Source organism: Cupressus sempervirens, chromosome 1 (genome assembly GCF_028749045.1).
Source record: "Cupressus sempervirens isolate cs-2001-9-10 chromosome 1, ASM2874904v1, whole genome shotgun sequence".
Taxonomy (NCBI): domain Eukaryota; kingdom Viridiplantae; phylum Streptophyta; class Pinopsida; order Cupressales; family Cupressaceae; genus Cupressus; species Cupressus sempervirens.
Genome location: NC_143118.1, coordinates 94357089 through 94501267, shown reverse-complemented (window position 1 = coordinate 94501267; position 144179 = coordinate 94357089). Strand labels below are relative to the sequence as shown.

At 35.2% G+C, this 144179-nt stretch overlaps 1 protein-coding gene across 2 annotated transcripts; it reads right to left on the bottom strand.

Annotated features, from left to right (window-relative positions):
- Positions 1–34247: 34247 nt before the first annotated feature.
- Positions 34248–104636, bottom strand: LOC149576388 (IMP-specific 5'-nucleotidase 1-like). 2 transcript variants are annotated; one of them, XM_089817128.1, is made up of 8 exons: positions 104113–104636; positions 86870–87082; positions 86383–86539; positions 56102–56445; positions 55621–55717; positions 55475–55492; positions 55181–55310; positions 34248–34666 (listed from the first exon to the last, which is right to left on the bottom strand). In XM_089817128.1, the coding sequence occupies exons 1-8, from the start codon at positions 104596–104598 to the stop codon at positions 34576–34578; spliced, it is 1536 nt and encodes a 511-aa protein (XP_089673254.1). In that variant the 5' UTR covers positions 104599–104636; the 3' UTR covers positions 34248–34575. The 2 variants fall into 2 exon arrangements, with proteins under 2 accessions (XP_089673254.1, XP_089673256.1); XM_089817130.1 differs by having other exon boundaries at positions 55621–55702.
- Between the last annotated feature and the right edge of the window lie 39543 nt (positions 104637–144179).

Below are 144179 nucleotides of genomic sequence, written 5' to 3'. Positions count from 1 at the left end.
CATTGATGAGTTGGTCCACCTTGCCAACTTTCAAATCTTTGAATTTCATAAGTTGACCACTCTTGATGGGATGCTGACAAAGGTTTTGGAGAAACTAAAAACATGAGCTGACATTGTTGAAGGGTTAGCCGCAGACCATGACTTCTAGATGATTCATTTAGACAATGTGCAGATTCCCAATGTTGAGTATCTTTTAGTCATCTTAGGGGCTATGAAAAATTTTAAGGTGAGTTAATAAAGTGCCAAGTCGATTGATGATGGAAGCTGAAATGTTTTAGCTCCCCAAACTTAATTATTGCTCTACTCTAAAATGAAAAATGTCATTCCCCTCCCATTTTGGGCTTCTCTTCTATCTTCCCGAAGATGAAGTTAAAGCTCTTATGTTTAATGTTTTCAAAATTAATAAAAAGGATCGACAAATTTTGGTGTGAATTCTTGCCCTACAGCTGAGACAACTAAGTGAGTCTCCAGAGTTTTTACCATAATTTGTTGTTTAATTAGTTGTCTTTCTACATGTGATGAATGAATGTCAATTGAATTGAATCACTTTGAATTCAAAATAGAGTTGAATCTTTCTTTCAATTAGAAGTTAATAGTTATCTTATTGTTACTACAATTCAATTTCCTTTATTTCATCATTCAATTGCATGTTTAGAATTTAATCAATCATGTTAAATGAGGCCATGTGCATATAGAAGCATAGTCATTGCATGTTAAATTAGGGAGGAATTTTGAAGATTAAATTCATTCATAGTTGTCGATGAGATTGAATTCAATTGCAGACCAATTTTTTCCCTGAGTCTTTTATGAATATGGAAGACTCGATTATCACCTCTTATGCTCTCGGGTTAAGAGCACAACTCTGTTAGATAGGAAACATTAACAATGCTCATTGCATATCATTCACTACAAGGGAGTTTTAACTTTCAATTCGTAGGGAAGTCTTAATGGCTCAATTAAAGTTTTCCAATGGTTGGGAGCAATCATTCTCCATTAATTGGGTGTTGAAGTGGAATGCAAAGAAATATCTAAAGGAGACAATCTGTTAATCGACACATAGTTGATCCTTACAATCTTTTTATTCACACAAGAATAGAGATAAGCATAACAAAAATAAGATGTAGTACAATTTAAGTCTCAAATTTTATAAATACCACAAGCATTACAAGCATATATGAGAATGAAGGAGATTCCATTTGCAGTCCCTCTTAGTTCTCAAGCTTCCCTCGGAATCTAAAATCTCCCTCTTAATCATTGTTTTTCTAATTGCATCTTGCAATGAAGGGAGATAAACTTATCATCAATATTAATGCTTAAAGCACACTATTTACAGTCAAATTCAAAATTTATTTCTATATTGGTAATAATCAACAATGTTTGTAGCCATCTTAGCTACAATAATTGGTGTCTCATGATATATCCATTAATACTTATCACACCATGCATACAAATATATACGCCAAAGAGATTTTGATATGTGTATATGCTATTTTAGTATGTTAGAAACACTAAATTAAAACAATCAAAAAGCATTTGCATACTAATTTAACATAACTTCATGAGAGACAAAGTGAAGTCCTCAAATGAGAATATGAGCCATGCATAGGCTCTCTCAATGAAGATGATCACTTGATGTAGAGGTGTGTCTAATAGCTAAGATGGCTCGATTATGTATGTATGCTCAAATGCTCAAATGGGCTTCAATAGAGGATTTTTGATAGATTTTGGTGGATGGATTTGATGTAAAAATGGATTCTCAAAATGGCATTATGGCTTTACTTTCTACATTGTGTTAAAATGGCCTTGGAGAGGATTCCTTAAATAGGCAAAGGGCTTGAGGGATCAAGGGCTAGGATGCAAGGATGAGAGAAAGCTTATGGAAGGTTTAGATTGAATGAGAGGAGAGCACATGGATTGTGCTTCCTTACAGCCAATCAGAGAGTGACACATGTCACAAAGTCATTGGTTAGAGCAAGAGGGGTTGAGGGGTCAACAAAGGAGGCTCAAAGCTCATAAAGACCCTCATAATGGCTTGTAAGAGCAATGAATGGGCTTGTAAGAGTCATTTATGGCTTTGTGGGCTTCATAAAATTTTATGGTTGGGATATTTGTGAGAGAGTTGAGATATTTTGACTTGGGTTGGATTAAGAAAGTCTTAAGCTTGACTTAGGAATGTGCAAATGATTAAGGCATGGATTAGGCTTGGGTTAAGATTAGATTAGGCTTGTTAGAGATGGGCAAGTGGATGGCATTTAATGAGGGTGGGTGAAGGAGGAGATATTTGTTGGCTTTGGCTTGGGTTAGCAAGTCTTAACCCATGTTTAGGGAATGTGACAAAGTTGGGAGGGGATTAGAATTAGGGTGAGTCTAGGCTTTGGATGAGGATGAAGACTTTCTAGAAGAGTCTAGAACTTCCTAGGATGAGGATAAATAAAGTTTTTAGGAAATAAATAAAGTTTTATTTATTTCAAGGGTTTCGGTTGAGGAGATATTTATTAAAATATTTTTAATAAACATGAAAATTAATATTTAATCTTAATTAAATATTTTGAGTTGGGATTAGGGGTAGGAAATGATGGGATTAGCTTTTAATCAAAATTAAAGAAGGATTAGAAGATTTGGGAAGAGGTTAGTGGTCTTAAAAAAATTGGCCAAATTTTGGGCAAAAAATAAATTAATTATTTATTTTGATACTTTTGTTCAATTTATTAATTAAATAATTAATAAATAAGAAAATAATTTTTAAATAAGATTTAAACATTTTTGGGAGGGATTTCTTAATTAAATATTTTTAATTAAGATAAAGGGATTTAATGGCATAAAAATAAATTAATTAATTAAATAATTAATTAATGATGATGTCATCAAAGGCTTTTTCAAAAAATAAAAATACTTTATTTTCTAAAATATTTTTAGGTGTCTACATTTTGCCCCTCTTTGATGTGATGCTGCAAGTGGCATGGCATCAAAGATAAGAAAATAAGATGCCCAAGGCTAGAGCAGAAGAGGAGAGAATGGACTGCGAGATGCCCCCTCAAGAAGGCGGTAGGGAGAGAAAGCGAGGCTCGACGGCTTCTTAAAAAGTACAAGAATCTTGGCAAGCGGGAGGACAAAGAGTGGCTTAAGAGAAGAGGTTTAGTTAGCTCAAACTCTCACTATGGGAGAATGATAAAGGGGAAAATTAGAGGCACAAGAGTAAATAAGCTTAAGACTTTCAAGATTGGGGGGAGGATGAAGGAGCAAAGCACTATAAAAAGGAATCTAGGATAGGGAGATGGATGATGGGATGATAAAGCTGATGCAATAGGATTTCAAAGAGCTAGATTAGTGAGAGATGGGTTTCAGAGATCCCTAGGACTAGGATTGTAGATCTTGAAAGATGAGGCTTGGTGGATTGATTTGATTGGTGGATCCTAAGACTAGGATTGTGGATCCCTAAAGCTAAGAGTGATGACTGATTCAAAGAGATACTGATGCATAAGCTGGAGTAGGAGAGACAGATGCTGGATATGGATGGGGAATAATGGAGATGAAGGGACTCCATTGAAGCCTTTTGAGCGGGGTGATACTTCAAAGAGAAGTACCACCATGTAGTTGAGCACTAGATTTGCTATAGGACTGTTGGTTAATCACCAAGGTTACCAAGAACATCAAGGCCTTTTCACCAACCATCTAGAGGACTGACGGACTTGACTGAAAAAAAATACGCAAGGATTGCCCCAGTAGCACACATGAATCCTAGAGGAAGCAACGTGGAACTGACACTGGGTAACCCACAAGCAGAAAAAAAAAAAACAAACAAAAGACCTGATCAAAACCTTATGCTCAGATTGCCCCATTTGCAGTATACCATGATATGGAAGTCATGGCAACCTTGAGGAGGGAACAAAAATATTGCGTGGAAAAGATACTTCAAGAGCCAAAGGGAAGATTTCAAATCAAAAGAAAGCGAAAATCCAAAAGAGAACCATTTGCCAACGAGATGGGTAGGATGAGGTACTAACGGACCAAGATCAGACATGAGGAAAGCTATATCCTACAAGGATCTATCGGAGAGCACATAAGCTGAACTAAGAAGAATAACACTTTGGTGACAAGAGATCTAGCTAAAGGATGCATTGGAATAGCTAACCAAGGGTTGTGCGATGTGTGCCAGATGCTGATCAAGGATGAATTGACACGAAAGTAGGATAGATACAATGGTACTAAGCTAAAGAGGATGTACAAACTGACAAACCAAGATATGTTACAAATGTACAAGTTGTTCATGTGTTTGTTTTGTGAGATGGAAATGTTTTAGAGTGTGTTGGATGATTGCAATGTGTGATAGATGGATAGTTGGATAATTTGAGGGTTTTGTGAAAAGCTTAAGTGAAGTAGGATTTGTATGTGCATCTGATAGGGTACAAACTAGGAGACAAGATTATTTACAAGCTGTACAGAAGCTCCAGATGATAAGATAGCGGGATGGCTCAAGTTGGTGCAAGATGCAGAAGCTAAGGATGAGGTGATAGTAGAAGATATGGATTTTGCAGGATGCATCCAATGATGATGATAGATGTACGACCAAGGATGGGGACAATGCTAAGGTTGGTGGTAGCTAAGCTGATAGATGGTGCTAGAGTGAATGGCTAATGAGAGGATGACATTGGATTTGCATGAGGATAGCCTAGAGCGAGATACCAATGACAAGGGAAGATGGACAAGAAAAGATCTCCAAGGAATACAATGCCCCCAGTTAGAAGATAACATGCGAAAGGAGGTCTTATGATGGATGTGATAGGATTGAAGCTAGGATGGAAAATTTGAAGGTGCTAGGGAGATAGATGATAGTTGGGATGATGGGGTGAGGTTGCAGAAGATAAGTGGATAGTGATAGATAAAAGATGGAGGATGAAAGATAGGTGGATAAATTGGAAGATGGAGCTAGATGACAAGATGTGACCAAAAGCATGAGGATGATAGGCTAAGCTGGGGATGGCTGGATTACACATGACGCTTGTTTGCCAAGTTTTCATCATGGTACTTGTCCAAGGTGCTTGAATTGCCAAGTTTTCACCAGTGCACGCTTTATTTTTCTTTTTTCTTTTTTTGACTTTTTTGACTTTGGACTTAGCTGGAATGATTTTGGCTTTCTTCAGCTATTTTTGGCTTTTTTGGGATTTTCACTGGCTATTGGAATGTTCAATTTTGTTGCTAGCTGTTGGTACACCGGATGTGTGATTTATGCAATAGATCGTATTAGATGGGATTAATGGTAGGAGATGGAGGGATGAAAAGGTTGGAAAGGAGCATGACATGGGGATGCTTGCAGGATCAACATTGGCACATGTTGGGATGGGTCTGAAAAGAGCATATGGGGGATAGATGGTAGATGCAGGCTTGACGAAGGGATTTTGGAAGCGCACTTGGGGATATAGGCACCCAAGATGGGGTTAGGAGATGGGGGACATGAATCATTGGATGGGGGATTAGCAATGGTGGATGCCATTATGCATTGGGTTTCAACTTTTTTCTTTGGGATCCACATGGTTTTGGATTTTCTTTTCATAGGCATTTGCATTGTTTTGCATTATTTGATTGGACTTTTCCTTTTTGGAGTATGTCTTTTAGAATAGACATATGATTGCCTAGGATGTGGATTTTTAGCTTTATGCATTTTGAAGTTGGCATTCACATTGTTGTGGTAAGCTTTGGGAAGATGGTTAGGAGAAGCTTTATGAGATGGAGAGGATATGGAAGAGCATGTAGGGGGATGATGATGGATGATGTGCCCTGATATGTGCCTTTGTTGATCTTGCGTAGGAATGGAGGGAATAGGATTTTTATGATGGCTGATAGGAGGATGGAGGATGGTAGATTTTGGGACATGGGGACCCAAAATGGATTTAGCAGATGAAGGGGGGATATGGTAGGTTGTTTTGGGTTGCAAAGATGGGGGGGGGGGGGGGGGATGACATAAGATTTCTTGAAGGAGTGATGGGAGGTTGGCATGGTGGGCCTAGAGATAGGCTTGGTTTGGGGATGGCATGTACCAACACTTTTAGATGGTGAGCCTCTGGATACATATCCAAGACCATGAAATCTTGGATTTTTTTGTGCAATAATAGGCTTTCTGATTCCTTGCTCTTGTGGTCCTAAACTTTGACCTTGGTAATGCCATCGATTGAGCATTTGAATGAGCTGAGGAAACTTTTTGATTGTAGAAAATGGTAGAAGTGCTTTATTAGATGTACTACAACGAGGAGATATTGTTCTTAATTCGTTTGCTGAGCGAGGGCCACCATGGATGAATGTAAGTGAACCAAGAGGGTAGATTATAGATGGTGGAATAGCTTGGATAGGTGGTAAGATCGAAGCATGGAGCGGGGGAGATGGTAGGATAAGATCTTGATGTAGCTGATGGGATGAAAAGATATCCTACAGTAGAGGAGGTATGGCTTGAGGTTTTGGAGATGGAGGGGATGGTGACTGCATTATGGCTGGAAGACATGGTATGATGATATCTTCGTTTATGCTTTGGGGGATGTCAACATGCTTTTGCGTAGGATCTTGATAGGATTGGATTGGAGAGGATGGTGTGATAGGAGGTGAAGGGATGGATTCTTCAAAGGCAGCGGATGGATAGATGGGAGATTTGATAGTGGAGATGGGTGAGTAGAAGATGGATGCATAAGGGTCATTACAGGAGATTTGGTAAATTCTTGGAGGTGATGTGGATAGGATTTGGAGGGATTTGACAAGTGGTGGGATTTTGATGCTTGCGGGAAGTGGAAGGATTTTAAGCAATTTGATGGATGGTATGGGGATGATAGCTATGGGAGATGGAGGTGATATTATACATGGGGAAGCTTCATCACTGACTACTTCACATGGTTGGATTAGATGACATGGCTTATCGACTGTTGGAGGCAGCTTTTCTTGTATTTCCTCTAGGAGATTCCTGGGAGACTCGTGTGTCATAGGTGGAGGTGGTGGATTGATAGGAATAGCTGGTGTGATGGGGGTGGAAGATTGGAAGCTTAGTTGATTGGGTGATGGAGGAGAAGCTAGGATATGAGATGGCATGAATAGATAGTTTGGAGGAATGCTTGGATTTTGGGTGATGGTTGGAGGAAGGCATCTAAGGCTCTCCAGATACCCATCATTGTCAACAAGATTTTCATCATCATTGGTATAGGATGTAGCAAGAGAAAGGACAATGCAACCAAACTCATCATGATAGAGTTGGGATTTCATGTTTTGATGATGAGTTGGATGGGGATGGGGTCTTGCATATGGATGAACACGGAAGCTCATGGTTGGATTTGGATTAAGCACGGATTTTGGATTGGCTGATGAAATATTTCCTAGGGAGAGTCAAAGCTACATGATAGACCTAAGGAGGATTGGCTAGAGATTTTTGGCTTTCCTGTGGATGGAAGACTTCAAGGGTATGCTGTCAAAAAGTGAGAGTTTTTCTTTCCTATGTGTAGGATTGGTTGCTTTTGGTGTCAACTTGAGGATAGACAAATGATCCTATGGTCATGACACGAGATTGACCACTTGTGGATCCCAACCTTTAGCTTAAGGTGATGAGGGATGACAAGTGACAAGGTTAAATTACCCTAGACAAAGCTCTGTCAAAGGGATAACTTTGGGGAGATTGAGGTATTTGGATAGATTGATTGGATAGCAAACAACAATTCCTTAAAGGGTTGGGTGATTTTGGATTGGGTTGCTAGCTGGATGGGGGGATGATTTGGATGGACTTTGGATTTGGGATTGCTCTAAAGCAAAGAACTAGATAGATTTGGTTGCAACGGGAGAGCTTGGATGATTTTCTGATGAGGTAGTGACTATGCTAAGTGTGCCTTGAGTTAGGAGATTTTTTCTTTTCTATAATTTTGACCAAAGTTGGAAAACATTCATTCAAAAGCTATGAACAAACAAGCAGAAAAAATTTTAGAGCAAGCACGTCAAACACACCAAAATCCTAGGAAGCTGTCTACAAGGATGAAATTTGGTTTAGCTAGGGAATCCTCGATATATGCAAGGTATGTGAGGCCCAAATCTATAGATGAAACCAAAAAGATGTCACACAGCCAAGAGGAGCGGTAACCCACTTCTCCTCTTTCACTTCTCAAGGGTATAAAGTTTCTTGAGGCTTAGCTCAAGTGACAGAATTTTGATCCCATGAGAGGTGTCTTTGGATTCACCTCCTGATCTTTATACTCTGCCGAAATGCTGGAGTTGAGGTCATCCCTTGAGGTGATAAAATCCCCAAGCAAGTCTCCTAAAAGCTAAGAAAAGATTTTGGATCCTAATCTTATGCACCCAAGATGGCCTCGAAAAATGACAAGGGGAGAGAAGACTTGGATGATCTTGGGCTAAAAGACAGAGTTCTTTTCCAACTGACACTTAAGTTTTCTGATCTAGACTTTTTGAAAACACACGTGATTAAGATGCAAAGGTTCAATTCCAATTTGAAATGTGCAAACAAAAGAGAAGTGATCAAAGAATGAATACACCAAGAAGACTTAGGATCAGCAAAAAGTAAACTCACACTCGGAGGCCCTCCATGTCAAGTATCAATTGATTTTCTTTAAGGCATTCAAGATTGAGTGTGAGTTTGTTTTAAGTCCAAAACAAAGATATGTGTAAAGCTTGATTTCAAGCCTGCGCCCGGAGGCCCTCCACGTCAAGATTTGTTCAATTTTTATGCCCAAATGAAGTGTTAGCAAGACTAATGTGCATTCAAAAAATTTTCTATCTTAGAAAAACTAATAAAAACTCAAGTGAGTGGAATTTGATTTTTGTGGAGCACTTAACACCTTCTTAGGTAGACCCATCCCCATATATGGCACTGATATTGAAACCAATGGCTAGAATGATAGGTGATTAAAGAGGGTGAGTCCAACAACAAATTCACTCAAAGTGTCTTTATTTATTTTTATAACTTAGAAAGTTTCTAAAATGTAGATTGTTTTTATGCCCCAAAAGATGATTATTTGATCTATGGCATTCAAGATTGGATTTTTTGTTTTAATCATGCATTCATAAAATAAAAATAAAACTTGATTTTAATCCATGGCACTCAAGAGTGATTTTAGCAATATGCATTCAAAGACAAGTGATTAAACATTCAAGTTTTTTCTTTTGAGCATTCAAGATTGAGATTTTGCATGTTGTTTTAAGAACTTTGAAGTGCTTTGTTTTAACCTTAGATCATTCAAGATTGTTTTGGACTCAAAAGTGAAAATGACTCTTTGGACTTTGGTTTTCATTCAAGATTTTGTGTTCTAGTTTGCATGTTTTAAGCCTAAAAAAAAATGATATTCCTAGATTGTTTTGATGCATGAAAAACTTAGGAAACATTCAAGATTTTGCAACAAGACATTTGTTTGGAACAAATAACAAAGCTTTTAGGAAAATTTTGGCAACCATTTAGGACTCTTAGTTTTCATGAGATTTTTAAAAAAACTTTAAAATGTTTGCAAATGAGGTTCATTTTATCTTTGACTGATGCTTTGAGTTTGATTTAGATTTTAGTGTGCACTTAGTGTTGATTTTGAACCTTTTGAAATGGAAACTTGAAGTTCTTTTTAAATTTTCAAAAATGAAGTGTTCCTAACTTTGCATGAATGCATCTAAAACCTTGATGTTGCAAGGATGCAAATGATTGGATTGGTTTAGTTTCACTTGTTAAAAGATGTTTTTTTTTTTTTTGCAAATTTTTAGTTTTTAATGGATTTAAGTATGATTTGGGAGTTCATTTTAAGCACTTAAAAAAAAGTGTGTATGATTTTGCTTCCTTAAAAAAAAAGGCCAAGATCCCTCAACAAGAAGAAGAAGAAGTAGATGGAATAGAAGAAGAATATAGACAAGAAGAGGAAGAAGAATTCCAAGTGCTTCGTCCACCTATAAGCTTGAAAATTTTGCAAACACTATGAGATTGACTATGAGTTCATTTGTCTTCTTCATGCTCATGTGGACCTGCAAAACCAATTTATACAATCCTACCAATCACAAAAACAAGCAAAATTAGCCAAAATTAACAAATGACATACAAAACTTGACTAAAAAAGCTAATGAAGATGACCCATGCGGAGTCCCACCGAGCGTGCCAAAATGTATGTGCTACTTTAGTATTTAAGAAACACTAAATTAAAACAATCAAAAAGCATTTGCATACTAATTTAACATAACTTCATGAGAGAAAAAGTGAACTCTACATGAGAATATGAGCAATGGATAGGCTCTTTCAATGAGGATGATCACTTGATGTAGAGGTGTGTCTAATATCTAAGATGGCTTGATTATGTATGTATGCTCAAATGCTCAAATGGGCTTCAATAGAGGATTTTTGATAGATTTTGGTGGATGGATTTGATGTAAAAATGGCTTCTCAAAATGGCATTATGGCTTTACTTTCTGGATTGTGTTAAAATGGCTTGGGAGAGGATTCCTTAAATAGGCAAAGGGCTTGAGAGATCAAGGGCTAGGATGCAAGGATGGGAGAAAGCTTATGGAAGGTTTAGATTGAATGAGAGGAGAGCACATGGATTGTGCTTTTTTACAGCCAATCAGGGAGTGACACATGTCACAAGGTCATTGGTTAAAAAAAAGGAGTTGAGGGGTCAACAAAGGAGGCTCAAAGCTCATAAAGACCCTCATAATGACTTGTAAGAGCAATGAATGGGCTTGTAAGAATCATTTATGGCTTTGTGGGCTTCATAAAATTTTATGGTTGGGATATTTGTGAGAGAGTTGAGATATTTTGACTTGGGTTGGATTAAGAAAGTCTTAAGCTTGACTTAGGAATGTGCAAATGATTAAGGCATGGATTAGGCTTGGGTTAAGATTAGATTAGGCTTGTTAGAGATGGGCAAGTGGATGGCATTTAATGAGGGTGGGTGAAGGAAAAGATATTTGTTGACTTTGGCTCTGGTTAGCAAGTCTTAACCCATGTTTAGGGAATGTGACAAGGTTAGGGGGGGATTAAAATTAGGGTCAAAGATAAGGATTGACATCTTCTAGAATAGTCTAGGCTTTGGATGAGGATGAAGACTTTTTAGAAGAGTCTAGAACTTCCTACGATGAGGATAAATAAAGTTTTTAGGAAATAAAGAAAGTTTTATTTATTTCAAGGGTTTGGGTTGAGGAGATATTTATTAAAATATTTTTAATAAACATGAGGATTAATATTTAATCTTAATTAAATATTTTGAGTTAGGATTAGGGGTAGGAAATGATGGGATTAGCCTTTAATCAAAATTAAAGAAGGATTAGAAGATTTTGGAAGAGGTTAGTGGTCTTAAAGAAATTGGCCAAGTTTTGGGCAAAAAATAAATTATTTATTTATTTTAAAATTTTTGATCAATTTATTAATTAAATAATTAATAAATAAGGAAATAATGTTTAAATAAGATTTAAACATTTTTTAGAAGGATTCTTTAATTAAATATTTTTAATTAAGATAAAGAGATTTAATGACATAAAAATAAATTAATTAATTAATTAATTAATGATGATGTAATCAGAAACTTTTTTTTAAAATAAAAATACTTTATTTTTAAAAAGATTTTTAGGTGTCTACAATATGTGCCTCTGTAATGACTCAAAAACTAACACATGAATAATAAAAGCAAAATTATACTTATCTTCAAGTCTTGGCGATAAGTAGAAGGAATATGCAAAATCGTATTCTCTATTATAGATTCTTTTGCTTACATAATACCATCCAATGCTACTTCCTCTATACACAACAATTACACACTTCAAATTGTATTCTCCATGCAATCACCTTGAATAGAGCAATTGCTCACTCTGATTTGTTTTCCTCGCACGAGCAAGCAACAGCTTGGCAAAGACAATGACAACTTGCCTTTCCTCCCAACAGGCCTGCCACACACGTTTTATCCATATGCTTTTCCTAACATAGAAGTAAATTATTTTGAAAAAACTATCATGAGGAATTAAAGCGCCAAAAAAATATCTAATGAATCGTGTCTTTAACCTCTGAAAAAAAAAAAGATAGGACATCAAAAATAATGTCAATACAAGTAGAATAATAACCAGTCAAAAACTTGAAAGAAATCGTCAAGAAAAAAGAATAATAACTCCTGAAAGCATGAACCTCAAATAGTAAATATAGAGAAAACCAAGGCACAGTCTCAAGCCCATAATGGCACGACACCAATGCAATTGGGCAAGGTATTTATGCTCGTGAAAATCCATTGAGATAGAATGCCCCTGCATTCCATAATGAAAATAATGGAAGCCAATTTTTCAAGAGATATTAACTTCTCGATGACTCTGATCCACCTTCAAGTCAATTTCACTATTCTCGAGCAGGGACGATGATGCTAATGAATAGAGACCAAACAGGTTTCAGTTATGGTAAAGAAACAAATGTTGATGATATCATCTAGACTCCGATTAGAAACAAAAGGCTAGCATGCATCTCTTCTTAAAAACATGTCTATGTGAGCTTTTAGGCTTAACTCTCCCGCGAAGACTATCATTACCAAGGGAGGCATACACTTCTCTATAGAAGAAGTCGCTTATGCCAAAACAAGGGAGAGAACATGGAAACTGAAACATACCAACAAGAATAATAAAAATGCATGATGCTAGGAACACATTACTAGCAAGAATTACGTTATCGTGCTACCAAGAAAAAACATCCAGCTCTCCATACATAACATATACACATACATGATACCAAAAAAAGACTTCATTATACAGTATAGAGGATGTCAAAAAACATTCGAGAGCCTCTTCAATCCCGACAGTTCAAGTCTGCAACATTGCACGAATTGTAGCAAGGAATGTGCTAAGATGATGCATACGTACTCAAGCCTTCACGCCCGTTGTGTTAATCCATTTGAAGGATTCCACAATTGTGTCAAAAGCTAGCAATGCCTCTTCGTGTGTTGGAAATTTAAACCTTAAACGCCTGTAGGTTGTCCTTGAGCCCCACACCCATCTACCCTGTCAGTCTCCCCGCAGGCATTTATTTTTGATAGGTAAGTTTGAAATTTGAACTTTGAGAAGGAAAGGAGAAATGTGAAAAAAAGGAATGTTTATTCATTCATTTGATGAGTTCAAGCAAATCAAGCAAATCAGTAGTTGCAGAGCAGAACAGAAGAAGGAAGAAGAAAAGAAGTTTGTGCCTACAGTTGCACGTGTTTCCCCTGTTCTCTCTGTAAGTTTGTTATTGTTGAACTTGTCCTATTGAAGCAGTGATTGCTCTAGGAACCATTGTATGCAGCCATTAGAGTTACAGGTTTAAAGGTTTTTTGAAGTATTAAAGTTGTTTGAAGTTTTACAATTTTAGAGTTATTTTTAGGGTTTTCTGGTTGAAGCCAAATGCTCCCAGATTTTGTAATAGTTTAATGAAAGATTGAATAGAAAGAAAGTAGACATACTTGAATCTATCTTCCTCTTCTATTCATTGCATTCAAAAAATTTGGTTGAAAGCTTAAAGCTTTGGCTCTCTGGTTTTAATGGTGAAAGCATTCACGTTGGAATTTCTTAAGTTATAATTTTTTAGTTGAACAGAACACTCGGCATCCTCTTTCTCAGATGGAGCAGAGCTCACTCGGCATCTATTGTTGCCAAGCATTTCTTTTGGAGCTAAGCTTACTCGACATCCATTGTTGTCAAGTATTAATTCTTTGAGTGCCGATCTCACTCGGCACCTGTTGCCTATCACTCGACACCTTCAAGTGCCGAGCAACCTATCACTCGGCACCTTCAAATGCTGAGAAAAATTGGCACTCGACACCTTCATGTGCCGAGCAATTTTTAAGTACCAAGCAAAATTTTAGGTTTAGGGTTGTGAGTGTAAGTTTGATTTTATAATATTTATCACATGGTATCAGAGTTTTGAGGCCCCACATCCACAGTGAGTTAGGGCATTTGTTTTCTTGGGATATTTGACATGGCAGGAGATGTAGGAAAGATATGGCAGCAGCCACCATCCTTTAATGGAAAAAATTATGATACATGGGCAAAGAAGATGAAGACCATAATGGTTGCAAATAATTTGTGGGAGTTTTTTTTTAATGATTTCGATGATGTGATAGACCCAACTCAGTATGTTGCTCTCACAAATGCATAGAAGACTCATTTGAAAGAGTCAAGGAGGAAGGATGCTAAGGCATTAAGTCTTATTGAAGTAGTAATGATAGAGATAGTATTCCCAAAGATTGCAGCAGCAAATTATGTAAAGGAAGAATGGGATATCCTTGAGATGAACTTCAAGGGGACTGATAAAGTCTGTACAGTAAAGCTACAGAATATAAGGAAGGAATTTGAGAACATTTAGATGAAGGAGAATGAATTAGTTGCAGACTTCAGTTCAAGAACTTCCAATGTGATTAACCAACTGAAGTCAAATGGAGAAGATATTGAGGAGTTTACCTCATAAATATGACAATTTGGTCATGACCATAGAAGAGGCAAAAGACCTCACTGTTTTGACAATGGATGAGTTGATGGGTACACTTCAAACCCATGAGCATAGGATCAACAGATCTACTTCTTCATCTTCCCAAGAGAAAGCATTTAAGGCTCAGACAAATTCAAGAGGAAGGGGGAGAGGAAGAAATGGCTCAGGCAAAAACTCTAGAGGTAGAGGCTGAGGAAATGGAGGACAAAGAAATGCTACAACAGAAAACTCAGGAAGAGCAAATGGAGCAAGTAGCTCGCAAAATACCTCAAGAGGAGGTAAGAAAAACTACAACTCAAATAAGAGTAATGTAGAATGCTACTACTGTCATAAATATGGGCATTATGCAAATGAATGCTGGAAGAAGCAAAATGATCAGTCAGGACAAGCAAATGTGGCTGATGTGAATATGGGAAGTGGAAATAATGTCATTGCCTTCATCATGTGTAATGTTGGTGAAGAAGGAAACCTTGAGGTTTGGTACCTTGACAGTGGATGTAGCAACCACATGAGTGGCAATGAGACCTTGTTTTCATTCATTGACAAGAGTTTCAAATCATAAATTAAGATGGGTAACAATGGAACCCTACTAGTTGTGCACAAAGGATCTATTATGGTTCGCACCAAAGAAAGAAATACAAAATGTGTATTTCGCCCCTGGTATGAAACACAATTTGATGAGCATTGGTCAGCTCATTTAAAATGGATACAAAGTGTTGATGGAGAATGACACGTGTATCATTCATGAAAAGGATGGGAGCAAGAACTTACTTGCAGCAGTTCAAACGACAAAGAATAGAATATTTCTCTTGAGGATTGAGACATGTTTCTCATCTCAAGTTGGTGTCGCACCTCCCACACAATCAGCTCTAAGGAGTGTGATTGAAGACCCCTCATGGCTATGGCACCTCAGGTATGGTCATCTTGGCTATGCTAGTTTAAATTTGTTGTCAAATAAAAGAATGGTAGAAGGTTTGCCAAGTATAGGAAATTCATGTGACAAGTGTGAGGCTTGTATTCTGGGTAAGCAACATAGGCTTCCCTTTAATTCTGGAAATTCTAGGAGGGCTAGATATCCATTAGAATTAGTGCATACTAACCTAGTCGGTCCTATGCAAGTTACTTCCATTGAGGGGAGTACTTATTTCATGACATTCATTGATGATTTCAATCATAAGACATGGGTGTATTTCTTAAAGAATAAATCTGAAACATTTGATAAATTTGTAGAATTTAAAGCCCGGGCTAAAAGAGAATGTGGACACTTTATCAAGGTCCTTAGATTAGATAGAGGAGGGGAGTATACCTCCAATTATTTTGTAAGCTTTTGCAGAAAACATGGCATAAAGAAAGAACTCACAGCCAGCTATACACCACAGCAAAATGGAGTGGTTGAAAGAAAAAACAAGACCATTGTTGAAATGGCAAGGAGTATGATGAAAGAGAAAAGTCTCCCAACTAAATTTTGGGGAGAGGTTGTGGCAACAGCAGTTTACCTAATTAATAGGTGTCCCACAAAGGCAGTCCGTGACAGAATTCCAATGGAAGCATGGTCATGAGGAAGATGGACAGTTGAACACCTAAGGGTGTTTAGATGTGTTGCATATGCACATGTGCCTAAAGAAAGGCAAAAATTGGATGACAAAGGTGTGAAGTGCATCTTCACAGGGTATAGCTCAGAATCAAAGGCATATAGATTGTATGACCCATTGATCAACAAGATAACTCTTTCAAGAGATGTGGAATTTCTTGAAAATTAGTCTTGGTATGGTTTAATTAATGAGTCACCAAGCACTTCTAGTAAAGTGCCAATTATGAGTGAAGAAGATGCTGATGAACAGCAAGAAGGAGTAAGTAGAAGAAAAAGCAAGAAGATTCAGACATTACTGAGCTCCTCTAGGCATGACCGAGTGTTAGTACCGAGTACTAGTGAAGATCGAGCTAGTCGGCAATGCAGCAACAGTGAATATTTTGATCCCACACTCTCCTCCCTGTTACCAAGAAAGACCAAAATTCTTAGGGAGATATACCAAGATGAAAGGTATGAAGATTATGGTGAGAGTGTTAATTTTTCATTATTTTCTCATAGTGATCCAATATATTTTGAAGAAGCAATCAAAGAGAAAAAATGGTGTAAAGCCATGGATGAGGAGATAGATGCTATAGAAAGGAATGAGACATGGGAACTAACTGAATTGCCTCCCAAGAAGTAAGTGATTGGAGTGAAATGGGTCTATAAGACCAAATGCAATGCTGAAGGCAAGATTGATAGGCATAAGGCAAGGCTAGTAGTCAAGGGCTACAAACAGCAGTATGGAAGAGACTATGATGAGAGCTATGCCCCGGTTGCAAGAATGGAAACCATGTGTGTTGTCATAGCAATTGCAGCTCAGCACAAGTGGAAGGTATTTCAAATGGATGTGAAGTCCGCCTTCCTAAATGGTGTATTGAAAGAAGAAGTGTATGTGGAGCAGCCACTTGGTTATGAATTTGTAGGTGAAGAGAATAAAGTATATAGATTGAAGAGAGCTCTTTATGGGCTCAAGCAAGCTCCAAGGGCATGGTACAGTAGGATTGACTCATATTTGATGAGCAATGGCTTTAGTAAAAGAAATGGTGAGCCCACTCTTTACATCAAGGCAATAGATGGTAATGTATTGATTGTTGTCTTGTATGTAGATGACTTGATTTTTACTGGTAATGATAAGGCTCTAATTGGTGAGTTTAAAGAGGCCATGAAAAGTGAATTTGAAATGACAGACCTAGGTCTCTTGAAATACTTTCTAGGCATAGAAGTAAAACAAATGCATAATGGCATTTTCATCTCTCAAAAAAAAATGCAAGGCAGATCTTGGAGAGATTTAAAATGCAGAATAGTAAGGCAACCCCCGCACCAACAGTAGTAGGTCTAAAGTTGAACAAGGAAGACTCTAGCAAGAGAGTGGATCCAACACTATACAAGAGTATGGTTGGAAGTCTAATGTATTTGACTGCAACTCGGCCAGACCTAATGCATGTAGTAAGTCTGATTTTTAGATTTATAGAAACACCAAAGGATTCTCATTGGCAAGTGGGAAAAAGGATCCTAAGGTATGTGAAAGGTACCAAGGGATTTGGGATTTTGTATACTGCAAATGACGATTTCAAGTTGGTTGGTTACACGAATAGTGATTGGGATGGAAGTATAGATGATAAGAAGAGCACTTTCGGATACATATTTCATATGGGATCGAGTGCAATTTCATGGGCATCCAAGAAGCAACCTATTGTTGCTCAATCCACAGCAGAGGCTGAATACATAGCAAAAAATGTAGCAACATGTCAAGAAATTTGGCTAAGGAGGATCTTGATAGATTTGAATAAAAGGCAAGAGGTTGGAACCACAATTTATTGTGACAACATCTCATCAATTGCATTGTCCAAGAATCCAGTCTTCCATGGGAGAAGAAAACAAATAGAAATTAGATATCACTTCATTAGAGAGTTGGTGGAGAATGGGGATATCATTATGGAATTTTGCAAGTCAGAGCAGTAGCTAGCAAATATTTTCACCAAGCCATTAAGCATTGGAACTTTTGTACACTTAAAAGAGAGTCTTGGTGTAGTTGATTTGGATCATTTGTGATCCTTTCTTGTTTGGCTCGGGACAAAAGGGGAGTGTTGGAAATTTAAACGTCAAATGTCTGCAGGTTGTCCTCGAGCCCCACGCCCATCTACCCTGTCAATCTCCCCGCAGGCATTTATTTTTGGTAGGTAAGTTTGAAATTTGAACATTGAGAGGGAAAGGAAAAATGTGAAAAAAGAAATGTTTATTCATTCATTCAGTGAGTTCAAGCAGCTCAAGCAGATCAGTAGTTGCAGAGCAGAGCAGAAGAAGGAAGAAGAAAAGAAGTTTGTGCCTGCAGTTGCACGTGTTTCCCCTTTTCTCTCTATAAGTTTGTTATTTCTGAACTTTTCCTGTTGAAGCAGTGATTGCTCCAGGCACCATTGTATGCAGCCATTAGAGTTGCAAGTTTAAAGGTTTTTTGAAGTATTAAAGTTGCTTGAAGTTTTACAAGTTTAGGGTTATTTTTAAGGTTTTCTGGTTGAAGCCAAATACTCCCATATTTTGTAATAGTTTAATGAAAGATTGAATAGAAAGCAAGAAAGCATACTTGAATCTATCTTCCTCTTCTATTCATTGCATTCGAAAAGTTTGGTTGAAAGCTTAAAGCTTTGGCTCTCTAGTTTTAATGGTGAAAGCATTCACGTTGGAATTTCTTAAGTTATAATTTTTTAGTTGAACAGAACACTCGGCATCCTCTTTCTCAGTTGGAGTCGAGCTCACTCGGCATCTATTATTGCCGAGCATTTCCTTTGGAGCCAAGCTTACTCGACATCCATTGTTTCCAAGTATTAATTCTTTGAGTGTCAAGCTCACTCGGCACCTTCAAGTGCCGAGCAAAACTGGCACTCGACACCTTCATGTGTTGAGCAATTTTTAAGTACCGAGCAAAATTTTAGGTTTAGGGTTGTGAGTGTAAGTTTGATTTTATAATATTTCTCACATCGTGATCACCATTTCTTAAATCTTCTTTAGACCAACACTTCTCTAGCAGCCCATAGATATTTACTCTTTTCAGAATCTACAATGTATACTCTGCTACTTGCCAAAGTAGACTTGAAGGGTTGCATCTATCACAGCCTTCAGAAGACGAAATCTAGGAAGGAAATTTTGGGTCACCAATATTGTTATTAATTGATCCAAAATACACATCATTCGCTCAATGCCCCTTTACCATTGTCTAAACTAAGAACCCTCCTACATCAAAATTGCAAACATAATATTCAAATCAATAAGAAATAAATGTATAGCTCTTTGTAAGTATGCTTTTATACCGTGTAAGATTTTAGCCCAGAAATCAAATAAAAAACAATAACAAATAACTTGAAAAGATGGAAGAGATGCACAAGAGTATACTAGGAAAACTATTCGATAATGAAGGGAAAAATCTAGCCACACAACAGAAGATTGTTTTATTAATAATGAAATTCAAGTGTACAATGTCTTTCATTTTAAGCTATATATACAACCTAAGGAGAGACCCTTCACATTTCAACTAAAGTTCTCTTCAATTTCCAAAGCATAACTCTTTATTACAAATACAACCTTTCTATTAACATGCCTTGACACATAATGAATGACACGTCATTATATTTAATATTACAATTACCCTTTTCAGCTGAAGGTGACTATAATGGAATTAACGCCCAAAGATAAAGATTTATATCACAACTACAAACTCCAATAGAAAGCATGTCTCACAATAACTTGAATGTCCCTTGATATTCATGGATGTCAAAATGAGGTGCCTAGGCTTCCTTTTATACTAGTTTTCAGGAACAAAAACAAAGCAAGTTGACAGTCAATTTTACAATTTACAACCCTGAGACAAAATTGGCTCCAGGATTTAGAATCCCTAAGGAACAAGTTGACCTATTCCAAAAGAGGTCAGCCTATTCCAGGGTTGACCCATAGGGAACCAACACTGAAGTCTCAAAAATTGCAAGGTGGAAGTGAAACATATGGGGCAAAATAGGAGAAAGAGATAATTGAGCACAAATCCATTCATGGTGATGGTCTGATTTTTCACTTAGTTTAAATTTGTGATGTCTTATGAAAATCATAAAGAAATTGTGTTCCAATTGCTTAGGATTTCTAAATTTTTGTCACTCCTTAGGAAAAAACCCTAGAGAAATGGTCATACCTTATATTTTGATGAATTATTCATAGGTTGGTGTGCAAGTATGAAATAGGGATGTATTAAAACTTTGGTTATACGTCTAATTTTTATATCCCTAAGATCGTTGGTCATTTTTCATATTATAAGTCTTTCCTCTAACATATTCTAAGTTGCAAGGTGATCAATTCAAAGGGTTTTTCTACTTCACAGGCTTGAAGTGACAATTAAGAATGTGAGTAGTAGTGTGGAGATAAGTGGTTTCACGTCGTTGCAAGTATGAAGCCATGGTTAAATTTTCAAGAACGATGTTGTGATAAGATGTCAAGTAGTTGTTTCGCTAGGTCACTATGGTTAAAGAAATAAAAAGCTAAAAGGTCATGAAGCTACAAAATGGTCAAGCTCAATGCATTTTGCCACTTCGCAAGGTATTCACAGACAATTCATTTCAGCGTTGTGATGCACCGATAAGGTCAGTTTGATGGTTATCGCCACATCTCTACAGTTAGTAAAGTGAAATGATAAATAGTTGCAAGGAGGCGATAAAGAGTTAAATGAAGTTTTTGTTGCTTCATGGATCCACATGGTAAATAGGAAGATATAGTTGTGAATTGGAGAATGGCTTGAAGCATGACATCGCATTGTTAACCTGGCAGTTAAAGAATTAAGTAGTGAAGCTACAAAATAGTTAGAATACCCCTTTTCACATGGTCGTGGCTGGAAACAAAGAAAAGAAAGGAATCACGGAGAAGTAGAGATAGAGGGTTAATCATTGCTTCACTACCCACAATTTTGAAGGCATAAAATAAAGATAAAAGTACATGTCTGAGCTGGAAAAAGAGAAATGAGCTAGAGGTACGAATAGTGTAAAAACTAAAGACAACGCAGCTTTTCAAGGACTAAAAGGATTTCAAGCATGTTAGTTTAATGTCACTAATGTCACGCTCCATTTTTCAAAAATGGATAAAAATAAAAAGAACAAGGATTTTCATTATCAGTTGCACAGTCTTTGAAGTTCCAGAGTAGAATCCAAATTGTAGAGAAAATTTCAACATATAGAGTTTGAAACTGTTGTGATATTTGAAGCTATGGCACAAAAGGAAGGAGATTTGATAGCACAAGCACAAATTGAGGAGTCTACGTCGAAAGCAAAAAGCCCTAGCCCTTTTACAAATGAATGGTTGCATGTTTTACCAGGGTCATCTAATCTCCAATCATCTAATGATCATGCATTCATGGACCCCTACCTTTTTTGTAGAGATGCAGAGGTACCTAACAAAAATGGAAGTGAACTCTTTTGGTACTTCTACAAGAATAGGGTGGAAAAGGTTCCTATTTCCAACCCTTGGACTAGGAATTTGCAGAAGTTGATCATGCCTGAGGTCTTCATAGATGTTGATTTAGTCAAGGCACTAATAAAATCATACAACCCAGTTAGCAAAGCATTCCACAAAAGAGACAAAAGTATACTTTGTGCACTGAACAAAGAAACATTCATTGAAGCTTTTGACTTGGGAGGATCTATGTTATTACACAATTGACATTGATAAATTCAATGAGAATTTTAGAAATCATAAGAAATTCTACACGATAGAGCTATGACCATGTTGGGACTTAAAATTGAAGCCCCAATTTTGAGTACCATTAAAAAAATTAAACCCTCTAAGTGCTTTTTGAGGCATGTATACCCAGCTATTCATTTGAGGCCTAAGAGGTGCTTAATGTTTCTAACACTGTGCATTTAGTATGCCTATGTGTTCCATGATAATAAATTGTCATTCTGAGCTATTTTGGGAAGCCCTATTTGACTTGTTATAATTTTGACCCAGTTGACTGAAATGAGAAAATTCCTTTTGTGTTGCATTTTAGAGGTTAGGTACTTGCTATGTTTCAATTTTGAGCAAACGCAATTCCAAATGCAACTTGTAACTTTTCACTGGTGTCAATAATTGTAGATTTGTCGGGTGATGGCATATCTCTGCATCTGTGATAGGTGAGATCAAATGGATTATACCACTATGTTGTACTCTAAAAATACTTTGAGCATGCCAATTTTCCAGTCTTGACAAATCCGTCTGAATACTTTCCCAGGTCATTTTCATTTGCAAAAACTACTTTTCTAACATTGTTTCCAATCAGCAAATTCTGAGTAGCCCACTTTGACCATTCTCCAAATGCATCCTATTATTCTTCATGAGCCCTAATCATAGATTCATGTTTTCCTCATAACAGTGAACCAATGCACCACTTTTTGTGCCCCCAAGTATCAATTTACTCATTTTTTGAAGCCAAATCCAAATGTGATTTATTGTTTTCTGACATGTTTTCTTGCAGGCAATTCTAAGGGGGCAACTTTGACAGTCAATATCTTTTGACTGAGAATTCTTCATGAGACAAGATACGATAGGTGCAAATATGTGGAAAGAGAATTAGTATGTTTGATTTCAGAGCCCGATTAGGTGTTTGGATCAATTTTTAAGGCCAATCAAAGGACCTCTTGGCATGAAGTTGGCAGTTTGTAGGAAAGGTTGAAAATCAGTTTTAAGTCATATGACAGTGATTGGATTTTGGTCAAATCAATGTCAAATGACTAATGGATCAATTTAATAGCTCAGGTGTTCGAAAATTTTAAAAAAAATAGCTGAACCACTTTGGGGCCCGACTAATCCGGTCAAATTGATAAGGTGATAAAATAAGGTGGAGAGATTTAATATGTTAAAGGATAGACCTTATTATATGCCCTAAGTACACTCTAATTCATAATGGAAGAAAACTCAAAGGTTTTGTTGATCCTGACGACTGTTGGGAGTTGTGGCATCCAGTTTTTGTATGGGTCTGCACTGAATTTGAATGGTTGACTATTGTCACCAAGGGAGGAGACTATAGTTTGGAGCCACCGCTTGTCTAGGAAAGAGAGATAAGTGATACCTTGAGTAGGATGGTGTTGAAAATCCATAATTATATGCATTTTGGTAGACAAGTAGTCACTGTGTGGGGCATTGTAAATCACGAAAGAGACAAAAGGACATGAAGCCTATTTCTTGTTAACAAAATGTGGAGATCACCATAAAAAGAGGGATCTGGAATAGCCCATGCATAGGCGGTAGAGGAGAAAAATGTGGAAGGAAGAGCAAGAAGAGTGGCAAGGGAGACTAGGAAGTCGTGAGCAGATTCAACGAAGACAATTTGCAAGCAACAAGAAGCCGCTTGACCAAGAAGGATGCCCACATGAAGAGTAAAAGCTCTCATGGCACGAGTTATGGTGCTCTGAACAAACTTGCTTGCCTGACTCCATCATGGATCTGAAAGGCATCAACCCATCAGAGGAGTTGAGGAATGCTATAAAGGTTACAGAAGAGGCATGAGATTGTGCAATAAAAGAGTATGAACATATCAAGGTTGAGTCACTGGTAAAATCTCAGCAAGAGATTGGAGAAACACTGGGAGAGCTTGTGCTAGCATTTATTAAAATGTTGAAGTCTAAAGGTGCAGAAGCCATTTCAAATACTCATACAGTTTATGTAAGGAATACAAAACATATTGGTACTGTAGCTATAAAACACAGTAGATTCATTTGAGAGGCAAATGCACATGCAGTACACAAGTTGGATCAGCTACACGAGTACCTTGGCTTGATGCAAGCTGTACATACAGCATCATCTAATCGATCTAATGCCTTATTAACTATACAAACATTGATGTCTAAACTTTCTACTATAACTGCTCGGGTTGAAAATCTTGTAGTTGCGTCCTCAAAAGTATTTGGTGGTGATAAAAATAGGACTCACAAAGTAGAGCAGGAGTTTTTAGAAGTTTCTAGAAAGGCCATAGCAGAGGAACACATGCATAAAAGACAAAATGGTAGCATGAAAGAGAGAGGAAGCCACCGTGTAAAGCAGGGGAGATGCCCACCATAGAAGAAGCCACTGGGGGTAGAATGGAGGAGAAAGTTTGTTTTGAGAAGGACGGCATTTGCAAGGGAGCCACAGCATCTTACAAGGTAGAGGCTTTAAGATGGACACCAACAAAATAGAGGAAGACCACGTGATGGAATATAGGAAATGGCATTTGAAAAAATCTACATATAACTTGAAAACCAACATATAAAAAAAGAGAGCAAACGTGTGCAAAAAAGAAGCCATCCATGCATTAGAGAGAAAGCGTTGGAAAGGCATGAATAGGGGATGCCCAAGTGAGTTGTACGGGAAGACCACTGAGCCCATACCAGAAGAAAGCAGCGTCAGAGTAGAGGAAGATATTGAAGGCTTCCCATGAGCAAGGGAGCTCACAGACCACAAGGAAGAACTGCAGTCAAAGTCAGAAGAACCCCCAAGCAAGGAAGGTTGACCTGGCAAGGAGGTGACAAAACACCGATGACATATAAAGAGGAGATCCACGTGAATGGAGGAATTCTTCTATTCCATTAATCCCACATTCGCCAAAGGAAGGAGTTTTAAAATGTTTAAATATAAACCAACACACAATGCATAATGTCTAAAAAGACATGTGTTTTTGAAAGCCAAGACTCGCAAGTGGGGCCTGTGGACAGCCAGTTAGGACAAGTGAAGTGATATTTTGACCAACCATGCAGATGAAAGATGATGATGTCATCAAGACACATAGACAAGCAGCAGCAAATCTCAGACCAAAATCATAGGATGGCGACACGTGGATGATCCTGTGGTGGTCGCTATGTCACCAAGCAAAGTTGCTCATAGGATAAGCATAGAGACATAACGACCAGCTGAGGTGGACTAGTGAAGTGGCAACTAGGTGATGTGGCGGTGACTTGTCAGGCTGAGGTGGATGGTGACTAGACAATAGCTGGCAATGAGGTGGACGAGTCTGAAAGTGACATGTAGCAGAGGCTTTAGATGTTGATGATGATGTGGCAAAATGTTGACTAGGATAGCGACATGGCGACTGATGAGATGTCATGATGACATGGCAAAGCAGAGGACGAATGAAATTATGCCACATGGCACCTAGTTGGAGGGGTCGAATGACAAAAAAAAAATGAGTCAATCAAATGTTGCCATGTGGCAGCCCAGTCAAACTTAGTTGACCTGAGTGGCATGGCTGAGCCTGAATTTCAAAATGATAGAAATTTGATTTTTTTAAATCATTTTTTCAAAAGGGAGCATGTACATGGTTTTAAATTCAAAGAAGCATATATTCTAAAGTTTAAACTTTAGGATATTTTAAATTTTTGAAAATTCAAACTGCAGACCAGAGTTTTATAGCAGAGAGGTAGATTTTTTTTAAATAACATTCTAGGCATTCCTGATAGGCTAATATAGGCATATTATATATCGTCGAAACTGGGAGAAGATGAACTTTCCTATTATGGAATTTATTTTCACACAGGAATTCACAGGTTCAAGTTATAGGTAGAAATGTAAAATTTTGGCCTTCTCAGTGAAATTGGCAAAAACTGAAAATGCAATTATAGGCTTGGTAAATCCTGGTAAAAATGTAGTTAGGGTCGAATTTGGTTACCTTCAATTAGTTTAAACTCAAAGTTTTATGAGCATTTCATGAGGCTTTCATATTTTTGGCAAAAAAAATGGTTTTCATCATTGAACAGGAGATATTTCAAGTCAATTACAAATATTTATGAGAACTAAATCAAATCAAATAGGTAGAAAGATGAAATATGTTTTGTAACTGTAGGGGATGAAATTTCAAGTGGACACATGTCGTCTTCAAATCAGATCCGAGAATTCACTCACTTCTATATCTTTCTTTCTTTAATCCATTGTAGGGGTTCTAGTTTTGGAGAGAAAAAGATTCACTGTTGTGATACCATTTGGAGTTCTAGTTTTTCACTGTGAGACCATTGGCTCCAATTTTTGATATGTTCTCACTACTATGATACCATTCCCTTCAGCAATTTCTCTTATGAGCAACACTAAGTTTTATACAGATAATTCTTGTTTGTTAGGTGATTTGTGAGTCATTTATGTCCATCTTTCATGTATTCATTTTCAAGGAAAATGAATAAAACATAGCAAAGGGTTTACATTCATTTTGAATCTTGTCTCCTATTCATAGATTTGTAATTTTTTCTAATTTGTGAACCAAGAGCATAAATTAGGTTGCATTTTGTTCAAAAGTGCATGTGATTGAAGTATTTTGCTTATGGAACAAAGGGCCATGTAACTACTTGATATTTATCACAGTGTTTGCAGATTTCATGATGGGATAGTTCGAAGTGTGAGATTCATTTTGATGCAGATGTCTATTCACAAGGTGAAAGATAGATCAGGGATCTTGAAGTAGGAGTTATGTCAAAGATTTCCAAAAGATGTATGGTTGTAATTCATGTAATTGCCCAATAGATAAGGCACTGATTAGTTGCAGGATCATTCAGTTCCATTGCTCATATCTAGGTCTTGTTGCTATCAACATATTAAATCATTTTTTCCCTTTATGTTGAAAGTTATTCAAAGTCTAACCCGCACTCAACTTATGAATTGCATCGTCTTGTATTTAGCTATTGCAAATCTATGTTATTGCATAAGTATAGGAAATTAAGGGTTTTATTTGTTTTAATAGATTCAGGAGTATGTTTTAGCATTGGTACCATATAGATAGAATCTGAGGTCCACTTGCCTAGGTTTTGCAGAGCCTAAAGTAGAAGAAGGGTCAAGCCTTATAGTTGGCTTGGTGTCTGAAAGGACATGTTAAGGAAGGGGAAACGAGAGATACCAAAGAAGACAGAGGTGGGAGACTTTATGCCTCTTGAATATTTTTAGAGATATATTTAGAACACAGTGTTTAGACTAAACAAAGTCCTAGGTTCAGATGGAACCATGAATGCTACCGATGCACACTATATCATGGCATTGAACATTCAAGACCTGCACACTAATGTAGGGTATGATTATGTTACATACATAGCTAGAAAAATTCACGATGAGATTGTTGCAGCATAGGAAGGATCAAAATTTTCAAATTTTGTCACTACTCGTTGCTCATGCACTTGATTATGTACAAGAATGTACAATTCATCAATCAAAGCTTCTTTGAGAGCACAGAGGAATGAGGAGAGAGGTTGCTTGTGCAACAGTGGACAAGGGTATGGCAAAGATTCTACCCTTATTCTAACACACTTTCTTTCTACAATGATTTTGTATACCCTGTTATGAACATGTTAGGGGTCGTAGTAGAAAGAATACCTAGGAGTGTTAGGGAATTGGTTAAGCCCAATCTGTGTTATGATGAGGAAAAGCAATTAGGGCATGACTGGGGATATGTTTTTCTTATACAATCATTAAGTTTATGGATGCCCTCAGCCACTCCATCTTCTCCCAAAATATGCTCTAGAAAGATTAGGAATTGTAGAATTTTTTGGTAATTAATTTCATTGAATACAAAGTACTTAGGTTGAAATGTCAAGAAAGGCACATTCTTGTCTAAATGCTCCAAAGTTGGAGATTTTGATGTTGGCAAAAACGCAATCAAGGAAACTAATACCTTCCTAAGAGATTATAAATTGCCAACTGCCCCTACTAGAACATATGACCCTTATGGTGTGGTTAGGACTGCATTGAAACAAATGAGGGGATACAATCTTCCTCCAACCAAGGGCTTATGGGAAGAGGATGTAACTGCAAATTTTTTAGATGATAATGTGTGTACAGAGAGGATGATCAAATTCAGGGATGTAATGAGTTTTGAGAAAGAAATGAAAAAGGTTGATCCATCCTTGAATGGATTTTATCATGAGGTGGATTACTGGTCTAGATTCAACAAATGCATTGAGAATTTTGTTGAAGTTACATCTCAAGTTCCTGAAGAGATCAAGAGGAAAGTAGATCCTGAGTCTGTTGATCAGGATATTATTGTTGAAGTTAGTGATGATGAGGATCAACCGAAAATCTCAGAATGGGCTCATCAAAAGAGAAAGAAGCAAAAAATGGTCGAGATTCCACATAAGGCCAAAGAAAAAGCCTTGCATATTTTACCAAGGAGCAGTCAGTATTTTGATAATGCAAGGAGAAACTACTTGATGGCTCAAGCCACTAATGATGAGCAAAGGGCCAAAAAGTTGGAGCTTCAAGCTCAAATGATTGATGACGGAATCATTGAGGATAGTTCATGAGTGATGAAAACTTCATCAAAACAAAAGAATTCAAAAGTTCCTATTTAAATTGAAGGAAAATGAATTGTCATTGCAGATGACGCCATGTGACTCTAATGAGGTAGTAGTTGAAATGGTCAAAAAGCTACAAGAGTATGATCCTACAAGTGAGACTCTAACTATTGAAGAGGCAAGAGAGCTTATACAAAGGAGTGGAATGATTGTCTTCCTAGATTGGGCTATTAGTTCTTCATTCCTACAAGATCAAATGAGGAGATAAGAAAGAACAATCTCATTTGAAGATGAGAATCAGCAAGGGCAGTTGAGAGGGTCTGGATATAACATTGATGCCCAAACCATGGCAATATGGAGTTTAGCTCTAGAAAACCAAAAGCCAACCCTCATGGAAATTAAAGAGTCCCCTAGGGGAAACGTGATATTTTGGAATTTTCATTCCACATCAGGCAGCCAGATATGTGGGTTGTTAACTTCAGCATCACTCTTAGGTAACAATAGAATTAATGTCTTAGAAGAGTAGTTAGAAGGAGCCTATGAGAGGTACATCAAGACTAGGAGGCACTATGAGGAGGGAATGAAGAAAACCTATATGTTGGAACGAAAGAATCTCCAATTGGAAAATGAGATAGTGGTTAAAGAACACCGTTAGATCTATCACTAAGATTGAGGATAAAGGTGTGCAAACAGAGGGCTACAAACCTAAAGCAAAGGATATTATAGGACAGGCCATGGCCATTAATGAAGAGGAACTAGAATCTAGCAAAGAGATAGAAATCAGAACCATAAGAACATGTTTATCCACAAATAAGTTCCTTGAAATTTGCCTCATAGAATGTGCACAATAATTATATTGTTGTGCAAGGGGCAGAGTATCATTGCTCTGATGCAATTATCATTTTGTCTCCTTTATTCACTACATGGGGCCCTTACACCCAATTGTTTGAGAGCCTTGTGCCCATGTTGACACAAAAGAAAGACTTGCCAAAAGGATTAATTATTTCTGTCAGGAAATTAATTCATAGAGTGGAGTTAAATGGATTCTTTGTGGGAAAATTGCAATTGATTCAAAACAAAATGAAAAAAATTGCCACAAGAACCAAAATTTTGTACATAGCATTTTGGATAATGATGAAGGAGTCAAGGAATGGCAAGAATGGTAATTCTCTTTTGATGATAATTTGAATCACTTCAAGTTTATAACATACTACAATGGTGAGGCAGATATTGTAGTAGTTTATGATTTAATTGATATGTTGTATAAACTAGAGTCAGAGATGGGTAAAGTGACTGCTGAGGTCAAGGCCATTACAGATGCCAAATGGAATAAGTGCCTTGAAGAGTTGAATGGTATCAGAGATGCCACCTAGCCCGACATTGAAATTGACATAGAAATTTGTGAGGTAATATTGCTGCCATAAAAGCTCTACCATCAGGGGACAGTGATTAAGCAGTTAGAATTGCAACGAGATGGTAGAAAAGACAAAACAGAGATAAAGAGCAGTCAAAATGATGGGTTGCTAAAGTACAAACAAATTCATGTTGAAAACACCTGAAGAAAGTGCCACCTACCAAATTCAGAACTATTTCCCCAATTTTGTCAAGATACAAAGAATGTTTTGTAAAGTAACACTGTAAAAAATATCTTTGTATTTGCTTTCAAATCAATTTTTGAAATGTGTCCTCCCATCTGAAGCTTGTTGCAATGCTTATCTATAAAAGGATTTCCAAGATGTGGAGTGAGGATCTGAGCCCTATATAATTATAGTGTTTATACTATTGCAGTTGGTCCAGTATTTGTGTAAATTGTATGTTGTTTCAAATTTGCAAATCTGAGAATACAGTGAATATTGAGTGACAAAGTTTGTTATATTTTGAGTTATGTCTTGAGTTTCATATCAGTATTGTATTATTTTCAAGGAAGAATAATACAAAGGGAAAGTTCTAAACACCTGTGTCTTTGATTTTTGTCTCCATTATTATGTGCTTGTTACTTTGAGATTGAATGAGCAAAGTTCTTTCAATTTAATGCAGCTAAGATAGGTTGTATGTCGGTTTGTTGTTGCTTTTAATTCAAAGAATTAAGTAAATGCTTCCATGAATTGATAGGGTTTCTAAGTGTGTTGTAGGGATATCATAAGAATAGAATTTAGGGTTAATAGTTGATAAGTTTAATTGCAAGTCAATTAAAATAGATCAAAGATTATTGGATTGACTCTGTGTAACAATGGATAAGGCATTGGTCATTAATTCAAATGCAAATTGATACTATCATTTGGTTGCGTAATACACATTTTAAAATCCAAATCAATTGTTTAATTTTTTGTAACAAAGAACTACATTGTGGATCATTTACTTATTTGTAATAGTTTTCCTCTAAGTTATAGTTGGTTGTTGTAAACCAAGAAGTTATTTACAAATTCAAGAATATTGTTGACCAGTTTTCTACTATAAGGGATAGATATAAGATGGAGAAGATCAGAGAATAGATAGGTTATTAATCCCTAGGTGCACCCGCCTTGGCCTTGCAGAGCCTAAAGAGTAGAAAGCCCTTGTGTGCTTTGTTGAAGTTGGTCCAAATCTAAGTGAGTTCATGCTAAATATAGGACATAGATGACCCCTAGGCATCCATCTTCATTATGTATCTTGGTACTAGTTGTTGGAACTTTTAGTTTTACTACACCAACACATGGTCCATAAGGTCACTAAAGGACAAGAGCCAAAAGGTCTTAAATGGCGGATGCTTCCATTTTAAGACGATACAAGCACATTCAACATGCTCAACAAGTGCAAAACCATTATGTAGAAGTTTGACATCCAATAAAAGTAATCATGTTATCAACAAATACCACACATTTCAAATTTAGTGAGAATATGACTTGATTTGTAAAGACAACTTAATAGTATTGTATGATATGGACTATAAATTATCTTTTACACTATTAGGGAAACATGGTTAGAACTCAATCCTCCAAATTATTATAGTCTGTAAATTTTTTAATAGACACTACTACATTATTACTTTCCAGTTTGCTAGTTGCAATAAAGGCCTAACCAGCATATAGTTAGCATGCTAGAGATTTTAGAACTTCAACTTATGGAGTCCAAATCCTAATTGCAACATTTTAATCTAACTGGAGCATGTCATCGGCTTATTTACAATAAGGTCAACCATTGCTAAAATCAAGATATATGTTTATAATAGATCATTGATTCACAAGTATCACCCCAAGGGATATAGTTCACAAAATCCCTTATTGTAAACAATTATCAATATTTACAATTTTTGTTATTCAAAAGCATAGCTTCTTAACAAGGTTCACTAATCTAAGAGGAGCTAAGACTTTGATTGACTTGCACAACATTTATTATTAGTTATTCCATTTTGAACTAAGGTTAATCGAACACTTTAAGGTTAATCGAACACTTTCAAATTTTGATTCTAGAATTGAGTCTTCTTGTTCATAAATTTTCATTATGGTAGTAATCAAATAAATATTTAGACTCTTAAATTTACTTGCTTATAACATGTTTAAATTCATTTAAGTTGTTTGTTGTTCCATAAGGACGCCTAGACCTCATATCACTTGTTTAACAATTGAGACCGCAAATTAAAAAGATATGAGAAATTTGAAGAGACATTTGATATATCCTACTACTATTTATAGACTTCCACCTTTACTTATTATTCCACTTATTGTTGCACTCTAACAACTTTTCCTTCCCCCGCTACAACCAAAAGAATTAGTTTTGACTTAATGTCTAAAGTTGAAAAAATAGTATCAAAATGTTTGACCATTTGTAGATATCCTTCCTAGAAGAATTTGAACCTTTAGTAGGTAAAATATATTGATTAGTTAAATATTCCCAATAATAATTTAAGATAAAAGTGTAGTATAAGATATGCATAACCACCTCCATACAATAAGGGCCAAACAAGGTAAAGATGAGTTAACTAACTTTTTAATATTGCATGAGAAATGGGTTTTCCCTCCTTTTGCTCTTTTTCAACTATGACCTCCGTCATTATGTATTATTCCGCTCTGTCAAGCTTTATCCTTGTACCCTCTACCAACATAACAAGAAGAGTTGTTTTGCAAACCATGAAAAGAAAATTGTGCAAAGAAGCTCCTCTTTCTTACATTAAATGTCTACTAGGGAAAATCAATGTACTAGAATTTAGATATGCTTATATATTGTTGACTATATAGGATTTCAACAATCTTAAATAAATAATTTAATGGAGAAATAAGGTTCCTAGTTCTTCAGAATGCCCATTAAATGGATTCTCAAATGATTGTGAATGTTGACTAGAGGATAAATGTAAACACATTTGGTGGATGAAAATGACCTTTCAAGTAATGTATGGGGATCTTCACCTCATGATGCAAACCTATCAAACTAAGATACTTCCCTCTCAAACTAATATACTTCAATTTGTGGAGATACATAGCAATTTATTGCCTATTGTAAATGATAGCAATAAAGATTGGCTATTACAAGTAGATAACAACTCATTTATTTGACTTCTATAACTTCCACCTCCATTTGATCTTCCACTCGATTACACTCAACCAAATATTATTTCTATCACAACTAGAAGTCACTTGGTCATCCATTAGAAAAATCATTATGTAAGGCTACTCGCCTTTCTTGATTTCCCTTTTTCATTTGGTCTTTCAAACTCATAGGATTTGGATATCCTTATATAGTGTTACCATGTTGTTCAAACTCAAAGTTTGTGGTTGGTTGTCAATCGGACTTTATACAATCTTAAATATTTAACTACATGGAAATAAAATAGTTTATCAATTTAAAGGACTGCATGTTAAGTGGATTCTTAAATTATTGTGGACTTTTTGGAAGGCTCAAACATAAAGAAATGATTTAAGACAACAATTACATTTTCAATAATGTCAGAGATTTAAATTCACCATATGAACTAGATTGAACTAATGATATTCAATTTTGTGAACATACATAGCAATGTGTTACATTTGCATATGACAGTTATAAATGTTTATCATTGTATAGCTAGTTAGTATTATATTCATATTGAATATGTAAAACCCAACCACTTATCATAACAACCCTTCTTGCAGTTTCTCACTTGATTCCATTTATATTATGAAGAGTTGTTTATACAAAATAGTAGTGATAAAATAGTCACAGTTTAGTTTATTGCTACTAATGTAGTGAAATTCAATGTCTATCAATGTACCAACTTGAGACATTAATACACGTCTACATTCCCAATCACAACATACGATAGGCAAAAAGCATTATTGATTGAACATCTACCTCAAGCACTATTTAGTGAAAGTCGTTTGCATCTTTTGAATGGTGTAGATTGTTTTTCAATAATGGAGAATGGTTCCTGATATGTGTGCGCATACACACACACACACAATCTTGTATGCAATATGGTAGGCGCACATGTGCATGCACAGTCAAGGGCACAAACACACACACAATGAGGGTGGTCTCCTAATTATGTATGGCCTTTAATGTCAACCATAAAAGGAAAGAGGGTAAAACTTTTCTAACGAATGTTGTTTTTTGCTCTTACAAGTTGTCACAACTAAAAAGGCTTATATAACATCAATACGATATTTCACATGTGCATATGCTTGCCACATGCATGCACGCATGCAGATTTGATGTTTTATTTATTCATCACTCAACTACTATGGAACCATTACAAAAGATTAATGTTTTACCTTTAAAAGAACGAAAAAACCAACTCTAAGCTCTTTATTTAACAAATATACTCCTCAAACTTAAGGGCATAAAAGTGCAACCAAGTCCAAAGCCACACCACACTAAATAGTGCAAATCTCATTTTAAATTACCATGTTAAGCTTTGAAAGCACTCAAACTTGTCCATTGCATCTATAACTTAAGACAACTAGAAGACCCAAAATTGATAGTTCTACAGTCATATTCATGCATATATATCTCATAAAATACAATCAAATTTAGGGAAGAGTTTAGTTACAAATGAAAATAATATATTGAGCCTATTAAATTTTCTTTAAGTGTACTTCAACATTTGAATGATAGCTTTGAATGGAAAACCATCATGAAAAAAATTCTTCACAAGAAGGGCTGATTGTCAAATTTAGACCCTCCTAATGACTTGCAAAAATGAGAATTGCCTTAATTGATTAAAATCTCAAGTGAGAGCAATCTATATACACCAAAAAAAATGACTGGATTTTACATGCAGAAATTTGTACAATCCTCTATCCAGCAATTGATAACAAGATATGATAGTGTGATCATAATCATGCCAACTACTTTATTTTAATAGCATATCACTCAATGTATGGAGTTAAGCGTGCAAGCCTCATATCCTGTAACAGCATCCTTGTATAAAAGGCCGTCTCATCTGGATTCGCTACCCATCTGCAATTCCATCTCATTTAGGGTTTGAAATTATCAACTTCCAATGTATAAAAGGAAAATTACAAAAAATAAGTTAGACCAAACATTATTCAGAAAGAAACACAACAGTTCTAGGTGCTTTGGTCATGAAATACAAAATTAAAAATGTAACTTGGAAACATATACTGAAAAAACTAGAACTCTTTTGATATCACAATTATAAAAAATGGCAACTTTTGATATCATAACCACTTTAGTGAATGTCTAATTTCAAAACTTCTTGCATCTATTGCATTTGTAGGAACATGAATAAGTGATTGTTATGCTACCATCTAGTTCTGTGTTTTTCTGTTACAATTACGAGAGCTTTGGGATGGACTAGCCCAACTTATCAGTAAAGACTGGAGAAATATTAGCTATTTTTGGACAGGTAAAGTTGTGTTTGAAGGAGTCAACAAAAGCTATCTACTTCTATAACAAATTACAGGAACATGCTATTCCATCCAACAAATTGGAATATTAATTTTTACAGCCACCAACACCTCTATATCATTATGAAAATGTTAAAATGAAGGATGCAGCTAGGATAAAATTTCTCATGATTTGGGTTAATGAAAATCAGTCAAATGTATCTTCCACTCATCACTTTCTTTCAATTAGCTCTTGTAATGAAATGTTTGGGAACATTTTGAATTTGATTATGCATACTATAACTTCTAAAACTCGGACTAGGTAGATGATCAGTCTCACATGCATTTGGGAATATTCCACATAAAAACATAGGATGAATGGAAAATTCAAGGATGCATGCGAGTACCATGTGCAGATTTCTATGCCTTTTAAAATTGAATATTGTTTAGACATTTCTTATATCTGATTTTAAGAAGAAAATTATGCAAATAACTTCAAATCTGATCTAGCTTATTCAAATAAGCAAAGAAACACAGAAAAACAAAATAATCATGAAACCATAACATAGAGATTAATGTAGGAAAAATCTTTTTGAGACAAAAACCCCACTCCAAAACGTACACGGTGTATTATAAATTTGATCAATAATACAATACACTTTGGTGCAAGTCTTCACAAGAGTATCATCTCAACAATCTTTTAAGAGTAACCTGGCAACAGCCTTATGGGCAACACACTCCATACACTAATCTTAAGGGTAAGATGTCTTCTCAACAATCTTCCAAGAATAACCTCACAGAAGTCTTATGGGGAATACACCTCCTACACTAATCTTAAGGCAAAGATTATGTGAATAACTTCAAATCTAATCTAACTTACTAAAGTAGAAAAGCACAGAAAATTAATATAAACATTAGCAGATTGTCTAGCCAAATGGGCTTCTGCAAGGTTGGAATATTGTTGATAGGGGACAATTATCTTTGGGATTGTCACACATGTTGGATCACTTCTCTTTGTTTTGAATATGTACCCCACTTCATTTAAGATAGAGATTTATGTGAAGAAAACATTTTTTGTGAGTAAAACCCCACTCTCCAAATTCAAGACAACATAATATAAATTTGATAGAGAATTACAACACAATTGCAATCCAAGTCTTCACAAGAGTGTGATCTCAACAATCTTCAAAGAGTAACCTAGCAATGGTCTTATGGGGAATACAATTCCTACGCCAATCATAAGGGGAAGATTATGTAAATAACTTCAAATCTGATCTAATATATTAAAGTAAGCAGAGAAACACAGAAAATTAAAATAATCATGAAACCATAAATTTATGTGGAGAAAACTTTTTCATGAGGAAAACCTCACTCCATGACCTTAACGATATATTATACATTTTGTTAAGAATTACAGTATACTTGCAATGCAAATCTTCAAAAGAGTATCATCTCAATAATCTTCAAAAAGTGACCTGGCAAGTCTTATGGGGAAACACTAATCTTAAGGGTAAGATTATGTGAATACTTCAAACCTGATCTAACTTACTAAAGCAGGCAGAGAACACAGAAAATTAAAATAATCAAGAAACTATAACATAGAGATTTACATTGAAAAATGCTTTTTGTGAGGAAATTCCAAGCTCCAAAATGTACACAATATATTATAAATTTGATATTATCAATGCATTATGCAAGTCTTTGCAAGAGCATCATCTCAACAATCTTCAAAGAGTAACTTCGCAACATTATGGTAGCATTTATGTACCTACAAACTCAAACTTAATAAACTACTACCCAGCAACCTCACTAAATGAGTAAAAACAAGACAAGATACCAAAAATGGTATTATATACCAAGTTCTAATACCATAGGCTAAACTAGTTGCCAAAAATGGTCATCCAGTCCCAAAAAAAGGCTCCTAAAAGTGGTGGCACAAATTCTCTCACCTCTCACATGTGAAAACCTACAGAAATAGTTTCTAACTCTTACCCTGTATTGTGCAGGAAACCCCCTAGCACACCCAAAACACATGCTCTTTTACACTATATGAGCATTACCCCACCAAGATTCATGTGTAGTATAACAAACAAATTTGCATAGAAATTGCATGGTAGATATAATCGATTTTCTATTACTTCAATATTCTGAAAAACAAATACTCTAAAATTACAATGCTTAGCCTCGTGGGCTTTACCAATCTTGCAAGGAAAAGTACAACTCAACTCTCAAATAAAGGATAATTCCTCTCAACTTTGAATCATTGTTGCACTTTGAATGATCCACTCAACTTTGGATCAACTCTATATGATTAAACAACTAACCTAAGCCTCTCGTTGATAGTATTCTCATGATTTGTGAAAATCTCACTCCCCATCTTTATGAACGACATGAGGCTACGAAGTAAAGCAATACATAGCTGATAGATTACCTTTCAACTTCTTCCCCAAAAGGGCACCCAAAAAGGTGTCTTTTCAATTTTCCAAAGCGATTGCCTAAAAAGGTAGTTTTTTCCCATTTTTTATGTAAATATGGGTGTGTGACTGTTCCCACATCAAGAACATTTTTTTTTGTGATTTTAGCATTATAGACTAAGACTTGGGTTTATCTCGGATCTAGATCTTTATTCGATTCGCCTATAGTCAAAAATCAAATTCTTTAGTTTGCCTAAAGGTTCGTATGAAAAGAATCCTAACAAATTCTTGGTGTTTTTGAAGCCTATTCTGCCTTCTGTTGAGAATTTTGAAATTTTTCGCCTATTTTTTCTACCACGATTGGAAAATTTCACCTATTCTTGTTGACCTGACTAGAAAATTTCACCATTTGATTAAGTTTACTCCCTTATTATTTTTATAAAAAAAATTGGCTTGTTGCACTACCTTTCAAACAAACACTAAATATTGTCTGCCATTAGGCAACCCTTGCTTTCCTTTAGCTCAAGCCTTGTTAGCTAGGTTGATAAGATTAAATGAGATCTACTCCTAACAATGATAGGGCTATATGATTAATATTTGTATGTTTCATATTTCTTTAATGTAAACTATAGTTATTACACATGTTAACATATTTTGTGATTTTGATTTAAAATCAATATAGGTTAAGTGAAGTCGTGTTTCCAATGCTTATTTTATATTTGTACATATGCTAATCTATTTTAATAAATATATATTTCATATTTTATATTTACATATTATTATTAATAGATTATATTAATAATAAATGTATTATATTAGTAATATCAATAAATTATATATATATATATATATATATACACACACACACATGGACAAACTCAAAATGAACCTGAACCCACCCTAAACAAATATTAATAAAACCCGCAAACCCAAATCTCGAACCTAAATCCAAATCTGAACCAGGACCAACAACTTAGATTATGAAAGATAGACAAAGATGTCATTTCTTGAAAATTACAATTTCCAGTGAACATTGGCCACGAATATTAAATAATTTCAACCTCCTCTATCCTCTTGGGAACTTTCCAACGAACATGGAGACCTATATATGCTTGCATTCATTTTTAAACACCCAACAATAACAGAAAATAGAAATATCAACATTTTTTGGAGATGTAGGATTGCCCTACACCCCTGGATGCGCCTGCATATTTGTCATCATTCATTATAAATAATCTGTTAAAGATAATTCTTATGTCAAATTACTTTCCCCTATTTTTAGCCCTTATAGTTGTCAAGGAATCTATTATAATATCCTTAAAAATAGGCTTCACAAAATATACGACTCAGAGAGCATCTTTTGACAGCTTATAAACCAATTTTCAAAGCACCAATAAACCCTTTAGTGGAGCATGACTATTTAACACCATGCATTGTAAGTTATGTCAGATAACTATGGGAATAAGTTAAATAATAAATACATAAACCATAGGAAACTTATGAGGTTAAGACACATAATTTCCCAACATTCTCCCGCTTGTCAAATATCTTAGAGGAGCCACGTGAACCATGCCATCATGGAACCAATTACAAGAGCCCACGAGGCTCACAAACTCCAAACATCATCTAAACTTACATTTGCTTGAAAGCTCGGTTAATAAATGTGCAATATTCATCAAGGTCTCTACCTTAAATGGCTTCATTGTACCATGTTTAACCATATCTCTCACAAAATTATTATTTACCTCGATATTCTTGGTGAATTGTAGGGTTCTAACATGCTGACAATATTGTAAGGAAAGCAAAGTGCAGAAACACCATCCTGCATATTTAATTCTTGGGAAGAAATTCAAAGACGATTTTCAATTCCATTTACAGTCATTAGACTGCACAAAGTTTAAACAAAGTAAACACAGAGAATTTATCCTCGGAAAACCCCTATAGGTAAAAAAACCCCACACCAAAGTCAAGCCCTCTTGTATTACAGTAAAAAAAATTTACATAAAATTCATTAACTCCTCTTATGCTTTACAGTCTCTATTTGCTACACAATCAACTCAACAAAAAAGCTCTAAGTAGCTAACTGCAACCATTCATTATTCATCCATCTGCATCTCATTTCAGAACCAATTTTGCAACAAATCTTATTCCCTTTGTGTGGTGATTTGTTTCAGTTCCTAGTAGATCAACTGTCACAGACAAAGAATTTTGAACAGACATGGTATACTTCCATCTCAGCACAGAACTAAAAATTCAGCCAATCACTGAAATACATCTTAGAAGGATCAACTATTGTCAACTTGTGGCTCCCACGTGTGTCTCATCAATCTTTCAATGAGGTCTTTAAGTCCATCGGAGAAGCTACACCAACAAAGATCATCAAAGCGGTGCATGCTATCGGAAATGCCTTCAACCACCATTATGATACCCCGATCACTGCATGCTACAGAAGTTCCATCACAACATTGTTGTATCGATCAAACTGTTCTAAGGTGATACGGATGAGCGTCATCGAAGAAACATGCCTTGTTGTTGATGTTTTTAGACACTCCTTTGAACACACAAGTTACACCAATTGAAAGCATTATGTCAATAACCAAAAGCTTATTCCAATGAAAACTCCAATCAATGTAGATTTCACTTTGGTATATCTTCAACCCATTATGTTGAGCACCAAAGCTTCTACAACAAATTGGTATCGATAGAACCTCTATTATGTTGCACTAAAAATTGTTTCATAGATAAGAATGATTGCACATAAGTAAAACAGTATGCTGCTTATAACAAAACTATGACCATTGCATTGTCGTCAATATAACCCAAAACAATTACACCGAAAAATGCCCATTGCTAAGGACACTCACCAGTAAGTATGAGATAAGAGTTGTCATATAATATATCTTTGTAGTGGAAAATGCATCCACAACATATCACTTAATCATATATCTTATTGCACCACCAAATGAAGTAAACAGATAAGCATTGGCGGATCTTCTACTATCACCTACCCAATCTAAATCCACAAACCAACATATATCAAAAGAATGTTGGCCTCCTATCAAGTTATCATGATAACATGGAACAATCAAAAGGTAACCCACGAATATCTAGAGACTTTTCTAACCACATTCTAACAACCTCTAACAAGATTAGACATAGCAAGAAAAGAACTTACATTGCTTGGACCCTAGTCTTGTATATACCAGCCATACATTAAACTTCCAATTGCACTCTAATAAGATACAATGCTCATGCCTTCCATCTCGAATGGGAATATAAGACATTGTGAAAAAGATTACTTCATTCTAATAAAAAAGAGAGAACACAATGCTCTCCAATATTGTATGTTAAACCTCTCCAATATTGTATGTTAAACCTCTACAATATTGAACTCACATTCTTACTCTAACCAAGTGATAGCTTTTTATTCTATTTGTCTCTTCAAATATCTATTCCAAGAATGGGTCTTCTAGCACCAAAATCTTCTATAATAAAATTGTGCTAAGAGTTGAGATTTAATCTCTAAAATCAAAGCTTTCCCTTTTCCAATGAACAACATTTCAACTTATGCCAATAACCAAGAAACAATGACCATTAGTTTAATATAAACACGATAACTGATTTTGAATGCTCAAAACCCAAACTCAACACATATGTATCAAACTTGGACAACAACAGCTTGGGACTTTGTTTGAGGCCATACAAAAAAATATTTCATTTACAAACGAAATTATTTTTTACCTTTCAAAACGTAGTTCTCTAGCTGCATTGTATAAAAATCTTCCTCTGAAGAATCGCGAAGGTAAGTTGCTTCACATTCATGTACTCAATCTCTAAATCATAAGTTTCTGTAATAGAAAGCAAGACTCTAATGGATGTCATTTTAGCAGAAGGAGAAAATATCTTGCTGTAATCAACATCCTCGCGTGAGAGTAATCTTTTGCTGCCAATCATTCTTTGCATTTCTCAAGACTTTTTTTCAGAAACAATCATTTTCTTGAACGTCCATTTACATTCAAAACAATAACATCTTTCAAGTGATGGTACAACGTGCCATGTATCATTGTCTTTAAAAGCTATCAAATCTTCTTCCAAGACTCAACATCATTATTATGACTACTTATTTTGCATATCTCAGTTCATCAATGGAAGTGTCCAAAGAAACTATAAAATCTCCAATAATCAAGAGAATAGCCATATTTCTTAGGTGCTTGTCTATGCCTCGTAGACCTTTGAACAATATGAGGTGAATGTTATTCCCCCCTTCTAAAAGATCAAAGCTTGGTGAGCTCTCCTAACTTATTTTCTAGCTTGGAGCCTTTGTTCAACTTTCTCAAGCAAAAGAGGAAGTTGAATCGCCTCTTTCTTTTCACTTTATTATAGTCGTAATGTAACAAAAGGCTTATTTCCTCTAAAAATGACACTTCTAGAAAAACATATTTTGTTTTACAAGCACCTGTTGATGTGGGTTTTGTTCCACTACAACATGTAGAATCAAATACTCAATGTTTTAGAGTGGAACATCAAACACTCAATCCTCTTTTGATATAAGGGCATCTCTCATGCAATGCTTGCAAATAAGATCATGAAATTGACTTCAAGGTTCCAACCATTGTGAATACTTACTCAATGAAATAATGTGATTTGTTGGTAATAACTTGAAGGACTTACACTATTCATTCAATGGATATCAACTCTTGCACTTCTAACAATTTCACTTTACATTGTGCAATGAAAATATAATTTGATTTATCAATCCTCTTCTTCAACTTAAACTTAACTCCTACTTCTACTTCAAACCATGAATGCAAGGAATCATGGATGGACTTGGACTCTACTAGATGTAGCTTGATCAATGACTCCACCCACTTAGTGCAAGCTTCTAAAGAATACTCAAACGGTTTTCACATCAATATCTTCGCTCAAATGGATGCAAACTAAAGATTGAATATCAATTGATGTTATATGCTTTAAATCATCAACTAACCACACTAGGCACACTTACAATTATGAAGAAGCTAGTGGCCTGGATTTGTCGAGTCAATCAAGTAAACATCCACAATCAATTTCATTCAACTAACTACTTCAACATGAAAAGAAACCTAAGTGAAGTGAAAGATTGAGGAAACCATGGAACACTTCAAAGCAACATTAAGTAATCCACCATGCAAAACCAACAATGAATTGTCAATTACTTTGATAGCATCATAGAAGCAATTTGATCAAGTCTCTCCCTTAGCTAGCCTAATATAATCTCCCATTCTAATGTTTCTCCTCTAATCTAATGAATGTAACTTTCCAACCCTTTACAAATGAGAAGGCCTTGACCTTTTACAAATGTTCAATTACAAATGAAGGGCCAAGATTGATCCAAGATCAAGGGTCAAGATTCCTTCCTAAAAACCCTAATTAGGCTTGCCAAATTTGCAACTAATTACATAAAGACACAATTTCATGGGCATAAGAAAATTACAATGATTTTTCCAACCAATGAGAAAATAGAACACTTGGCATAATGTGCTTGAGTATGCTTGAATCTAGAATTTTCTGACTGGAGAAGATAGCTAGGTGCCACCTCATCGTCATTATCATGTAGATCTATTTAATCGTATGCTTTGAATCCTAACTTGCAAACGACATCTCTTAAAAATGCAAATATTTCTTGCTCGGTTGTTAGAAAGTCGTTACCCCTGTTATGCTCCATACCCTCATTACCAACCTTTTTTGTACACCTAAAATTTGACCCTTAAAAGTTTCCAAAGCAAAGTGATGTAGGGGCGTCTTGGGTTCACTGGAAATCTTGCATCAACCAAAAAGATTTGCTTTGTTTTATGTTTCTAGTATGTTGATCGTGTGAACGGTCTCGATGTTCTTGTTTTGTTTCATCTGCAAGCATGGGTTCTTAGAGTGGACTATCAGAATAATAGAAAATACAACTCATACTCTTGCTCTGTCTTCTTATCCTTCCTCTTCCACAGCAAACACTTCTCAGATCTCAATACCAAATCCACAAACTCACATCACAATAATCCCTTAGGTTGCTTATTCACATTATACTTTGCATCTACATACACAAATCCGCTTAATGCTTCTTACAATCAAGGAAACAATCCTTCCTTTATACCAAGTCCTCAAAACAATTCATTGAGTCGGCCTTGAGGCTTTCCCAATTATAATTACAATAGGACTTCATTAAGATAAAACAATACACACTTCATTACATCTTTTCATAATTACATAGCACTATTGGCTCACGTCTTTACAAATCCTTCATACATGCAACCTCGGACTTCATGCACTCATTGATGTCATCATCAGGACGTCTTCTACCTTTGTCTAACTTCGCTCATTCAGATTCTATCGTTATTAGGAGATATAATCCAATGACTAGAAACCACTTCTCAAGAACTTTGTCTACAAACTATCTTCTGTAAATCGCAAATAACTGCTAGCAGTCTTCGACTTTCTGCATGCACTCTTCACCACATCATCAGGACACTCTTTCCAACATGTCCTCAACTATGTTTGACCTTATCCTCAATCTTTGAACCATAGGGTCTCAAACACTGTCTACTACTATGTCAATCCTCTCAATATGTTGACATCAATGACAAACATAGTCATGAGCGCAACACTCAATCATGCTAACAATCTCCCCAATGCTCCAGCAATTCTAATATACTCCCCCATAGGAATATCATCAACATTCATGCTAACAATTTCCCCCTTTGGCATTAATGGCAACATAGATGAAAAACATCCAACTTCCATGAATACCAAATCCAACTCTATTGTTGTTGCTGCTCTCATCTTTTTAATTCCTCTTCATTAATCAAATTTGAATCTCTCACGAACAACTCTTTATCAATGTTGTTGCTCCTCCATTGATATACTTCCATCAATATTTTCTCCATCTCATGAACAACTCTCCCCTATTCACAAGAGATACTTCTCTCCCCATTCTCAGTAGATATTTTTCATGCATTCTCTCCCCCATTGACATCAATGACAAAGGCATCATTATGCCAATCTGCTATTCAATATCTTCAATCAGCTCAAGTGTCCAAAGACACTATTCTATACCAACTACCAAGAGTCCTTCATGACTCTGCTCAACTATAGATACTCCCCCATAAAGTAAGCATCAGCACTCAGTCCAGACAAACAATAGTGCTATGTACCACAAGACTGCTGCAATCTCTGCATCATCTATTCTGAAGTAGGCAGGGGCATAACCCCAAGCATGCCTCGCAAATACTCAAATGTATCCTTAGGTACAGGCTTCATAAAAATCTCTGCAATATGCTCCTTTGTACTAACACAGTCTGATCTCTTTCTTTTCAACTTTCTCTCTAAAAACATGATCATAGATATGTGCTTCGTCGTGAATGTAATACAAGATTCTTAGAAATACTTATTGTACTTGTGTTATCACAATGTACGACAAGAAGTTCAGTAAACTCAACTCCAATATCCTTCAACATTTGTTTCATCCACATGATCTGATTGCAATTGTTCACTGCTGCTACATATTCTGCTTTAGTTTTGCTTTGTGATATACAATCTTGTTTCTTACTTAGCCAAGAAACCAACCTTCCTCCTGAGAAGAATGCTCTACCACTAGTACTCTTTCTGTCATCCATACTACCTGCACAATCTGCATCAATATATGCACATAGAGTAAAGTCATTTGATCTATTATAGCACAACCCAAAATCAAGTGTACCTTTAAATATGTGAAAATCCTATTTACGGCCACATAACGTGCTTTCTTAGGATCAGCTTGAGATCTTGCAACAATGCCAACTGCATTAGCTATGTCTAGTATTGTATAAGTCAAATATTGCAAACCTCCAATCATAGATCTGTACTTCTTCTGCTCAACGGTAGGTGTCTCATCTTTGCTAGATAACTTATGACCAATTACCATAGGTGTACCAACAAGCTTACAACTCTCTAAACCAAATCTTTTCGATAAGTCTTTCAAATACTTAGTCTGAGAAATGAAAATACCTTCATTGTTCTACACAATGTGCAAACCCAAGAAGTACTTCATCTCACCAATCATGCTCATCTCAAATTCTTTCTTCATCTCATTAGCGGATGCTTCACTTGCTTCATCATTTTCTCCAAAGATTATATCATCCACAAATACTTCAATAATCAGCAAACCATTCTCTATTACTTTCAACTACAAGTTACTATTTGCAGTACCTTTAGCAAATCCCAATTTTGCCAAATATTTATCCAACCTTACATACCAAACTCTAGGTGCTTTCTTCAAACCATTCAGTGCTTTCTTCAACTCTCAGACCATATCTCCTTTTGTCAAAGGCAATCCTTCAGACTGCTCAAAATAGACTTCTTCAAGTTCCCCATTCAGAAATGTTAACTTCACATCCATCTGATACACTTTGAATTTCTTGTTAGCTGCATAAGCCAAAAACATTCTTCCTGCTTCAATTCTGGCAATGGGTGCAAATGTCTCTTCATAATTCTATACCTTCTTGCTGTGAATATCCTTTGCATACCAGCCTACATTTGTTTCTCACAACCTCTCCTTGTTTACTCATTTTATTTCTGAAAACTTATTTAGTTCCTATAATGTTCTTGTCCTTAGGTCTAGGAACTAATTCCTATGTCTCATACTTCTCAATCTGATCTAATTCCTCTCTCATTGTCATGCGCCCAAATTAATGTTTAATAAGATATATATTTTAGCACTCAAATCCCTAACATAATATATCAAGGACTAAGTCAAGAATATAAGGTGTATTACGAATTAATTAAGGGTTGATATTATCCATATCAAATGATTATAAGTGACAAAGAAGCCATTCAATAAACTATCATGATACTTGATCAAATAAATAAATTAAATCGATTAACAATTACTATAGCCCTTGCACACATTATTATCATTATACAAATAACATAGACACAAACAACCATTCAACAAATATTAATATTAATAGGTCAAAATAATGCCAAGTCAAAGGGGACCCCGTACACTTTGAAAAGACGTGTCGCCCAAGACCCACTCATATAAATGAGGGGGAGGGCACCACGATTAAACAGAGGACAAGCGGAGGACGTGCGAATCTCATCGTGCAAGAGGACTGTATCAAAATCTGTGGCGAGGAATACCGACCAGAGTCCATACAAGGAAGGAGTTCACGTCACCACCAAATATCAACAAGTAGACTTATTCCAAGTGTCCACCACCTTGTGGTTGCAACTAATTCATTCAAACTATAAAAGCAAGAAAGGACAACAACGTAGACAAGTGGGACAGTACACAACAAAAGAAAACAACGTGGGAGATAATAAGGACACACTTGTTGGTAGAGACAAGGGATAGTGACAAGACACCACGTTAGCAGGAGATCTCAATATTCAATGCACAAGGGTAAAGTAAGACCATCGATGTGAGATATGGAGTGCAGATTATTTGGCAAATGAGACCCCAAACTAGTGGCCAAATAGGTGAGAAGACCGCCTACATAGAACGAAGTGTCTGACTGACTAAAGGTAAACTTAGGTAATATATTTCCTTTATTAAGGCAACATACATATATAAGTTCTATTAAGACATCAAGAATATATATATATATATATATATATAACACTAAAGGTATTAATTAATGTAATAAACAATTATTATTTGTGAATTATAAATAAAATATAACACTTTTATTCAAGACTAATCTTGGAGGACATTTGTCTTGAATGTCCAAGTACGATCCAAGTATAATTCTTGGTGGAGAATGATCCAAGTGTAACTTGGTGGAGGGCATTCATTACAAATGTCATAAATTGATCCTGGTATAATCTGGTGGAGGGCATTCATTACGAATGTCATAATTTTTGATCTAGATATAACCTAGTGAAGGGCATTCATTACGAATGTCATAATTTGATCCAGGTATAACCTAGTGGAGGGCATTCCATATAATGCCATAATATAATCCAAGGCAATTTGGTGGACAATATTCGAATGTTAAAATATGAAATATCTAAGTAGATTTATTGTGATCTTTACTATTATTAGGTGTCCCATTCTAACTCAAATAGTGGGGACATTACACTCACAGCTTGAATCCAAAAGTCATCTTTGCTAGCTTCATCTGCACTTTTCAGTTCTACTTCAAAAATCAAACATAACTCTTCATGTACTCTGTTTCTTATCATAACTCCTCTGTCTTTGCTTCCAATAATCTAATAAGCAAGGCAATTCTTTATCAAATTCTTATTTGGTGTCACTGTCTCAACTCTTACTTCTGCTCTAGGTTTAGATCTTGGTTCCTCTCTCTATTCCACAACTTGAATCTCATTTTGCAAATCATTGCTAATTTCAAAAAATAGTTCAATATTTTCTTGGCTGGCCTTATAATTAGTTTTTCAACAAAATCGTAATCAAGTATTCTTTCTCGAATTCCAATTTTTTCATCCATTTTCACATTTGCGCTCTCAACAATAGTCTTAGTCCTCTAATTAAAACATCTATAAGCTTTTCTTTTTAATGAATAACCAGGGAACATACCTTCGTCGCTTCTTGAATCAAACTTACCAATATCATCATCTCTCTTGATATAACATTTGCTTCCAAAAATTCTGAAATACTTCACTGATGGTGAATGTCCAAACCATAATTCATAAGGAGTCTTGTTTTTACTTTTTTTAATCTGCACTTTGTTCATTGTATATATTGTTGTATTAACTGCTTCTCTCCAGAATGTCTTTGATACATCACTTTGAAACATCATAGCTCTTGTTGTTTCTATTACAAACCTGTTTCTTCTCTCAGCTATACCATTTTGCTCAAGTGTTTTAGGGGTTGAAAGTTGTCTTTTAATACCATTCACTTCACAAAAACTATTAAACTCATTTGAGGTAAACTTTCCACCTGTATCAGATCTGAAACACTTAATCTTTAATCCAGATTCATTTTCAAATTTGTTCTTCAACACTTTAAACTTCTCAAATGCTTCAAACTTTTCCTTAAGAAATGCTACCCACATCATCTTAGTAAAATCATCAACAAGAATCATAAAGTACCTTTCACTATAGAATCCTCTTGTCTTTGTAGGACCACTCAAATCTGTGTGAACAATCTCCAGCTATGTTGTTGTAGTGAACTTCTTGCTAGGAAAGGAGTTTTTCTTTTGTTTAGCCATAACACATTCCTTGCATGCAACATTAGTAGGCTTTACAATTTTAGGCAAATCCCTAACAGCAAATATACTACTTGCTTCCACAATATTATCAAAATTTATATGACAAAACCATTTATTCCACAACCAATTGTTATCAACTTTAGCAACGAAGCATGTCATCTCTATAGGATTCAGCTAAGAAACATTACCTCTGGATCTTGTGTCAGTGCCAATCATCTTACCATTCTTATCCTTGATGATACATGTCTTTTCTATTAATTGTAATTGATATCCCATGTCAACCAATTGTACAACACTTAGAAGACTATGGTTCAGTCCATCAACAAAATAAACATCATCTGTGTTAGTTCTACCATCAAAAGTAATATATCCTATTCCCTTAATATGACAAGTTGCATTGTTCCCAACTCTAACAATTCCTCCATCACAACTATTGAACTGAACAAATTTATTCATATCACCAGTCATATGATGTTGTATGATCCAATCAGTTTTCTTCTCAACTTGTGACTCTTAAGGCTTTTTCTTCTCTATCTTCTTGTTCAAGACTTTCTTCTTTTATAGCAACAAATCCTAACTCATCGTCACTTTCACTCTAGACTCTTTCATTCAGCTCATCATCATCATTTGCATACAAACATTCTCTAGGCTTTCCAGACTTGAAATTATTTTTGTACTTCACTCTTTTAGGATATGTAGAAGAATAATGACCAAATTCATCACAAGTCCAACATTTAAAGATTTTCTTACCATCCGGTTCTCTTCTTACAAGCAGGGCAATTCCTTCTTCAATATTCTATCTTCCTCAAATCTTGAACTACTGCTGCTAGCATAATCTCCATTGGTGCTTGCACTCCTAGATAGAGTAGGTCGAACACTCAGTGTGCTAAAGGCAGTCTCCACTCTAGGCAAATCTCCAGACCATTTCAAACTTATTTATGTTGCTTCCAATCTTCCAAGAAGAGTCTCTCTAGAGAACTTCTCTGTACAAGGTATTACTTGCCCAATCATCTACATTGTCTGCTTGAATGGTGGTGTCAAAGTTTTCAAGATTTTCAATATGATCTCATCTTCTTCTTTAGTTCCTTCACAAGCCTTGATTCTTACAACAATTTCCAATATTCTGCCAATATAGCTTCTTACAAATTCACTTTCCATAATTTTAGCTTCTTCAAATAGACATCCAATTTTGTAATCTAACTCTTTTAGCATGTTCATCACCTTCAAAAGTAGATTCCAAAGCTTTCCAAATTTCACTAGATGTCCTCAGAGATTTTACCTGATTGTACTCATTTTCAGGAAGAGCTAACAAAAGTGCTTCTTTGGCAAGCATATTACACATGAACAAATCTCTTTTAACTTCAATACACTCTTCAAGTTTACTTACTTCAACCACGGTCTTCACATTCTTAAATATCAGCCAATATCCTCGACCCATGCATAGGAGATGCGTCTTCATCTTCTCTTTCCAGTGTCATAGTTAACTCCATCAAACTTAGGACTTTCTTTTCTGAAATGACCCGCCATTGATCTCCTTAAGTTGTTAAGCTTTCCCTTTGAGAACTTGATGCTCTGATACAAATTGTTAGAAAGTATGGTCCACCAAGATAGGGGGGTGAATCAGTTATCTGATCAATACAACTTTTATTAACCTTATTAATTCTCAAACATGTGATCAATATAAACACAAACCATAAAAAGATATACATACACAATAACACCAGATATGTTAACTAAGAAAACCCTTGATCAAAGGGAAAACCCCAGTGGGGATGGTACCCACAAAATGATGTACTAATATATAAGCTCATTGTAAGAAGATAGATACTGTTTGGAGCTAATGTAATACATTCAGTACATATCAGTCCCTGTTAAAAGGCTTTGAATCCCTAAGAGGAGATTCCAACCCTGTTAGGAGTTGTATAAGGCAGAAGGACACACTGTCCAAACAGTTTCAGGGGCAAGACCACCGAACTTACTATCCAACTAGCCTTTGTATTATTTCTTTCAGAATAATAGAAAATACAATTGATCTCAGCAACTCATACTTTTGCTATGTCTTCTTACAGTGCCTCTTCCACACCGAACACTTCTCAGATCTCAATACCAGATCTGCAAACTCACATCACAATAATCCCTTAGATTGCTTACTCGCATTATACTTCGCATCTACACACACAAATTCACTTGATACTTCTTACAATCAAGGAAAAAATCCTTCTTTTATACCAAGTCCTCAAAACAATTCATTGAGTTGGCCTTGAGGCTTTCCAATTATAATTAATTTACAACTTCATTAAGATAAAACAATACACGCTTCATTACAACTTTTCATAATTGCATAACACTATTGGCTCACAGTCTTTACAAATCTTTCACATGTGCAACCTCGAACTTCTCGCACTCGTTGACGTCATCATCAGGATGTCTTCTACCTCTATCTAACTTCGCTCATTTAGATTCTATCCCTATTAGGAGATACAATCCAATTACCAAAAACCACTTCTCAGGAACTTTGTCTGCAAACTGTCTTCTAAAAATTGCGAATAACTGATACTAGTCTTCGACTTTCTACATGCGCTCTTAGCCACATCATTAGGACACTCTATGCAACATGTCCTCAAGTGCGCTTGACCTCATCTTCAATCTTCGAACCATACGATCTCACACTGTCTGCTACTCTGTCAATCTTCTCAATATGTTGACATCAATGACAAACAGTCATGGATGCAACACACGATCATGCTAGGATATTGCACCATAAGAATATCATCAACATTCATGCTAACAATATATACATATACATATATATGCATATATTTATTTATTTATTTATTTATTTATTTATTTATTTTATATGAGATACATATATATATCTGAGTATTATTATGCGAGAAATTAATATAATAATGATTCATGGAAATTATATATATTATTAAATTTATTATTATATTAATTACCTAATAACAAATAGACATGTTCCATGAAGGAACATGTCTCTTCTTAGCTTATTTTTAATATAAATCCAAAGGTTTGTTGCCTTTGGAAAACACATACCAAAATAGCAATGCTAATACATTTGCAACAATCCTAATAACTCAACATGGTATCAGAGTCAAGCTTCAAATGTAAGGAAGAAAGCAATACTAGCATGGAAGCATGAAAAATGATTGAACGTGAGACATATAGAAAAGGAAATAAATAATATGAATTATCTTATGGAAAGGAGGAAACTTAGTCTGATGGAAAGGAATTAGATACGTCTAATGGTCAAAACTTCTAGTGGAGTGGTTGTTGATCTGAGTAGTTGTAATTTATCTAGGTCATTTCCCAGTGTAGTTTGTCAACTGTCCCATCTCACGAATTTATCTCTAGCGTATAATAACATTGGGGGAAGTTGTCTCCTAACCTTTCCATGTGCCAGAGACTTGAACATTTGGGTTTATCACAAAATCTCTTTGTTGGAGACCTACCTGATTTATATCAGATCTGTTTGATTTGAAATATTTGGACTTGTCCTATAACAACTTCACCAGTTCAATTCTTTCAGGGTTTGGCAAACCTTGAAGGTTTGAGATTCTAGACTTGTGTTGCAATTTTCTAGAGGGAACTATTCCGAGCTTCCTAATGAATATGAGCAGCCTTGTGGAGTTAAAGTTGGCAAACAATCCATTTTCTCCTTGGAATCTGACAAAGAATTTATGGTTGCCCAATAGTCGTCTAATGGGTAAAATTCTACAGTTTGTAGGAAACCTGTTATCTTTGACAAAACTTGGACCTGTCGCAGAATCAATCGCCGTTAATGAAAATACATAGGGGTTGATGGAGTTTACTACTATGAACTGAAGAAACCTTCGAGTCATCAATAATATTAAGGTATTGATCATATAAAACAAAAATAATTTATCTCAGACATAACACTTTTACCTCATTAGCGAAACCCAAGGTCAGCTATACAGGCATGGAAATTGGTGACAAGTGGCAGGATTGATTGGATGGGAGTTAGGTCAATAATCAAGTCAATTAGTATAAGCAATTGTAGGAAGTTGGATTAACAATAAGGAAACATTGACCACATGGAGATAGTGATCACGAGTAAGGGGTGCACTATCGACGCCAACATAAAAGGTAAGTAAGAAAGTAGGTCGTGGGTACGAAAGGGACCCGCCTAGTAAGGTAGGTTATTTTTATTTTGTTATTATGGTTATGGTTTTTTAATGTTATGATTATTAGTAAATTAATATAAATATAAGTGAATATAGAGTGGGGAAATTAGTCACCTTAGATTATTATATGTGGCATTAATTAGGAAATAATATGTTAAAATATATAGATTAAAGTATTTATATAGAAGATGGAATATATGCTTATATGTACAAAGTATATATTTAACTTAGATATTTATCTATATTATATTGGAATGATTTTATATCATTATGCATAATCATTTATTATCATTGAGTATTATATTAGTCTCTCTTATTTATTTTTATTTCTACACATACTATAAGAGCTAGTTGCCTTGATCTTTTCCTTTCTCTCCAAGTATGTTCTTACAGGAACAGGAAGGTTGATATCTGATTCGAAGGGAGTCTGACACTTCATCTGAGGCAACATTGGATGAGGAGCTCACAAGATTGATATTCGGAGGGATTTTTAAAATCCATTAGTGTGACTGCATGATTTTGATGGGCCTACCCCCTATATACATTATGAGGAAGTGACAGCTTCCAAATGATTATCACTTGTAAAAGTTATTGGAAGGTGACGATCGTCCAATTACTTAACCTTTTATTGTAATGGACATCTTATGGTGTCTAAGCAGATTATGAAAGATAAAAACTTGCATGGTGGATTAAGTTCCTTAACAAACCATGGCCTTCTATTGTGATGAACACCTTATGGTGTCTAAGTAGATCACGACAGATGATAACTTGCATGGTAGATTAAGTTCCTTAGACAGACCATGGTCGTTCATAAGGTAGGCATTATTGAGAATGTGTGTGCGCATATCTTTTGAATATTTTGAGTACTTGGTGAATGTTATGCAAATTGATGTTCAGGAGGCCATTACTCAAAGTACTTGGTGAATATCATGCAACTTGATGTTCAAGCGGCCATTACTCATAGTACTTGGTGAATATCTTGCAACTTGAGGTTCAGGAGGCCATTACTCAAAGAGTACTTGGTGAATGTCATGTGACTTGACATTCAAGAGGCCATTACTCTTGATATCATGAGATGATATCTAAATGGGGGTATCTTCTGATCAAAGATATTAACAAAATTGTCATTTGTAATATTACATTGAGGTAATATTATATCTTGTGTTTATCCTTCCTAGCTAAGAGGGAGTGTTGATGCCTGGTATCTTCACTCAAATAAACCTGTGGGACAATACTTTTGTAGATATATATAAACATTTACATATACGTATATGTAAGAGATATATATATATGTGTGTGTGTGTGTGTGTGTGTGTGTGTGTGATATAAATAAACTTATATCGAAGTATATATATCCCTAAGACTCATAGCACTCTCGGAATGCCTGGACACATCCCCCTTGGACAAAGGTCAACAACCTCCCTAACTCCTCAATCAACCCCTCCTAAGCCTGTGATTGTGCAGAGGCTATCACTCGTGCAACTATTGTTGGTGCCATACTCACAAGACTTAGGATCTGTCTAAAGGTAGGAATAGGTGTCGTAATCACCAACCCTAATAATGTCAGTGGTGTTAAATGTGTCGTCTCGAACAAAAGAGGTCGAGTAAACAGCATAGGTGTGGGTGTGGGTGTGAACGTGGATACGGCTAAAAAATACAATTAAGTTCAGAATGTCATATAGAAGGTCACGTGTTGGACATTAATAAATTTTCTCTTTATCTTTGATCTTTACACCGATACATATGCTAAACAAAACCATTACAAATTTCAAATTTCGAAACATGTCATTCTAATTTAATTTTTAAATTCAGGTTTTTGTATCAAAAAGATCAAGCCAGAATCTCATGATAAATAAGTTAAGAGTTCGCTAATCAGTAGTCTAGGTCTTTAAAATATCAAAAAGATCAAACCAGAATCACTAGACATTTTGGCATCTAAATATAGAAATCCTAAATATGTACCTACAGGAAATTCGTTTTGGAATACAATTCTGGTACATTTCGTACACAGAATCACCTGGAAAAGTCCCACAATTCAGCAACTTAGTTTAACATTTATGATTTTTACATGTTATTGGACGGACATATTTAGCTGCCAAAAAAAAAATTCTGTGTACTCGCATACACATAGCAATACCTAATTCCAATCTGGCAACTCATTATAAAACAATGTGTGGGAGCCTAAGTCTTCTGTTTGTGTTCAAAAAAGGGAAGAACATTTCTTAATAAAACAATTCACACCCATACTGCAGATTGCCTTCCTTTTTTAATATCCTATTCACTTTATTTTCAAGGCATTCAAATTCCTTTTCCATTGCACTTCAAAAATTGTTCTTTCCATATAAATTTAAGTTGTGCAAAAGCTTACAGGATTGAACACTTTGATCTTGTTGCTGAGTCATTCCCACTGACAGTAAAGCGATCACCAATATGCAAAGTCTCATAAGGCCTTTTATGAAGATAGCTCATTAGCGCTCCTAATCCAACAGACTTATTCCCTAGCAAATTAGGAATTAACACAATGTGTGAGCAGGAGCCTTCTACATAATCATGTCAGTCTAAAAGCAACCTATTAAAAAGATATCAATCATAGACATGCATCCACCAACCACAGATGAGCACATGCCCAAAACAAAGTAGAAATAGAAAGCAGGTCACATACCAATGTCCACAAATACATCTGCAGAAACACAAAAAAAGGAAGTTAAGTGAAATTTGGGCAGATATTAAAAAAATGTGACAAGAAAAAAATCTCCCTCAGATTGAATAGGGTTACAATGGTATTTCAATGTACTGCAAGTTACTCACCAACGCCTCCATTAAAAGCACAAAATGGCAAGTCAGCATCCACCAGCTGCATCTGAACAGTTAAGGCCATCTCTTCAAGTACCTGAAATGTAATATGCTGAATAAAATTTAAAACCACATTATATTTTATCTACAAAATGTTCACCAAATTGAGTCAAGTATATTTTAGCAAGGAAATTTATGAAATGTGGCAAGAAAGTAGCTAATGCAAGAAAATTATCATGTGACCCAGCAAGTAGACAATGTAGCATAGGATATAGTATATAAAAAATGTTAATAAAGGAAGGTGTTGTAAATGGAGTACCATAGGCTTAATAGCCCACAGAGATAAATTTGTAAACAATCAATTCCAATCATAAATACAACTAAAAGTGCATAACAAGTGTTTTGATCTATAATATTAACAATACTAATTTTTCTATGTTGAACATCTTAATGGAAGTAAACAGAAACCCTGATTGGCACAAAGTTCATCTCCTACCTCATATATAGTGGGTTCCTTGGGAATGGCTCCCACTGCTCGAGGCTTTCTCACAATTTCTACTGGTAAGTGTAGCCTCGCAGAAGCGGACTTCAGTGCACATTGAGCATCATCAAGAAGCTTTTGTATGTCTTGTTCTTTCCAATGTAACATGTCTTCTGATTGCCAAAGCTTGTCTTGTACAAACTCCAGGCGATAATTGTCATTCACTCTCAGCAAATAGTTGCATTCTCCACCCATCACATGGAAAAGATTTGTGATGCTTGGGGGTAAACCAAGTTCCTTAAAAGCTGTGAGTAGACCAGCAATTCGGTCCTCGAACTTCAAATTATTTCCTGGATATCCTACACAAGTAAGACGAAAAATACCACAGAATTATATGTAATGCTTAAATGTATATAGCAGAAAGGCAATGAGGACTTTTAAGACTTCAAAATTAAAAATAATAGGAAAAATAAACTGGTAATGCTAAAAAAGGTTGCTATTAATAACTATAAAACACTACAGTTTAGTTGTTTCAAAAATCCTATTATCAATGTTAACTACCCCAGATAGTTGGGAAAATACAAAGAATATTTAACTATTTATATAAGACAGATTGTCAAATGTAGGTTTGATGAAAGTAAATAGGGAGTTATAGAGTAAATAAAGAATAGCCAGCCAAAAAGAATTTTGTGGGGATTTTTTAAGCGACTCAATCTGAAATAAAATTCACTGTTCTTAGCCCTATGAGGAAAAAATTAGTCCAATAGGACATGGTCTTCTGGAATTCATGAGTGTTTTTAGTGATCATGATTAGAATTTTGATCCCACTCATTAATCATACACCATGGAAATAAAACACACCCCGCAAATATCAGGTTGAGGACTCAAGTAACAAGTGAATTTTGACTTCGATGGGAGCCTTTGGCTGAGGGATTTCTCAAGCTGAATTTCGATGGAGCTTCTTGGGGGGCTCAGCTTTGGCCTGGGCTGCTGTTGTGCTTAGAGAGAAGCTGGGGTTCTTAACTTCTTTGTCATTGGGAGACTCTTCTTTTCTCTCTCCCATGACCAACCATGCTGCAAACTGTGACAGAAAGCATTCCTCTCAACAGGTCTGTGGGTTGTCAGGATCTTCCTGTGGAAGGGATTTAGTTAATGTCATTCTTGAATTAAATACTTCTAATTGCTCAAATTGGAAGTTTCTAGGTGTTTTGGAATAAACACTAACCATTTGTAAGAATTTAAAGGATAGTTTGTTTGATCATTATTTTGGGGATGGTAATAAGTTGCTGATTTTTTGCCAATGTTAAATAGACCAAATGCCTTTTTTGGCACTTGTCCCCAACCAAACAAAGTTTATGAGAGAGCCTTGAAATTCTTTTATCAAATGATTTTGAACTTCTTTTATAAAACTAAAAGCCTTCATGATGTTTTTGGGCCCTTTCCTTCTGCACTGTGCTAGCTTGCTCAAGGATATTTTTGTGGAATATAATTGTGTTTAAAAGTTGATGGGATACAGCTTTTTCTGGTGATCTTAGGTGGTGATAAACATTAGTATTGATTAGGGAAGTAGCCAACACATTTGAGCTTCTCTTTTTCAATGATGGGCTCTATTTATTGTTGTTCCAGTTCTATGTTGGCTTGCTGGTTGTTTGTGTCACGTCTGTACTGTATGGGGTTTGGTTGGGATCCTAGGGACGTTTCTTGATGTTTGGTGCTTTAGCAAGTGGCCATATGGCAAGTGTCCAGTTGTAAGTGGAAGGGATCCTTTCCACCATGGCAAAGTTTCAGAGTACAAATCTTCATAATTTTTCACAGCCAGGTCAGTGTGACACTGAGTGTTTTGGGCAGCGATGGTTTTGATGATAATGCTGTGGTCTGATCATGAACTTCTAATGCTGCAGATTTATCTTCAAAATTAGAAGTAGCTTATCTCTTTCAAAGGATCAGCAGTGGAGGGTGTAGTTGAAAAACTCAGAGATATATCGCTAAAATCGCGAGTTCAATATGCAGACTAAATAAATAGAACATATATCGGCACCAATATTTGCAAAATATTGCTGCGGTTTCTTTTGGTTGATATCGCACAACAAACAAAATACTGACTACTTCTATTGTCAACTACATGGTCAACAGGAAAACAGAAGTTAGGTTTAAAAGTTTTAACTTTTTAACTTTTATATCAGACACCATCACAGGTGAGGAAAGTCAGGTCAGGTGCTGCAGGTTAAGAAAGATGCCACAGTGAGGAAAAACAAAGCCACGCCAGACAGGACTCACAATGCCACACCAAACAGAACTCAAAAACCACAACACAGACAGACGGCCAGGACTCAAAAACCAGACCACAGTCTTCTGTATAGGTTGGGATCCATTTTTTGTCATTTTTTTCTGATTTCTTTTTTTGCATTTTTCGTTTTACAACTCTAGGTCACTACAAGTTGTATTCATGCAATTTTAAGCCCTGCATTTCATCATATATTATAATCATTATAATCATTTCACAACTTTGCAATTTCATCATAGATTGGGAGAGATGAGTTTGATCAGATGTGCTACCATATCTTTAAAAATATATATTGAATTGAACCCAAAATAATGTGCTAAATATATAGTTGAAAATTGAGTTTATCATTCTCGAGATATATTCAAAACTTATCATCATTTATCTAATAAGTTTTAGTCTGCATATATCATAGAATCTAAAAAATATATATATTCAATTCAACCAAAAATAACAGTAGTTCTAAAGTTCTTCTAGCACCATATGTGATAAATGATGATGTTGAAATGTACAACATCATAGACTATAGCGACCTATAGCTGTATAACATTTTTTTCTGAAATGATTTCATATTTTCAATAATTTATAACATGTAACAGTAAATAAAACAGTCTAATACTGTTAACTTTTTTTAACATCTGTTACAGCTAAATTTTTAATAATCAGTAACAGTCTGTTAAATTATGTATTATATTAAATCTATTTATTTACTATAATAATTTATAAATATTAAAAACAGTAACATGTAACAGTAAGTCTGTTGCTGTTATAAACTATACTAATTGCAATTAAATTTTAATTTATAATCTCTGATCTCTGTGTATCTAATAATTCTTTATCTTTTGGTTTGCAGACTTGCAGTGCCAGTTGGTAGCTATACGAAATGGCTGGTGGCAGAGTGAAGGACCCTTTATGGAAACATGGGATCCCACGAGCAAAAAAAGGACAACTCCAATGTCCCTATTGCATTAAGCATATGACTTCAGGCATAAATCGACTGAAATAACATCTTGCAGAGATTCCATGCAATGACATTACACCGTGTGATAAATGTCCGGAACAGGCTACAAGAGAGGCTTTGACAAGCCTTCAAAAAATTGCACAAAATAAGGTAGCAAAAAAGAGGATATTCAAAGGCCATAGAAACCCCAATGGGGACTTTTAGTTCTGCAAGATCACAAACAGGTGGAGAGGCTCATTCTTCTATTGGGCCTCAAATACAAGGATTGGGAAGTGTGGGTGGGTCTTTATCAGACTTTTCATTCCATGTAACACTCGTTGTGCTCAACCCGTCTTGCTAGGCACTACATGGAACAAAGAGATGCATGAGAAGGCAAAAGTGGCAATTGCAAGATTTTGGATCCGCAATGATATTTCCTTCAATGTTTTATGAAGCCCGTATTGGGATCAAGTGGTAACTTCGATTTATTTGTCTGGTAAGGGGTTCAAGACCCCACCTTGTTATGAGGTGAGTGGACCATTATTAGATGGTGAGATAAAAAAACATTCATCAACTTGTGGAAGAGCAAAGAAAAGTTTGGGAATATAAAGGTTGCACTATTATATCCGATGGGTGGACAGATGGCAAGTATAGAATGCTCATCAATTTATAGTTGCTTCAAGGGGACAGTTGGTATTTCTAAAATCAGTTGATGCCTCTGCTCAAGTAAAAAATGCAAAAAAATTGTGCAACATGTCGAATGAGGTGGTAATGGAAGTGGGAGTGGCTAATGTCATCTAGATTGTGACTGCTAATGCAGCTGCATATGTGGTGGTTGGTAGACTTCAGATGGAGAGGAATCCCACCTTATTTTGGAGCCCAGGTACTGCCCATTGTCTTGACTTGCTCCTTGAGGACCTAGGGAAACTAAGTTGGGTGGAGAAGGTGGTTAAAGATGGAAGGAATATTGTGAAGTACATCTACTATCATACATGGTTCTTGAATCTTATCAGAGAGCACACTAGTGGTAAGGATCTTGTACGAAAAGGGGTCACGCACTTTGCTACTAATTTTCTAAACTTGCAAAGCATATCTGAGACCTTGTTTCACCTAAGGCACATGCTTCTAGATAAGAAATGGTTAGAGAATCCTTATGCCAAGAAGCTTGAAGAAGAGAAGGTTGTGAAGATTCTAATTGATGCTAGATTAAAAGCTAATGGAGGAGATCCTCAACGTAAGTTTTCAGGTCTTCATTGATGATTTATTATTTAATTTTGAAATATTTCCAATCACTGATTTTTGTATAATTTTTTATGTCCAGCTGTCAGAACCATTGGCGAAGGTTCTACGAATTGTAGATGGGGATAAAAACCCCATGGGGATTCTATATAAGGCCATGGAGAGGGTCAAAGAGGTCATTCAGCACTTTTATAGGTCAAACGAGACCAAATATAGACCCATATGGAACATAATTGATCATAGGTGGAACTGACAACTCCACCAACATATTTATGTAGCTGCCAAGTACTTGAACCCCAAGTTCTATTTCTCCAACACTTTTAGAGCATATGCAAAGGTTCAAATTGGCTTGGACACATGCATTAGAAGATTAATTGCTGATTTGGACTTCTGAGACCTCATAGTTGATGAGCTATAGAGCTACAAGAGGGAAGCGGAGCCATTGTTTCTTCTCCTGATTGCAAACATAGGAGATACACCTTGCAACCAAGTAAAAAAGAACATGTGTTTAGTTTATCATACGACCTATTTTGCTCATGAAGTTTATTAGAAGCTTTATCACATCATAAATGTTTTTTTTTCAATCCTTGCAAATCTGTGGTCGGAAGATTATGGTGCCACAATGCCTAATCTTCAAAAGCTTGCCATTTGAATTTTATGACAGCCTTGTAGTGCTTCTGGTTGCAAGAGAAACTGGAGTACTTTTGAGAACATACACACAATGAAACGCAATAGGTTGACTCAAAAGCGCTTGAATGACTTGGTTTATGTGAGGTACAACCTTCATTTGCACAAAAAGGTGGAGGGGCAAGCTGCATATGAAGCACTTGACTTGGACGACATTGATCCATATTCAACATATTGGATTGCTCCTCTTGATGGTGAGGATGCAGATGTGCATGTGGGTGATCCTTTATTGACAGATAAGCAGCTAGCCAAGTTTGATATCGAGACAAATGACTGGGATGTGGATGTGGCAGCAAGTGAGGAGGAACATGAGATTGGTCAACCATCAGAGGCTTCTGTTGAGCTTGAGGCACCTGTTTAGGATGTTGCATAGCAATTACTTCAACACCACCCACACAGAAGCAGTGATCTCTATTGAGCTTTACTTGTAGACGTAATGTATGATTGCTACTTTTAGTTTTCATCTAAGTTGCCGATTCAGGTTCGGTTCCAAGTTCGCGGTTCGAGAACCAGTTCGCTGGTTCGACAAAATTTTGGAAAGGGGTTTGGGTTCGTTTGGGTTCGTTAGAAAAAAAAATGTAAAAATTATATATATATACATCTTTATGAAGCATGAGTTAAAATTAGAATGTAGCATAGTAGCATAAACACATTTAAACAACAAAAACTTTAAAACAACATAAACAATAACATATCATAGTGATCATACCATCATATAGTAACATAGTTCAATCAACTTCAACATCAAAGATGAAAGATTCAAAACATTTAAAATATCAATTTCAAGTATCATTGTTTCACGTTCATTGTTTAACAATAACTAATGGAATGAAAATCTATTAAAATTCTAAATTTTTAGTTCTAAGTTCTTCAATCTTCATCTTCTTCATATTCATCTTCTTCTTCTTCATCTCCTCCTCTACCTCCGCTATTACTTGCACCAAGGCCAATGGGATCAGCAGCAGCATCAACAATGGTATTGGCATCAAAGTCATCAAAATCATCAATTGTAAGCCCAATAGTGGAAGCATCCAAGTCCGCAATCTCTGAATCTACATCCCACTTCATTGTATTCTTGACTCTTGTGCGAAAGAAGGTGCAAGTTGTTATGCAAAAATACCAGGTTCTTTTCTTTTTTTGATTGCAACCTATTGCGCTTCACCGAGTGGATGAAAGAATAGGTGCTCCAATTTCTTTTTGATGCAGAAGAACTAGCAACCTATAAAGACTACATAGGGTAAGCAATTAAAAAAGAATTAATTCAATCTTCTAAAAAAAATCTTTTGAAGATAAAGTGAGCTAATTTTTTAAAAATAAAACTTACTTGTGATATAACTTTGATTGCAAGGGGCTGCAATGTTTGGAATTTTTGGCCGTGGAGGTACCAACAAGCATGAGCATCCTTTTTGAACCGATGATGAAAAGCATCATTACTTAGACCTCTAGCATTGACAAACTCTATGAACTCATTCATGATTACATCTCTTATATCATCATCAGGAAATATTCTTCTAAATGCTGCTTGGTACCCGTCAGACACTTCCATATCTCTATATGGTGGCAACCTTCCTAGTAGATCACAATATTGTGAGCTATAGTATTTGGGGGTCAAGGCATAGGCAAGCAAATGTAATGAAGTGGTCCATTTGTTCCATCTTTCATTAATAATTTTTTGCACTTGTTTGAAAAAGGTCTCTTGCGGATCTTGCTCCTCCTCATTTATAACTTGCCTGATTTTCTCAATAATTGAGTCAATGCCATCATAGATCTCTCCAAGGCAAGGCCTATCCATGTCAGTGTACCTAAGCATGCTCATAATGGGCTTGGTGATCTTAACGAGATATTCCACACGTTTCCACCATGACTTAGCCAATAGCCTATCCCTTATTTTGTTTTTCCTTTCAGTGTTCTTTTGCTTCCATACACCCCAATTGTTGCTGATTACCATACCTTGAAGTGCATCTTTCACTTGCACAAGTCGTCTTAAGACAATTATATGTGATGCAAAATGAGTCTCAGCAACCTGTGACATAAATTAGAGCAAAAAACAACTATTAGATACAGATTTTAGAAAACTAAGAAAAGTATACACATTGGCAATTGCACAAGTAAAACATGAAAAATCAGAAATTGTCAAATATTAAAAATTAAATTACTAACTTGAGTTCAAGTTCATTTACCTTCAATAGCTCCAATTTTGAGTAGTTCCTAAAAAGAGATTGAGTCATGTGGTGGTTTGTGACAAACATTTGTATGTCCTCAACCTCTTCATAGACTATTTTGATCCACTCAATTTGGTTCCCAATCTTTTGTAGCATAAGATTAAGTGAATGGACTGCACAAGGTGTCCAAAAGATATGTTGATATCATGATTCAACCAACAAACCTACTACTCTACAATTCTTTGCGTTGTCCGTTATGACTTGGACAATGTTTCTTGCACCCACTTGTTCAATGGCCTCAATTACGATATCAGCAATAAATGGTCCATCTTTTACCTTGCCCTCACAATCCACCGCTTTCAGAAGCATTGCCCCTTTAGAGGACACCACAAGGACATTGATCAAGGGACGGTTCCTAGAATCCTTCCAGCCATCTGAAACAATTGTCACCCCTGTCTCAATCCATGAGTCCCTTATGGCCTTCAATTGATTTTCAACCCGTTGGACCTCATCATCCAACAAGGTGGTACGCACTTTCTCATACCCAGTGCCATAATATCCTTTTGGAGCTTCATTGGCACCCCTCAACATGTCCTTCCAAAATGGAGAGTGGACAACATTAAAAGACAACCCATTTGCATACGGGCATCTTCCCACCTTAATGTCAACAATTTCCCGGGCCTTATTTTGAAAAGAAGTTTCTAGTGGCCCCTTTCTTTTGTGTACAATGGGGACAGATTCAGTGTCAATGTCCATTGCAGTACTGAAGAAGGGGTGGTCTTGTACTATAACATCTGAGGGAGGTTGCATTCTCTTTGCTCTTTCACTTTTATTGCTACTGAGTTCTATTACCCTACGTCCTTCTCTCTCTTCTATTGCCTCATGCTCTTCAATATATTTTAACACAATGTGATTTGGTATAGGGACACCATTTTTCCCATAGCATTTCTTGACTCCTCTTCCAGTATAACCACATAAATGACCTACCACACAATAATAAGAGCTATTTCTTTCTACACCACAAACAAAATGCACAACCTCCTAGAATGGGTTTTATAATGTCTACATACTTCCATAGAGGAGAATCAGAGTTGGGTTCCATTCTTTGTTCGGTGTTGCCTATTGATGAAGAGGTAGATGACATTCCTTTTGGACCTTTCACTATGGCAAGAAATTAGATACATGTTCATAATCTATATGCAAGAAAATGACAAATTTTGGAATAATGGAAAAGATTCAAGAACATATGAAGATTGAAAGAGAAATGAAAAAATGGAAAAGCTAGAACAAAAACAATAGAAAATGGAATAAGATCTTACCTTTTGGTCCTTTTCCAGCCATTGCAAGTTTGCAAATGTGTATGAATGATGCACAAACACTTGAAGAACACCAACAAATCAATCTTCAAACTCCTTGCACAACCAGATGCTTGCTCAAAAACTTATGTGCTCTCCTTCAAGGCAAAATAACCTATTTAGAAACATCAAATGACAATGAGAGGGCACAAAACCAATTAATAACACCTTTTTAAGTTACATGGATGCCAAAAAATAATCCAAAATTGCAAATAAAATAGTCAAAATGACGTCCGTAGCCGTGGGTTCGACCTTGGTTCGAATTTTTGGACGTGCTTCACCCGAGTTTGAACTCTGCTTCGAACCAGATCTAACCCTGCTTCGAACCAGATCGAACCAGGCCTACAAAAAAGGACCCTAGTCAAACCAAGTTCGAACCGGACCCGAACTTGGAACCAGTTCATGGTCCAGAGGAGGGGAGAGGTACCCGTGCAACCTAGGTTTTCATTGATACTGAAACTTGAACTTAATATGTAATCAAAAGTTGTAGTTTCATGGAGTTTGACTTCTAAATGTATTGAGCTTATTTATTTTCAAATGTTGTACTTGTTTTTTGTTATATGATTCTAACATTATGTTAATCTACTAAGTTTTAGTTGCTATGAATCACTGTTCAACTCTCTCAAATCATTATATGTTGTACAAATTTGGTGTGTATGTGTGTGTTTTTAAGAACATTTTAAGAAATTGTATATTTTCAAATGTTCGATAAAAGTGCTGATTTTTTTGCCAATTCCAAGATTTTTCAAATTTTTGGGCTAGCCGAGATATTGTCGAAACCAAATTTTCCAACTATGGTGGAGGGATCTTTCTTTGCTCCACCCATAGGAGGTGAAGAGGAAGTAGAGAGGGTTTTATGGCTTCAGGTCCAAATACTACCATGGTGTTAGGATCTGAAATAAGTATTTTTAGAAAAGAGATGTAATAGGTAACTATGAGCTAGAGGAGTTGAAAAGTTTTTGGTTATTAAATTTCTACTTATTTCTCATAACTAGGGGGCTTTGGAGGTGTCTATCCATACAAGCTAAGTCACAAAGTTTGCTGAATTTTCGGCTTTAGGTTCGAAATTCGGCGAACCCATAAAAAATAAAATAAATTCATAAATGTTTGCTTGAAATTTGTCTGCAAATCTGCAATGTTTTTGGGCTTCTAAAACTGTGGACTCCCTGCAAATCATGGATGGCAGCTGCTGGGCTTCTGAAATTGTAGACCGCGTCTGGCTTTGCAATCCCATTCTTGTCTGCCATTTCAGTGACTTCAACAATGCCCATCCATTATTTTTGTGTTTGCTATCCCAACTCCCTCCATTATTTTTGTGATTTGATAAGAAGCATGTCCATCACTCTCCAATTCCCCATCGGCATTGTTCAGATTGTGTTCTGCCCAAAACAACCACCATGTTAATAATCAGACAATATTTCTATTTACGCTTTTAGGGTTGAGCTTATACATTTATTAATTTATTTTAATTTTATGTTAGTGTAATTTCAAATTTGTTATTACATTTACAATATTAAGCTTTCATAAAATTAAAATATACTCATTTATGTTATTGTATTTTATTAATTTATGTTTACTATTATTAACTTAAATTTACAATTTAAATATTAATAACTTTATTCTTAATCAATATTAAATATTATAATTTATTTTGATATAACGAAACTCAGACATATAATAATAAATAACATATATTTTAAGGTGAATTTAATGTCGAATTCTTTTCAATTTTTTTGACTTGTCGAACTTCATTCAAACTTCATAGTTGTCAAACTCGAACCTTGTGACTTAGCATACAGGTTGTCATCTTTGGTTGGTGGCATTTGGCACAGGTTGTAAAACAAAATGAGACAGTTCATGGTACTACGTTTGAAGCTCTTTGTAATACTAATGGTGCTCCAGAGATGATGCCCAAATAGCTAGCATTGGCTGCTGACAAATGGAAGGATGAAAAACAGGGATGTGAAGGCCTTTGCTACCAGTTTCTTCTTTTGGTCTCATTGGCTCCTACCTCACCTATCTGGGTTTGGGTCTAGCATTTCTTTATGTGATCCTTTATATATGATGTTATATTCTTTCTATTGCACTTTCTTGGGCAGAGACCATAGTTTCCAAGATAGGGGGACAAAGGGGTCTTAATTTGGGGATGGCGAGGGTATGATGGCGGGGGACGCAGGGGGGAGGTTGTATATACCATACATATGGTACTTAAAATGCTAGTTATGAAAAGATGTATTGCAATATAAGACATAAAGATGTAAAAGAGGAAATACTTTAACATTGCATTGAATTGGAACATCAAGCAATGAACATAAATAGTCAAATCAGCAAATAGTCAACACCGGAACATCCCCCCATCCTTAGCGGAGGTGGCAAAATTTGGTGGCACAGCTGGGGACGGGGGAACAGATCCCCAAGTCCCCATTTCTAGGACGTGGGGCAAAAAGGGGAGGAAGCATCCATGTGTTACATTGGTGGAGACATCCCCCTCTAACATTGTTTAAAAAACAGGTTAACTTTGACATAACTAAATCACCTCATGTTGCAGCCTCTTGGCCCAAAAATTCCCAAGCCATATAATTTTTCCATGTCACCTCCATGTGTAGTTTTTTGTAAGCCTGTAATGAATCCCCTACGTACATCAGACTTTGCCACCTACCACATATATCGTGTCACCCACCTTAATAGTCTCAGTGGCAGCATCACCCTCTCTCCTTGGCTTTGTCATACATCTCAACCACTCTCTTGGGCAAGTTCAACTTTATTTAACTCACTTATACAACACCCAATGTAGTTGTCCTAAACTTGTCAAGCCTCATATATTTCATTTCAGACCCTTTTGAAACCACCCTATACAGACCTTTAGTAGCAAATTTCAAAGAAGCTAGTGTACAAATACCACCATATCTTGATTGTTTCAAAATAGTCACTGTACCACCATTTTTACAACATACTATCATTAGAGGAGCTCTTACAGCTCTAGTCTGCACTTTTCCAAATCAATGAATCCCACTTTATTTTCAAAAATTGGCCTACAAAAGATCCCCATATCTAATTTAGTAATCATCTTGACTTTATCACATTCTAGCAATTTGCAAAGGCACTCTTTGATACAATCACTTACAACCACCAATGCAGCCATTTGCCATATATAAGAACATCACCAAGGTTTCCTTGCTTCATAACCACAGTCATACCTTTGTGATCTTATCTCCAACACTTTGTTATTCAAGTGTTGCTATTCTAAACTCAAAAGTTATTAAAGAAACTTATAGGTTATCCTGATTCCCTTGTTCTAGGTTAGGGATACTGTGGAAGTGATGCAGAGGTACACCTTATATACATCTATTTTTCTATTACTGCTCAAGAGGCTTCAACAATGTGTTCTTATACATCAAATAAGGAACTTCTACCAATTTAATCATCTAGGGTAGAATATAAACTCTCCAAAGAATCATTAATAACTTTCACAAATGAAGAGATAAAACTAATTCCTTTTATGAGAGAGTATATATATCACTTAAACACATTTTTGGTTCACTATAGGAACCCTTGCATTCTTTTTTTCAATGTCTTTATGCTCAAATATCTCTATGCTTGGAGACATTCATCACTATTTCAGCCTTCTCTATCCTCTTGGATTCATCACGAATCTTATTCCTTGCTGCAACTATTAGCCTTTTGATAGGCCATACCACTTTCTTAGTTAACTTCAAATGTCATCCCTTGGTTCCATCAACATCCATCACATCCATATCTTTCCCATCTTTATGGACCTCTTCATCATAAGGCTCATAAACAACTATCACTTCTGTCTCTTTCCTATCTTCAATAACTTTTTCATCATAAGATTCATCAACAACTAGCTTCTTCTCACTTTTTAAATCAGCATCTATTTGTTCACTTTGTCCTTCCAACAAACAACTCTTTTCTTCATTGGTAACCGGGTTTTTAATTCCATCTTCACACACCTTCGTATCCACAATGAATGGCTGCTCCAAATCACAATTTTCCTTGTCCATATTTTATTCAATTCCTCTTTTGGTCTCTTTAAATTTTCTTCCCCTTTTTAAGTTCCCTCATTAGGAATCTTATTTTCTTTTCTATCTCTTGTTTCATTCTAGCTTCCTCTTCTCTTTTCTTTTTTTTTCTCTTCCTCTCTTTTCTTTGCCTCTTCCTTCTTTTTTTGAAAATTCCAATATGAAACCCATGCATCTAGTAGTATCCTCTTATCATGAGATAAATCTCCTCTTGTGGCCATTTTCTCCTATCTAGGTTCTCTCCACTCAACCTAGTCTTTTTTTGCCACTCTACAGGTTTTCTCCTCAACCTATCACAACCCACACAAACTCACAACTCACATTTGCCCAGACCTTTTGCTAAGCTCTGATACCAAAAATGATGCAGAGGTACACCTTTTAAACATCTCTTTTTCTATTACTACTCAAGAGGCTTCAACAATGTGTTCTTACACATTAAATAAGGAACTTTTACCAATTTAATCATCTAGGGCAGAATATAACTTCTCCAAAGAACCATTAGTAACTTTCACAAATGAAGAGATAAAACAAATTCCTTTTATGAGAGAGTATATATATCAATTAAACACGTTTTTCCAAAGTTATAGCTCAAAATGATATCTAGAATAAAAATTATTACTCTTCTTCTAAGATTGCTTACATAAAAATCAGGTTCAGTCCAATCTGCACTCATTACTAATAACTTCTTCAAATCACAATGAAATTCAACCAACCCAAAACCAAAAGAAAGATAAATATCTTTCTGAAAATATAAGTTGTGGTTCTTTATCGTCTCATATGAATGTTAACCAATAGAAACAACAGTCAGGTTTCTAGAAAATTACACAAAAAATAAACATAAAACTTGCAAAACAAAACCTCCTTTCATTTCTATTCTCCTCAAAAAGTTTTCCAACCCTTCAAATCTATAAATCACGACCATTATGTGATATTTTAATGCCTCTTCAATTCCTTTAACCTATCGTCTACCTCCTACGACTCTTGACCTTCCTCTTTACATAAACTTTACATATTGTCAACTTTTTATGACAATATTTTATTGCATATTTGGAAACTTTTGCATTTTCCCATAAATGACCTTTTAACTTTACAAAACCACTACTAACATATCAAAATACACTATTATTTCACATTTTATGACATTTTACTCTTCCATGGGTTTATTTACATAATTTGACCATTCTATACAACCTTCACAATCTATTACACATGACTTCATTTAGCCATAAATATAGACTCAAAATGATTCAAAATACATTTGAAAAACCATGATGAGTAATTAAATGTCTTTTATACTCATGGAGCCTCTTATTGTGCCTTTTTTATGGCTGCTACTGCACCAGGAAGCTGTATGTTTCCCTCATCCATTAATCTTCCTTGCTGTTCTAGGACTGACCTCCTGATTAATTGGTTAAGGTTTGATCAAGTATCTTCTAGTCATCCATCTATGGTAATCAACACCATTCTACCTTCATCGTCACAAGGTCACCAAACCAAAAATAAAAATGGGTTAGTTGTCCAACATCCCTTGCAACTAATTAGTAGTATCCAATTGATAGTTGTATCTAGGATTTCAATGAATTCAACTAATCTCCACTCATTGCATAAGCATTCAATATTTGGGAAATTGAAAGTTGCACCCTCTTACCCTAGCCTTCTTTAATTTGAGAAGAAAAAATAGAAGGAAATAATTAGTTTGCATTGAAAGTTACATTAGGGCTTTATTTATGTTCATTGTTTTTGGCATGTACTATATTATTGCAAATAAAATTGGTATAGAGGCATGTTATGCTTGGGACTCTTTATCTGTCCAAACCCCTGGAAACCTCATTCAAACCCTAATTTGATTCATTTTATGTTTCTTTCATTAACCATAGATTAATTTATTTTGACTTATGGATCATCCCACATGCCATGGCTTCAATGTGGCAGTGAAGGTCTAGCTTGGTTTCTTTGGTTACTCTTCATACTCCAAGCTCTTAGCATTAGAACATTGTGTACATCTTTACAAACAAAGTTTCATATTTAACTAAGGAGAAATTAGATTGTGAACTCGAAAAAAATAAGAACAGTAATTGCAATGGCATGATCACTTGTTCCTAACATTTCTGGCCCAGGCAATGATTCAAAATACCAAATACCACATACCACATGTGATATGAAAAAGCAAGACAACTAAACTCTTGCATGCCCTAAAAAAGTATATATAAGCTAGTAGATTATTTAGATTATCTTATAGTTTCATACGAACAGGACACATCACTGTTACCACCTTTGGTCAATAATCCATTAACCGTACCCATGAATGTAATATTGCAGTTTTAGAATGGACTAATGAAAAATATTCAAGGCGTTTAAATTCCAGAACCAGCCCAAGAAGGAAGAATAGGATTCAAATTTTCAAATATCTTATATATTGTTCGCAACAATGCCAGGGTAAATTAATATATAAGCACCCAAGTACTATTACAAATTAAAAATATGAAATTTTTGCAGTGGATATCTTATGTATTGTTGTACCTTCTAGAGTTGAAGCACATTTAGAAATTCAGAATTCTTACTGAACTTTAACCTAAATGGAATGTCCCCATCTTTTCAGCATCTGAGTGGAGTTCTTAGCCTTGACATTCTCCGAAGGCTAAGTGGAGAAATAAGGAGAAATTGATTAAATTAATTTCTTATAAAGTCATTAAATAAATTAAAATAAAAAGGTGATTTTGTATTTAATTAATTTAATTAATTGAGATCGCATTAATTATTGGAAGGGGAAACTTCTAATAATCGCAATTATCAAATATTTTATTAATTATTGTATTGCAAGAGAGAAGCTTCTAGTGAGCACATTAATTATTGGAAAGGGAGAAACTTCTAGAGAATGCAATTATTAAATATTTTATTTTCTTCTAGAAGGGTGAAGGAAAATTATAAATAGAGGTGAGAGCTTCATTGTTTATCATCCGATTATTGTGAATTGCATTTGATATTAAGTTGGGAGAAACTAAGGTTTCCGATTTCAGTCAGCCATTGGAGAATGTCAACTCTTCAGTGTTGCAACTATTTGAGGTGGTGAAATATCCATTGAATTTGGTATTCAGGAGAGTTTCAATTCAGGAATTCTATTTGTGCTTAAATTGGAGAATAGATTTTGGCTGCTACAGTATGCAAGAACGATGCCGCACTGCAGTATCTATGTTTGATTAATTTCCATTCTTGGGCATCACTATTATCAAGTTCCTCTTGTAACTATTAGTAGTTATCATTGTACTTCATAAGCATATGATTTTGCTATGATAATTCAGAATCAAATTTTGGCATTACTGTAGTCATTATTGTATGTCAATTGTTTTGAATTTCATATCTAGTTTCCATGTATTTGCATTGAAAATACCAGAAGAATTGCACTTGCATATTAGTTCCTTGTAAGAGGATATTAAATTGGTATCAGAACTTGCTTGCAAAGTGTTTGACAAAATGTTGAACAGCTAAACTAGCAAAGATTTTGGTGTTTGAAGAAGTTATAATTTGTTGAGGTTACTACATTGGTATTAGAGCTAAATTATGCCATCCTAAGGGTTTAGCAATCACATGCAACCACCTAGGATTGGCTCTCATAGATTTTCCACTCGCAAGCAAACTTTATTTGACAGGGAACAAGATTTTTACAAGCAGTCAGATACCATGGGTGACAGGCAAGAGCGTAGCCCACCAAGAAAGAATAGAAATGAGGATCAAGAAATAAGGAAATTTACAGAGCAATGGTCATAGGACAAGAGCGGATGGCTCAGGCTTTGCAAACACTCACCACCATGGTTGAGCACATGAATCCACAAGATAGACGAAATCAAGAACAAGATGATAACAAGAGTGCAGTGGGATCACCTAGAGCTCATAGAACTCTTTCCAGAACAGCAAAGAGGCCCATATGTCCTACCTTTGTTAGAGAAGAACCAGTACCGAAACCAATGGAGGAAGTTGAGGATGAGACATTTGCAGATATCCTTATGGCTACAAATGATGAATAGGAATTATTGGCACCGCAAATTCGAGAAAGGATGACCTTTGAATGCTTTGTAAATCAGAGAAGAGAACATTACAGGTCACTCAGACAGGATAGGAGGCTTAGGGGTCAAAATAGTGAATTTAAAAGAGGGCTACAGGCAAGCTTACTATGCCTACATTTGATGGGAGTGGTAAGATGACAACTCAAGCTTGGATTCATAAGCTTGGCACATTCTTGGCACTGAGGCCAATGACAAAGATTGAAGCTATCAAATATGCCACTTTGCATTTGGAGGGAGTAGCACATAATTGGAGATACCATGGTATGGTAATGCTTCAGCATAATCCGGTGACAGAGTACTAGGACTTCATGGATAGGTTGGTTGAAAGATTTGACAAGAAAGATCCAAAGGTTTACTTCCGAGAATTAGCACAGCTGAAACAAACAGGCAACTTAGAGTTTTTCATTGGTGAATTTCAACAGTTGGTAGTCATGGTGACAAACATTTCAAAGCATAGATTAATAGTTCTTTTCATTGAAGGCCTATCCAAACCACTGAGAGGTTGGATAAAAACATTTGATCCCATTTCTTTACAGGAAGCTATGAAAAAGGCAAGAAGTATGGAACATGCAATCCCAACAAACAAATTTTAGTCCAAAGGAGCATCTTCTAGTAAGGATAACAAACCATTTTATAAAAAACCAGAGAGGACTGATTTTAAAATGATTCTAAAGATAAAACTCCAGCACCTTTTGACAGGGAAACATTAAATGATTTGAGGAAAAAAAATTATGTTTCTACTGTAAGGGACCCTACGATGCAAATCATGACTGTCCTCTTAGACCAAAGGGCAAAGCTAACAGAGTTATGTGGGCATACTATGAGGAATCAGAATCAAATAATTCAGACCAGTAATCTGACATAGAGGAAATAGATGGTGAAAAAAAGGAAGACAAGGCTGAAGACTTGTCTAAAATGGAGTTCAAGGATGGGGAAGGAGATGGGCAACTTAGGGAAGCTCGTCTCACTAGTATTAAGCAAGAAGGATCATTTCGAATGAGAGGAGTACTTGCTAGACAGCGAGTTATAACTTTGGTTGATACCGGTGCTACTCATAATTTCATTGATGCTAGGTTGGTGGAAAGACGTGGCATACAAACAGAGGAGTTTGGGGGAATTAGAGTGAGGGTAGCTGATGGCTATGTCCTCAATTGTGATCATAAGATCACTGGACTCCCATTGGAAGTTAATAATTATGCCTTTAAGGCGGATTTCTATTTTGTGCCTATGGGAGGTACAAATCTAGTCCTTGGAATGAGTTGGTTGCATGATATTGGTGAGTTCACTCTTAATCTCAAGGAGATAGAGATGAGGTTTAAAGTAAATGGGAAGACACAGGTTCTTAAGGCAATCAGGAACAGTGATTTCAGAATGGTCTCTTTCCAGAGGATGGCTAGATTGATTCGACATGATCAGATGGAGTGGGCAGTAGAGTGCATGTTAATGCCATCACAGGAGTGGCAGCATAAGACTGAATATCCTCCTAATATTCAGAAGCTTAGAGTTAAACACTCTAAGGTGTTCAATGACATTCCACCAAGTAGACCACCAAACAGGGGTATTGAGCACATCATTGAGTTAGAGGAGGGGGCTAAGCCCATCATGATTACACCTTACAGGCATCCAAAGAGGTTAAAGGATGAAATTGAAAAAACCATAAAGGAGTTACTTGCTATGGGCTACATTAGACCAAATAAGTCTCACTTCTTCAGTGGTATTGGTGAAGAAGGATGGGACATTAAGGATGTGCATTGATTACAGGGTGCTTAATAAGAAGACAATTAAAAACAGGTACCCCATTCCCAGGATCGATGAGTTGATAGATGAGCTTCATGGAGCTTGCTTCTTCTCAAAAATAGATTTGAGATCAAGTTATCACCATATCAGAGTTAGAGTGCAGGACATCGAGAAGACGTTCTTTAGATGGCATTGTGGCCATTTTGAGTTTGTAGTTAAGCCATTTGGGCTAACTAACACGCCTGCTACTTTTCAAGCAACAATGAACAGGGTTTTCCATCCTCAGTTGAGGAAATTTGTACTTGTCTTCTTTGATGATATCTTGGTGTACAATAGATCTTGGGAAGAGCACTTGGTTCACCTTAACACAGTGTGGGATATATTGGGCAAAGAGTCCTTGTATGCAAAGGAGTCAAAATGTGATTTGGCTATAACAGAGTTGTTCTATTTAAGTCAAATCATCAGTGCAAAAGGCGTACGCATGGATTTTGAAAAGATTCGTGCCATTGTAATGTGGCCTTCACCGGTGAACCTTACACAGTTGAGGGGCTTTCTTGGATTATGTGGTTTCTACAGGAGATTTGTGGATGGATACTCCAGGCATGTAGCACCCTTGAAAGATTGATAAGAAAGGGAGCTTTCTTGTGGACTCCTGAGGCACAAGAGTGTTTTGAGAAATTTAAGGAGTTGATGACTTCTTGTCCAGTGTTAGCGTTACCAGATTTCAGCAAACCTTTTGAGCTACACTGTGATGCTTCCAGAGAGGGCATTGGAGCGGTGCTTATGCAGGAGAAGCACCCTATTGCTTATGAGAACAGGAAATTAAGGGGGTCAAAGCGGAGCTTCAACATATATGATAAGGAGATGTTAGCCATTATGCATGCTTTGGCTAAATTCAGACAATAATTGGTAGGTAGCAAATTTTGTATCAAAACCGACCATAATAGCCTAAAACATTTTTTGGGACAGCAAGATCTCAATGATAGGCAGCAGAAGTGGGTGAGCAAGTTACGGTCCTATGACTTTGATAATAAATTTTTTAAGGGGACACAAAATGTAGTTGTTGATGCTTTATCATGTAGGCCCCATTTGAGCTTATTGATAGATATATCGGAGGATTGGAGACACTTGATCCTTGCAGAGTATGCAAAGGATACGTGGACTGCCAAATTCATAGATGGAACTATTCTGGACAGCAGATACACCCTTGTGAATGAGATCATCATTTACAAAGGGCGAATATTTTTGGTTCTACGCTCAACAGTAAGGAGGATGGTTCTGAAATCTTTTCATAATTTACCTATGGCAGGACATCCTGGTTTCTACAAGACATACCGGCAGATTAGAGAGCATTTCACATGGAAAGGGCTCAAAGCAGAAGTACTTCAGTATATTAGGGAGTGTCCCACCTGCCAGTAGAATAAGCAGGAACACTCCTATCCAGGCGGTTTATTTCAACCACTTCCGATTCCTAATAGGAAGAGGGAATGCTTATCTATGGACTTCATCACAAGACTGCCTAGAGCCCAAGGCAGGGACTGCATATATGTGGTTGTGGCTCGCCTTACAAAGTTTGCACACTTCTTTTCGATCGCTGCTACATACATTGCTACACAGGTGGCAAAGTTGTTCTTCAAGGAGATATTCAGACTACATGGCTTACCTCAGAGCATTGTGAGTGATAAAGACAGCAGGTTTATGAGTCATTTTTGGCAGGAGCTATTTAGGTTGTGTGTGATAGAGCTCACTCCGAATACTAGCTATCACCCTCAAACAGATGGTCAGACAGAGATAGTGAATAAATGGGTGGAGGGAAAGCTTAGAAATTATATAGCAGGGCAACAGAAGGCATGGGTACAGTGGATTTATCTCTATGAGTATTGCTACAATACCACTTATCACATGTCTATTCAGATGTCACCCTTTATGGCTCTGTATGGGTATGAGGCACCCAATTTTATGGATCTGTTTTTGAGTGACAGTAGAGTGCCCAGTGCAGGTGATTTGTTACTGGAGAGTCAAGACATTGTTAAGACTCTCAAGGATAATATAACCAAGGCACGGAATCAACAAAAACAGTATGCAGACCAGAAGAGGATAGAGTGGACTTTTGAGGTTGGAGATACGATGTATCTTATGTTGCAACCTTACCGTCAATCTACTCTCAAGAAGAGTGGTCCCAAGAAACTTAAGCCACAATACTATGGTCCATTCAGGATTATTAGGAAAGTGGGAGAGGTGGCTTATGAGTTAGATTTGCCAATAGAGAGCAAGGTGCACAACGTTTTTCATGTGTCACGCCTCAAGAAGGCGCTAGGACATCATATTGTTCCTTCTACAGTGCTCCTACCCTTGGATGATGAAGGAAAATTGATATTGGTGCCAGAGGCTATCATTGATTTCAGGGAAAGGAACTTGAGGCAGCGCACTATAAGGGAGTATTTGGTGAAATGGAAGGACCTGCCAGTGGAGGATGCAACATGGGAGAATGAGGAGATTTTGCAACATCCGGACTTGAAGTTGCTTGAGGACAAGCAATTTCAAGGAGGACAAACTGTAATGTCCCCATCTTTTTAGCATCTCAGTCGAGTTCTTAGCTTTGACATTCTCGAAAGGCTAAGTGGAGAAATAAGGAGAAATTGATTAAATTAATTTCTTATAAAGTCTAAATAAATTTAAATAAAAAGGTGACTTTGTATTTAATTAATTTAATTAATTGAGAGTGCATTAATCATTGGAAGGGGAAACTTCTAGTAATTGCAATTATCAAATATTTTACTAATTATTGTATTGCAAGAGAGAAGCTCTAGCGAGCACATTAATTATTGGGAAGGGAGAAACTTCTAGAGAATGCAATTATTAAATATTTTATTTCCTTCTAGAAGGATGAAGGAAAAGTATAAATAGAGGTGAGACCTTCATTGTTTATCATCCGATTATTGTGAATTGCATTAGATATTAAGTTGGGAGAAGAAACTAAAGTTTTTGATTTCAGTCAACCATTGGAGAACATCAACTCTTCAATGTTACAACCATTTGAGGTGGTGAAATATCCATTGGATTTGGTATTTAGGAGAGCTTCAATTCAAGAGTTCTATTTGTGCTTAAATTGGAGAATAGATTTTGGCTGCTATAGTACGCAAGAACAATGTCGCGCTACAATATCTATGTTTGATTCATTTCCATTCTTGGGCATCACTATTATCAAGTTCCTCTTGTAACTATTAGTAGTTATCATTGTATTTCATAAGCATATGATTTTGCTGAGATAATTCAGAATCAAATTTTGGCATTACTGTAATCATTATTGTATGTCAATTGTTTTGCATTTCATATCTAGTTTCCATGTGTTTGCATTGAAAATACCAAAAGAATTGCACTTGCATATTAGTTCCTTGTAAGAGGATATTATATTGGTATCAGAACTTGCTTGCGAAGTGTTTGACAAAATGTCAAACAAACTGAACTAGCGAAGATTTTGGTGTTTGAAGAAGTTATAACCTATTGGGGTTATTACATCCTGACATGAAGAGGCAATATGTTCTCATTCCCATTTGAAAATTGAAATGAAAAAGTAGTTTTGAACAGTAAAAAGTGAATATATAACTACAGTAAAAGTGTGAGCATTTGGCTCTATTGAGCACTCTACATCTGAAATAATCCTCTTGACTGGATCCATGAATTACAAAATGTGAAGATCTACCAAAGGAAATCTAAGATAGCAAAGACCTCAAGCATACCATTGGATCACTTTGTATCATTTTGTTTCCACTGCCAGAAAATAAAGAAAATATGTAAGGTCATTATACTTGTATCATTTGTGAAAAGCTAAAGAAATCACAATGCAGCCTCAAACAAAAATGGCCAAATCAGTTTCCGTTACCATAAATGGGCATTGTTTCCTATATGTTGGAAAACAATTAATTGAACAAAGAAAACCACTAAGACAAAAATTATTAGAAAAGATTCTTCCATTTTGTGAAAAGAAGCTGGTATTCAAGACCTACAAGTTGAACGTTACCTGATTTGGTAACTAAATACTTTTGTTATACAAGATGATCATCAGTCCCCAAGGGGAATTTCAAATTCATTTGTAAAGCATCAGAACTATTGCTCTGAAATATATAATACTTAGGGTGGAAAATGAAAAAGGGTTATTGCTTGCTATTCACTGAAAATAGGTAGAACAGGACTTCTCTGAAAACCTTTTACTATATCTATGCAGTCATCGTAATATCTTTTCTAGAAATTCATGCAACTTCCTCATTATCACAAGCTCATGTTAAACCTAGGAAAGCCAACCTCAGCTTATGTATTCCTTAATATCCTCCATAAGACTATGGGTCCATTGCACAATAGAAGAGATAATACAAATATGCTTTAAATACTGGGTAATAATATGCCACCTCAAGGAGGCAACCTGCTTATCCACTTTGAGAGGGAGACTTCCAATATTGTTCAATAACAACTCAATACTCAAACATGATAAAATAATACACACTACCTTCTATATATATCCTCTCTATGCCTAATATAACACCATGACTGACCTAAATATGACTATATATTATATAGGTCCAAGTCCAAACCAACTAAATGACAATACGATAATGATAATATGACTAAATTAGGAGTTAAGGTGGCCACAAGCTAACTACTGATAACCATATACACACTATAGGGTTACGCACATAACACTTCCCTTGTAATATTGTTTCAAGATTTAACTGTGTGATTTTGAGTGAAACTCATTGACCCATGTTGAGTGAAACTCATTGACCCATGTTTCATGAGTAGTGATTCAACATGAATCCATCTCTCATGAGAATAAATGGAACACTTAGCACTCATTGGATCTAGGTGATGCTCACAGGGGTGAAGCACCGGGACTTCCCGAGAGGTCACCCATCCCAGTACTACTCTAGCTTGAGCACACTTAACTTCCCTTGTTTTTTACAAAAGCATCGCCCTCATTGTTAACTTCATCTTCATCTTCATCATTCTTTTATTGTTCTTGTCTCTCCTTCTTTTTCTCTTTGTGTTGCTCTTGCTCTCTCTCTTTTTCTTGCTCTCACGATTTTTATTTCTCTCTCTCTCTTTCTCTTTCTCCTCTCAAGTGCTTGGCCTTTTTCTCTCTTCTTTCTTTTCCTTGTTCTTCTCCTCCTTGTACTTGTTTTTTTTAATTTTATTCTTCGTATTTTTTCAAATAATTCAAGAAAAAACCTTGATTCTGCAATAACTTGCTTAATTATGCTCCTAATTCCTTCAAATTTGTACTGAAGATGCTTCACTATGGCCTTCAAAAACCCTTTAAAAAATCAGAAAAAGAAATTGCTCAAATGTGAAAGATAAGCAATTTCCAAAGTGACCTCAAAAATTAATGAAAAGCCTTGCTTTCACCATTCCAAGATCATGCTTCAATACTACTTTTAATGAAAAAACTTGCACAATAGAAGATATAATATGAAATATTGTCATGTCCCCTACTTTCCTCCAGTAGAATTTACTATAAGTTATAATAAAATAATAATAATAATAATGAATAAATGAATTTAAAACACTAATCAATATAATATAGTATAGTGAACAATATTATAAATGATATATATGATATTTTCGTTATATGATATCATTTCATGATAATAGTAATAATGTATGGAACAAATGTTTAATAAATAGATAATAATTTATATAATGAATATAATATATTTTCTCTTTGATTCTTTATCTAATTCATATAAATCAAATATTATATATTTTGCAAATAATGAATATAATATTAAAATATTATATAATGTACATTATACATTATACATTATACATTATATCAAATTGTTCTGGGTGTCACAAAGCATCTGACTGCTCCTGTTACAGATCACGATACATGGGATCTGAATAATCGAGAGGTGGTAATGCTTCTCAAATTATCCATGGCTAATGATCAGCTCTCTCAAATTCCACCCGGCAAGACAGCTACAAAGATATGGGCACATCTCAAAGGTCTTCATGAGACATCTGACAAAAGCAGAGCTTTCTTTTTGAAAAACACTTTGTTTTCTATTATCATGAATGAAAAAACCTCGCTCCAAGCACACCTGAATAAGATTCAGGAAATCCATGATCAAATACTTGCCATCGGTCGCAAGATGGAGGAAGAGGACATTGTGATAATCACTCTCCGGAGTTTACCAAAGTCCTACGAGCATTTTATCAAGACTCTCAACATCACATCTTCTAGTGTTGATCTGAAGTTCCGATCTCTGCACACTTCTGCTTCATCAAGATCGATGGAAACAACAGTTTGGTAACAATTCCACCTCCACCTCCACAAAGCAAGCCTTTGCTACTAAAACCTTTCAAAAGGATAAATGCAAGTTTCAGCAGTCGTCTTAGCAGAAGTCTTCTGCTCCAGCATTGGATGGCTCCCGGAAGAACATTCAATGCAACTATTGCCACAAGTTTGGGTACATGAAGGTTGAATATCGAAAACGCTTAGCTGCACAATCTAAGCAATTAGGTTCGTAGCCCAAAGTGAACAGTGCAGAGCACACTGAGAAAATGGAATCTGTCTTTTACACCTTCATGGCTAAAAGACCTACAAATCATGTCAAGTCGTCTACCTAGTACATTGATTCAAGTGCCTCTCGTCATTTCACTCATCGCAAAGACTGGTTCATTGACTACCAACCTTATTTAGATTCAGTTTTTTTTTGTGGTGGAGAAGATTACACTGTTGTCAGCAAAGACAACATTCAAATTCGATCTATTGGAAGGAATCTCATTTTCCTCAATGTGTACTACATTCTAGGAATGGAACTAAATCTACTCTCAGTCAGTTAATTGCTGCGACATTCTCCACAGTTGGATGTCACTTCAGTTCACATCAATGTACCATCACTGATCGAGCGACTCAGTCTATTGTTGCAGTGGGTCTTAAGGATCATGGTCTTTTCCGACTCACTGATTCTAGTGATTCTTGGGACTTAGCTATGGCCGCTCAGCGGTCTTCTATTAGCACACTATGGCATCAGCAATATGGGCACTTAAATGTGCATTATTTCTCATAGCTTGTTTGGGAAGAGCTTGTCCTTCAATTGCTAGAGATTCAAACACAGCAACTTGGAGTTTGTGATGCATGCCTAGCTTGGAAGCAACATTGCACACCTTTCACCAGTGGCGATTCATGGCAAGATTTTCCAGTACTTCAGCTTGTTCATGTCGATATCTATGGCCCTATGGCCACTCCTTCTATTCTTGGGTCCAAGTATTTTCTGTTGTTTGTTGATGATTTCAATAGAAAAATGTGGGTATATTTCCTTAAAAAGAAATCCGATGCATTTCCTATATTTCAGAAGTTTAAACCTTAAGTTGAAAAAGAATTTGGGAAATCTATTATTACTCTTGAATCAAACAATGGAGGGTAATTTTGTTCTAATGATTTCTCTAGCTTCTTAGATGCTCGTGGTATCAAACACCAGTTAACCACACCCCACACACCACAACAAAATAGTGTAGTTGAATGTTGGAACAGAACAATCATCAAGATGGCTTGATCCATGCTCGAACACAGACATGTTCCAAAGAAGTTCTGGACAGAAGCAGTCAACACTGCAGTTTATCTTTTGAACCAGTCACCCACAATGGCGGTCAAAGGTAAAACTCTGGAAGAGGCCTGGTCAAGTCGCAAGCCCAAAATCAATCACTTGAAGGTTTCTGCCTCTTTTTCTTTTGTTTGGATCCCTAATGCATCCTGCACCAAGTTGGATGCCAAGATTCAAAAGCTCATGCTTGTTGGATACAGTAGTCTTCACAAAGCCTATTGTTTGATCGACACTAAGACATTTCATCTCTTGTACAATCGTGATGTAGTCTTTGATGAGCAGCGAGGACCATTCATGCATGTTTCTCCTCTTCCTGATCCAGCAGACCAACCTATGAAGGATCATGATTTGGTAGTTCGGCTTTTATTAGGTCCACCTCATGGGAGGGTTCCAGTAGCTCCTGCAGCTCCAGTTATACTAGTGATCCCTATATAGACACCTTCATCTTCTACTGCAGGAGCACCTCGATTTGTAGATGCTTCACCTAAGTTTGATCCAAATTCTCCTCACGAGGAACCTGATCACCAAGCATCTCCTGATACTAATGTTGGTCGTTCTCCTCTCCAGCCTAAGTGGTGGGCTAAGACACTTGCTGCTCTTCTTGATGATGAGCTCATTGAAGGGAGAACTACTCAAAAAAAGAGCAAACCTACAGAGTCTGTTAACTTTGCTCTCATCGCTAACATTCATAGTGTGTTTGAACCTCAAACATATTCCAAGGCTAAAGGAATTCCAAAGTGGGAACAGGCAACGACATCTAAACACCAGAGCCTGCTTGAAGAATAACACCTAGGTCCTTTCTGATCTTCCAGCAGGGAAGAAACCAATTGGCTGCAAATGGGTTTACAAAATCAAAGACAAATTGGATGGTACTTTGGACAAGTACAAAGCTCATTTAGTTGCGAAGGGCTTTTCTCAGTGTCAGGGCATTGATTATGAGGAGACCTTTGCTCCTATTGCAACGATGAGCACAATTAGATTAGTCCTAGCCATGGCAGCACAATTTGGCTGGAAGGTCCATTAGATGGACATCAAGAGTGCTTTCATAAATAATGATCTCCATGAAGAGGTCTACATGACGCAGCCTCCTGGTTTCAAGGTTGATGGTAAAGACCATCAAGTTCTCATTTTGGTAAAAGCTCTCTATGGCTTGAAGCAAGCCCCTCGAGAATGGTACATGAAAATTGATAAGCACCTCAGTGAGCAAGGCTTCAAGAGTTGTTCTTCATACTCTAATTTGTTCATCAAGACTACTGACAGTGACATCATCTTTCTAGTTATTTATGTGGATGATTTGATCATCACTGGTAGTTCGGCATCTTTGATTCAACGAATTAAAAAAAAATTATGCCAGTCTTTTGATATGACTGACCTTGGGCTCATGCATTATTGCCTAGGTGTTGAGGTTTGGCAACAATCTTCTAGTATATTCATCTCTCAATTCAAATATGCAAGGGCTCTATTAGACAAATTGTACATGCAGGATTGCAAACCTGCATCTACGCCCATGGAGAAAAGTCTCAAGTTATCAACCAAGTCTGATTCTCCTCCTGTTGATGATAGTACATATAGGCAACTAGTAGGCAGCCTCATCTACCTCTCTGCTACTAGGCCTGACACTAGACAGCCTCATCCACCTCTTTGCTACTAGGCCTAACATCAACTTTGTAGTTAGCTATATCTCACACTTTATGACAGCTCCTAAGGTTGATCATTGGATGGCAGCAAAGCACGTGCTTCATTATGTGAAGGGAACCTCAGATTATGGACTTCTTTATTCTCAAAGTTCTAATCCTAGACTCAATGGGTTCACAGATTCATATTGGGCAAGCTCTGTTGACGATAAAAAGTCAACTTTTGGATATGTGTTCAGTTTGAGATCCAATGCAGTCACGTGGACCAATAAGAAGCATCAAGTAGTTTCTCTCTCCTCTACAGAGGCCGAATACAAAGGGACTGTTAAGGCAGGATGTGAAGTTGTTTGGCTTCATCTATTCCTTGGAGATATACAAATGTCACCACCAGGACCACCTACTCTGTTTGTTGATAATAAGGCATTATCAAGTTAACCCAAAATCCAATCTTCCATGAACGAACCAAGCATGTGGATGTTCACTGTCACAACATACGACAACTAGTTGAAGACAAAACAATAAATTTGCAGTATGTTCCTACCACAGATCAAACCGCAGATATTCTCACCAAGCCTCTTGGTCCTAATAAGCAGAGGACAACTTGGTGTTGTGGATAGATTAACCATTAAGGGTGGGTATTACAACAATAGATAAACGTCTATTATTAGTTAATGTTAATCTATTTGTAATCTATTGTAAATATTAGAATATTTCTAAAATTTAGTTAGTTGTAGTTATCTGTTAGCTTTTTTAGCTTTCTTTCAGCTAGAATAGAATATAGAATATTTCTATTCTTTATGATAGTTTCCTAAAAAACATCACTTTATTCTTTTGTACATATAGACCTCTTGGTCTTTGTTAATAACAAGCAACTATTTTACCAATTATTTTGTAATATTATGAACCATGTCTAATGAGTTGGAATACCTTTCCCTCGGTCAATTATTGTTTCTTAGTTTTAAGTCTTCCACTTGTGCAGTAATTTATGTTGACAAGTTGATCTAATCTTAAGGTTTAAGCTTTGGGACTTTGCATGTTGCATATGACTAGCTTGAATATTTCAAAAAAAATTCAGTCCATGTATTTTTATTTTTATTTTTATTTAGCTCTTGTCGATAAGGGTTCATTGGCAGGGCATTACACAAGCCATATTGGGCAAATTTCTAGCAAAGTTAGGAGAATCCTACCAAATGTGGGGCCTTGAAGACCACCCCAAGGAGGAGAGCACAAAACCATTCACCAATTCCCAAGAAAAATGACATGTGGCAATGTGATGGAAGAAACATAGTGATGCAACTCATTGATCAAACTCAGCCAAGCCTAAAGGAATTTTTGCAAAACTGCATTCTAAGTGTCGAGGTATGCAAGAAAAAAGAATGAGTCCAATGCATGATTACTAATATTGACTTAATAACTCTGTCTAAATAGTTCTTGATTAATTGAGAAAGCTAGAAGATTTAAATGACAGAGAGTAACTGTGTAGTAGTGAGATGGTTTTAAAGGCAGTAAAACAGGCTTCGATGATGAAATTAGATATGTAATTCAAAAGATAAATAGGGATGAGTGAAGGTGCTACAAGCCTAAACATTAGGGAGCAAACAGCTGAATTCTAAGGAACAATGTATCAACCAGACCCCTAAAATGGAAAGGTAACTGCAAGCAGCTTTATGGAAAGCATGGTTTTTCTAAACAAAGTACTGCAAAATTTCCAAAAGGCCAGCTCTAAGACCGTTAATAGTCTCCTTGGATACTAGTTTACTGTTAAAACTTCAATGGATTGAAAGAGGGAGAATGCATGGGAAATAGTTGCATCTTGAGACAAAGTGGAATTACCAAATAGGCATTACAAATATTACATTTCTGGATATCCTATCCTTCCCAATATACTTTCTAACTGCAGAACCCTAGTCAATATCTGACTTCAGTGAAAATGTTATATTTAAAATATTTCTGAAAACTTGAAAAGCAATGCAAATCAGCAACTTATTAGACTGCAACAAAATAGACTCGATTTCCTTTGTTAAAACATATTTTTTACTTATAGTATGGTTTATCTTGATACATCCTTATCATGTCAAGTCTAACAAGACCCAAACAATAAAAGGCAAATGGACTTACATAAAACATGCGTCCTCTAAATGACAATAACTAAGCAAATCTCTTAAAGGCTAGAGTACAACACTCATGTTGTAATATTAGTTAGCCCTACCAAGAAACAGCTAGCCTTATGTCAGGAAGGGTATTATCAAAGTCATCATCTAGATTATATATCAAGTTATTACACGATACCTTTCATAACCATTTTGAAGGCCGTACTAGATAAAGGCATTTTCATATACTTGTCACTCTATTTCCTATTGTCATTCCTCTAATTTAATATTTACCATTACCTTTTAATTAATTTCATACTCTTTCTGGAGATCATAACATGTCCTATGTAAAGGCAGTCAAACAATCTCAGTGATCTAGTTCATATTGTAATAGCCATTTCTCTTTTAAGATCAACTTCATTTAGCAGAAAGTCTATGCAACTTTAAAAAACCATTAAAATTTGATTACCAGCAGCAGTTACAATTGCAACGTGAGCACCATGTTGCATGAACTTAACAATATGGTCAATCATTTTATTATCTCCTTCTATGTGGTGACCATCTGCATAAAGAGTTCCATCTGCATCAAATGTTACGAATGAAATTTTCTCTGCTATTGCATGAACCTGCAAAATGTTGAGAGTATAAGACTAAAGAAGAACCTATAATCTGAATTAGTTCTCAAATTGTTAGTCTTGCTTAGATAAACCAAGATTCAGTCATCCATCAATGATTTTCTGCGATATAAATGCTATTATAAATGGAATACATTGACCACTCACCTAATGAGGCAACCAATTAAACTTATGGTTTTTCACAATTTGGGTTAACAAACAAGATAGATATATTTTCCATTGCAATGATAAGTGCCACAATCTTTACAGTTTCTGTCCATAGAAATTCAAAATAAGCCCAAAAACTGAGATCTAGATAATTAGAACCATTTAAGTGCTCACCTGTGCAATGTTTAGTACATGTCTAATTTCAGCGAAATTTGGAGGTACAAACTTGCGCCTTGAAATCATAGCAAATTCATCATACTCCCGCATGGCCCTAATAAGTGGTAAGGGTGTGTGAAAACGCCCAATAGGGGGAACAAGTCTGCTCAATGTGCTGCGTCGTGGATCCTCAAAGTGCTCCCGCACCCATCGTTCCATTTTTTCCATTACCTAGGATAAATAAAATCAGTTGATTGGACTTACTTTAAACATTCACACTCATCCAAGTTTTATTCTGTCAAAATAATATCACTGGCTATTAAGAAAGCTTCAAGGAAAAGAAGTTTTTATCTGTTAATCAATGAGGGTTTTTTAAATATTCCATTCTTTCAATGTTTCATGAAATGAAAGGGAACAAAATGACAAAATGGTATGTAAAAATAAGCAACTACACCTTCAAAGAACAAATGGTACCCTGAAAAAATCTGGACTGTAACCTTTGTCTCCAAATATATATATATATATATAGTATGATATCTTTAACAATTCTAGTACTTATTGAGATCAACATATCACTAAGGATTGTCAAAAGGGTATGTGCATTATGGTGAAGCCCGTGGGTTCTCACTGTGGAGTCCCGGGTTCAAATCCCCAAAATGGCATAGTCGCACCAGAGCAAAAGGTGCAAGTAGTAGTCCTACAGTTGGTCCTTAGTGTACAAATGTATGAGATTATAAGTTTTGTGGTGGACATGTTGATCCTTAACAAATTGTATGTGGTGGACCCAAAAACAAAAGCCTCACTTACTAATTTTAGTAAGAAACATATGGAATGATATCATGCCTAAATCGCAGAATAACAGATCTAATAAAGCATATTGTCTCAGTCAGAGTTCTGGAAGCAAATCTTTCTATCACTAAATACACATCTTGCATTAAGAGTTGTGCAAAATGTTTACGAAACCATGTGCATCCATAGTTGACTATAAAAAACAACCATGTTGCATAGTGATAATCAATTTATCTATTTTTTCCACCAGAGACATTCAGAAATCTTTAAAACTATCCTAAATTAGTCGGGAAGGACTATCATGGTGGTTCTACTACCAAATATCCATACTTCTATAATGATGAATCTCATACAAATAACAGGCCCTACAACAGAAAAGAGAAAAACTCTAATTTGGTGGAGGATAGGAACTGTTACTGGCATCAAACATCATAATAACTTCAATCACATTAAGACTGTATGTAGCTCGATCCGAATGTGTAAATACATATCAATTATATCGTTTATTTTACAATGGGGACAGCACACATGTATATGAAGAAGTTTGGTTTTACTGAAGATTTTGCCATGTTTTTACATTTTGGAAGACATAAAATAGATAAGGCATTTGTTTCTTTTTTAATGCATACTTAACAACCACTGAATGTTGTTCTTGTACAGCGCAGTTGTTTATACTTAAGATGAATATAACTTATGGGATCTGTAAACAATTGGTTGACAACCCTAGTGATAACCAACATGTGAATTCTAATGCTAACTCTCAAAAAAACCAACACTCAAACACTGCTTCCCACCTAAGTTACCAGATTCCCTCCAGCAACCCTCAAAGTCTGGTTCAATTCTGTACAACGTCTGGTCCTTGTCAAATTCTCTTGCAGAGCTACAAATTTGCTGCAAATTCTGTCAGAGGAACCCGGGCAGAATTTGCAGCAAATTTTGAAGCATTTGCTGCCCAGCTGCCGAACCTGGGGCTGAATTTGGTCTCAAAACATTTTTTTAGACTTTTTCAAAGTGTTTTTTTTGGCCTAATTTGGTCTATTCAATCCTCCCAACCCTAAAGTGACCACTAAAAGACCAAAAAAGATGGCTTACATGTCAATTATGCATTTGTGAATAAAAACGAAAACTTGCCTATAAAGGAAATCCAAATTGACAATAGAAGACATCCAAATTGATGATTATAGAAGAATTTATTTTAAAAAGATATGATATTTTTGAATCTTGTGCTTAAAATTTGAATTCAACTATTGATCTAGCCTGCTTAAAAATCATCAAACCAATACAAATTGAAATTCAAATAATTGCACTTATCTCTTGACAATTCCTTTCATTTGTTTACCGTACACGGTAAACGGATACTTATTGCATGTAGTATAGTAAGATAACACAGAATGGATACTTTTTTCATATACGCAATATGAACTCCAATGCTTACAATATGATTATGATGATTACAATGATGATCCAAAGTCCCTTCCAGATGGTATATGTATACTTTCCCAAAGGGTGACTCAACCATCATACGCCCTTTCGGATACACTTCTACCCTTTGGCCACAATATAGAATTTACTGACAACATCATCCCCCCCAAAAAGAAAACTCGTCTCCAAACAACAATTACAAAATATCCAAGACAAATTAACAAAACAGAATACATTAACTGACTAACTATAACAAGATAGATTTGTTTCTGTCAAATCACATTCACATTCCTCCTGTGCCTGCACCAAACTAGTCTCCAAAACACGTTGCATCTATAGCCTCTACTAACACAATATTGTCTCCTTAGTCAATCTAACCTTTATAGGCACCTGTGTCACCTTCTCTGCTTCCAATTCCTGGGTACACTGAGCCAAGTGTCGCTCTACTACCTCCAATTGGATGGTCAGCTCCTCCTGAGCTCTCTATGCATCCACCAAGACAGCCTCACGTCCAACACCTACTCCGAGTGCCTCAAAGCGTAGCACCCCTCTTGAAAGGCTTTTTCCAGTGCTCTCTCCACCTCTGACAGACAAACACTCTATGCTTGCAACAACTCCAGGTCTCATCAACTGGTCACACTTCCCAAGATTGATAACTGAACTGACTAGGAGTCTAGAGGGCAACGCCCCCAACGGAGTCGAGGGGCAGCACCCTCGCAGGGTCCTAGTGCTGCGATACAAGGCGAGGTCAAGCCTCCGCTGCCAAGACCAAATTAGCAATCTCAAACCCACACAGAATTCCATGGAACACACCATTTTTGTGTTTTTCTTCCGATCTCGTACTCTTTCTGCCAACCGCTTATGTTTTACTACCTGTTTATGTCTTTCCCTTCCTTTCGGCATCATGCGTTATTCATTATGAACTGTTTTGATTTGTCGTCTTTTTTTTTTTGTATTTTTTTTAGAACCTCCTATTCACCCTTCTTTTGTGTCTATACGGTGGTCGTCTCTTGTATTTGAACTAGTGTAAGATATTTTGTTGCACCGTACAGTAGTCCCCCATCGTCAATCCTGTACGATGTACGGCTACACAATGTATTGCCTCCACAGTGTATTCCGTACTGTCACCTCTACCTCGTTTAACAATGGTCGTATGGCAATATTTGTCTTTTATAGCTGATCGTACGGTGCTCTTCCCAGGCCGTACAGACTCATACAGTAATTGTGTTACTCCCTTGTGTCGTGCGGTAGTACAATCTGCTTCCTGTTGCCTCCTCTCTTTGTCTCCCTTGTCGTACAGTGTATTAGTGTACCACTTGTGCAATTTCTACTCTTTGCTTGGCCGTATGGTGGATCACTTGTGATTACCTACTAACTCCACGCAAGGTCACACGGTCCAATATATCCCCCTATTGCATTACGTACATCTGTACAACCCTTAAGTTAGTTACTCCCTTTATATTTTCTTTCTTTCATACGATGTTCATTCTAAGTGTTTCCTTAATGTTTTTCCCTTGCGTACGATGGTATGGCCATACGGCTTCCCAGTTTGCACGTCCATACAATACTTACTTGCACTTATTATAATTCCTCTTGTGGTCGTACAATGAAAATTTGCTCAACTTTATACATTATTTAATGATACATGTGATTTATTGAATCCGTACGGTACTATTATCCCCTGCAAACAAGTCTTCCAACCATACAGTGCATTGTATGGCCTTCAATTTACTCTTTTATCACTGCTCTATACAATTTTACGTTCTTTATTACATTTACATATATACATTAATAATTACTATTTTTATACTATTTCTCAACTATTCGTCCATGGAGGTGCGTTATTTCTTTCATGATAGACTTTCAGCTTTGACCCATTCACTTCATTGACTACTTCCTTCCTGTCGAGCGTATATAATTTTATTGCTCTATTATCGCCCACTTCGCGGATTTTATATGGCCCGACCCACTTTATTTTAAACCTACCTGGTCTGATCTCGTTGCACCTCTTATACTTCAAAACTAATTGGCCTGGTTCAATTTTAAATCATGTTTCACTTTTGCTTGCACCAACCAATCCCGTCCAAGGATAGCGTCATACCCTTTTCTTTTTAGCGACATGACCACAAAATCTAATAGAAATGGTTGTGTTCCAATAGTTATTGGTTGCGCCATCAAGGTTCCCAACGGCTTGATTCTATGTTGATCTACCGTGACTAACTAAAATGTAGGTGGCCACAAAGTAGGTATCTGACTCCGGCCCCCATTGCTTTTATTGTTATTATTATTACGACCCCTTCCGCACCAGTTATTGTTTCGATACCCTCCTGAGGTTATGTCATTGTTTGTGTTTGTTCCTGCTCCTGTAGTGGATACTTCCTGCGTTAGTAACACTTGCTGGTGTCCCTTCGTCTTCATATTGAACGGGCATTTCTTGGTGGAATGTCCCGCAATCTAGCAAATATTGCAAATTTGTTTTTTCGGACAAGAGCCCTATGTGCGGCCCTCCTCCTTACAGTCCATACACCACAATTCCCCCTTCACTAAGTCCACATTCCTTTTCAGATTTTTAAATTCCTTCATCATCCATAGCATATCCTTCTGCAATGCTCGAACTTTCTTATTTGATTCTTCGTCGCTGCCGCTACTTTCGAACGATGAATCGTCTAAGTCCAATGATTTGTGTTTCTTCTTCTTGCTTGTTTTTTGCTCACTCTCCAAATCCATCGCCCGATTATACACATCTACATACGATGCTAGAGGTACAATATTCATTTTCTTCTTCAGTGTCGACCATAGCCCTTCAACAAACCATCGTTTCTTTAATCTATCAACTAGTGGGCTCTCCATCTTCCTCACCAACTCTTTTAGCCTTCTTGCATAGACATGGACCATTTCATTCTTTCCATACTTGGTATTGTATATTTTTGCTACAATTTCATTAGTGTCCCTTAGCAGTCAAAACTCTGCCATGAACTCCTTCCTAACGTTTGCCCATGTAGTTAATTTTTTAGGATTGACATCCGCAAACCAATCAATTGCCACACCCCACAAGGTCGCTAGAAACTGTTAAACCCAATCATCCTCGTCCGTTACAGCATTTGCCATCCATATTGTTTCACATGTCTTGCAGTGCCTGATCAGATCTGTCATCAAGTCGCAATTAAACTTCGGCAATTTCTCCTTTGGTCCTATCATTGTTACTTTCTTCTGATTCTGTGGTACCTATTGTGTACCCACGTTGTTTTGAACACCCGTGTTGTTCTGAGCACCTGTGTTGTTCTACACAACCACGTTGCTTCAGACAACCGTCCTACTTCCAACAACTGTGTTACCTGGTGAGCAAAGATCTTCCTCAAGCAAAGTTGTTCAATTCTCTACCTGTATCCATTCCTTGGGTGTATCCAAAATGAAGAGTTCACTCCACACTCGTGCTCTTTCAGCACTTCAAGCCGTGCGAGTTACTTCCCTTCTGTTCAAATTCTCTACCCTTGGCATATACAAGTTAAGAAACTCCTCCCTTGTCTCTTCTACCAAATTCAATCGTTGTCAAGTCTCTTCTAGTAATTCCTCAGCACTCCTCGGTTTGCTAGGCAAATGCACTCCCTCTGTCTGTGCTCCTTCACCCCCTTCGTGCTCATCAGTAATCTGCTGAAGCTTCTGTCCGCACTTCGCCTGTTGTGCTAAAATCAAAACTTCCTGTGTTGTGAGTATTTCATCCTTATCTTTTATCTTATTCCTATCCTTATTAAGCAGATTCGGCATTAATCTTCATAACACTTACTTTGTTCTAGGTTCGATTGGCAATGACGCCAAATGTTTACCGTACAGGGTAAAGGAATACTTATCGCATGTAGTACAATAAGATATAACACAAAACAAATACTTTATTCATATACGCAATATGCACTCCAATGCTTTCAATATGATTATAATGATTACAATGATGATCCAAAGTCCCTTCTAGACGGTGTACATATACTTTCTTGAAGAGGTAACTCAACCGTCACGCGCCCTTTCGGATACACTTCTACCCATCGGCTACAATATAGAATTTACCGACAACATCATCAATTGTCAAACTGTCCCCTTGACATGGAAATATGTTCCATGCATGTGACCAAGCAAGTGTTGTATGTATGGCTAAATGTTGCAATTAATATCATATAGAACAAAAATATAGATATGTCGGTGTATTTTGCTATGTTGCTTTGATGTTTGGACTTATTTGTTGTTGCATATATATACACACACATATTTTTTAAAAACATATGTTTCTATACGAATGAACCCAAAACAACTCCGAACCCAACCCCAACAAAATTGGACAAATTTCAAACCCGAATCTCAAAGCCGCATCCGTACCAGAATCTGAACCGACAACTTAGTTCCCACTTCAAAAAACAAAAACAAAAGCAATGCACATTTGTAATGTCCCATTTTAGCTCACCATGGTTGGTGGTTCAAACTAGCCTATCAGTAGCCCTCGTAGGCTAGGCCAGTTGGTTAGAGGGTCTCAGATGGCAGAGCCAGAGACCAATTCCCATTCCAAAAGTTAGAGATGTTTAGAATTTCTCTTCATTCGAGTCGATTGGCACACATACTGTTTAGAATTTCTCTTCATGAATTTTGAATCTTGCATCTTGAACTATATTCATATTTGAACAATGAATTTTGAATCTTGCATCTTGAACTAAGTTAATTTGTTAAATGGTCATTGGCAATGGTTATGAAGTTTCAAGTTTCAAGTTTGAACTTATGGTTTGTGAATCGCATTTCAATTTTCTCTATTCAACTATATTTGGTATGTTATATAATATATATTAAGTATCATTTCATAATTAGCATTTTCAGTCATATATATATACACACACACTATGCATCCCCCTCCCCCCCTCCCCTTCTGCACCTCCACTGTCGCACCCCTGCCGTCCCAAAATTGAGGCTCCTTTTTTTCCCGCACCCGAAACTCGTCCCGACATCCCCCCGCACCGCCTTTCCCCCATGCCGGTGTAACACTATTAAATTATGAAGATAATATCAATATATTAAATCAAACCGACCGAATATATTCCAAGGGAATTGGTTTCATTAAACACCGATTATATAAAATAGATAGTGGTCTTCTAAGGCTGCAATTATATCATAAGGGTGCGGTCTCATGGAGGGGGGCTTCCTAAAAAAATTCAGCTGGCACTCTAGAGATTTTTAAGGATTATTTTAAAGTGGGAGGTCCCATGAATTTTGTAATGGGGCTATTCTTAAAATGTTTAAGACCCATAATTTATGGAAGTAGGTGGTCCCATGAATTTAATTTTTATTTTAACATATTCAATTCACTTACTAAATAAATAATATGTTTAAAAAAGTTATTGATAAAAATTGGAAATTGGCATATGATTGACAAGTGGCACAAGAAAAGCCTAAGTTGGTGGGGCAATTTCTAGCCCACCATCTTTTCCACCTGCTTAAATCTACACCCTAAAAAGTAGGGGCTACTACTTTTGAGGAGAAGGATCTAATTAATCCTGTAGCAAACCTTTTTTTGGTTTCATAGGACCACCCACTCCACAAAAATATATCCTCCAGCCCCCCTCATGGAACCGCACCCTATGCGGCACATATATAAGTTGTGTCTTGCTAATGACAAGGCATGTTACATGTAGGGACGACCCTACGTGGCTTAAGCCACCTAGCGTCATGTCCCTACATGGGACATGCCTCTCCACATTCTTACTTAATAAGAGAAGATGGCTGCTTTTGGAAAATATATATCACACAATCAATACCATCACATCTGCAGCGATCTTAGAATTAACAAGTCTGTTTTACATATGTTGAAATCAAATCAGAACATACTTAATCTTATAGCAGGCAGTATATATATAAATCTGCAAGAGAAGAAGACACAATTTGTGAATACAATTATAAGGGACATATAGATAAAAACTTAAAAGGTATCATATCTGATCTTCCTTAACAAAAGCAATTTAAATCAAAATCAAATGAGAAATGGAATTCATCAAGTAAATTTCCAGAATCGTTTTGAGGGTAACAAGGGAGGTTTTCAAGTCAATGAAAAGTGTTGTCATGCATTTTGTCACCACAAAATGTAGATAACAGTACGAAACTTTTTCAAATTAAGCTTTGCATTTCTCTAAGCTTAATTCATTATTTAATTGGTTAGTATTGATCAACCAATCAGTAACGATTGATATGATGGATTCATTTACTGAAGGCTTTCGTCAAGTCTTTTTCGTTTTTCTGTTTGTTGGGCCTATGCTTGATTTTTGAAGCCTTCAACGTCTTTTTTTCCATTTTTTAGTGTGTGTTTGTTGGCTTTTGGTTTTCTGGTTTTGCTCAAGTCATTGCTTTTGATTTTCCCTTCGATTCAATGTATCTTAGGGCTTAATCAGAGTTGGCAATCAAAAGATATGACCATTTTAGTGCCCAAAAGGTGGAATCTCCAAGTACAACTGCACAAATTAAAATATCATGTTATATTTTAAAGTTGACATTCGCTTTTTGAAAAATATAACATAAATTCACTTTATGTTATGTTATTAAATTACTTTATCATTTTAATTTTTCACATAAAGTAACTATAGTACACTTTATGTTATATTTTTAAGTTGAGTTACTTTTTAATTTTTCACTTAAGTGACTATATTAACTATATAGTTTGATTTTTTATTTTTATTTTAAATCAAATGCTCTAGCAAATTATTATTTTTAAATGATATTTCCACATTATGTTTTTAATATGATAGTGTAAATGTTATTTATGGCCCATTTAAGTAATATTTCATCAAAAATTAAATTGTCATGTGCTAATTTAAATCACATAAGTTGTGCAACTCATCCTTTAGACCCATTTGCATGTTTTCAAAATATGCAAATGCATCTAGTGAGTAAGCTTTTGAACTAAATGCATGTAAATGCCTTTTAGTCAAATATGCAATGGCCTCCCAAGAGTGAGCTAAGCATATTGCATATTTTTAAAACATGCATATGCACTCCAAGAGTGCGTTCAACATGGGCAAGCATAGAAAGCATATTTTAAAATATGCACATGCATCTTGATAACCTGTTTTTGCCCAAGATGCATGTTTTCAAAATATGTAAATACACCCCAAGAGTGTGCTTGAGCTTGAAGAAGCCAAATACATGTTTTTAAAACATGTAATAGCACTCCAAGAGTGCGTTTGGACTTTTTAACACATGTTATTGCCTCTTGAGAACCCGTTTTTGACTCTTCAAGAAAAAATGTCCATGTCAATGGCCTCCAAGAACACGTTTTTGATGTTTTTGTTTGGATTCTTCCATGAAATGACTTGAAACCTCTTCCTCAAGAGGAATTTTTGCATCCTTATGCATTTCCATGCATTTGGCGTCCTTATTCATGTGAAAAACGATTCATTTCAACCTCATCTGGAGCCACATTTTGGACAAAAAACGCCCAGATTTGGGCCATGAGAATCCACGCTTTTGCCAAAAAAAGGATCGTTTTGGAGTTTTGATCATTATATATGACATTGAGGGTCACGTTTTTCCATTTGAAGATGAAAATCGCTCCATGTAATGCCCTCATGAAACCACGTTTTTGACAAAAACAGGTTCTTTTCATATATTTTGCGAAAAACAATTTGTGCTTCAGTGTTTGTTGACCACGTTTTTGGGCATATACATGGAAAATGCGTCATCTCTTGCTCATTAATCATTCATCATTGCAAGGTTGAAGAAGTCCAAGTTTGTTTGAAGATTTTCAATATTGGAGTTTCTTTCTCCTTCATTTTTGGCACACAATCATCAAGTAAGTGGACATTTTCCTTCTTGCTAATTAATTCATGCATATCTTGCTGATTTTATTCATGTTTTAGCTTGATGCTTCACACTTGTTGATATAAATGCCATAAAAATTGCATTTTCCCTTTAAATAGGATAAAAACATTCATTTTTAAGTGTTTGGAATTTCCTCAAATTTCAATTTCAAATTTGCACATGAAAACAACTTGCTTGTTGACATGTTTGAGTCTCAAACCAAAAGTATGTGTTTGTTTTGTGCTTGTTTTCGTTGTTTGTTTGTTACATCCCAATTTTTTACCTGATTTAAAATATAGCCGTTGAGGTTCACATGACGTCAGTTGACAGTTAATTTGGTTATAATCTTGTGAAATGGTAAGATGGTTAGTCGTTATAATTTCAAAATGAAGATAACAAGCTAGTTGATCATTTGTCACGAATTCATGGAATTGAGAAGATGGTTAACCGTTATGATTAATTATGATTAAATAATTTATTATGATAATATAATTTAACTGCGGGGAATTTCCTTGCCGAAAACACATCGAAGGGGTGGAAGCATTGTCAAAAAAGAATTAGGCATAGGAGTATCACCATCACTGGGTAGATGGGTTGAGGACCTAGCAACTTGAAATAGGATACATCTGTGGGACCCGCCTAAGCTATTTAAATAAATAAATTGAGAAACATAAATAATCGAGTTAAAATATAAAACGTACCTCTAAAGATTTAATACGATCTTTCACCTTATTATTATAATAGATATATCTATATACGTACATATAGAAATGAGATGGCACCATTATATTATAATAATTTAATAAAGTGATGTCACCTCATTAATATTTATATGTACATATATAAATATAACATTATAATAATAACATTCGAATTATTATAATATTTGAATTATAATCTTCCAACTTTATTCTTTTCTTTTTAATATTCTTTGCTTTTAACCGATTAAAACACTTGGCATGATAAATTGGCAATAATCAAATTTTAATCTTTCCAACTTCTCTTCCAACCTTTTTATTTTCTTTCCTTCTCTTTTTCCAATCGATTTAATGCTTGGAATTCGAATGGGCAAATAATCTTTTTGAAACCGATAGTAGCTGAGTCGTCACAGCTAGCTTTTAAAGGAAGTCGTGAACCAACCCATTTGGCATCTCTCTTTTTGATTATTTGCTGCGTCTTCATTTGCAAGTCGAGTTTGAATCTTTCTCAGCCAAAAACATTCTTCCAGATTACCTTGTTCTTCCTTACTTTGCTGGCGATTGAAAACTACATCAAGTTTCAACCAGTGGGTTAGCAATCAGCCAACAGGAGTTCCGGCCTAGGGACGGGAGGAGCCACGTCCAAGCCCAATCGCAGGTCACAAATAATATATACTTTCACATTTCATAATTCCTTCATTCTTTAAAAATATGTCCGATTACAATCGGCTATACCTATCAGGGCTGAACGAAATATAATATATGCATTCGTATTTCTTAGTTTCTTCCTTCTTTGTTTGTTGTCAACTACATATTGTTAGAGCTGAGAATAATACAAAATATGTTTTCATATTCATAACTTCTTCCTTTCCTAATTTGAATGTCCAACTATAACCGACTATGCATTATAGACTGAGATTAATTCACAACCATGTTGTTCATCTCTTACATTTACATAGAGTTCTTTGAAGATCTATATGATTAAATACCATTTATGAATTCTAATGATAATTGTTCATACTTATAGCCATGCTATCATAATTTTCCGAACAAGACCAAAATAATTATAGATTCTCTAACACCTAGGATTTACCAGCAAAGATGCCATAAAATGGTGAAGAGGTGGAATGAATTTGCAAGAATGCAGAAGAGAAATCAGATATGATTAAGTTAATTAATTAAACAATAAATTTTGCAATCCTTAAGAATATCCTTTTTAAATCATAAATTGTAATAAGCTAGAACATATATGTTATTCATGAATTTGTTGGAAATCAATAGACAGAGCCGATTGCTCTGAGATCCGAACACTTAGGATTCACTGGCTATATAGCCATGGAAAAGGTGAAGAGGTGAGATGGAGTCTGCAATGACTTGGAAAATACAAGTCAAATATGATACATTAAATCTAGAATAATATCATTTAATAGCTCATGCATGATCCTATTAATGTAACTCTTGCTGTCGAGTCTAGTGGTGTGGTTAGATACCAGGATGCTCAATAGATGACCAATGATCCAAATCCAATTTCGAGTAGCGAGGGCCTTTCTCGTTGGAGATTGTGTGGGGAATAAGTTTTGGTCCGAGGCTGGGTGGTAAAGCCCCTGACAATGTTTCACCTCTCCCAAAGTTGTCGAATGTACAACAGACAAAGATAAGCTATACATTCAATTGTTTGTCGGAAACAAGTAATTCAGTTTTATGATGTATATGCAAGAAGGTAAGATTAATTGAGTTATTTCATCATTACAGTTATTTTACACTTAGATGCGAGAGATAGTTTTATGGATTGTTTTTCATTTATATGAATATCGAATATGAGCATAGCTTCTAATCTTGAGTTATTGCCACATTTAAGAAATCGAAAGAAAAGAAATGATACAGTGGTATCTGAAGCCCTAATTGAATTCTATGGTATCTGAAGCCCCAATTGATACAGTGGTATCTGATGCCCTAGATGATCCAATGGTAATTGCAGCCCTAAGTAATACAGTGGTATCTGATGCCCTAATTTATATAGTGGTATTTAATAGTAATCGTCAGCTGATTTTGATATAGCAATATTGAATGGTAGTCGCTATATGATTTTGTTATAGTGGTATTTGTGGACTAATCTGGGTGATTGCAGAAGCCTTCTTACAATTATTTATCGGTTCAAATTTCACAGTATGTGGATTTTAATTTCTATGGTAAACTGATTGATGGTGTTTTAAGTTCTTAATTAAGAAATTTTGTCTAACTGATTTTAACGGTAAGTCTCATCCACATGAACATGTTTGATTTAACTTTCTTCCTATGAAATTGAAGTAATAACTATATTTCTATGAGTATGTTAGTTGTTAATTAAGACCCGAAAAATCTGGTTGTTACATATTTGCTTGCTTTTTCATTTTTCTTCTTTTGGAAGAAATTGCAAGTTCTTTCCCAAGAACTTGAACATGTTTCATTTCACTCCACCTTTCACCCTTTCATGCAAGTGCATCATTTCATTCCACCTCCATCATTGCATATCATAACACTTTGAATCTCACTCTTCACATTCGATTACATGTATTTCCGTCCATCATCCGCACGTACATGTAATCTTATTCTCTGTTCCCACTTTCACACATGTCACTCTCCACACCCAATCACTTGTCATGATTACATGAAAATTCCTTTACATGTAATTGCATCAAGAGAAGCCGTTTTTGACTAAAAGTTACTTTTAAAGAGTCAAAAAAAATGTAATGCGCATGCATTCCCATGTACTTGGACTTCACCTTTCCTCAGAGATATCTATCAGAGCTCACTTTGCCTCATTTTCTCATCATCACAAGACACATTGCATTCATTCCTTTCATATGCAATTACTACATGCAAGTACATGTAATCTCACCCTCCATCCACACTTACATGTAATCTCATTCTCCATCCACATTTACATGTAATCTCATTCTTTTCCCATATACATTTACATGTCATCTATCTTCCTAAGTCTCATTTTAGCCCTTCACATGTACTTTCCATACAACATCCAATTCATTGCATATGTTCCATGGGTATCTAATCAATACTTCGCATATATTGTTCCTCAGAGATTCATTTTGCCAATATTCCCATGGAGTCAGAATCCATATCTTCCAATGATGAATTCAATCCCATTGAAATTTTCATGTTGCAACAAGTCAAGATATGCCAAAATTCTATAAAGAATGAAGACATCAAGTGAAGAAGACATGCTTTGATTCTCAGGAAGCAGTAATTCATTTGGTCTCCATTTTTCCAATGGTTGTATAAGAACCCAAGTTCTTGTCGGAATGCGCCAAGCACTTTGCTTCAAAAAAAAAAAGTTAAAAGTGTTGGTGGAAAGTTGTTCCAAGTTTACATCCGGACATCATCGAGAACGTCTTCAAAGTGTCGGAAACTCCATAATGTGTCAATCTACAAACGAGAATTCATGACAACTCAAACAAAAAAAGGTTGATCACATCAAGTTTCAACTGTCAATGGATAATTCATCAAAGGGAGTCAGAGGCTATCAAAAGACACAACACCATGGTTATCAAGGTGAATGCAATGGCACAAAATATAGGAACTTCTGATCCTATGATCATCCGGGATAGCATTGCCAAGTACAAGGCCCTTCAGAACAATCCCTAGGATTGTTTCCTTCTCTTCTATCTTCTTTCTTCTTCTTTCATGTTGTAGTTGGGGAGGATGTATTACATGAAAATATATAATTACATGTAATACGATTTACATGTGAAATAACATGTAATCCAATAATTTCTCTTGTTAGTTAGACCGAGTCAAAGTTGGTTGAGTTTCTCTCCCACTATTTCCTCATTTTTCTCAACTCCTTTGCCTATATAAGGGAGTGCCCCCTCATTGTAAAAATCATCTTTTATTGTATGCAAGAGAGCTCTGGAGAAATTGTGCAAGCATAACTTTAATTGTGTAGTACGAATTTGGGATAAAAGTGAATAAAAAGAAGCAAATGGATTTGATGCTTTGACTGGACGCAATTGTGATAGAGCAAATTAGAAGCCTTGACTGTAATTTGTACCTATTGTCTTTGATTCATGTTATTATTGTGTGTTCAATAATAGAGCGTAGTGAGTTAAGAAGCAATCGAAGTTAAAGCTTTGACTAGGAGCAGTTGGGGTAATACATAGACTAGAAACTTTGCCCGTAGCTTATGTTAGCATCCCAAATTCACGAAAAATAGTTAGAATTCCCTACTTTTGGAAGTCTTTGTGCCCCAATGGTAGAGGTTATTCTTATAGAATAGATCAAAACAAGACCTAGAGCCAAACCGATACACTTTCAATCAGCCTTTGAGTTGGTGTTGATTTATTGATATCATTTCTAACTATTAGATAGAAGTGTAGTTTAGAGATTTAATCTTGCCCATTACTTGCTCCACAAGTAAGTGGATTCTTTCTTGAAAGTTAAGAGGAAAGAATATTGGTAACACCGTAACACCCTTTACAAACCTCTTAACTTCTTGCTTACCTTGAGTTGATCTATGGAACAGTGAGAAGGGGGAGCCTTCCTTTTAATGTAGGAGAGACTTTGTCTCACACACTGTGGCTGATCTACCTATTTTGTGACTAGATTTTCACAAAACTGTCGGTTGCAAAATATCCACCCAATAAAAGGAATAAATTCAGATTCCTAATCCAAGTCAAGGAATCCAAATTCAAATGCATGTCCAATTTAAGATGAAAGTTTGAAATCGTGAGGGATTGTTTGGTCATACCCTTGCATTTCATTCTTAATGCATTAGTTTAACCTAACATTTTCTTGTTCTTGTAGGAATGATGCTGGTCAAGGGGGTGGATTGTTATAAGTAAGCCATGAATAGAATAATGAAGATCAACATCAAGAAAGAGATCAAAGTCTAAGTGATAAAAGGAAGAAGAATTCAAAATGCAGCAATCCTAGGGCAAAAACAAAACCAAACCAACCAAGAAATCGCCTTACAGAGTTTAAACTACGAAATTTTCTGCTAGGTTGTCCAATTTTGCAAACACAAAATTGAGGACAATGGCTATCATTGTCCTTAGAAAGTAGATTAGATTCTTTTAAACCCTTAACATTTTTATCTTTGATTGAAGTTTGGGCCAGTTTAGTTCAAGTTCTAGTTGCTCTATGCAAGACCATTCATGCTTTGAAGCAAAAGAATCAAGTCCAAGAAAAAATGTGCAAGTCCCTTTGAGTGTTACCACCAATATCACATCGAATTCAAGTGAGTTAGATACAATGCTAAACTCACTAGTTAGCAATGTAAACCTTGGGCTTCCTTGTTTGATTACACAAGTTCAACATGTTTAGCATTTGAGGTTTCTTTGTTAAGAGAGGAAAAGATACTTGGTATTTTGTGCTGTGTTGATAAGTGTCACAAAACACCCATCAATGGGATACACCCTTCAATGGGATGGAGTTCATTTCTCTAATAAATTTGCTCAACTTGGCATGCTTTAAGATTCAATGCATAGCAAGCTCCCTATCACACAAAGACTTAGGGGATTTCCAATGTGTTAATGCAGTTCCAAGTCTAGACTAGCAAAGTGACCGTAAGGTGGTAATTAATGCCCCATGTACTGTGGTACATTTGCCTCTAGCTATACCGCATTGCAACATGTCAACCTAACAAGACCAAAGGCATGGCTGCTTTGGCTTCTCCTAGCACTGCTGCCAAAATGTGGTCATCCCTCAAAGCTGCCAAAATGTGCTCATTCCTCCTCAATGTCCCATTCGCAATGCACATGGGCTCCACCCCAAGGACAAGACAACTTTCCTGGTTAAATGTAGTTATCTCACCTCGCTGCTGGAATATTCAATATGACGGCAATCAAGATGCTTAAATCCCCTCACCCACAATGGCACGAAGAAAATGTTATCACTAGATGGGGTACAATGGATGATGAGAAGTACTTGGAAAATGCTCTCACTAGCTGGGAGACAATAGATGATGAAAATTACTCGTCCAACAAAAGTTGGGGCCACCCTGATTATAAGGACCTTCTTCCATCTATAGGCTTTGTAGTTCTTGCAGTGTTTTGATGTTGATAATGACATTATGTTATCATGATCAACCGGTTTGAGTGTGGGAGGGGGATAGAGGAATAGGGCAAAGTTTTGGATAGTTGTTTCGTTCTTCAGTTTGCATTATCATTTAGGAAAGGAGAAGAAAAGAAGGAAGGAACTTTAAATACGTCCACAAGCAAGCAGTTTAAGGTATCAAAAACCACAACATTAACACATTTTTCAGATTTCTTTGCATGTGAGCTATTTCATTATAAATCTTAACGAATAAACTTGCTAACTCTCGTCTTATGTGTGAAGGTTTGTAACATAAATTTCATTGCATAAACTATTTGGATAAATTTCATTGCATAAACTATTTTCCAAAATAGATTTACATTATTATCAAAGCATACATGTATATATAATAATATATTTCATAAAAGTAATCCCAAAATCATAGACGGTTCCAAAGACAACATTAGAACTATCCGGTGAGATTTAAAGATGAAAAACAACCTCAGACGGCGAATGCGTATTGTGCATGGAAATGACAAACTCAATAAGCCCATCCTGTTCCTTCAACCGCCCCTTCCTTCTCAGCACATGAGCATCTGTCACACTACCTGCCCTCAACAAGTGAGCATCTCCCAGCGCCTCGGTGCTAAGCAACATGTTCCATCGCAACCTCCCGCTGCCCGATTCGCGCCCTGCCGCTCCCTCGTCAGAATCGCCATCGCCATCGCCATCGCCATCCACCTCAGCATTGCAATCCTCCACGTCAGCAGCGAGGCGCTCATCTGGGTCGGAAGCAACGACAGCTGTCGCCAAAGGAGGAGCCGAGCAGCAGAGGCTAGCCACATTCTTCCCGGGAATCGAACCTTGGACGTGATGGTGGCCCTGCAAAGCCCCTGGTCGAGCGTTCACACGATGAAAGAGACGAGCTAAACTCTTGGGGTTTAATGCAATGGGATTAATGCACACTAAACCAGCATTTGCTTTCATAGTTTTTAGATTTCTTGGGGATTGAACTTGCCTGCTCTGCTTTAGCTTAAACCCATGTAACCCCTTTTATCATTGGTCTTTTCTTTTCTTTTTTTTACCGAAGTTCCTGATAATGTTTTTTTTTTTTTGTCGCTCTCGAGATTGTATGAGATATACAAGTGAGACCTTCGCGCCGGTTGACGGTGACGTCAAGCCATTTTGTATATGAAACGTGTGCTTTTTCACTGGCGAGGGTGGCGAGGTTTCTTGACGCAATTGACATTTGACGGCCAATTTTTTCTATTTTATCCTGACTAGGGACATTACGTAGAGAATCACACTAGAATTTAGGATGGTATATACTTGTCACCTAGATACTAGCTAGGCATCTCAATCTAAGGTCTACATTAATATCACACATGAAAGCCCCTTTATATTATTATTCTGAAATATATTTTTTTCAAATAGTGACATTATTATTTTTTTAATTATTTAATGTTTGTTTTTAGAAAAAAAAAAATTAATATCATTTTATGTTTGGACAATATAATTCAATCTAATATAGTTGTTATGTGAAGTTTGATTTGGTATATTTTTCTTTGACTCGTTATTTTTCTTTTTAAGCTCAATTTCCAATTATGGTCAATTGGCCTCATTCACTTTCTCATATTTTTGAGCTATTTAAATGTGTGTGTGGTCTAATTTACATTATATGTCAGTGTTTAAAATAAGTTAATTGCATTCATTTCACAACCATGTTCTCTCAAGCAATGTCTTTCATTTTATAGCATCGGAGGAGTAATCAATAGTGATACATTTTTATATGTTGGTTTTAAAGAAGTAAAGAATCTATATGCATATCATTTTAAGGCCTTTGCTTCTTGTCTTTGAATATGTGTATACATCTTTGGTGGTTGATGTATGAGAACTTGTTGCATTGTGATGAAATTATAATCTATGTAAGATATTTTTTGAAATATCACTAGTTGTTGTGCCAAAAATAGTAGTAGAGCAAACAAAGATTTGTCAAGTGGGCAAAAGAGTGAAAATATTGCATGCAAGGACAACTACGGGTTTTAAGGATTAGTCTATAATCATCAACCTATCTCAAACCCATGAAACATCCCTTTAATAGAGCACAAAACTCAGGTAGATTTTTAAGGCAACCTTTTGACATAGAGCATTGTATCACTCTTCTTTGGATTTAGTTTCTTAGCTTAGCATTTAAATTGTTAAAATGTTCAACCCCAAGTATCATATATATATATATATATATATATATATATTTATTTATTTATTTATTTATTTATTTATTTATTTATTTTTTAATTTTTTTTTTTTTTTTTTTTTTTATTTTTTTAATTTATTTATTTATTTATTTGTTTGTTTGTTTGTTTGTTTGCATCTTGTCAGTTCATCATATAGATTACAAGTAATGAAAATGTATAGTTTATCTACATTTGGTGAACCTAGTTGGTCTTATACAAAGTAATTTACTTCTAGGATTTTCTTATTCACATTAGGGATTTTCATACTCATTTTCTAATTTGGAGTTATCTATTTCCCTTAGTGTAATTTTTTATCTTTTTCATTATGGTTTCAAGCTTTATCGTGTTATCATTTTCATCCACACTTGGCTACCACATTAGATTTTCACTTTAAGAGTGTGATAACTCACTTATATTTCTTTATTTTAATATAAAAGGGCACCTATGAGATTTATTTTCCTTCCACTGTTTCACACCACTAGTTGTTCAAGACCCTAATCTATCCTTGTGAAGGAGTGCTCATGTTAGCCTCGATATGGCCCAAATCAATGATAATAAAAATTATTGTAATGGACATAATAATAGCAATGATAAGTGTTATTGTGGGGTAAAAGTACAAACTTTTGTCACACTTTTATAAATGAAAAGGTTAATAGCACCAAAATTGTTCATTAACATAAGTTTTTAGAGCTTGAAGATAATTAAAACTAATGAAATGTGTAAAAATGGATGAATTTTATATGGATTATATTCAAAAACAAATAAAAGAGAATTCATTTTATTTTTTAAGTAATGCTCATTTTTTAATTGCTGGAAATACTACAAATCAAGAGCTCTAGCTCCCACCCAAAAACTATATGTAAATAAACTTTTTATCCTCTAATTTCAAAATATGTTTTAGGTGATGTATAAATTTAATGAATGAAAAATAAAATTTGGTTTTCAATGTGCATTTTCTTGGTTATAACTATTCAAAGTCTAACTTACTTAAAATTGACAGTTTTTGTCTCCCACCTTATTTTCTCTGTCAAATCTATATCAATCAAAAACTAGATTATACATTCTCAAAGAGGACTCTCTCCTCTAGTGAACATTATATGTTTTAAATTTTTCTTGTATGATTTACTAGTTAGCGTATTCTTAGATGCTAAATACCTACTTGTAATATTTTATAATTATAATATATTAGATCTAATCCAAACACTATAAAATTTATATAAGGACATTCTTGACTTTGAGCTCCACAGGAGAGTATTTTTAGTTTTTTTTTTTCCAAAAGTTGAGCTTTGATGAAGAAATTAGTTGTAGAATTTAGAAGTTCTACCATTCTAAATTCTTTGTTAATTTGGCTGCCACATAGGATGCCACACAAGCAGTTTCGTTCGGACTTGGTTTAACCAAAACCAAGATTGACTATGCATTATCACATGGAAATCATACTGCATAAGCTTCACATATTAGAGGCATTTTTCAATTTTAAAGTAAAAATAAAAGAAAAAAATGATTTATTAATTGATTATTTAAATTAAATCAATTTTGGAAAAGTATTTAGGTTTTTTCGCATTCAAGGGCAATCATAAAGAATTGATTTTTAATTTTAATTTTTGATCAATAAACGGTCGAAGCCTTGTATTATATTGAATAAATTTAATTTAATTTACAAAATTATTTATTCAAACGGACACTAGTAGGAAAGAACAAAGCAAGAAAACCTCCAGTCTTGCCCAAGACCGAAGTCCTATATTATATAGTATAAAAGGGGCATACCCCAATTTATATGAAGCTTCATACAGGTTAATACAAAATTTGATGAAGCAAGTAATAACATATAGATTTCTTTTGAAAAGGGGACATAAAACTGGAGAGAGGCAAGGCTTCGAACAAAATTTAGCAAGGATCCTGCCATGAAGAATTAATCCATTTGCCATCTGCATGACAAAATACAACTGTCTTCCAATATGGGATTAGTACCAATTCAATGTGATCATAAAAATGGGAGGAGTAAAGAGACCAATTGACATACTAAGAGACTCTTCATACATTAAGAATCCTAAATTGTACCAATAGAGTTAATCAGAAGATTTCATAGTATGCTTTATGTGAATCTTTATCTAGAATCTCATCCCATTACCTAATCAGTTTATAGTTTATACTTAGAGTGGATTAAATATTTAGGGTCCTTATCTAGTTCAAATGAATAGATTAATCAAAATTATATTAACTAAATTCAATAATTTTAGATGTTCGTTGATTCTTCTTATTCTTATCGTATACTTATGAGTTTAAGAGGAGAATAATAAATCAACCTCTCCCCAATTGCTCAAAAGATTGCAAACTTAGAAACATCATCTACCAGGTTAAGGATCCTATTCCACATCTCTTGTTTGACAACCCCTCTAAACGCCATTGTCCTCACTTCTAGAGCGTGAAAGAGGGCAATAGCAGACTCCATGCTCATAGAGAAACAATGGGGTTTGATAAGAAAGAAGAGTCATAAAAGATTTAGTATTTTGAGCCTTAAATAACAGATGGTAACTAACGGGTTGTTAAGCATTGATTGATGCCTACTCATATGTGTGTGAAATTATTGAAATACACTAAAAGAGACTATACTTAATGTTTTATGATTGTTTCTCAGATGTCTCATAAATCTAAGTAGATTTTCTTGCTATGAATGTCTATCTAATAATTACTTCTAATAAAGGTGTGTCATATTTCTACTAAATTCTCCTTTGCTCTAATCTTAGTATTCTATTTAACTTAATTATGTTCTGCTAAATAAATAAAGTCTTCCCCCTCCACTCCTTTATTTGCCAATTTATCAGCTTCTAAATTCCCTTCACAATAAATATGTTGTGTTGTATTCTCCTCAAATTGATCTATGAGATTAAGTACACTTTCTAGTTTAGCATTTAATATCCAATTCAGTGTTTATCACTTTCTAGTTACATTTAGGATGATTTGTGAATTACCTTCAATAATTAACTTTTTAATATTCTTTTGTATGCTTAATTTTAATCCTTCTTTTAATGCTTCCAATTCATCTATATTATTAGTTACATTACCTAATGGTTTAGCTTATTTTAATATCCAATCTCCATTTTCTAATCTAACTATACAGCCCAATCTCACTTTCCCAAGATTCCCTCTAGAAGCTCGATCAAAGATTAATTTCTTCCATCCTATCAGAGGTGCTACCCATTTACATTATTTCCTAGCTATATTATCCTTTTTAGGATAAACTAAGGGAGGATTAATCAAATGAAGCCAAATTTTCTTCATATTCTCATCCCATGTTGAGAGTGCACCTCCCACCTTGGGTGTGTTCCTGAGATGGTAATTCATAAATTTTGTGATGGATGCCTTGTTTTTATTGAAAAAAGTTATCTTAATAACTTCTAATTTTTGAAATATTCATCTAATTCTTTCCTTCCATATTTCCCACATAATGATTGCAGGTGTAATATTCCATAATTTTTCATAGACGCTTATCCTATTCTTAATTGGCCAACCCCTAAGAAATCCCTCGATATCCTGAGGTAAAGGGGAAGTCCAATTCAATTTATTCTTAATCCACTACCTATAGTATTGCGCAAATAGGCACTTAAACAAAATATGCTCCATATCTTCATAATCATTTTTGCATAGACTGCATCTGGATGATCCTTCAAATCCCATTTTAGAGAATCTATCAACTATAAGAATTTGATTCTGAATTGACACCCAAATAAGATATCAGCCTTAGGTAGGCATGCTAAATCCCAACATAGATCCAAGGGTATATCAATATTATCCCATCTTTGTGAGTTAATTATAAGATCATATCCTAGCTTAACTTTGCATATTCCATCATTAGATGCTCCCTAGATGAGTTTATCTGCTCATTTATTGTGAGTCACAGATCTACCCTTATGAATATTTTCAAGAATAGTTTTATCTATACTTGGAATATTAATATTATCCAAAGATTTCCATACCCAAGTCTCGGTCTCATCGATCCTAATAAGTGTTTTGGCATCAGAAACCTTGGGTCCCCAAATATTAGTAATGACATTGATGTTGTTTCTAGATATTCTAGAATTAATAATTAGGGGTTGACCATCCCATGAATCATCCTAGAATAATGCCTCATTGCCTCCACCTAAATCCCAAGTAAAATATTTACTAACCAGAGGCCTACATTTCATCATAAAATTCCAATTTTTTGAAACTCTTGGTGGATTTTTGGTTCTAAAGAGAGAGGAAGGATTTGATGGATTAAGATATTTATTATAAGGTATTTTTTCCCTTTTTTAATCTTTTTCCTTATATAAGCATCATACTAGTGTTGCTCCTTATGCCTTATTCTACCAATTGAGATTTTTTATGCCCAATCCTCCTTTATTCTTAGGCCTACGTATCTTATCCCATTTTATTAGTGCTTGTTTCTTTTTCTCTTCTATTCCACTCCAAAAAAAAATTCTAAGTTTTCCTTCTAGTTTTTTATTAACATTATTCGATAGTGGAAGGCAAGATAAAGGATAAGTAGGAATAGCTAACAGAACAGATTTAATTTTTGTTTCTCTCCCAGCTTTAGTTAGCCATTTTCCTTTCCATGATTCTATTTTTTTTTCTAGTCTTTCTAATATATTATCTCAACTTTTTTTACTCCTAACTCCTTTTTCTAAGTATATCCCTAAATATTTACATGGAAAGTTACTCTTTTTGTATCCCATATAATTGCATATATATTCCTCCATGTTCCTTGGTGTGTTTAAAAAAGAAAAATTCCAATTTTACTTCATTAACCTTTTGTCCTGATGCTGCTAAATAATCCTGTATAATCTATTTAAAAGATTTAATCTCTTCCTTCGTACTACTTCCTGGAAGAATGGTATCATTAGCAAACTATTGGTGGGTAATGTTTGGAACATTCTCAATGACAGTAATGCCTTTGATGAATCCTACGCCTTGTGCCTTTTGAATAGCTCTACCAAATGCTTATGCCATAAGTATAAAAAGAAAAGGTGACATGGGGTCTCCTTGTCAGATTCCCCTTGAAATCTTGAAGAAGCCTTCAGGAGTACCATTAATAAGTAGTTAGATTTTTGGAGTAGATATACAGTTAAAAATTATATTTATCCATTGTTTGGAAAATCCAAACTTTTCTAGGCATTTACATATAAACCTCCAATCTACTGTGTCATATGTTTTTGGTATATCTAACTTCATAAACATACAGGCTTCTTTGTTTTTAACTGTTGAATGTATACTTTCTGGAATGATGGATATTCCATCGAGAATTGATCTACGAGGTAGAAACCCAATTTGTTCTTCTGAGATAATTTTTGGAAGCAAAGTTTTAATCCTATTTGCTATTACTTTAGAATAAATTTTATATATTGTATTACATAATGCTATGGGGTGAAAATTTGTTGGTGACTTTGCTATAGCTTTTTTTGGTATTAATGCTAAAAAGGTATGATTAATTTCAATTAAGATTGATCCCCCATTTCTAGCTGCCTCTATTGCTTTCCATAATTCTTCCCTTAAGATTTCCCAGCATTTTTGGAAGAAAAAAGCTTGGAAACCATCAAGCCCAGGAGATTTATCTGGGCTAAGCTTAAAAAGAGCTAATTTGATTTCTTCTTTTGTAAAAGGTTTATTGAGCCCCTTCTTGTCAAATTTTGCGATAATTTTAGGTATATTATTTAGCATGATTTTGTTTTGGTTAAATTGGATGAGTCATAATTGTTTAATAGATTCTCATAATATGTGACAAATGTTTGAGCAATTTTTGTTGGATTATCAATAGTACTACCATTATTATCTTTAATTTGAGTAATAGTTTTAAAAGCTTTGTTGTGTATTGCACTATTGTGAGAGAATTTTATGTTTCTATCTCCTTCTGCTAACCATTTTTCCCTCGACTTTTGTCTCCAAAAGACTTCTTCTTTTGCTAAAATTTCTTCTTATATGATTAATAGATTTTTTTTCTTTAATGTATTTTTCATTGTCCATACCATTTTTAATGATTTCGTTATTTAATTTTTTAAGATATTCTTCATTATTCAGTTTGTCTTGGAATATATTATTGAAATGTGTTTTATTTCATTTTTGTATGTTTTCTTTGAGCATTTTAAGTTTTGATACAAAACAATACATCTTTGATCCTATAAACTTGCCTCCATCCCACCATTGTTTAATATTCTCCATGAATGTTTTATCTAAGAACCACATATTTTCACATTTGAAAGAATTCCTATTAGGTTTTATAGGTTCTATTAATTCAATTTTAACAGGATAATGATCTGATCCTGCTATAGGTTGAATTGAAGCAGTGATTGTGAAATCCACTTCTATTAGTTCTCCTTTGAAAAACAATCTGTCCAATTTTCCTGCAATATAACTGAAGTATTTTCTTTTATTATTCCATGTGAATACTCTGTTACTGGTTGGTATTTCTATCAATTTATTAACTTTGACCCATTCTTTGAATTCTACTATGTTTCTTGTTAAAATCTGAGAACCTCCAAATTTTTCTTTGAGGTCAAGTATGGCATTGAAGTTACCATCTATGATCATGTTTGTCATAGGATATAGCTCCATAAAGGTAGATATATCATTCCAAATGTTCTATTTGTCTGAAGTTTGTATTGGTCCATAAACATTAATTAGAATGAATTGGAGATTATGCTTAATGCTTGAAACCATACTCCCCATCTAGTTGCATTTTGATATTATATTTTTTTAATGTTTGTTGTCCTGGTATTCCAAATGATTTCCATTCCACCTAATGCTCCTTCTGATTCCTTCATTTTTGCATTCCATCTGCCTAGTCTTTTTCTTAGTTTTTCCTCTTCTTCTTTATTAAGCTTGGTTTCTTGTATCATAATTATATCTGATTCAAAGAGTGTTAGGTTATGTTTTAACACTCTTTGTTTGCTAGGAGCATTTAGGTCGCTAGTGTTCCATGTTATGATCCTCATTCCTCTTCAGGAAGGCACTTCCCCTTCCCAGAGTTAAGAACCTCAAATATCTTTTTTTGTTCCTTGGCTTGACCATCTGCTTTTCTTAATTCCTTAAGTGATTTTCTTCCTCTTTTCAGTTTTAATTTACCTCATTTTGGAGTTCTAAATCCTTCCTAGTTGATTGAAATGCCCTAATTATGTACACTTATATGGTTATTGATTTATTTTGTAGTTCCTTCTTTATCTTCTTCCTCATTTATTAAATCTTATAATATCTACTCTGTTATTTCATTTTCTTCTACATCTGTATCTGTATCCTTTTCTAAAATTTCATTTTCTGATGCTTTTGGGGTCTCGTTTAGTACCCCAAATTCCTCCCAATTATGTGACACTTCAATAAGTTCAGTCTCTATGATAGGATCTTTCTAATTATACATTTTAGACTCCTTTAAGAAAGCTTCAACTTCTAGAGCGATACCATATTCCTCGGTTGTATCCTTCACTTGTATAGATTTAATTCCAAAGATATCTTTCCCATATATTGGTGTTTGCCAAAATTTATAAGTTTTCTTTTTTGACTTTTTCCTAATCGTTATATTACTACATTGTTTAGAGTCTGCTACTGGAATTATATATTCTTCTTCCTAATCTTTTGTATACGTTATAGGCTTTAAACTTTCTTCTTCTATGTTTCCTTTCCCAAATCTATTTATTGGTTCATATCCTTATTAATCATCATATCTTCACCATCCTAATGTATCCTACTAGAGTCATCCTCAAAATAGTTTATATATGATATGTTTACCATCCTATTGTTCATATTGATCCCAATTTTTGTCTTAGTATTATAATTCTCCTTCTCTTTTCTTTGGTATGTAGGTTGTTGTCTTACCTCATGTTCCTGATGAAATTGTTCTCCTAGCATAACCTGATCTTCAATGTTTGCCTATAATAGTTTAATCTCATGTGTTATTTTATACCATTCTTTAATGCTTCTTTCTATTTCTTTCAAATTGTCATTATCCTTGTGACAAATATTGCATTCTTTTAATGCTAGTACTATTGTCATTTCCTTGTGTATACCGTCGGTCTACTCTGATACTTCTGAACATTCCAATTGACTTTGTTCTTTACTCTTTTTTACTATAGGTGTATTTTCTATTTGTGTGTTTTGCTCAATATTTTCCCTTTCATCTAATTTTTCTATCTTCTTATATTTGTCCTTATTATTTGTCTTAATCTTCTATTCCCTCTTCTTTATTCTAACATTTCTAAAGGATTCCTCTATGGTTGATATATTATGATCAATTTCTTGATTTGTTTTAATAATGCCTTTAATTTCTCCTTCATATTTCTTAAATTTAATCTCAAAATGGATCTATCTGTTATAATGTTTTTTCTCCTGATCATTTTTTGATTTGGTTCCTCATCTATTAAAAATTTAATGTTACTGGTTTTGTCATACTCTGAGTCTATACCTATAAGTTTACCAATTGATTTAACTATTTTGAATAATGTATATAAATGTTTAACTTTTACTGGAAGATTATTGCATTCATACCAAGTTGATAAAATATGCTCTCTTTCATCATTCCAATTAGGTATCCAAGTTTGAATTTTAACTACATGCCCTTTATAATAGCATTTTGATATAGAAATTATTTGATTTCTAATCTCTTTATTTTGTAATGAAGATAAATTGATGAATTTGAGGAAGTATTAATGCTTACCTGTTGTTTGTAGATCTTCTCTAATTTCTTTGTCAATTTTGACAAATGCTTATCCGGTTCACTCCAGTGTACATATATTCCTAGCTTTGAACACTCCTTCCACTTTTCTTCTATATACCTATCATTAATGATTAATATATCAGAGCAATTATAGCAATTAGTTTCCTTTACCTTATCTGGTGGCAGAGTTGTCATATTGCCTTTTTGTGTTGGCAACTTTGCATTATCTGAAATACCCTTCTCCCTTTTATGTGGTGGTATATATATTTTTTTGTTTTTTCTCAGAAACCCTAAGTACTTTTTCTGAGTCTACTTGTTGTTGTTTCTGCCCTAGCAGAATACAATTAGCTTTTGAAATTTTGGCAGGTTTATATATTGCTAGCTGACTATTTTTGTTTGCTTTTGCTAGGAAAGTAACTGATTTTTCCATTCACTTTTCTTCCTCTACTGGTTTGATAATTTGGGTAGATTGTTTCTAAGGATATTTATTTTCTTCCATCATTGACCTCTTTTTTTGTGATGCATTTCTTTGTCGATTCCTATTTGAAATTACAACTTGCCACCCATTGATATTTTCACATGGATTTTTATTTAGCTTTATCATCTTCCTATCCCTGGCTTCATGTTGTTTAACCAGGTCACTAAATGTGTTTGACTTTGAATGATCATTGTTTAAAGCTTCAAATTTGTTACTGATTGGAATATAGGGGATCACCTGTTTTCCTTTCAACTTATCTCCTTGTTGCTTATATGTTGACTAGGAAAAAGCCAAACCCTTATTTGGGAAAAAATTATTTGTTGTTGATTGTTGATATCAATGTTGTCTAGAAAAGGAATGATTTGAAATTTTGGGAAATGCTGATTTATTCGCTTGATTCACTACTCCTGTAATTCTCGCCATTTTCTGAGTAGTCCCATATGTGGCTCACAAAATTAGTTAACCTGCCATAGATATGGAGCCTTTCGTATATTCAAAAAATTGACTGCCCAAACCCTAAAGAAGCTTTAGAGTTTGACTCTATCCCTTGCTTATCATATGAAACACGTCAACCAGTGGCCGACTGATTTTAGTGGACCAAAAGATTTTGTGTTGTTATTCTTACCAATCTATCTTCCCAAATTTCATCCGAGAGAAAATTTACTCTTTCTCAAGAGAGACATGTGGAGTTTCGGGGGAAACAAACATAACGTCAAGGTATGATTTTTAGGGTTTCAATTTCAAGATATGATTTTTTTGCAATTCGTAGAGTTTGTTAGCATCAAATGTAATCCAAAGAGATGTGAAAATCTACAGTGTGGAGAAATGGTGGAGGGATGAGACAATTGCGGTGGTGACAGGGGTAAATAAAGGCATAGGGTTTGAGGTCGCTCAACAACTTTGCAAGAATGGAATCACTGTAATTCTCACTGCTCGCAATGAAGAGCTAGGAAAGCAAGGAAGAGCTAAAAGTATGCTAGTTTTAACTTTTCTCTCTCATTAACTTTAAAATACAAAGTAATAAAACTTGAGATGTGCCTAGAGTAATTTTTAGATGATAGCATAGTGCATTGGCATAGGCTTCAATCGCTTCAAAATCTGGCAGCGGACACTACATATAAAATCATTACAATTCTGTGTATTCAAGGTTTGACTTTTCCATATCTGAGGTTAGCTACATGGTAGAATTAATTAAATAGATGAAAAAATTTCATTAAAAAGGGGAGTTATTGGTGTATTAGTTGGGTTTATGATAACTATTGGGATGAGGGTTAGTTTGAGGTTGGCAATCATAAAGAATTATCATCAAAGAGGTTTGATTTTTTCTTCGCAAGTTAATTTTATACTTTTTTATTTATTTATCAATTTTTATTTTTATTTTTAATTTAAAGTATTTAATTAATGAAATTTGTGAACTTATAAATATTATTCACAATTTTTTTATTGGTCAATCTATCTATACGTCATAAGTTCAATAATATTGCGAGAAAAATAGATATATAAAAGACATCAATGGTAGTGTTATTATAAGGGTTATATGATTTAATTGTGTTAATCACATGCACCAACTCATCTCTAATATTGTTCAACTTGTCCCTATTGTTAGTGGTAGTATATGTCTAAAGGGTGTGATCAAGAATGTCTATAGTGTGTCTCAATAAATCAATGGTTTCATGTGTCCTCTCTAGATCTAGCAAATATACGTGAGAAATGGTCACTACCACTACCTTGTCCAGTAGTCTCTCCTGAATTTATGGATATTGGCCTTGTGCCCAATACCATGTGATAGATATGTTAGCATGAATGTTGATGATACTACTTTAGGGGAGTATCCTAAGAATTGGAGAGTATTGATATGTTGTATTCATGATTGTGTTTGTCGTTGATGTCAACATAGCATGGTTTCTATAAATATTGGTTGAGTAGCAAACAGAGATCCTAATGGTACAAACGATATTTTGATTATTTGTTGATGTGCAGTCATAGACATGTTCTACACTATATCCTGATGATGTGGTCAAGTGCGCAAAGTCTAAGTCAAAGACATACAAAAGTTGTACCTGATTTATAGAGCAATTTAGATATAGGGTATTGGGAAAGCAGTTCTTGATGTTTATTTGCTATCTAACATCTAAGATGTAGTAAGAAGATGCGCAGTCAAGTAGTGACAGAGGATAATCTGTTGGTGATGTCAGCAAGTGTGCAAGCCCTAGTATCGCACTTGTAAATTTTTTTATAGACTGTGAGTCGACAGTGCTATTGTAATTGTCATTAATTAATTATCTTATTATAATTAATTGGGAAATCCTCAAGGCTGACTCAAGGAATTATTTTGAAGATATGGTATAAAAGAAAGATGTTTTCCTTATTTGTAATGTGTTGTGATCATTATATGAAGTGCAAAGTGCGAAAAGGAGCAGAGTATTTGATAAATGTGTGTAAGTGATCCAACAAATTATTGGATGTGAGTTTCGTGATCTGGTTACAAGATGAGGAGGAGTAGAGGTCTGGTTGACAAGATTGAAGAAGAGGGAGGAAGTACATTTCATTTCTATTATTCTACAAAGAATAATACAAAGATCATTTGGACAATGGGTTCATTGGTCTTTCCCTTGAAGTTGTTTGGACAGTGGGTTCAGCTGTCTTCCACAACTCCTAATAGGGTTGGAATTTCCTAACAAGGAGTCAAAGTCTCAGAATAGGGACTCATATGTACTGAATGTATTCATAGACTCCTAATAGGGTCCATCCTCTACCAAAGAATATTTATAGTAGTACATCATCTTGTGGGTACCATCCCTACTGGGGTTTTCCCTCTGATCAAGGGTTTCTTTAGTCAATATATCTAGTGTTGTTGTGTATGAGTATCTTGTTGTTGTTTCAGTTTATATTGTTCATGCGGTTAAGTTTTTTTAACGTTGATGATTGTGATAATAGTTGGATAATTGAGTCATCCTCCCCCTCTTAGTTATATTAGTAGACTATATATTCTAACAATTGGTATCAGAGCTTCATGTCCTTGAAGGATAAGCTTAACAACTTTGGGAGATCGATGAAAAATCTTTTTAGAAAGGATAGTCCTAGATTTGATGGGGCCAACTATGACAGTTGGAAGGAGAAGATGAAGATGCATATGTTATGCATGTGTCTAGGTTATTGGGTCTGGACAAAGAGTGGTAAGACGATTATGAAAGAAGATTAGCTTGAATAATGCATTGAAACAAAGATAAATATATCCATGTGCAACATGAGAGCTAGAGAAGCTCTACTATCAACTCTTCCAAAGAATGAATATAGTCAGGTGATTTCACTTCAAACATCTCATGAAATTTGGAAAGCATTAGAACATACTTTTGAAGGTGATACACATGCAAAAAGAATGAGATTGCAAAATTGGATATGTGCATTTCAAAATGCTAAGATGATCGAAGATGAATTTGTAAGAAGCTATATTGGTAGAATATCAGATATTGTTGCAAGATTTTGATCTCTTGGTGGAACCAAGGAAGATGATGAAGTAATATGGAAGATCTTGAAAAGTTTGACACCACCATTCAAGCAAGTTGCTCAGATGATTTAGCTACTAATGCCTTGCACTAAAGATTTTGCAAAGGAAATGTTGCTTCGAAGATTAGAATCTGTAGAAGTAGATCTGAGATAGTCTAGAGCTCTAGCTAGAGTTGAAATAGCTTTCAGTTCCCTGAAAATTCAACCTAATCTGACAAGGAGTGCAAGAACATGTGGAGATTTTGTTGATAGTAATAGAACTAATAAAGACAAGAAGATTGAGGAAGGTATAGCCCTTCTCGTGAGAAGAGAAAAAGATGGTAAGAAAATCTCTTTAAGTGTTGGACTTGTGATTAATTCGATCATTATGCATCTAAATGTCTTAAAAGAGAGAAAAAGTATAAAGGAAATTTTAAGCCTAGGATAGATAAAAATTATTTTATGCAAATGAAGATGAAGAATCTGATGAGAAAGGTCAAAGTGAAAGTGATGATGAATTGGGATTTGTGGCTATCAAGGAAGATGATCTTGATAGAGAAATTAGAGAAGAAAGAGCTTTAGTTTCCCAAGTAGAAAACAAATCTAATTGGATAATTGATAATGGTTGTTCACATCACATGATTGGTAATATGAATAAGTTTGTTAAGTTCAAGAATCATGATGGAGGTATTGTTAGAGTTGGTAACAATGCAACCTATCATATAACAAGAATTGGATCCATTACTCTTGATGGTAAACTAACATTGTTGATGTTTATTTTGTTGATGGATTGAAGCATAACTTGTTGAGTGTTGGACAATTGGTGGACAAGGGTTACCAGTTGCAATTTACTGAGAAGACCTATATTATCAAAGACAAAGATGGTAAGCTAATTAGAATAAGCACAAGATATAGAGGTAATGTATTACAGTTGAATACTTTTGAATGACATGTTTGGTAGCTAAAGTAGATGATAATTGGTTGTGGCATAGAAGATTTTGTCACATAAACTTTGATAATATTGTGAAGGTTAGTAGCACATTTGCAGTCAAAGACTTGCATTTTGGCTAACAAAAGAAAGTATCATTTCCTAGGAAGAAGTTCACTACCACAAAGAAGTTGGAGATCATTCACATAGATCTGAGTGGTCCCTCTAGAAAAATATTATTATATGGTGAAAGGTACTCTATGATTTTTGTTGATGATTTCACTAGAATGATGTCTGTAACATTTCATAAAGAGAAGTCTGAAGCTTTTGAGAAGTTGAAGATATTTAAGAATAGAGTTGAGAATGAATCTGGTATTAAGATAAAGTGTTTGAGATCATATAGAGGAGGAGAGTTCACCTCTAGAGAGTTTAACATATTTTGTGAAGAGAATGGAGCCAAAAGACAACTATCTTCACCTAGAATATTTGAACAGAATGAGATTATTGAAAGAAGGAATAAGTCAGTAGCAAAAGCAACAAGAGTGATGTTGTTTGAGAATAATGTTTCTAAGACATTTTGGAGAGAAGAAATCTATACAGCAATATACACTCTGAACAACGTATAGATCAAAAAAGGTATGAACTATGGTTTGCTCATTCACCATTAGTTAAGTATTTCAAAATATTTGGGAACAAATGTTATATTAATAGAGATGATGACATTGGTAAGTTTGATCCAAGAAGTGATGAAGGTATGTTTCTTGGTTATTCATTGAAAAGCAAGGCATAAAAATGTTTTAACTATATAACCAAGACAATAGTTGAATGTGCGAATGTGAGGATTGATGAGAGATTTGGAACAAAGGAAAAGATGGTAGATTATAATTCAAATGAAGAAGAAGATAATTCTAGAATTATTTTTAAAAATGCATAAGTTTTCTTTGAGACTAACAATGATTTGTAGAATGATGTGCTAATTGTTGAGCAAAGAAGAGAGCAGAGATATGAACCTAGAGGAGATAAGAGTTAAGATTTCAACCCTACCTCTAACAAGAATTTGATAAAGAATCAGCCTCCTGAGTAGATAATTGGAAGAAAAGACAAATGTGTGATGAAAAGGAATAGAGTAGATGAGGAGATATGTTTGATATCTCAAGTTGAGCCTAAGAGCACAGATGAAGCATGTAAAGATGATCATTGGATTCAAGCAATGAAGGAAGAATTAGATCAGTGTGAAGAATGATACATGGGAGTTAGTTTTAGTATCATCTTAAAATGGAAGCACTTCAATGTTAAGAGTGTTTATCCCTTTGAGTAAGTGGTATGGGGTCATGTCAAACATCATGAATAGGTCTTTGCATGGATCTATTGTTTTCCCCTTGTTCTACTCTCTCTCTCTCTCTCTCTCTCTCTCTCTCTCTCTCTCTCTCTCTCTCTCTCTCTCCAACCTATTTCTAACAACTTTCTCTGTGAAATTGAGGAATTTGACTTTCTAGGTCAAGGTCGACCTTGACCTTGACCTAGGTCAAGGATGACCTTAACCCTAACCTAGGGTAGGGTTGACCTCGTCCCTGACCCCAAGTCCATTTTTTAATTTCTGTGAGTTTCAGGATATCGAGCTTCAGAAAGTTTCATTTTCTCACTTCTGGGTTGGTTGTTTCAGGTTTTGGAATGGTACACTCTTAAATTACATTTAATCGAGGTCCATTTCTAGTGGTTAAGGTTAATTGGGATTTAATGCTTCTATGTCATCCTTCTCTAGAAGTTTGTGCCCTAGATCTCTATATAAGGAAGCCTTCTTCCCTCATTTTGACATCTACTTTCCAGTCACTATCTATGAGCAAAGTTATCATCCACTTTCTATGAATGGTTATCTTTCTCATACATTATTATATGAAGTGAAGATCTACTATCTATCAAGCATTCAAGCATTCAAGTGTTCAAACATCTAATTCATCAATGCAGTCCATTATTAGCCATTAAAGGATTCAATCTCTATGGAGCCCTCTTGTTGAAGATTTCTCTATCCACACTCATCCAAGCCTTTTCCTATGCAAAGATCCATTTAATATTGGTGTTGAAGTTCTAATGTCATTTATTTGAGACATCCTACATACATTTCTACATTCATTTGGAGCATTTGTACTTGTGGATTCAAGAATTTGAATCCTCCACAAGGATTTCAATATAAGCAAGGTGAATAGTTCCATTTACTTCTTTATATATATTGCAATTTCAATTATATTTCAAAGTTGATTCCAAACTAGGGTTTGACCAAGGAAAACCCTCCATCCAAACCAAAAAAACCTTTTTCTTGTAGATAAAGGTGCAGAACAACAAATTAAAGTGCAAATTTGGATACCCTTTTTATCAAACTTGTAGGATTTGCAAACAAATTTTTTGTCAGAGTTGTGCATGTCAACATTGACTTTTCAAGGCACAATTGTGCCTGAGGGTAAGATTGTGCCCCTCTATCTGGGTCAAGGTTGACCTGCATTCAAAAGGACCAAATTTTTATGGGTTTTCTCCGTCTTGACATTTTTAGTCCATAATAGGTTGCAGAAATCTCTGAAACTGTACATAGACATCAGAAATCAACATTTTCCATATTTGCCCTACTTTAAGGTGTGTATTTGTATTTTATTCATTTCATATTTCAAGTACTTACTTTTCCATAACAAATATTATAGGATCTCCTCCTTTCTTCCTATTCTCCATCACATGATCCATTTGTGCATTAATCACTTCCTTATGGTTAATCAATTTGGATCATTCCTTTTGGTAATTCAAGTTGAGGATAGGTCCTATTTTCCCCTATTTATTTTGGTGAACTTGACACGCTTACCCTCTTTTCTTTTGTGGAATTAGATGCCTTATTGTATTTTGTGGTGTTATATTCATTTAATATTTGTTAGGTCTTTTCTTGCATTAAGATTAGATTTCGTTTATGCTCTTGCATTTTTAAATTCAAAAATACAAAAAAAATTGTAAAATATTTTTCAAAATACAAAAAAATTATGCTTTATGTTTTCTTAGATTAGTTCATTTACATTGCATTGGTTTATGAGCTTTATTACTTCTAGCCCTACTTCTACTCTTCTAGTTAGATGAAGCCATAGACTTATGGACATCTTTTAGCTTGAATCTTCTTCTCCTTTTTTTAGGATCCCAAATGAGAATTTGATTCTTCCTGATTTTAATCCTATTATGGAGAAAAACTCTTCTCACTCATCTCATGATGAGGATGATGCTTTAAGAGTTCCTCCTGAACAAGTCCAAAAACTTTCAAATGAAATTGATAAAATGGGTAATTGGCTTCTTCAAGAAAACCATAATAAATATTCTATTCAAGCTATAGAGGCTCTTAAGAAAGTTCTTCATGATAGTGATCAAGGTGTTAATCTCTTGTGTGGTATTACTCATCTTTATCATTCAAATGTTAAACCTTTAGCTCAAGATTTAGAGTTTTTTCCTCCTGTCACTAGTGTAGAACCTTCTTCTGTTCCTTTCCCTAGTTTTCCTACATATACTTCTTCTTTGGTGACTATGATGATTCCCTCTATTCCTATGAGTGTTCCTCATGTGTCCCTTTCTACATCCCAACCTTCTTATCATAATGTTCCTTTAACTTATTCTAATCCTCTACCAACTATAGTTCCTAGTGTTCCTCCAGTTGTGTCTTTTGTTCCTATAGCTTCATAAACTTTACCTAGTGTTTCTAATGTTGCTAGTTCTCATATCTCTTCTAGTGATTCAACAATTATCAGTTTGTCTCAAACTGTGTCATCTTTACAACAATAACCTACTAGCTTAACTTAAAACATGTTTATTATTCCTACTTGTGATATGGGAAGTCCTTTGTCTCAAGATATCATTCATACTCTTGTTCCTCAAAAAGCTAATATGCCTTGCCTTGAGAATTACAATGGCAAGGGAGACCATGTTCATCATGTTAAAATATTTCAAATCCTTTGTAGTGATTGTGCTCATGATCATAGGATTTTAGCTAAGTTGTTTGCTCAAAATTTTCATGACAAGGCTTTACAATGGTTTTGTTCCTTGACTCATTATCCTATTAATTCATTTCCACAACTTGCCAATGCTTTTACTCAACAATTTCAAACCAACATTGGCCCGCAAGTGTCTTTGATTGATTTGATGCTTTGTAAAAAAAATTCTAAAGAAAATTTGACCGAATTTATTGGTAGATTTAAGCATTTACATGCTCATATTTCCTATCTTGTTCCTAATATTGATATTCAATGTATGTTTATTTCAATTTTGCAAAAGGATATTAGAGATAAGGTTATGCTTACTGAATTTACCTCTTTTCAACAACTTTGTGTAGTGCTTCATCATTATCAATTACAAGTCAATTTGAGAGCACCACTCCAATGGCTCCTATTCCTATTGATAAAAGTGATGTTGCTCCTAATCCAAATAAAGTTCAAAAATTCAACAACTATGTGAAGAAAAATAAACAAGCAAGTGCAATTGTTGATCAAGTTGTTTTTGCATCTCACAATGTCACTTCTGCATCCACTGCTTTTCGATTAAAATGTACGTTTAATCCTCTTCCTTAATCTTTACATTGTATTATGAATAGGTTGTTAATTGTTAATATGATTACTTTACCTTCTATTCAACCTCTTTTACTTACTACTATCGCATCTAAATCTTTTGATCCTAAAGCTTTTTGTTAATATCATTGTCAGAATGGTCATGATATAGAGAAATGTTATTCTTTAAAACATAATGTTCAAGACTTAATTGATTCTAATGCTTTATCTATTAATAATTTTAATGGTAGCGGGAATAAATATTTTTCTCCTCCTAATCAAAATCTTCAAATATATATGAATCCTTTACCTAAACATGGTACTAATACTATTGTTCAGCCATCTTCTATGGACACTGTGTATGATTCAAAGATGGATGACCTTAATCATGTTGTTCATTAAGTGGAGCATGTGGTTCAATTTTTATCTTCACCTCAACCTCATGTAGTGCCTGCCCCTAGTTTAAATTTTATTATTATTGCCGAAATATTTTTAAGTCAATTTTATGCTTGATGATTAGTAGCATTATCTTTCAGATTATCAATATTGTTTCATATTCAGTTGATTTTATGATGGACTACTTGGTACTATTTACTTCATGTATGCATGATTACACCTTGATGATGATTATTACAATGATTTTAGTTATTTGATGATGATTAGTTAAATGGATTATTATACATGTTTTCTCATGGATACTTACCCCATACTGCATGTGTATGGTGTGCATGTATGTTTCCTTTATGTATGATGTTTCTAGTGTGGTTAAGGAAGGGAGTTGTAGTCAGCTGCTAGTCGGGATCTACATGATGCACCACTTCCTGCCATTGTCTATTTAGTTTAGTATATATGTGTTTGTACATGCATGGATTTTATGTAGATTACAGGTACAGAGTATCAACTTCCCTGAATTGCCAGGATGAGTGTACCCTATCGCAATATCTCGATGGTAAGAGAGGGGGAGATAAATTCTGAAGTCCAAATCCTAACCTTTAAACCAATTTGTCCTAGAAAACTAGGACAAGTATATGAGATGATTGCCTTTTGAATGAGTCATATGACATAAATTCATGATTATAACCCTAGAGTTTGATCTTGTATGTGGTATTTTATGATGGATTTTCGTATTTCATCTTATAGGTCCTTTGTGATTTTTCTATTAATTAAGTCAAATTAAAAGATTAAATTAATGATTTAATTTAATAGAAATTATTAAGATATTTTCAATATTTAATTATATTTAATTAATTGAAAATTAATTACATTAAAAGAATAAAATTTAAAGATAAAATTATAGTTTAAATTTTAGAGCGTAATAATATTTATTTAATTTAATAATAATATATTTAGGAGATCATTTTTAAATAAATGCTAAATATTATTATTACTTGAGTTGATAAATATTTTATCAATTAACGCTTCAAAAATAAATTAAAAAATGAAAAAGAAATTAAGTTATTAAAGATATTTAAAATTGCATGAAGTATGCATGAAGTTTCCAAAAAGATAATAGAAAGTTAAAAAGTTGTGATCAAGGAGTTTCCTCGGGTGATCGGACAATCAGTGTCCCAAATTTAGGAGAGAGCTCCTTATTAGCATTTGAGGGTCCATTTTCGAGGGACCGAGAATTTTGGAGAAGGGAATTTTCAGAGAGAAGGTTTTGAGAGAAGAGATTTCTCTCACAATCTTTGTGTGTTTGCAAATTAGCATCAGAACCAGGTAGATCCTTGTGTTTTATTCACCCAACGATTTACATTTCTTCGAATTACTATCTTCTTCATGATTGTTGAATTGTTTTTCCAAATTTCGTTTGTAATGAATCTCTCAATCTTCCATCTGAATGTACTGATATTCATATCATTTTCTATATATATGTGAGGATTGAAATTATTAGAAACCATCGTTCTGTAGGTTAATTTTAAACTGGGAAAGGTTTTGAACAAAATAGAAATTTTAAATCAAAAATTTGATTAGTTTGCTGTAATTTTCCTATCAGAGTATGGATAGAAATTATGTTTAAAAAAATATTAAAACATATTTATTTGGGGGTGGGGGGGGAGTTGTGGTTGTTATTCTTTTTATTTTATACATACATACATACGTATATATATATATATATATATATATATATTTGGTGGGGAGGTGGGGCCATCAAACCCCCCACCTCCCACCATTCCCCACCACAGCAACATAGGCTACCGGCGGCCATTAAAGGTCACATGATAGGCCTGCTGCCGTGAACAACAGGTACGCCTATTATCACAGCAACAAGGCTGTCGTGGTAGTGGGCCTGTTGTCTTTTATTTTTATAAGGTTTTAAAAAAAATCATTATTATTTTATTAATATTTATTAATTTAATAAATAAATAATGAATGTTAATAGAGTTAATTTTATATAATTATTAATTTAATTTAATTAATAATGGAAATTATTTGATGAAATTCTAGATTTATTTTATTATCATTATTAATATTGATTTTAGTAAAATTGTAATGATTTTATTTTGAAAATTGATAATTATTATTTTAATAATTCAATAAATAATTACCTTTAAATTAATTTAGAATATTTGACTTATAATCAAATAAGGGTAATTGTTCGTTTTATTCAAATATTAGAAATGGGTTAAATTGTAAGGATAAATTGTGAATCTCTCTTACTTAAAATATACATTGAAACAAATACTTAAACCTTACTATTAACTCAACTATCTACTTTCAAAATCAAGCCAAACTATGAAACTACACTGTTATATGTATATTGTCTATGTTTTGGGTTTGGGTTGACTAGAGTGTTAACCAGTTTGGGACATCTAGCAGAGGCTTGGGAGTTCTGTGTTTGTGGTATTATGATGACTGCAACTTGATCTTTTAAACTCAACCATGGTAATGTGTTTGGTATTCTCTATGATGAGTTTGGTTATATTGTTCGTTATTGCTTTTAGTGTCCTTGTGTGATTACAAGATGGATGTTGTGACATAATTGTCTTGACCTTTAAGTCTTCAATTAGTATTTTTGGGATGCTTTCTAGTTGCTTGTAGAGAACTAATGGGTTATTGTGAATTATCTTTTGATGCTTTCCAGTCACTTGTATAGGATTGAGGTGATATACTATGATTCTTTGTTTTATGATTTTATGAGCTTAGGGTAGGTTATCTATATGTAATATTGGGAAGTGGCTTGCAATGGAGGCCAGAGCCCAAAGTGGCTACTAGGGTAACCCATTGCAAGTTGTTTAATAAGTGAAAACATTACACTAAATGGGAATAAAATGAACCTAATAAGAGTTCTCTCCCATGCCTTGAGTGCTAGTACATACTAGGATGGGAGTAGAGAGAACGCTTGGTTGCGACCATGCATCATTAGTATGCCTTGTCAGTATGAAAGGATATTAGTGTTGCATAGAGTCACTAGGGGGTCGGGGTCAAGTTAGACTACTAGGGTAACTCTAGCATCGATTCATGCAATGACACTTGCCTGCTTACATAGTAGATTCCCTACGTGTCATTTTTTGCCTCTTGGTCTAGATGTTGATTCATCTTGGAACCTTTGAGTTAGATTATTTTTAGGGTTTCCTGGAAATAGATATTACTTTTGATTTTGGGATTGATATCCTATTTGGGACTTGAGACTATCTCCTCAACGCGGTGGAAGTGGACCTTTTTGGGTTACCATGTGATTGGGTGGTAGTCCTTTTTACTTTTATCATTGAGATTTGTTCGTTGATGCCATGGCTAGAGTTCTTTGTCTGCATTTCCTTTCATTCTATCTTTGTGTATTATGATGGATGGTTATATCTTTATGATGGATGATTATATCTTTATGATGGATGATTTCACTTATTGTAGTGTACTTTGTTTCACGAATATGGAAGGGATGATATAACCTATTTTATAAATGTATATTCTTTCAGCCTTTCATACCCTGTGACATGTATAGTGGATGATTGTGCATTCCAAATTTTATTGCCAAGTGGCATTCATAACAAATGTATATTATTTAAGTGGAATGGACTTGTAGATGTACTTTCATGTGGATGTGTTATTTATTAGACTTAGTGTTATTTGAAATTAAATGTGATTTAATGTCTTGGGATCCTCAAGGAATGTAATATGTTATGTTTGCTTATGTTTGATTGTTTGTTCTTGCTTCTACTAATTTATGATTGATGTGTATGTTGATCTTTAAAAAAAAAATGTTTGGCAAACTTAGTTAAAAATTTAGGTTAATTCTTTTGGATCCCTTGGCGAGGCATTACATTTAGTATCAGAGCTTGAGTTCTACTTTGGGAGCTCTGGGCATATTGGAATGCCACTAGTTGTTAACTAGTTGAACTAAAATGAAACTTAAACTATTATGTATATCTATTTCAAACTAAAACTTGAACTAGTTGAACTAAAATAAAACTTTGAATATTATTTGTATATTTTCAAACTTGAACATTTAGACTTCAAAACTGAATTATATGTAAACCTAAAATTAGGAAAAACTAAAAATTGAACTTATACTATTGTAAAAATATATGTCTTTTATATATGCTTTACAATAGTATGGTTTATGGCTATTATAGCATATTGTGTCTTGGATATTATTGTATTATGTCATCTGGGATGAGATCTTCTATTAGAGGACGTAGCATAGGTCATAGTAGAGGTCGTGGATGAGGCAAAAACATCAATGTACATGAGTCTGTCCACAAAGGGCCTAATCAAGAAGAGGATAGGAGAAAGCATGTTAGTGAACATCAAGAAGAGAACCATAGAGAGTAGTAGGCCGACTCAGAGGAAGTTGACCTCTGGCAAATGATGAAGACCTTCATTAATCGCCTAACTCCTCTTCAGGGTGTTGGTCAGGATGGGGCACACGAGGCAGGACATGAGCATAGACCTAGGTCTAGGAGCCTTCAGAGGGATCGAAAATGATCATTTGTAGCTACTCAGATGAAGGACCTTTAGAGGTCCAAGGTCAAGCCCTTTAATGGGCATGGTTCAGGTTATGTAGCCAATCAGTGGCTTATTGCTCTTGATAGGGTTTTTTCTATTTAGGACTTTGACTCTAATGTCAAAGCAAGGTTTTCCATTACCAACCTGGAACTCTTTGGAGCCACTTGGTGGACTATTGAAGAGAAGAAATTGGGCATAAACATGAACAATGTCACATGGAAATTATTCTTGGAAAACTTCCATTAGAAATTCCTACTAGAGGAATGAAACCAACATAGAGCAAATGAATTCCACAACTTGAGACAGTTCACGATGACTATAGTAGAGTATGAGTGAAAGTTCTATGAGCTCATGCCCTATGCGAGAATTAGTGATAACCCAACATAGTTGGCACAATATTTCATCAGAGGCTTGAACAATCATTTAGTTAGGGGTGTTAAGGTTTTTGAGCCTAAAACCCTCAAAGGTGTGGTACATTGAGCCATTCTTGTAGAGCAAAGTGTCAACCTAGGACATGGGGGTTTTGTGGGAGCACCTACAACATCAAGATCTAAGGGTAACCACAACTCAAGTTGGAACAAGAAACCTTCTTTTCCTAAGGGGAATCAGAACCAACAACAACTTCAGTAACAACAACAACATAAGGGATCATACCCTCAGGCACAAAGTGGTGGTAGTGGTTCTAACTTTAAGAACTATTACAATGCACAACGCAATAGGAAAAATCAGAACACTCAGCCTGCACAGAGCAACTTGTCTTTTTCTAGTAGGGATAGCCACTAGCAGTCGAGTGCACCTCTAGTAGGGAGGGGATCTAGTAGAGGCACATGATGTTATTCTTGTGGGCAATTTGGAGACATTGCATCCCACTGTCCACAATGTGCATCTCAGTATTTAGGTTCTAGGCCAACAACATCTGAGCTCACAGTCAGAGATGCAGGTAGAGCTCACAAGCTATTTGTGGAAATAGACCACCGTCAGATAGACCATCAGGGGATTGTGGTTGAGACTATGGGATCTATCTGAGGTACAACTCTCTTTGTATTGTTTGATTCAGGTGACACAAACTCTTTTATTTCACCATCATTATTTGCTAAGTTAAGTTGGAAGTGGTTAAGCAGGATTTGGGCTGGCAAGTGGAACTAGCCTTAGGCGCTAGGGTTTCCATAGATTTCATTGTTTAGAAGTGTGAACTAATTTTAGGAGGGTTTGTGACATTAGTTGACCTTCAGGTAATTCCTCTTGGCTCTTACAATGTGGTCTTAGGTATGGATTGGCTTCGCTCTCATAGAGCTAGTATAGACTGCAAAAATAAGACAATTGTGTGTCAAGATGACCAAGGGAAGGATATAGAGATTGTAGGGATACAAACACCTATATCTCTATGGATGATATCTACTATGCAAGTAAAGTAGAGCTTTCATAAGGGATGTTAAGTATTTTCTATTACGGTAAGTGAGCTGAAAGAAGAAGACCCCGCAGGAAAGACTATAGAGCACCCTATTCTATAAGAATTTGTGGATGTCTTTTCAAGTGAGATTCTGGGCATTCCTCCAAAGAGAGATATTAATTTCAGCATTGATCTCATTCCAGGAGCAGAGCCTATTTCTAGAGCTCCTTATCGTATAACCACTCAGGAATTGATTGAGTTGTGCCTACAGCTTGAGGAACTTTTGGCCAAGGGTAGTATTCGACCGACTGTATCACCATGGGGAGCTCTAGTGCTCTTTGTGAAGAAGAAGGATGGTTCATTGTGCCTTTGTATTGATTATAGACAACTAAACAAGGTGACAATAAAGAACAGGTATCCTTTGCCAATGATCAACAATTTATTTGATTAGATTAAGGGAGCTACAATGTTCTCCAAAATCAATCTTAAGTTAGGATACCATTAGCTTCACATTTAGGATGTTGATATTTATAAGATCAAGTTTTGAATTTGCTATGGGCACTACGAGTTCACACTATTTCCTTTTAGGTTGACAAATGCTCCATTAGTTTTCATGTGTCTGATGAATGGAGTGTTCCATTCCTGTCTTGACAATTTTGTACTCATGTTCCTAGATGATATATTGATATATTCTAGATCCTAGAAGGAGCATGAGGTACATTTGTGTTTGGTTTTGCAATGCTTGAGAGATAATTAACTTTATGCCAACTCAACAAAGTGTGATTTCTTTTGATCAGAGATACAGTACTTAGGGCACATCATATTAGGTGAGGGTATCTCTGCAGACCTTGCAAAGATTTAGGCAATGGTAGATTGGCCCACACCCATTACCATGTCAAAAATTCATAGTTTCATGGTTCTAGTTGGTTATTATCACAGGTTCATCCAAAACTTCTCTAGAATAGCACATCCTATCAATTCCCTTTAGAGGAAAGGAAAAAAGTTTTTATGGATGGAGAAATACGAGGAAGCATTTTGGAAGCTCAAGGAGTTTTTGACCAGTGCACCTATCTTATCAGTACTTGATCCAGCAAGTGACTTCATGGTGTGTACAGATGCTTCCCTAGAGGGGATTGGAGTAGTATTGATGTAGGATGGATGGGTGATTACATATGAATCACTCAAACTCAAGGATCAAAAGTTGAATTATCCTACGCATGATCTTGAGTTAGCTATGGTAGTTCATGCCCTTGTAAGGTCCCTCCCCGCATGTACTTATTTAAATATGAATTTATTTGTTAAATCTGTTGTAGGAGGTTAGAACGGTTATGAAGTAATGTTTTATATTGTGAAGATCCTAATGAAAATTAAGATCAGTTCATACATCTGTGTTTTAATACTCAGTGATTTGAAAACTACTACATTATCTCGATTGTTTAAACATTAAAATTTCAATAACAATGATACGAGGCATTTTCACCTGATAATAAGGGTGTGATTTCGGTACCTCGATGATCAGGTTTTTTATGCTTTCAATTAGTTTAGTATTCCTTAATTAGGTGATGTTTATAATGTTAGGTATATACATGCCTAACAATGATTATTCTAGTATTTTAATTTGAATTAATGAATAAGTTATGTTATATTGATTATGTGTTTACTGATGTTTAAATGTGAGTAGAAATGAATTAAAATAGTTAATTATATGAAATATTCATGTTTTGATTTATGTAACTATCCAGATAAGTTTTGAATATATATATATATATATATATATATATGTGTGTGATTTTCTTGAGCTACTGATGTGTGCAATGAGTGTGCAGGATATTTTAGCTGAGAAAATCTAATGGAGAAACAAAACTGAACCCTATGTATTGTTTGTGGAAACCAAGGTTAAATATGATGAAAGATGCAAACCCCATTGTTCATATTTTGTTTGTGTTATGGATTGAATGAATGTAGCATTCTGTAATCAGTGAATGTTAATGTTTTGTAACATTGTTCTTGTAGTGTCACTTGACACTCATGAATTGTATATGCATTCCAGCATGATAGTTAGGGTTAATTGGGTAACCTAAAGATCTAAGTCAGACTAAGTTAGTGACCTTTTTGCTAATCTATTTTTAATCGAGTTTAGTTACCCCTAATCCAAATTAGTGCTTAGTCTGCATTTTGGAGTTGTTAGATAGTCCTAAATATTCCTAGCTTTTGTTTGGTCCCAAATCAATTCCTAAGGCCTTAAATCATGAAATTTTAATACCCAAGGGGTATGGGTATGGATTGGGGGCATTTTCCACCCCCCTAGCCCCTTTTGTTGACTTGTGAGGTCATTCAAAAAGTCCATTTTTGATTTAATGCGAAAATAGAATGATTTCACCATGGGTTGAATGACCCTAACCCCACCTTGAGGTTAGCCTTAGGTTTAGTTGAGTTAGAAATATCTAAATTTTTAGGCAAGTGGGGGAAGTTATTGCCCTTTTTAGGTGGTTGAGTTTGGATATTATTTAGAGGCTTTTTTTGAGTAGTTTTGGTTGTTACCCAATCTCTAATTTTAGAGTGAAGTTTTGGAAGATTGAAGGCAAGGAAGGAAAAGCTCTTCTCAACTTGTTCATTTTACCATAACATTTTTGTGAAGGTAGGAGTTCTTCATCTCCTTTTTTCATGTTGTTCATGTTGTTCATGTTGCTCATGTTGTTTCATGCTTGGTTCATGCTTATGTTATTGTGTTGTTCATTGGTATGCGTGTATGTATGTTGGATATGCTTGGGAAGGATTGAAAAATGTTTTTCTTGAATGCTTTTCCTTCATGTTTTGCTCGAATTACAAAGTTTTCTTGTATGGGTGTTTTGACATTACTCACCCTCAGATAGGGCAGAAGTGGCCAATTTTGGGAAAGGTCTTCAGTTGGACTCCAACAGTGTAGAGTCTCTTCTTAGGACGAGAAGAGGGAAAGAAGGTAGGGTGTTATGGGCCCTTACCTATTAACACAAACCACATATGAGTTTTGGCATGTAAGAATGGAAGAATGAAAGTTCTTGAGTTATAGCTCCGATTGGGCACCTATTTTGGTGTTGTGTCTGACATCTCTTGTTGGAAAAATCCACCTTCTCCCTCATTTTGGTTCAATGTTGAACTTGTTGTGAAAACCCAGTACGAAAATGAATGTCTGATTTTGTCTCCTTGTTATGTTATTTGTCACCTAGTTAGTTTTCGTTCTCTCCACAATCTCAGTGATGTATTGTAGAAATGAAATGGATCCCTTGTTAAGGGCCATGAAAGAAATTTGGATTGATTGTTGAAATTCAATAATATTCGAGATTAAAATCCTATGTAAAAATGTCAATTAAACTTTTTTTGTTGTAGTGGCAATGATGTTGAGTTTTCTTCCTAGTTCTTTCTCCGTGGAGCCTTTGAATCAGGTGGTTTAATAGAAAAAGATAAATTGAGTAATATCCTTGCATATGATCTTTCCTGTAATTCAGTTTATATGCATATGTTTATTGGAAAACGAATGCAATGGTGTTTTTGTTAGAATTCTTTAGAATAATTGAGAGGGGGGGGGGGGGGGTGTGAATTAGTTATTCAAGGTCCAATAATGTCCAATACAACTTTTTCTTCTAATCCTTAATGGCACATAACTGAAATTATCATGCATGCAATTAAACATTAAACAACCATGAAAGATAACATGCATCACACCATAACACTAAGGATTTTGATGACCCAGAAACCCTCCAGGAATAAGAAGGTAAAACTAGGGTGGGGATGACACCCACAAAATAACTACGCAATTGATTTCAACCACTTCTGATGGTTTGCCCTATTAAAGGCCTGCCTTATTAAAGGCTACAACACATTGTTAAATGTGACCTTGTTAAAGGATTTCTACACCCTGTTAGGAGTGTGCCCTATTAGAGGACTTAAGAACATTCAACTTGGAATGTCACCCTGTTAAAGGATTTACGTAGAGCTGTTAGGCTCACCCAAGTCCATGGGATTTACAGTCACCTTCTCAAAATAATCTTTCATCCCTCTCTAAGGATCTCCTATCCTCCTCCTAAGGATCTCTTTATCCTTCTCCTAGGGATCTCTTTATCCTTTTCCTGAGGCTTATCCACCTAGCTGTTAAGCTAACCTAGCAATGTAGGATTTTAGTATCTAATACAATGGTAAGAGAGTATTAGAAGGGTTTTGACCTGGTTCAGATTGCAACTCTAACCTTGCAGATTTCAGATCACTCTTCAGTTCTTTTCTTTGCTTGGCTTTCCTCCCTTGCAGTGCTGACAGCTTGTTCACCCTTCAAGATCTGTCTCCTTGAGTTCTTCCACTCGTTATGCCAATGCACTCCATGATCACTTTATCAACTCAGAGTCTTGATGCTCTGTACTTACACCTCTTGGCTTCTTCACATGACCATACTTATGACCAACTCCCTCTCATACATGCACACTTGATCTCTAACCTGTAACTCCTTATATAGAAGTTATGTTCTTCATTTCCCGCTCAAATCTTGATTTGATCTTGAGAAAATGATATTGTTTTCCCTCCAAATTGCTTCTTCTAGAAACTTCATGATAAATCCATTAGCATTCACCTTGAATTGGTTTGCATGGTTTACCTAATATTCTGTGACATCTACTCATCATCCTTATCATCCAACTAATTCAAAAAATTCAATGTAACAAACTTACCATCATTAATCTGGCGAATCTTTAACTTAAGAAATAATGCAGCAACTCGGCATCATTAGTTTACTGATGCTCAACACCTAACCAATTTTGTGTTACTTGGCACCTGAATATCACTCGTCTCCTGTCTCATGCTCGACACCCGAAGCCACTCGGCACCTGAAGGTTGCTCAGCACCTAAAGATCACTCAGCACTTGATCTTCACTCGGCACACACTAAGGTTGAACTTGCTCGACTTCAACTAAGAATCTATTTGGCTCTAACTAGCTTGCTCGACTCTCTCCAATGAAATTAGTTAGGCTTTACAAATGACTTAGTTAAACCTTACATCTTTGATGTGTATTAGTGTGTCCAACCTCTTATAGTCTGTCATCAATACACTATTTCATCAATGGCTTAGCTGATCCTTATACTTCATTACAACATCATAACTTCAACCTTTCTCTAGGTACTCTAGTTACATCTTATTGATTGCCACCTCCTTGTCAATCAACCAATTGATAGTACTTGGATCACTTAAGCAATTGTCATTCCTATAAGTAGCAAGTTTGACATCAATGACAAAACAATGATTGAAAACATTCTTTACCAGTTCTATTATTCTTCATTCATGATCATTTCAATCATTTCCAATAGTTTTACCCCTCCTCTGGAATTCTTATAGTTCAAGTTGTATTCATTTGATTAATGTTAATTAGACAGAATGATGATATACATATAATTATGCAATTAAAGTTCGAAATATGTTAAAAAGGATTCCATTTTATGATTGGTATTTCATTTCATAAATTTCATGAGTATTAGGAAGCATAATAATCCTTATCAATCGTTCAAGAATTACATTTAGCATTCACATTATAAATCAACTTAAAGAAAATGAAAAAAACATACCACCCACCACCCCCCCCCCCCCCGGGCTAATAAATAAATTTTGAAATCTTATACTTAGTCAAAAAAAAAAAGTGTTTCCAAGAGCAAAATACCACCCACCCCCCCCCCCCCTTGGCTAATAAATAAATTTTGAAATCTTATACTTAGTCAAAAAAAAAAAAGTGTTTCCAAGAGCAAATATGCTTTGGATTTTGTATGGGAAGACAAATTAAATGAACAGAGAATCTCCATCAAATATTATTTTTTGAATTTATTAAATATTATTTACTTTAGATGAAAAAAAAAGAAAAGAAAAAGAAAACAAACATTATTAATACTTTTACCAAATATCCTAAATATCCTAAGTTTCTAACTACTTAACTTTTCATTTTAACTCCTAAAAGCTATCCTAGTGATCTGATTAGGATCTAGGACTATTACAGAGGAATGCTTAACATTATTTCATAAAGTAAAATTTCAAAGCGTTAATTAGCAAATTAACACAACTTAAATGCTGAAATGAACAAAGCATAAAAATGTAATGACTGAAAGAAAGAGAGTAGAGAGACATAAGGCAAAACACGATTGATAACGGAGTTCATCCGCGGGTCGGACTACATCTCCGGGTCTTGCTCCAATAGAGGGACCAATCCGATTTGTTCCAAAATCAATTACAAGTGATCAAGATCTTCCCTTCAAGCACAATTACAGCATTACTCTCCAATGTGCAGGAATAATCATCAAGTCTCCAAAATCATAATCTCCTTCTCATCACCTGGATGCCTTTCCAAAGCCTACTACCCCCATTTTATACATCAAATTTAGCCAAAAATGGGCTAAAACAATTAACTAACAAAATCTCCCATTTTGGTTACATATTTCGAATTTACCCCTTTTACCATTATTTGGATATGATTTGACACCAAAATTAAGGGTTTGTTTTCAACAAATACCCCCAATTAAATAAGCTTGGGCGGATTTGTTATGAATAGATAACAACTCTTCCCTTAATATTACATATGGCATAAATAGCCCATTGGTTGGCCTTAATTTTAGGAGGCCAATGGTTAGGAGTTCAACTCCCATTATCTCATTCCTTTAATTCGAATTAAATAGCTATTTTAATTCAAATTTGAATGTTTTCCCTCTCTTTATGATTTCGTGATGTCATGTTGATGTCATCGAAATCCATACTTTTACTGGAATTTGAAACCATCATAACTTTTATATCCGATCTCCGTTCTTGATGAAATGAACACCATTGGAAAGCTTTTGACGAGCTCTTTCATTTGGAATCCATTGTCAAATACTTTTGAGATGATTATTTTTTCACCCTTTTACGACCTTTGGTCCCAGTTTGACCAAATTTTGACCAGTCATAATTTTTGCACTTGAACTCCAATTTTGATCGTTCAAGTTATGTTGGAGTCAAAATTGTGAACACTTGTAATGATGTTGATTCTTGGAGCATTAGGGACATTTTACTTTTCAGTAATTTTCATCCCCTGGATCACCTAGCCTAACAACTAGACTTATTCTACAACCCCCCCCCCCCCCCCCCCTTTGCCATATCAGGCACATGCCCCTTTTTGACTTATACAACACATTTTTCCCTGACTTCACCGACCTCTTTTTAATGGCTCTTGGTGAGCATACACTTTCACCCCATGCATTTAGGATGACATCACTCTTCTCCATTTCCAATTTTGGCGCAGGTATGGGAAAACAAGTCACTTAAGCATTAAATGATATGACAACATCTTATCATCCTGCTTTGTTTTAAATAAACCCTTAAACTTCTGCCCATGCAAAATTCTCCTTGCAAACTAACTTGGGAAAGCGTGTAATCCTCCTTGGTAGGCGCCCAAGGCAAGTGGGCATGTCAGGTTTTAAATTTTTTTTCCTCCAAACAAATGCTACCTAATGTACCTTGCTGCAAGAGGATTAGTTTGTCTTGGGCAGCAAATTATGGCCTGGGACAACATGAGGGTTCCTTGGGGAACACCCAAGCAAGTGGTTGGCCCACTTGCCATGTGGGAGATGGGCTTAGGGTAGTTAATAGAATCAAGAGTTAGGGTAATTTAGTTGTTTGTTAGGATTGGTAAGTAGTTTAGTTTATGTTAATTTAATTACTTGGTAGTAAGAGTTGTATAATATATATGATTGATTAGATTATGAATAATAAGTTAGGGTTAAATTGTTATTAGGTGTTCTGTTAGTATTATGTGTTGTTTTTAGATGTTATGTTAAGAATTATTAAATGTTAAATTATTTTGAGTTAAGTGGTGATAGGCTTTTGTCTTAGTCTTAGGATGGCAAGCTAGATTATTGGTACTACTTTTATTAAGTTTAGTTGCTTAATTGGATTTTAGGATGAAGACTAGGTAGTTGTAACTAGATTGTCGTTAATAGAATTCAATGTTATATAGAGTTGTTATGTTAGAGGTTAGAATGTGGTAGATTTTAAGATGAATTAGATTTATTTCTTTTGTATTAAATTATTTTAATTCGTATATTTTAGTGTTAGATTTTTATTGGTTGTGTTAGTTGTTATTAAGTTAAAGTGAGATAGTAATTAAAAGTTGGATGTTAGAGTTGTTTTGTTATTTCTTTTATTTATCAAGATAATGTTAGTAATTAATGTTTAGGTTCATAATTAATTTTATTTAATAGTGATATAGTAAAATTCTAGTTGGTTTTATTTAGCTCCCTTTATAAAAATAAATTAGTAATTATGTGGTATTGGTTTGAGATTAACTTAAGTTACATTATAGATATATTTAATCTTTGGAAATTCAATTAAAGTTTATTTGATTATAATATTATTGTAATTTCAATGAAGGCACCTTAGGGTTAGTAAATGTTATGTTATTGTGCACATGTTTTATACGTTAGATTGCTTGACAACTTGATAAACTAACATAACTTACAAAATTTCATAAACTTATTACATGTTATATGGTATGGTCAAAGTAGGGTTGACTCAGTCCTCGATTAGGGTTTGAACCTACATGTACCTTGGCAAAGGGTGTAATCTTTGATGTTATGTCCGAGCTAGATGCATCTGTGGTATCTTGGCTTGAGTGTCTTGAATTTGTGTAGTTTGGGTTGAAGGGTCAAACTTTGCATCTAAACTGAAATTTAATCAACTTCCTTAAAACCCTTGGTCAACCTTCTGTAACTTTCGAGGTAACATCTTTTCAACATAGTGGTTAATTAAACTTAAAAAAAAAAAATTGGTGTGTTTTGCTCTGTATTTTGGGCATGACATTTTGGTATCAGAGCCTAGTTTCGTAACACTTGGGCAATAATGGGTCCATGTTAAATATGGACATTTAAATTTTACTATACAAAGTAGGGATTTTCCTTGCAGAAATTTGATAAGTAAATGTATTCCTTCTAAAACTGCGACACCGATAATTGAACCTAGTAAAGCTTTGAACCAATAATAACAAATGTGAATGGTTAACCATATCAGATAACCCCGTCTTAATGATTTAAAACAACTAATTAGATGCAAGATTTTTATTAGTTATATTAAAATATATTATGATCTAATTAAGAAATCAAATTATATTTAATACGACCACCTTGAGGGAAAATTAAATTAAGAACCCTAAAACAACTTTGAATCATGAGAGTGGAAAAGAGTGCATAACCTAACGATCAAGGAAGCAATGTTTCTCATCATCTTTAATAGAAGAAAATTTTTGTTTGACCCGATCACTCATGGGAAAATTTAATATATATCATTCTAGTAATCCTTGGAATGCAAACAAGAGGATTGATTGAGACTCATTTTAGTATCCTCACATTTGCACTTTTGAGTGAGTTTTGATTAGGGAAAAACCCCTAGTACAACAAACCCTAATTATAGGGCAATGTCAATGAAGATAAGTATGTAGTGAGTATGTGGGATCGATCATAGGTTGAGGGACATGGTCTTTAAACCACCACCTAATTTAAATCCAAGATCCTTGTAGTCGCTTTGGAAGACTTAAGATTCCTCATTTTCCTCAAAGACCTCGATATGGCCACATTATGTCACTAATGTAAATTTTGTAAGTAATTGGAATTATGTCCTTATTTGTCTGATTTAAGATATTGGTATTTTAATGTTCTTTCCTTTTTACCAAACAATGTGATGTGGGGCTATTTAGCCAACTATATTATTGATGATTCTATTCTACCTCTTAGTTATGTCATTATTTCTTGATTAAAATTTTGCTATTGTGGCCACTCTTTATTTCTTTTATTTTTGGACTTTTGGATTGGATATTTCATTCTTGATTTTGAATTTAAATTTTGAGGCACTTTCTTGTGAATTTTTTTTTGGCAAAGTGACATATGATGGGCCTACCAAAAGGGATTCTTGACGATTAAGTGGATGTTTAACATCAGGGTTTGGGGTTATTAGTGAGAGTATCCGTGCCCCACCCTCTCCCAAGATTTTGAAAATAGGTCTAGTGTTATCTGTTGGTTGTTATAAATAAAGAAATTGTACCCCAACATAAATTTGGGTAAGGTTACGAGTTAACCGAAAGGACTTCTAGATGGAAGGGTGCATGTGTAGTGATGGACTTGTTGAGTATCCTATCAAGAATCAGTGTGTCGTGGAAACTCTAAAGGGAAGATATTTAACCTTGAATAAAAGGGACAAATGGCTTTATATGAAAACTTGTTGAGGGAGTCTCATATAGTTGATTACCTGATGAGTGGGTATGTAGAAATCAGAACGTCTTATGATATTATTATTGTTAGAGACTCTCTAAGTATCACATACTAGATTAGAATGTTGTTTATATGTGAATTATATGTTTTAAAGAGAGTTTGACCCTGGAAAATGTAATCATGTCAGAGTTTTGGATTGAACTTTTCTTTTAGTAAGAATAATTAGGTAAATATGTTATCTCACCTGAGTATGTAAGTGAATTATTAATCATTCTTTTTATAAGAGTAAATTCTGGAATAGGTCTAGACAAAGTCTAGCATAAGATGAACATTCTAGTTGTGTGACTTCTAGGAGGAAGTCAAAGGCTACTGCGGGAGAATGTAAGGTCCCTCCTCGCATGTACTTATTTAAATATGAATTTATTTGTTAAATCTGTTGTAGGAGGTTAGAACGGTTATGAAGTAATGTTTTATGTTGTGAAGATCCTAATGAAAATTAAGATCAGTTCATACATCTGTGTTTTAATACTCAATGATTCGAAAACTACTACATTATCTCGATTGTTTAAACATTAAAATTTCAATAATAATGATACGAGACATTTTCACCTGATGATAAGGGTGTTGATTTCGGTACCTCGATGATTAGGTTTTTTATGCTTTTAGATAGTTTAGTATTCCTTAATTAGGCGATATTTATAATGTTAGGTATATGCATGCCTAACAATGATTATTCTAGTATTTTAATCTGAATTAGTGAATAAGTTATGTTATATTGATTATGTGTTTACTGATGATTAAATGTGAGTAGAAATGAATTAAAATAGTTAATTATATGAAAGATTCATGTTTTGATTTATGTAACTATCTAGATAAGTTTTGAATATGTGTGTGTGTGTGTGTGTGTGTGTGTGTGTGTGTGTGTGTGTGTGTGTGATTTTCTTGAGCTACGGATGTGTGCAATGAGTGTGCAGGATATTTTAGCCAAGAAAATCTAACGAAGAAACGAAACTGAACTCTATGTACTGTTTGTGGAAACCAAGGTTAAATATGATGAAAGATGCAAACCCCATTGTTCATATTTTATTTGTGTTGTGGATTGAATGAATGTAGCATTCTGTAATCAGTGAATGTTAATGTTTTGTAACATTGTTCTTGTAGTGTCGCTTGACACTCGTGAATTGTATATGCATTCTAGCATGATGGTTAGGGTTAACTAGGTAACCTAAAGATCTAAGTCAAACTAAGTTAGTGACCTTTTCGCTAATCTATTTTTAATTGAGTTTAGTTACCCCTAATCCGGATTAGTGCTTAGTTTGCATTTTGGAGTTGTTAGATAGTCCTAAATATTCTTAGCTTTTGTTTGGTCCCAAATCAATTCCTAAGGCCTCAAATCATGAAATCTTAATACCCAAGGGGTACGGGTATGGGTTGGGGGCATTTTTCACCCCCCTAGCCCCTTTTGTTGACTTTTGAGGTCACTCAAAAAGTCCATTTTTGCTTTAGTGCGAAAATAGAATGATTTCACCATGGGTTGAATGACCCTAACCCAACCTTGAGGTTAGCCTTAGGTTTAATTGAGTTAGAAACCTCTAGATTTTTAGGCAAGTGGGGAACGTTATTGCCCTTTTTAGGTGGTTAAGTTTGGATATTATTTAGAGGATTTTTTTTGAGTAGTTTTGGTTGTTACCCAATCTCTAGTTTTAAAGTGAAGTTTTGGAAGATTAAAGGAAAGGAAGGAAAAGTTCTTCTCAACTTGTTCATTTTGCCATAACCTTTTTGTGAAGGTAGGAGTTCTTCATCTCCTTTGTTCATGTTGTTCATGTTGCTCATGTTTTTTCATGCTTGGTTCATGCTTATGTTATTGTGTTGTTCATTGGTATGCTTGTATGTATGTTGGGTATGCTTGGGAAGGATTGAAACATGTTTTTCTTGAATGCTTTTCCTTCATGTTTTTCTTGAATTTTGAAGTTTTCTTGTATGGGTGTTTTGGCATTACTCACCCTTGGATAGGGCAGAAGTGGCCAATTTCGAGAAAGGTCTTCAGTTGGACTCCACAATGTAGAGTCTCTTCTCAGGACAAGAAGAGGGAGAGAGCGTAGGGTGTAATGGGCCCCTACCTGTCAGCACAAACTACGTATGAGTTTTGGCATTTAAGAATGGAAGAACGAAAGTTTTTGAGTTATAGCCCCGATTGGGCACCTGTTTTGGTGGTGTCTGACATCTCCTATTGGAAAAATCCACCTTCTCCCTCATTTTGGTTCAATGTCAAACCCGTTGTGAAAACTCAGAATGGAAATGAATGTTTGATTTTGTCTCCTTGTTATGTTGTTTGTCACTTGTTTAGTTTTCATTCTCTCCACAATCTCAGCGATGTATTGTAGAAATGAAATGGATCCCTCGTTAAGGGCCATGAAAGAAATTTGAATTGATTGTTGAAATTCAATCATATTCGGGATTGAAATCCTGTGTAAAAATGTCAATTAAACTTTTTTGTTGTAGTGGCAACGATGTCAGGTTTTCTTCCTGGTTCTTTCTCAGCAGAGCCTTTGAATCAGGTGGTTCAATAGAAAAAGATAAATTGAGTAATATCCTTGCATATGATCTTTCCTGTAATTTAGTTTATACGCATATGTTTATCAAAAAATGAATGCAATGGTGTTTTACCCCTCCTCTAGCATTCTTTTAGTTCAAGTTGTATTCATTTGATTAATGTTAATTAGATAGAATGATGATAGACATATAATTATGCAATTAAAGTTTGAAATATGTTAAAAAGGATTCCATGTTATGATTGGTATTTCATTTCGTAAATTTCATGAGTATTAGGAAGCATAATAATCCTTATCAATCGTTCAAGCATTACATTTAGCATTCACGTTATAAATCACCTTAAAGAAAATGAAAAAAACATACCCCCCCCCCCCTTGGCTAATAAATAAAATTTGAAATCTTATACTTAGTCAAAAAAAAAATGGCCTTAAAAAAAAAGTGTTTCCAAGAGAAAATATTCTCTGGATTTTGTATGGGAAGACAAATTAAATGAACAGAGAATCTTCATCAAATATTCTTAATTTGAATTTATTAAATATTATTTACTTTAGATGAAAAAGAAAAGAAAAGAAAAAGAAAACAAACATTATTAATACTTTTACCAAATATCCTAAATATCCTAAGTTTCTAACTACTTAACTTTTCATCTTAACTCCTAAAAGCTATCCTAGCCTAACCACTAGACTTATTCTACCACACCTTCCCCCCCTGCGATATCAGGCGCAGGCCCCTTTTTGACTTATACAACACATTTTTTCCTGACTTCACCGAACTCTTTTTAATGGCTCTTGGTGATTGTACACTTTCACCCCATGCATTTAGGATGACATCACTCTTCTCCATTTCCAATTTTGGCACAGGTATGGGAAAACAAGTCACTTAAGCATTAAATGATATGACAACATCTTATCATCCTTCTTTGTTTTAAATAAACGCTTTAACTTCTACCCATGCGAAATTCTCCCTGCAAACTAACTTGGGAAAGCATGTAATCCTCCTTGGTAGGCACCCAAGGCAAGTGGGCATGTCAGGTTTTAAAACAGTTCTCCTCCAAACAAATGCTACCTAATGTACCTTGCTGCA

Excerpts from the sequence above, each read along its gene's own strand:
- LOC149576388 (XM_089817128.1), bottom strand. The coding sequence starts at position 104,598 with ATGAAAGCAAATGCTGGTTTAGTGTGCATTAATCCCATTGCATTAAAC. Across the intron at positions 86,540-86,869 it reads ATGTACTAAACATTGCACAG|GTTCATGCAATAGCAGAGAA; the intron begins GTGAGCACTTAA and ends AACATTTTGCAG. Across the intron at positions 34,667-55,180 it reads AGATCAAAGTGTTCAATCCT|ATGGGTAGCGAATCCAGATG; the intron begins GTAAGCTTTTGC and ends ATGGAATTGCAG.